Genomic DNA, 109,431 nt, shown 5'->3' on the forward strand with positions numbered 1-109,431 from the left:
AAATTGTTCGACACATTGGCTGCAGCGTTGAAAAACAACCTATACCAGTGTTAAGCTGCATTGGAAAAACATTAATGTTTCAAAATAAACTTTATTTATCTCACATCTAGCAACCAGACCACCCTCATCCCATGTTCTTCCAAAGCGGATTTATTGGAAGAGAAAATGAAAGAATTATTTGTGAAAACATATACAATAGACCACTTCATACCGAGATAAGTTTCATTCAACTATTGTTTTGAATGCTATTTAAAACCATATGCCACATAGTCACTGATTTATTCTTTTGGACTGTGCTCTCGTTCTGTTATCTCTACCGCATTGTTTTTCCAAACTCACAGCGGTTATGAGGCTCAAGTTAGGATTCCAACATGCATACCTCAAATGGCACATAAACAAATCTTTATGCTGAAATGGCGCAATGCCATGGCTCTTTCAATGAGCCATGGCAAAAATATATTTGTGGGGTAGAGGAATAAAAAGTATACGCAGGAAACTTTCTGCTTGCTTTGCATCTGTAAAACAGTGTACGTGTGTGCGAGTAAAATGAACACACTGAGGTTTCATTTAATGTTGTGGTCAGGCTTTGGCTTTGATGATGCCCTCCTGCACCTTGCTCTGAGTGTTCCCCAGAGGGTTAATGTTGGGAGGTTACAAGTTCCCTCCTCCTCTCTCTCTCTCCCTCTCTCTCTCTCTCTCTCTCTCTCTCGCTCTGCTGTTTTACTCCTCCCTCGCTCCAACATACTCTCATTCCTCTTAGTTCAGTTTCACAAACAGACAGACTGCATACAAGTCCTGCACAGATTTAACATTGCCAGAGATAGCACACAATCCACGAGTGACAGACGTTTACTGTGTCTACTGTGGATTCTGCCAACTGAAGTCAGGGTGTCCTACCATGAATTGGAAACTTCACGCTAAAAGACTACACTTGAGATGAAACTCTTTGAAAGTGGATTACGTTTTTCTGCATAACTGGTCATTTCAACGTGACCGGCCGGCACGGGACGTTTTTCTGTTTTAAATTCTGTTTATATTGAAGTGTTTTGGAGAGTGTGAGTGTCTGATCATGGCTGGAGAGAGACTTATTCACCTGCTGAGGCGATTTTGGATGGTGTGTCTGGTCCAAGGTTAGTTCAGTTATTCTCTCTAACCTTTATTTCTTTCTTGGTGTCTGTTTTGATCTGTTCTTTAAAAGTTTTACACATTTCAGTCCCAGTAATTATTTTAAAAAAGATGACATTTGTCAATTGAACCTCTTCTATCCTAGTCTTTTTGAATTGTACTTTTAAAAATGATTTTACAGCTCGATGCCATAAAAACATCTTGCTATTTTTTCTGAATGAACACGACTGCCTTGAAAAAAAACTATGCTTATCCGAATAACTTTTTTGTTTAGAGGTCATTCAAACAGGAGCAACACTTATTGTTGATTCCCAAAATGTTTTTATTTACAAATATGCCTTGTGAGAGTCTCTTAAACAGAAATGACTGTTATGAAAGGCTGTGATTTTCAAAAGCAGACAAGCAAAACATATTTATTACAGCAACAAACAAGTCTGAGCATTTTATTACTCCATTTGATCCAAAGATGTTTTACTGCATCTTTATTCTTGGCACTGATGCACTTTAAATGATAAGGATGATGAACGGCTGCCAAAATAATGAGGCTTTATTTAATAGTTATAACAAACATAAATATAACCTTCTGAGCCTAAAAGACCATTTTAAAACACTCTGAAATTGTCAATAAATTGAAACATAAAAAGCAATTTAATTGACCGGGAATGAATAAATGAAAATGCATTAAAGATCATGTTAAAACGTCAAGATCAGTTGTTTAGCTTCATTTGGGTAAACTTTTCTAGCCTTTGAGTTCAGTACAACGTTTTAAACTCCAAACCATTTTAAATGTTCCCTTCAGGTGGGTCTTAAGAGCTCCCTGGGGTTTTCAAGAGATCCTCATATAAATGCTTTACCATAGAGACAGACAGTTCGTCTTGACTCTGTGATTTTCTTCTCCCCTTTCCGTGTGTACTGATCTTTTCACCTGTCAGTCTACTCCACGGGCCCGGGACCCTAGTTTTTGTTGCGGCCCCTTTTAAAGTTAGCAAGGGCGTAGAGACGCCCATTGTTTTACCCTGAAAGCAGATCACAGCCCTGGAACTAATGCCACCATTAAAATAATGATCAGCCCAATAGCATTAATGACCCCTTCTGTTCCTATGCCATTTACTGGCTGTTTTTCTTCTACCGCCTTGTTTTTTTATCCTTCCTTTCAGCCAGGGATGGTTAGGTTGATGAAGAAAGCAATAGGCTTCTGTTCTCACTATCAGGCCGCCCACAGAGAACGGGAAAAAGTCTGGCGCAATTACCCGTGACCCCGCGGGTTAGCGTGTGCGCATTTACGCAAACGTGCCTTCATATTGGAAAATGGCTGATTTTACAAGAAATTATGCTTCCAGATAGACTATTAGCATGAAGACTTAAGTCTTAACATGCAATCTCTACCATAACTTTTCCTCCGGTATTGTTGACAGCGCCGAGCAACCGCTTGACTACGGCTGGACCTTTTCTTTGTTTCATCATTTTCTTTTTATGTGTCTGCTTTGAGATCCGTCTGGTGTTCAATAAAAACATGAATAATAAGCAGGAGAGATGAGACAATGACTGCCTGGCGTTCATGGATAAGAGGCACAAACTTAAAAACAGATGCATAGCCATCAATCAACTTTAGATCAACTTTTATCAGACCGTCCACTAAACATCTAAGCATACAGAATTATGTGTAAAGTTGCGCTAGGCAGTAAAATCTTGAGCTTTGCTTTAAAACTCATGGAGTGCAGTCTTACAAACGCAGGCTGCTTTTAAGCAATGGTTGGATAAGATATAAAAAAATGCAATGGTTGGTTTGAATTAACCTAATAAAAACTATATTTTACCCAACCGTGGGTTAAAAAAATGACCCCTGAACTCCTCAATCACCAAATCTTATTATACTTGTCCATAAACACATAAATACACAAGCGCATATTTTTCCTAACTTTAAATAAACGTGTACACATAAATAATAGCGCGCACAGATTTGAGTGTCTGCAACGTATACCTTAACTGTACTTCATCAGACAAAGATAAAGTGACAGAGAGAGAGAATGAGAGAGTGCATGGAATATGAGCTCTCTGCAAAGTAAATGAGGTGTAAATGGGATTTTCTTCATCAGGGAACGCTATCAAAGCTGGGGTGGGTGGGAGTGATGAGTGGGCTGCACAAAGGCAGTTGTTCAGGAATCTTAGCGTTTTGATGCGAGAAGCAGGCACAATACTTGGTACAATAATAATCTCTAGTGAAACGTTACAATGAAGAATGAACACGAATTTTAGAATGTGTTAGTGCTTGGTATGTTTCTTTTTATGCTTTCATGACAGCTGAGCTTGTGCAAAACCTGATGATCTATGTGATCACAGCATGATTTAAAGAACGTTCCAAAGGGTTTCTTTTATTCTTCATAGAAAAAGCCTTAAATCCTTCTACTTCATTTCACATCGTGTAAAAAGATTTAAATGATTTAAAATCCCAAACTGTGTTTTTAAGTTCTAGTGAGAAAAAAGTTTTCAATTAGTTATTTTGTTTGTTTTTTGTGTATAGCCATTTCAGCGCACCATCGTATTTACAAGGAATTCCAACGTAAGGCAAAGAAGGAAACATTTTGTCATGAAGATTCATTTTAATTTCAAAGACACACTACCTGTGTTCACACCCAAAAATGAGTGCCAGGAACGTTTTGTCAATATAAAACCGTGCAGGTGTTCATGTGCTGGCTGCAACAAACTGCAGGAAAGGAAACTGAAAGAGGATTTTAATTTTTGGTGATTTGGGACTGACACATTAGTGGGAGAGAGAGAAGCAGCTAAATGTGAAATGACAAATAAAAACAAACAAATTAACTGTGTCAGAGGCCCATTTCCTAGTCTTGTTTCTTCAATAAATCAATGTCTCCAGTGTGTGTTATATGCAGGGGATATAAAGACAGGTAGCTTTACTTTGGCTCTCCTCTCGAGACCACACACACTTTCGACCGCAGCCCCCTCTGCTGGTTAACATCATGTACAGCAAACTTACCTGGGACAGACGTCGGAAATGCACGAGATACGTCAGTGCGTTTCTCTCTTGCGTACGAATGAATAACTTACGTCAAAAAGACGGGTTCCTTGGTCACATTTTTTCAAATGTAAACCATTTTGATTCAATCCTCATGCACGTTGTACAGTTGTATTTCTATCTACAACCATAGAAACCGAAACACTAAACTCCCGTATTACAGTAACAGAAACACAAAGCATGGCAAGCAAAAATGACATAATCTACCTAAAACAGTTTTTGCAACTAGTGTAATGTGTGATATATTTTCAAGCGAAATGGCAAATGGCGGTAATGAATTGTATGTGTGGATTTTGACTAGGCTGTAGAAAGCTTGTGGGAGGGTAGATGCTTTGGTGACGTAGATGCTTTGGTGACGTCAGCCAATTACGTTTTGATTGACTTAAAACGAACCCAGGTGATAGAGAGATGTTTGGCTTAATACGTTGTAATAGCCTTACACTACTAGCATTTGTCGTTAGAAACACATACAATATTTTAATTTATTTAAAAAAACTAAGTGTAATACTCGTTTTAACCTAAGGAGGCCGCCATGTTCTTTTCCGATGACGAATAATGGTTGCACGCACAGGCAGCCAAACTGAACACCGACACACTAATCAGTTCTTCAGTAAATATAAGGTGCTGAATGATAAAAAATATATAAATAATGCGTAAATAATAAAGACAGAAAATAAAGAAACGCTACTTATTTTAACATTTCTGGTCAGAATCAATACAAACATACATATTAATAACCAAAATCATTGCGAATTTAATATATGCACAATGTTTTAGCCATTATCAAATGCTTTTTATCCAGATTTAGATTTCTTGATGTTGATTTACATCAGTAGCCTCTCTTCGGCTAAATTAATGTACAGAATAAATAACAGATGCCCACTGAACGCATTCTGTTATGGCAGGCAGGCTGGCTTGTGTCGATAGGACATACCGCTCACCTACTCATCTTATGTTTGACATCGTATTTTACTGTTATATGTGGAAAATGTGTGTTACTGTTATATGTGGAAAAAATGGCGGCCTCTGAGATTTGTATTGGTCAAAGTTTATATATACTGTGACAATAACACTATTTATTTATTTCACATTTATAAATTCAATGCCATTGTTAATATATATTAAGCCATACATCTCTCTTTACCTAAGCTTCCTTTGAACATTTACAATTTTGCATTGTAGTTTTTTGCAGATTGTCCATAGGATGTATACATTATAGCACTATTAACTGTAAAACCAGTTGTCTATAGATTTGTCACATGGCAATTATGTGCATGAATCATCTGCAAAACAAGGAGCATATATCAAACCAGTAAATAGGGTCAATTATGTAACAGCAAGCAAAAGTTATCCAAACGCATGTAATATAAAACAGGCCTGGCTAAAATAAAAAAGACATAAAAGAACATCCGGCCCTGTGTAACTATCAAAAGAACACAATAATAAAACACACAAACTGCTTTGAACATGATCATGTTGTTGTAAGTGCAAGCAACAGATCGGTTGTTTTAAAATCTTAGCTTAATATCGGAAAATATCCCTTAGTGCAGAAGAGCGTGGATTCTTTCCAAACAGCATGAGGAAATAATTCCCTCATTTAGACAGCAAACAACCTCTGACATGCTCAATAAATGCAATCAGATGGGTTTAGTGAACACAGCTAACAAATAGAAATAAAACCCTTATTTTCTACAACTCATTTAGAATAATAAAACTATTATGAATTGAGATGTTTCTGCTGTTACAAGATGGAAACATGACTCAGTATCTACAGTCCTTCTCTGTTAAGTGTCTTAGTTCGCCATCAAAAGAAACATAAGTAAAATGTCAGTTCACAACACATTTATATTTTTATTTCTTACTTCTTTATTTGTATTTGGTGAAATGATCTAGACATGTTTTTGTAAGGTTACCTCCTCTACGTTGCAAACATCTTCCAGAAAAACATAATCGTCTTGGACAGATTTTCTCTATCCCACCCCCAATCTTTCAATGCAATTTGAAAGAAGAGCACATTTATTTGTATCATAGTAAAACACTCCTCTGCATGCACTCAACACATTTTCCCAACATAACCTCTTTCAAAATCCTCGCCTTTCTCTCTCTTTCTCTTCTCATAAGGTTCACTACGCCACAAAGATCTTACTCAAGGACAGGTCTGTGGTCAGGACTACGGGAAGGAAATTTAAAACTCAAAGCTGCCCAGTACCGTGTTTGCTAACCTCACTCTTCACACGCTGGGAGTGTGTTTGCATTTCAATCCGTTTAAAAAAAATTAAGAAATTGATGTTATCATTGGCCGGCTGCAAACATCCCTTCCCACCTCGTTGAAGACGTTGCTTGATTGAAGTGACGTGCCAAACCTGTAACCCCCTCACCCCTTTTACCACAAGACGTGGTCGGAGCAGGATTCTATATTCTATATATGGCTCTCATCGACCTCATCAGGTTTCATCACATGGAAAATTACAGAATTGCAAATCCGTCAACCACTTCCACTTGAACAGAATCCTGTTTATGGACAATAAAGAAAGTGAAATGTTCTTCTTTAGTTTTTTTGATTGCTGTTGCAAACTTTATCAAATTGTATACACACATATATTAGCTTATACCAAAGGATTCCTGTTTGTTGTTTAGTGTATGTGTGTTGTTAAAGGGATAGTTCACCCAAAAATGTAAATCCCTTCATTATTAATTCACCTTCATCTCATTCTAAACCTGTATGGCTTTCTTTGTTCTGCGGAACACAAAATAATATATTTAGTTGGTAACCGAACAAAACCACTGAGACATTTCTCAAAATATCTTCTTTTGTGTTCCACAGAAGAATAAGTCATATACTGTATAGGTTTACAACCAGATGAGGGTGAATTCATAATGATAGATTTTTTATTTTTAGCTGAACAATTCCTTTAATGCTATTGTTCTACATTAAACCTTCAACAACCACTGAACCTTTCTGTTCTTTATAGTTAAAAAAGGTACTATAAAAAGGGAAGAACCAGTCTTTGGTTAACCAAAAACCTTTGCATTGCTGCATAGATCTCGTGTTAGCACCTTTAGTTGAAAAAATGTACACTATTTTTGCAACCGACATGAAACTACAAATCATGAATCATTTTAACAATTTCAAAGCGTTTAGACATCAACAAATCAAACACTTTCCACCTGGTCGATTATTAAACAAATAAAAAATCCCTTCGACTCACATTAAAGACCCAAGCCACATCACATGCAAAGTAACTACCATGTGGTTCACAACTGCAATAATGTCAAATAAAAACAAATAGTTAAGCCCCTAAAAAGATGGGTTCCCTGTCAAAGCCTAAACCACAGTTTGATATAAAATAGTTTCCATATGCTTCAGGACAACTTGATGAAATGCTTTTAAAGCATTCACAAGCAGATATAATTCACACTTGAATCAGGTTAACAGACATCTGATAATTTCCCTGTTTCTTTTCAGTTTTGTGTGTGAAGGGCAGCAAGCTTTGGGAGGTGCCCACCGCCCCTCTCACACCCAACGGTAACCTTAGCACGAAGCTGTTTTGGGAACCCCAGTGCCAGGCTCATCTACGCCACCTGCAGAACGAGGCAAGAATCACAGCCACCGTACCGCCAAAGCTAGACGGACACTGGGTGTCAAGCAGGTAGAACACTTTCTATCAAATTGTACATTAAGATCACATATCATTGCTTTTATGCCCATTCATTTTGATAATTGTAAATACTATTATTGATAAATAAACTAGGCCTTAAAACTAAATGTACGTTTCACAGCGATGCCTTAGAAGAACCAATTTTGGTCCCACAAAAAAAACATCTCTTTATTACTTTTTAAAAAGAAAAACCAATAGCATCGAAGAAACTTTTTTGCATATAAGTCTATGTGTAAGAAATTCGATTTATTATAACTCTAACATAAAAATAAAAAATGTCAATAAAATTCCTCTCTCTCAGGTGTGAGGTGCGACCCGGTCCAGAATTCCTCACTCGATCCTACACCTTCAACCAAAGCCCAACGCGTTTCTTTCGAGCTCTCCAGCACTACTACTCTGATAGCGACTGCCACACGCCTTCCTACTCCCTCGTGATCCGTGGAAAACTGAGACTCCGCCAGGCTTCCTGGATCACCCACGGTGCGACTGAGGCAGAGCACCAGCTCCATAAAGTAGGAATGGTCATTCATAGTCAAAAGGCCATCCATCATCTCTCTACCCGTCTGCCGTCTTCATGTCTGGGTCTCAAAGCTGGTGACCACCTGGTGCGTCATCGGTTGTATGAACTCTTTAATGCCAAAGAAGAGAAGGACTGCTTGGGCGCCCTTGGGTTCTCCTTGATGGAGCTGGAGTTGCTAAGGGTTGAGACCCACCATCATTCTCACAGTAGGCCAGAGAAGGAGCTGTTCTTAGGGGATGTACACACAGACTGGAATGAAAGGGTTCATCATAGACCGACTGGATATCAGGAGCCTCTACAGAATGCTATGGTGAGAGTTAAGACCAGCTTGAAGTAAATTTTGCTTAAAACTCTTGTTTAAAACCATGGATGGGTCAAAAATGGACAAACTCAACCGTTGGGTTTACATCAACCTATGTTGGGTTGTTTCAACTCATTGTTGGGTCAAATGTTGACGTGTTCTTAACCAACGGCTGAGTTTATTCAGGTTGAAAAAGCCCATCCACTTCACAATGTACACAAGCATATTATTTTAAAACGTATAAAATGCTTTATTTTGTTTTCAGCATCACATCCACCCATGTCCAGTGTGTGCACTTGTATACCGAGGCTCTGAACAGCATCCACCTGTTCTCTCCTCACCTACATCCGTCCCTCTGGACCTGAATGGGCGCTGGGTGAGCCAACGCTGCGAGTCCCGTCCATCCATCCTCTTTCTCACCCGTCTCTTTGCTTTCAACGAGGAGCAACGCACTTGGGAGGGTACCTACCAACATTACTCCGACCCAATGTGCCGGCATCCTAGCTTTACACTGTTTGCATCAGGGCATTATGTCAAAACAGGGAACTCTGTGAAAGTACGTGGCGCCACCGAGCTTGTTTTCAAAGTGAGACGGGCAAAATTGGTCGTGTTTGAGAGGGCGTTGATGCAGGAATTAAATTCATCGCAAATTGGAAGTTGCGGGGAGGTGGGCAGGTGGGAAATAGGTGTTGAGCAGGACGTAACCTGGACGGATGGCTGCGAAGCGCTGGCGATTCACCTTCCCCACAAAGAGTACGAGTTGTTTAAAATGGAGGTGGATCATAAGGGGCAGCCCTTGTTGTTTGTTGGGGAACGGCCTACGGATGGATCCAGCCCGGACCGACCTGCGAAAAGGACAACATCCTTTCAGACGCCAATGGTGCGGTGTAGCACAGCGACCGGGGTGGAGCTACACTACAGTTCCCAAAGTAAACGTTTAACAGGACCAAAGACAAGTTCTGCAAATGCACCTTATTCTTCAATGATTCTTCTGGTTGTTGTAAACATACTGAGTTTGGGAATGTTCATCTAACAAGATGGATGAAGGTGCCACCAAACGCTGACACAATCCTGTCAATTGGAGGGGAAAATTGTTCAGTTCAGTGCTTGCTGAGAGTGCTCTGACAGTTTTATCTATAGAACGATTTTCATGAAACAAAAACTGTACATAGAAGCGTTTTTTCTAATCACATAGTATATATACATTCAAAATGTAATGTGTGCCGTTTGGAGTGTGTTTTTATATTTTGATAAGAATTACAGAGTGCTAGACTGATGTCTATCCAAAGCCTGGACATTTGGTCAAAAACATTTATCAACATTCCAACTTGAAACTACGAAAGACGAAAATTGGCCAATGGACATTTGGGTGACTGGAAACTAGAGATGCTTTCCAAGAACAGTCCAAGAAATGTGTTGGTGGTCGAATGCCTCTCTTTCAGACCTTGTCCTGGTTGCGAAGAAGTGCTTATATGGACTACACTTAGCATGATTGTGATGCTCATAAATTACTCTGTATTCTTTCAACATCGGACTGTTGTCTTTAAAGGAAGGCAATGTCGCTCATAATATTGTTATGTAGACGAAATCCTATAAAATGGTGAGGGTGCCTTGAACATATTTATTGCTACCATTAAAGTAATTTTGATAATAAATTCCATAGACATTTTTTAATTGAGCAGATATCAAGTTTTGCATCAAAAGACTGAAAAACATTGTTTGGACAAGTATATTCTTACATGCTATTATGCGCATTTACAGTATGGCTCCCTCTAAACATCATCTTCGGGTTCAATTCACATTCAATGTTGAATACATGTGCAAAGAACATACCACATGGCCTCCATATTAAAACGCATCTTTCCGCCAATATCTGAAGCATCGTTTCTCAGAACTCTGCATGTTCCCTCCTCATGTTTATTTGGAAGAACGGACGTTTTTACCATTTTCAGTTTTAACTCAGTAGAGCGTGTGATTTTCTGTTTTCACAGACTGAATTAATTCCTTGAGAAATTCTAGAGACGTATTTTGGAGGCAAGACACATTTCCAGGACGACTTTTCCTGTCAAACATAAAAGTACATGCTATTTATGATATTAATTGTTATAGTCCTGACACAACGCCTACAAAAAATGTCCATTATAACCCCAGTTTCTGCCAAAATGTCACAGTAACATCGTGATTGTGGTGGCTCGGTATTAGCCAAGACGGTCATGAAACTATCAAACAGAAAAATCTGCGAGCATTACACACTACATGGAGATTTGATTGGTTTATGCTGGTGACTGTAACATTTTGGCAAACACTATAGTTCCGGGGTTATCCATTGGTTTTGGTGCAACATATATCAAACAACAGGGACAAGGACAATTCTTTAAAAAATCCTGATATTATTCATAACATAGAAAAACACATTATACAGTATAAAATATATACAGAGTAAAGTATTCAATATACATTATTAAATATACAGTAAAATATGTTACAACTCCAGTTGTGCTAAAAGCTTTTGGCAATTTTTCACATCTGGTAAAGATGCACATATTTTAAGACATAAAACTTGCAGTTCAATTCTCTCAACTTAGCACAGATTGCAACTGTGTCTTTACAATCATCTGTGGGCTTAACTCCTGTTTAACAACTCCTTTGGAATATTAAAATGATGGAGTTTGTGGTTTGTCTGTTAAAAATGAAAAGATCGTTGGCTAACGACAGCAACAGAAAAGGGGAAAAAGTCAATGAGTTACATCCAAGAGGCAACACGCTGTTCTTATTAAATGATTTTGGTGACGGTGGCTGCAAGTGCCATGAGGTAATGTTTTCGGCTCATGAGACTTCCAAAAGTTAGAAATTTGGAATAAAGAAGGGGTGAACAGGGTTACATTTTTTGTCAAACCAACACTAAATAGCAGTCAATATTTGAGATTAGCATCTGCTTGAGTCTGCTACAAGCTCGCCAATAACAACAGATGAATCTAAGATAACTCTAGGAGGCTCAGCAAAGCGGATTAAAAATCAACATCAATTTTTTGGAAGTCTGTTTGTGGTTACAGATAAACTAATCAAAGCCAACTGTTCAGAGATTAGACTGCAAATCCCTTGGAATCACACTTCATGCTTGTCAAAAGAAGCTATAAAAAGATTTAACACCAGGCCTGTTTAACACTGTTCAGTGAAAAGTTGTGAAGCATGGCGTGTCCTGGTTACGATGTCTTTAAGCTACGCCTCTCTGCTCCAGTTATTATTGGTAATGGTTGAGCCGGCTTTGATCGTTGGCTCTACGCTGTGGTTCTCCGCTAAGTTGCCACCCAAACATGCGTCTCCCAGGTTTGAGAAGAGGAGATTGCAAATGTACTTTTATTAATAAAAAATAAGTTAGTTCCCGCTCCACCAAATATGAGTTATGTTTTAGTGGGAATAAATGTGACCACATATTGCTTATTTAGTCATAAGATTTGGTCTATTGGTGGCATTATATTTAGAAGAAAACTTCTGACCGTTTTCAGAACATGTTCATGGCAGGCACCAACAATAAAAACCTTAACAACACAATGCCAAAATAAAAGTTTTCCTTCAGCAAATCGAAGCGTCCAAACCTCAGATTTCTTTGTGGGTTTGTCATAATAATTCCCTATGAAGGAAACAATGTGAACCATTCTTTCTAAACAGGCTGATGATATCCAGCCCTCGAATATAAAAATTATAAAAGAACAAAGATAACATTCCATACTCATAACGGCAAAAATCCCCCACAGTGTCCCAGGCAACTGGCATTATCTCTGGAGACAATTTTATTATATCTCCTTTGAAAAGGTTTCATAACACATGGTAAGCATTTGTATTATAACCGTCATTTAAGTGATCATAAAAATCATGTTACAAAACGATACTACATCTTGACACCAAGTCAGTACAAGTACAATACAAGGTGTCTCTGTAAGTACAGTAACAGCTTCAATATGCAGAATTCATTAATATGTTCTGTCATCTGGCAAAGAAAGTATCATTGTTAAAGGAATTACCTCATATTTGCTCTCTTACACTGGACTTCAATAGACCTCCACTGGAAACATCTTTTACAAAGCGGTGCAGTTCACAATATGGGCTGCAGCTGTCTAATAAACTCAACATCGGCTATCCACTAGAGATTCTGGCTCAACCACTGAAAAGAGGAAATATGACCAAAAATTACATTTTACATCATGTCTATAGTCTCAACAGGTCTCATAGCGGATAACACAATGTGCCTTGTTTCCTGGAAAACTAGAGAAAGAATCCGTAAGTTTGCCGTTATTTTTCAGTTATCACATTTTAATGCTCTTCACAGAACATCAGTCTGAAAATATCTTTGTTTTGTGAGATGTACTGTAAAATCACCAAACTTTCACAGACACTTGGACACAATTGGAAGAAAAAGCTAAAGAGAATCCAGTGCCTTTGAATATATATCACAAATAAAACAATTGAAAATATTTTCAAATAATTTTTTGAGTGGGACATATTGAAAATGGATAAAAATCCAACTGCTCATTTCCCTAAAATTGAAATATATTTAAGTTTATTTAATGATAATAATTATTAAGTATTAACCTAACAAATTATATTTTGATAGATCCTCAATATTTTTGGTGAATTCTAATATAAATATTTTAGTAACTCAGATTTACTGATTTCTTTTACTTACATTTACTCAATTTAAACAGTATTTTTTAGGGATGCACGGCAATATTTGTATTGACCAATAAATGGTAATTTTTAATATTATCGTATCGGCCTATAATAAAATTTAGACCGATATATAATAGCTATTAAATCATAAATACTTCTTCAGCTGCACGCTGCTCACAGTTCAAATACAGTACAGTACTGTCTTTCTGTCGTGATCATTCAGTTACTGCTATTAGCAGAACATTGTTGATCTAGGTAGATACTGTAGATACAGTATTTATGAATGTGTAAATTGTAGGAACAAAAGCATATTGTTTGAGTCATATTAGAGATCTCTTGTAGAACATCTATAATTTGTTTATCAAATAAAAAATAAACCTGAAAAGTTTAAAGAATTGTTAACTAGTGTAAAGCTTGGTACACGATTTACAGGGGGAAAAAAGAAAACTTTGTTCAAATAAAACTAGTTGTCCACATTTTGTCTCATGGAATTTTATATTAATATTTAGATACTGTATATCAGGTTCCAAAGTTAAAGAATTGGTTACGTTATCGGCCAAAATGTACATATCGGTGCATCCTAGTATATTTCATTGATTTCACAGCTTTAAAATTTGAAATAATATTTTTTGCATTATTTTTATCCAAAATATTATCACCATTTACTTATGACAACTTGATCCTTCTTAAACAATTCCTCTTAAAACAGCAGCATTTTCATTTAGCCTAATTATTATGTATATATACCGTATATGTAGTTTATGGCTACCATAAATGTGCTTAATAAATTGCTTTGCAAATAATAAATACTATTAAATCAAGATGAATTGTAAACCGTGCGTTACCATGTTCTCGTCACCATGCAAAACACACTGACAGGAGAGAAGAACAGACGGCAAAACATTTGGTCTGGGGCTTTATTGATTTAATTTATTAAGATGCTACATAGTCCAACAAAGTTGGGGTTTCTTTATACCATTATAGACTACTTGACTAGGAATATCAACCTTAATGTTCATCTTAGACTCATTTATTTATATACATACAAAACGGTCACCTTCATGTTTACAGCACATGTCAAGGTCTGGGGTGCTATAATAAGTATGTTTACGAGCCAGCTGATTGGCTGAAAGGCCCCCAAAGCCCCCCTCTCAAAAACAATCATATTCCTCTGTGAAATATACACGAACAGCAGTCCGAAACCACTAAACCCTGAACATCTCCTAAAGTTACTTAAAAAAGCAAAGTTTTTGTCATCATCGTAAGCTCCTCCCGTTCATAGAAATCTGCAATAAGATGATCAACAGAAAAAAGCTTTTCAAGAGAGGGAAGAGAAACATTAACGAAAAAGACACGCCCCCACAACACCAAACTATGACACAAATACATATCAGGTCACAAAATGGCCCCTTGTAGGAAGAGTCTCTTTTCTGATGTCATCGCAGCTTTTTCACACACACATAAAAAGAAAAAGATCAGACCGTTGCGTGGGAAGATGACAATCTTTATAATGTAGTGCATTTTTAAAATATACAGTTTTGTGCAATAAAAGCTTTATTCATAACTTAAATCTAAAGGACTAAGTGAAACATCCGAGAACACAGAGGGCCGAGGAAAACAGTGCAGAATATTCAAGGAGTGTTCTTAATGCCGTATGCTGCGCGATAAACCAGTGTGTGCGTTTCAGACCACTGACAAGGCATATCGAAGCCATGCATTTTTCTGGAAATGAGGGTAGCACGGCATGGCTAGAATACAGGAGACGCAATACTCAAAGAAGACCTCAAGGCCGCCAGCGTTTGTGTTCGCTAACTATGCTCGCTTTTGTTCGATTTATGAAGGAAGGGTTCGTGTTTACGGGCCGGATGAAACTCAACTCTCTTCAGGGGATCGTCAGCTAGAAAGTTCACAGAGAGAGAGACCTTCAACCAGTTGGCATGTATAGGTGACCATTAGCAGCTGCACGATTATAAAATGATTTCACAAGAAGTTCATTCGGTCTACAGGCGAGATGGAAACACAGGTGGACTTAGGAGACCTTTGGAGGAACTTAAATTTTCACTTCGCTCTCGATAGAGCCATGCATTCAAGCAGATATACCCCCACCAAAAGAAAAAAGACAAAAGGTGAATGATCTATTTGATTCCGAAGACGAGTCGTCAACATTGTGCAAAATCAACTTAAACAGCAGTTACTACAAAGTAATATTGGCTGAAAAGTTTTCACACGGATGAGGTGAATGTCAACCAAGCACTTCTCTAGTTATCTGAAATAAAGGTTTCTAACAGTCCATTTCCACAAAGTCAGTTCAAGATGTTTAAAACGAATCACAAAAGCCACTTGAAAGCCAGTTTGTGGCAATGCCGTAAAGCAAACCTGACTGGAAATATATGTTGGATCATAATACCTTTTGGTATTCAGACAAATATATTGGACTGCGTGAAACATCTATAAAACGCAAGCAACAGTGCGGAAGATACTAGAGGGCTATTCCATCATTTAGTAGCGAAGATGACGAAAAATCCTCAAACATATAAGCTATATACTCGGTAAACTGCTGTTTTAATGCAGGATGTTTGGGGGATGCATAAATTAAACACACATGTGACACGTTTAAAGACTTAGCATTTGAATACAGGTTAAATTAGCAGTTTCTGACCTCCATAGGAAAAGTGATAAAACAACATTCACTCAATCGCACATCTGGTGTTAGAAAACCCCATACACATATAGTGGTTAAAATCGGTGACGTTTGTTATCCGTTTGAAATTGCATCAAAAATGGCTAAGGAAGAAGGGCAGAATGATTTCACAATTTCGAGCCAGGGGCTTTTTTAAACTTTTTTTTCATTGCACATTACAGGATGAAATTCCTCGATCGCTTTAATTTTACACACCTCTCTAATCCAAAACTACCCAAATGATATGTCATTCGGATTAAACAAATTCTGCGTTGGTTGCCCGTCTGTGTTGATTTTCTTTTTCGTCCACGGTGCATGCTTGTAGCGCTCGCCTCTCGGGTTTTACAAGGCCAACTTGCCTACGATGACGCCCACGACAAAAAACAGCACGATGAGAGCGATCATTCTGCTGCTGAGCCCCTCCTCTTTAACTCGCAGCGCCGGAGAGGAGTGCGGAGCGGTCATTACCGTGCTCTTCCTCATCCGCAGGCCGTCGTCTTCCTGCTGGGGTTGGGAGGTGCCGAGAGGGAGAAAAGGATCGAAAGAAAGTGAGATCACAGAAATGAACTGGAGAGTTGCACTTTTAACCCTGTGCCCCTTTTAATAAACGCACATCCATCTATGATAACAAACAGAGTTTGATTTTCCACTGGAGCCGTAATGCAGCCCAGCTGCGGTCTCCCAATGGTGTGTTGCCTGCGGGCATTATTAATTAAAACAAGCTTCTGGTTTGTTTAATATAGTTAGGTGCACAAACGTAACATGTGGAGATCGACCCAGACGGGTTGACCACGTTTATGCAAGTACTAAATAAAAACCTAGAAGTGACCAAAACCTTGTGTGAAAATGCAAATACCCACTAGTAAAATACATAAAACATACACACCCTCACCCTGATCTGTTTGTTCTCCTCCCGTAGCCGCTGAACCTCCGTCTGCAGCCTTTTGCACTCCTCCATGATCTTTTTCACCTCTCCATCGTCCATACCGGAAGCCATGGACTTCATTGACAATGTGGATGATTCCGACTTTGAAAGAATGGAGATCTTATTGCTGTCCATGTCATGCTACCGCCACAAACAAATGTGAATTGGAATTAATGAAGAACATGACAAAATGTTAAACACAAGACCCCTTGAATTAGGGGTGTAACGGATCTCGGTAATGTAACCGCACGAACAGTTTGGCGAAGATCCGAAGCAAATTAGTTGCCTTTGAAGTCTTGCGCTTAAACGCCCAAATTAACACACGAAGTAGGTCAATATGCCCCACTTGTCGAGTATCTTAACAAAACTAGTAGGTTATGTCTTAAGTGAACAGACAAAACAGACGAAAAACAACGCACACGTACAGTATCAGTGTAGTGGATCTGTTGCATTCCTCTTAAAGCAAGAAAGTCAAGGAAATCACTTACTGCTTGTGACTCAAAAGCTTCTGTTACTTCAATTATCATTCATCTTTATTTAATTTGTACATATGCAATGTTATGTTTTATTTGATTACTTTAATCCATTTCTATACCTTAAAAGGTATACATATACATTACATCATTTTATTTTCTTCTTTGCTCTGTTGTTTTATTGGTGCTGTTACTTGTAGCTTGATTATATTTTCTTATTTGAATTTGTCAGTAGTCCCTTTTCGCTGAACATAGCACCCTATGACCCTAAAATAGAGTAAATGTAACCGTTACACCCCGACCTCGAATCTATAAAAACCCTTGCAGAAAGACAAAAGCATTTACAAGTCTTCACTAAGTTTCTGTCTGTTTTTAGCAACGGTAGATCTGGCATTTTAAAGAGTTTTTTTAACATCACATCATCTTGAACGTTAAACAGTTTTGCTTGGAGCTGGCATTATGATGATAATAGGTGGACTGACAGCTACAAAGCTCTTGATGTAAAGAACAACAGAAGAAATGCATCCACTCACTGTTTTTTCGTTTTCGGTGGGCATCTCAAAGACACATCTCAGCTTGGAGTCCATCAGATCCTCAGGCTTGGCTTCCTTCCACTGCACGACACAAAAATGTTACCGTTTACATGTTCACACAAACAGAGGATATAAGCACTATCCAAAAAACCATGACAAAGCTTTTCAAAATATCACTGTGCAAATGCTGAGACTGCATACAGACAATACAATCCCAGAATGCACAGCGACAAACTTGCATCCACAATGGACGCTGCTAATGACACAAATGGAGATCATATCATAAGTAAATGTAGTACAGACCTCAGTATAGGCCAACAAACGTGTGGCTAATCTTGTGAAAACTTGTATCATGTTAATAACTTACAACGTTCAGATAAGAAGTTAGTTTAGAAGATGGAAGTGAAAATGGCTCGGGATACTCAATGAGTGGCCAAATATTTCTTTCTACATCATGACTTTTTCATAACCCATTTATTGTTCAAACATGCAGAGGAGATCTGAAGCACGGAGTCATGAGCCTGAGATTTGAATCGTGCTCTTGGCCCTGTCGAACGCCGTTGGGGTTATCTGACATTTGTTTATATTCCTTCAAACCCACACCATTTGTTTTAAACCCTCTTGCTCGACACTGGGGGTTGTCATAATATTATCACTTACTCTATCTCTCACAATGTCGAATAGCCTTTGCAACATTTTCAAACAAATAAAAGTGAACAGTTCACACATTTTCCCATCCTAAACTCTGTACAGACCACACAGAAAATGAAGTTTCACGTCGTTTTCAGGAAATTGTGCGGAGAGAGATATTAACAGGAGTCGGGTCGACCCCTGTATGATATTATATATGTTAAACATCTGACAAGATTGTACGGTGCTAAACAAAATGTATGGTACTCACCACTCCCTCAGTGTCGGTCATATCGGACGGAACCATCACAGATTGTACCATGAACTTGTGTTTGCTTTTCTCATTCGGATCGTAATCGAATGGCTGCAACATCACTGTAAACGCAAACAAACAAGAGCAATCTAGTTGACATTTCACAATTTTGATAAGCAGGATAATGATAACAGAACATAAAACGACTGGGGACATTTAAATTGTTCATATTTGAACAAACCGCAAGGATACAGCTACAACATATGATTTATTCTAAAGTTCAAAAGTGATGAAATACTTTCATCACAGACGACATTACACTACATTAAACAAAGAGATTTATCCATTTATTTCGTGTTATCCCACCACAAACGGTGTAGCTGATCAAATGTCAACAATCCCAGAAGGGTAATTTTTCTCACAGTTTCCAAACAGCATTTTAACTTAAACCAGGTGTCGGTTGTGTGCGGAAGTACGGGTCTACAAGCCCATCATCTCTATCCAAAAAAGGCCATGTTATTTGATGTCATTCAAATAAGGAAAACCTAATTTAAAGCTGTTACCATGATTTATAATGATGACTTTCTTATGCCGGGCGCATGAGAGCCAGCATGTTGAAAATCAGTACTGATGGGCAAACCCTGCACTGCCTTTTTGAAACTCAGATTCAATAGGCCCTTTTCACATCGGGATAAACGTGTGCGTGATCCTGGAATGGAGTTTCATTAAAAACAAATGATCTCTTAATTTCAAAGGCCGAGGAGGTTTTCTCAGATGTGGCCGCTAGAGCCGAGCTCAAAGATGGTGAACAGCGATTCTGCAAAACTTTGCTTGGTTTTGATCGCCATTACGACAATCAAGTCCAATCCAGTAGTTCAAACTAAAAACAGATGGGAGGGAGAATATCCTGTTTTTTACGAATACATTTCAGTTTAAATGAAGGTTTTTCACTCTCGGCAACATTTGGATTCATTTGATTGTGTAGAGTTTTCAGACAAGACTTAATCTGCAAAGCTCCTATCAGCAATATTTCTAAGTCATGTGCAAATTCATCCTTGACCTGAGCTTACCTGTGTGAACATAAAAAGTAAAAGTATGTTTCAGTTCATGTGATGACATCTTTATAATTTGTCAATTGATTAAAATGTTTAATCGCATTAATTGTGCGATACATTGATAACTTGAATTAGTCGCAAATGGAGATAATTCAAGCCATATATTATGTCAGTGATAGGCTTTACATCGGCGTTATGTTTGCCACAGAGAAATGTATATATTGATCGCCCGCTAATGCATACTACAGAAAAACACTAATACAGATATACAGTACAAGGGATAGTTCACCACCAAAATTTAATTCTTTCATTATTAAGTCACCCTTAGATTGTTCCAAACCTGTATAGATTTCTTTCTTCTGCATATATTTGGAAGAATGTCAGTAATCAAAAAGATCTCATCCCCCATTTACTCCCACAGTAAGGTTGATAAATACTAAGAGATCTGTTTGGTTACTGACATTCTTCCAATTATCTTCTTTTACAGATTTGGAACAATCTGATGCTGTGAATTTTCTTTGGTAAACTATCCCTCTAAACAATGCTTAGTTTAAAATATTTGCAATGTCAAAAGCCAGAAGGTTCTCCATATATTAGGATTACCATGGTTTTATTGGATCTCCTCCCACAGAGACTGCAACCGTGTTTGGCACAACCGCTTTCTTGAACACAGATTTTATGAGCCGTTCGTACATGCTGTTCTTGTATTCTTTATGTATTGTACACATATTCAAACAGCACAGTTTTAATCACAACAAGCTTGTGTGGTCACGACATCCGTTGAACCAAGCACCTGACTACAGAAAAAAAACTGAAATCATTCCTCTGCGCAATTAACCAGGTCTCTAGAGATAACTGCTAACAACTCCATTAATTATGAAATGTGACCTCAGAATCCTCTTGGCAAAAAAAAGAGCCTGAAAAGAGAAAGAAAATTTTGAAGAAATCCAGATAGCACTCACGGTTTGGTTGACCTACTAAGTTCTAAAGCAAATGTTCAACTTGAACAAGCGAAATCAACTTGTAACACAATATTATCATGGCACGATAATGACAATTAATCAAAATAAAACATATTAAAGGAGTCGGTTACTTCTAAATTTGCCCCATTGACTTTCCATTGTAGGAATCAAAATTACTATGAAAGGTGAATTGGGTCATTGGCAGTTAAGAAAATACTCTGTTGATACCGGCAGACAATAATTTTGATTCGTCCTCAGTTGTAGAAACAAACAGAATCATGTTTATAGTAAGGCTATAACAATGGATGCAGTGTGAGTTGCATCATATTATCTGTTAAGCACTGTTTACATGGAGCAAACTTAACACACCCACGATGACCCTAAAGTTCATCCTTCAAGAAAAGTAGTCCCACCTAAAAAAAAAACTGAGTGTCTGCCAGATCATTCCTATGTGGTTGCTGAGATATTGGGTGTTGTAGTAAGTGTATGGCTGTGTTTTAGCTAGATAGTTCTAAAAGAAGAGTTCACCCAACAATTTTGTCACCGTATACTCACCCTTCAGTTGTTCCAAATCTGTATAAATATTTGGAAGAATGTTTGTAACCAAACCATACCATTGTAGGAAAATTGTTTTGTAAGTTTCTTTGTCCTGTTGAAGATATTTGGAAGAATGTAGGAAAGCAAACAGTTCTGGGCCACTTTTGACTACCATTGTAATTTCTCCTACTATGGTAGTCAATGGGGGTCAAGAACTGTTTGGTTCCAAGCATTCTTCTAAACATCTTTCTCTGTGTTTGTTCATCATATTTATACAGATTTGGAATGCAGTGGAAATGGTGAAAATGATGTGCGTTTGGCGCTAAATAAAGATATTAGAGGATTAATAGGCTAAAGCTAAATTACATAAATGGTCCTGAGAGCGCGTGTGATGTAAATCTCTGTTGTGAAGACGCGCGGCTCAATTTAAACAAACAAAAGAGTCAAAAGTTTTAATTGGTTTATTAGGCTATGTCTTGCGGATCCGGCCCGTGGTCCCCCTATTGAGGATGACAATTAACATACAAAATGATCATACTTAAAATTTTATGGTAAATGACTTGTAGGTAAGAATCATAGCACACGTCTCCTTAAGCTGTACAATTTCAGGTATTTCTTTTCGAAGCACAAACGACGCAGTGAGTTATGCATCAAATTGTAATCCTCAGGGTCAGCGACTTCACTTCGTAAACCAAAGTATGAGCATTAGCAAGTGCTACTAATAATAAACATTTCCTACTGAATAATTCATGTTAGTGCTGTAACACAGATACAAGCTTCACATTTCAGCTTTTATACTCTCTGGCATAACTGTGCCATTGACTTCCATCACAAGCGCATTACTGAAATGACTGCTTTTGAGATGATGTCCACAGAGGTATTTAACCTAGAAAAGAGTTGGACGCGTGACCTGCAGTGACGTGTGAGAATGAATGGAGACACAGGAATTGCCTCATAGGTCTGGATGAACGTCAAAACCCCATGAACTAAAACCTGTATCCTGTATCCACTGCATTTAAATCGCTAGGGATCAGTATTATAAAAACCAGCCTGTCATTCATTTTAAATACTGATGGAGTATGTAAGTGAAGTTAGTGAAAGCTGTTGTACATATTGACGATCACCACGCTATTCACCATGGAGAAAGATCCCAAAATACCGGAATAACCACCAAATAATGACTGCAATTTACAAACGTCAGTGGGAATTGAAGCAGCGTTGAGATTTCAAAATAGCAGAGTTATTAGGGAACCTCTCAGAGGTCTGAGAATCCAACAACTGTTGTTACAAAAATATACTGAGGTTGCGTCAAAGATTCCATCATACACAAAGAGCAGTTGGGTATTTAAAGGTGCCCTGCGTAAAAACAAAACGTTCTGCTATTCCACACTGATACTCGAGTGTAGCGCATGGTAAAAGATCAGACAGAAAGAGCCCAAATTTGAGATTTAAAGGGATTGTTTACCCAAAAATAGAAATCCTGGCATTCGTACTATTAATTACCTGTATATGACTCTTCAGCGAAAAAACTAAATAAGCTATGTTGAAAAATGGTTTTGTGTATACATAATGTCATAAGGGCCATTGAAATATCTGTGTGTCATACATGAGTGTGAATAAATGATAAAGAAATTTTAATTCTGGGGAAAAAAGGTCCTCATTTGTAAGTTTTGATTGTTCATTCGAAATTAAAGGGTCTTAAAATACATTTAGAGACTCACTAAGAAATCTCTTCTCAAATGTTCAGAGTCTATAAATGAACAATTGCAGTGAATACTTTACTGATAATATATTAATTCTTCAATCCAGCGCTTTTATTGATAAATCTGGACCAAAAACTTAAAAGCCGTTTCCTGTACACAACATCATAAAGGCAGATAAAGTATGTTACCGGAGACATTGATCGAGGTTCCAGCATCAATCACACCGCTGTTTGGCCGCACACAGTACCGGCGCGGTGCAGTGGTCTTTACTTTAAAACAAACATTTCTCTCTGTGGGATTAGCAAGCTTGAGGGTGGTGGTCACCACATCTGTAAACGGACCTATGAGAGACAGAAAGAAAGAGACATTGACTTTAGATTAAGGTAAACCATTATCACGGCTAAATTTATAAACAGATCTCAAGAACATAGGAAGGAATTTACAACAACTTTATTTTGCTATTTTATCTATAAAATATTAACAAAAATGATCCTAATGTGAAAAAACATGTCATGCTGATCAAGATCAATAACAGAAACCAGACCAGTTTACAATCCTCAAACCAATGTCACACCACCAAGACTAAACCATTTAACATAAATCGAATGAACGGCACATTAAAAAATGTGTGATACATCAAGGCTAAAACACAGTGTTGTTCTCAAGCATGCCATTCATTTAACGGTTCGGCAGAAATAATAGTGGTTTTCAGGAAGACGGAACAATCAGAGTTTGTTCTGCCAGGCTGATGCTAAACGGTTTGTGTCACAGCGTCAGACAATTCAAATGTTTGTGGTGATGAACAGAGGGTGTGGAAACAATACTGAGACATCAGGACGACCGAGCCAAACTGGAATCCAGACAATATGGATGAAGATTTGTTTTACTGGCATGAGACAACAAACAAGTTGTTTTGTTAATACATGGAAATTAATGCTTTACGTTTGTTAAAATAAACCTAAATTTAAACAATTAAACATTTTATCAGTAGCTTTTTCTGCAAATGTTCACAAACAAAAAATCAAAACGTTAATGTTGTAACATTAAGAAAAATAATACACATATGTTCTAGCAACACTTTAAATCCTGAAGTCAAAGCATAACACTAGAGTAAGCTGTGGGTAAACTGATTGTATCAAAGAAAATGGGTAACATGTGGTGTGAAACTACGTTTTGAATAGAACATTATTTGGATTCGTGATCAAGCGATCTGCACTCCAACAGAAAGAACCGATTCATCTCTGAGGAACATCAGAAGTACATTGTGCCTTTTTGTGCTGTACCAAATACTCAACAATGCTTTCTTTAAATAAACATTAACACTAACCGACATGAAATGACTTTCTCTACAAAGGCAAACTATTATTTCTATGAAATAATTTCCAATGATGAATCACGCACATGTATTACAGAACATGTATTAAGAAATTAAAGGGTCGATTTCTATTCCTTGTCAATGTGAAACATCAACCATACAGATTTGTATTCTGTCCCGACATCTTTCACCCTTTGTTATAAGCAGCAACACACATAAAGTATGCAACACCTCATCAGGGTTAATTCTTTTAAAAACCAGTTAAATTATTGAGAAGCTGTGACATATGAAACTCATTGTGAGCCTTATGTTGTTTATCATGTTGCAGAAGTCAAGATCCCGATGAACGAAGACCGTTTATACCCTTGATAGAGAGATAAAGGAGTCCAATAAATGACCATACCGGTTAAAAAGCTTAATTTCTGTAAGTGTGCGTGTGGAGCAGCTGATCGGATTAGAGTTAGAATTTATTGAAAAGCACAAGGACATCCTTCTTGTACCTATATAACTCATGCTTTATTAGGTAAACGATAACATCGGCAATCAATACAAACTGCTTTACAGAACCAAAAGGCCCTACACGGTCATGCTTAATGTATACATATGCTTAAGATCTAAAAATGTGATGCCCAGAGACAGAATGATGAGCAAGTTTCTAGAATATTCTGCAAACGTAGACGTGTTCCCTCGGGTACCTTTAAAAAAATTGACGGTACATATTATTAAATAGATAGCTCTGTCAAATAAAGCCCTATGCTGGAAAAGTGCCGATGCTTGCCTTTCGTACGGCTCGGAAATACACATCTGTCTGCACAAATGCGGCGCTCATCTGTACGGAGATGCTTGGCATCCACACGCGTGCAGATGTGACTTCTCTTTCCAGCTCTGCATTTCTACATCTGTCTCTCATTTACACCCGGTTTTATAGCCCTAAAACATATTTATTACAGGACCGTTTCATGATCATTATTATAATTCGGTTGTCCAAGGTCTGAACCGATGAGCACTTATGTAATTTTGCCACGTAGATCAAGGTATTGGAACGGGCAAAAGAAAAGGCAGCCGTGCTAAATCAACAAGATGTCGGCATATTTTAACAGCTTTACCTCATTACAAGTGTTCAGATCACCTCAGACTCGCATAGGGACAGAAATGGCTTTTATACTTTCCAAGATCACATGTAATTGTTGAAAAATAGCCACCTATTATTGGCTAGCCTTACTTCCTGAACGTCTCGGACGAGTCTCAGCTTTAGAAGTTTTAAATGTGAAATTGCACGCAGTGGCAGATGGGTTAATGTTAACTGAAGTTAACGTTACTCTAAAACATTTTTGAGACGGGAGGCATGGCATGACTGGCAGATTCAGCAATACAGGGCAACTGCTTTACGTTTACGTAACTTCACTAAGCTGCAGAACATCTTGACATTTAATCTCTCTTTATGAACTGAAAGTAAACATTTTAAATCCTAACCAGAGCCATGTCCAGTGTTGAGAATGAATTCAAGATACTTCATTCATAAGACATAAGCTCACGCCAGGCTTTGGACAACATTCAACAATAATGTAGTGGACTTCAGATTTCTTCCCCTTTGATAGAACATTTTAATGTAAAGCAGGCAACATATTACCCACCTGGATGTTGTCCCATAATTCACAAAACAGTTCTGGTTGGTCAAAACACACCGATGAGGCCTTAACCAATTCACAATTCAATCTAGCTGGTGAATGTTGGCCAACTGAACTCTTTGTAGCAGAAAATAGCTACCGACTAGGATTCAAAATGCTTTTGAATATTAGATTACATTTTTACACGGTTTTCTTTAACATATTATGCATCGTCTGAATAAAATATAGAAATACAATATTTAAGGTTTTGCTATGTAAGTGTAGCTATGTATAATGGGAATAGTACAAGTGAAGCTCGCTTTAGTTTATACCATAGTGTATCTCAAAGTCTGTCAAAGCAAAAAAGATGAACGCCATGCAACAATTGTACTTTATATATCTAAACTACCCTCTGAATTAAGCCAATTTTACAGAAGTGTACAACAAGGTATGATTGTTGATCGTAATCCTATGTGCATCCTGAAGCGAAACGCCTATGTGCATCTCTGACAAGGGTTCCGCTCGTACCAACAAACAAAACTAATCCTATCCAGCGATGAAGTGCTTTCCATGTAAACTTCTATCTTTTGCAGTGTCCTAAAGGCAGGGGTTAACACAGTGACTCATTTGAACAGATTCATTTAATGAAAGGTTGAAACAACTGATATGTCAAACACAAAACTCACGAGACTCTGTCTGAATCCATCAAATCAGTCTCTCAAAACACCTCAGAATGAAAGTGTGCTTGCATAGGCCATTTCACAAGAGTGGTTAGTAAGATTTAGTCTAAATAATTCACAATATTTACAGTTAATATATGACAATGTGCGGAAAATTACCTATAAAATAATTTAGTTTCGACAGTAGAGAGGTGAAACCAGAAGAAAACAAGTTGTTATTAGCAAGATGTTATTTTCATTTAACTGTATGTGGTGAAAATAAGAACAGTCATTTTAAATATGGATGGATGGATAACAATAGCTACTTTTTAATGTCCCATGATTTACATTTACATTAAGCAGACGCTTTTTTTCCAAAGCGATTTACAAAGAGTTCAGGGAGCAATAAGCGATACGATACTGATATTTTGTATTATGTGTAATGTAGTCCACTCCTTTATGTAAACAGCTGACAGTTCAAACTTGTTCTTTTAAAAGGATTAAAATGATACTGATCTGTGTCTTCTACAGAAGCGTAAAATACATCAACACTTAAAAACCTCAGAGCTCACGTAACCTTTAGGCCTACATATTACTACTCAAAATCAATTTACAGGGAAAATGTAAAGGTTTTATATTCAAAATCTAGTTGCAGGTCTCTGTAACAAATGGTTGACCACAGAATGTGTCTTATGTAGCCTACTCGGCACGAAAGCCTTCAAGCGCCAAGGACGATGGAAATGCAATACTACTACAAGTGCTAAATAAAGCTCTCATTAGCATCCGCAACTTTGTAATTCAGAGCACTTATTTCACGCGAGTACCCCCGTCAATGGTGACTAGTCCAACAATAGGTGTTTTGACTACACAGTAGCAAAACCAGAAGAACGAACTCCCACATTTAATAGCTGTTGATGCAAACCTTTGTTTTCATTTATTCCGGGTCAATACAGGCCTTCAAAATAAGCCTTTTGGATTGTGGTCACATTTGCAAACACACACATCTGAATGGAAAACACATTCTAATCATTGAAAAAACGATCGATATAATCCTCGCCCACTATTTTGTGTTGTAAAACCTTAACATAATTTGGCATTTAAATGTCAACCCTGTTACTATGATTCGGTATGAATTGACAAGTGAATGTTTGAAGAACAAGATATTTCAAGACTGTGGGCACAGGGCCAGTCACGTCTAAATAAACTGTAAAACTGTCATTATGACTTTTAACAGTAAACAACTGATAAATGGACGTTTCGTGGATGTGGGTATGGAGCTAGTCGTTTCAAATTCAACTGTAAAAATGTCAACCGTGTTACTGTCTTATCTTCAACTGATAACTGTCAGGTGGATGTCTCTGGCAATATCAGTGCTGACTTCTCTTTCTAGAAACGACATGTTTCATGACCGTGGCCATAGAGCTACGAGAAAAATTATAAACTGCAAACCTGTCAAACATGTTACTACCCAACCCTGACATCCCCGGCCGGCACCCATTTACTTTCACTGTACAGAAACGACGTGACAGTGGCCGAACGATTGTTTATGCGTAAACCAACCCTTCAACTAACCCTGCCAGGGGCCGCCGTGCCGGAATAGTATTACAATTGTTACATAAAGCTTCCTCGATAGTATCCACGACTGCCTGACTAAGAAGGCCGGTGGAAATGTAACACACTAACCGAATTAGCACAGTCTACGGTGACCAGCCCACCACGTCAAGGCCTAAACCAGGCTAGCTCGAGCTAACGTGCTAGTCAGTCATCTCCGGGCTAACTCTTAAACTTCGCGCAGGTCTCTATGGCGACCGGCTGATCTATATGCAACGTTCTTCCGCGCGAAGGGCATTTGATGTCATTCAAACGAGATGTCAGCAGCTATCGCGCCCCTCGGCGTTATTACGAGGACCACCGAGGCCTCCTCACAAACGCCATGTCACCGCCTCCCGCTTCCCCCGCGGCGACAAAAACCGGCCCCGATCGTCTCTTCGACGTTACAGCTGCTAGTCTAGGGCCGTGTCAGTCACTCACCTCGGAATCTCAGCTCGTGCTGCGGCTCTAAAAGCAGGACCTGATCCGACCTCGCCATTTCCCACCGCGCTTCACACGTTAAATGACGTCCGCTCGGGCTGACGGCGACGCGCTCGACGGCTGAAGCTGTCGCGGGGGAATTCTGTTACATTTATTGAAATAAAAACTCCGCGAGGCGGTGGAAATAGCCGCGGCGTTACCCGATCCTCTAGCGACTGTTGTGATGCAGCAGGAAGAGACCGTGTCAGAGAAGGAGCGAGAGAGGTGTGTTTGACTTACTGCGGCGATGCGCAAAACGATCTGCATGTGACGTCAGCATGTCGCGAGAGGAAACCTTTGTGATTGCTCTCGCGGCACTTTGATGTCATACAGCGCTCTATCTGCGCAGCGTCGCATGAAACGGAACACACCTAGAAAGGGAGGGAGGGGGTGACGTCACTGTCCCTGCAGTAGGCACTTAGTAGTGTCAACTAAAACCAACATTTTGTTGCCAATGAAATGATATCTTGTGCAATTTATATATTTTTCTTTTCATTAATAAACAAATGCAAATTCATCTTCCATATTTATGTAGGCTTCAAGGATAGACATATGTATTATTTACAAAAGTGTATTTAAAGCTGGGATTTAAAATCAATGCTTTTTGTTATAAATAAATCCGTTTACTTCACTTTAATTATATCATCGTATAATATTTGAGATATGAATGTTGTCCCCCACTCAATTAAATTGCACTGGAGCATTTGGCAGACACTTTTATCCTGAGTGACTTAAGCATACATTTGCATATGTGCGTGGGATTCAAACCAAAGACCTTAGCACTGCTAACCCAATTCTTTACTATTTCAGCTACAGGAATTAATATATATTTAGCAACTGTAAAAAACTAGCCACAAGTGAAATTTATTGGTGATCGGTGGTGCAATGCCAGCGTTGCAAGGTTGCAGCTCATGTGTAAGTAACATTAGCATGAGACTTGACAGGTGCTGGTATTCTTCTGCTCCTTATATTTTATCAATAAGCAGCTAATGAAAGATAAAACAGCGCAGAAATTACTCAGCCATTACTACAAATTGTGATTATGGTGAAATGATCAGTGAAGCTGATCCATTGTAAACAATCTTTATAAGCTCGGTCACAAAACATGACCTAGTAATATAATCATCCCAAAAAAATTAAATTATCTTTTGACAAAAGTAGTTATTACAGTAAAATTAAGCACATTTTTAAGACCGTGCATACTACGTGCACTTTTAAAGTATTCTCATCACGGTAATGTGAAAAAGATTCCATATTATAGAATATAATATAGTAAATAAATAATAATATAGTCTATTAAAATGAGTAAAAACACCATTCAACATAATGTGTCTAGACTGTAAAATGCCTGCTTAGAATATGACGGGAAATGTGCTTAATTTTCATGAAATAATATCTGTAATTAAAACAATCTAAGTGATCCAATAAATCAAGTCTTGTAAATTTCAATTATGTTTTTCTTTTTGGGTGAAATGTCACAACAGATACTACACAAAATAACTGAGCCCAGTGACACACAACAATTAGCACACTTCAGTTAAGAAGAGATTAGTTACAGTCGGCATGACAGTTGAACAAGCTGACAGTTTTACTTTCCTCAGCACAGTTAAAAGAGCAACAGGGACAACCTGCCAAAGATACTCACATACCACAAGTGTCATATTCATATATATAGCCCAACGACCAGTACAGCAGAAACCATTACTGCTGCAAACAGATTCTCAGGACCTCGGCATTACACCCTTAATACATTTATACTTGTATAAAATTTAAACTAGATCAATCCTACACGGTTCAAATCACATTAAAGATCGATCAACCCCAACTTGCCTGTCCAAATTTAATAACGACAAATGCATATGGATTTTGTATTATTTTAATATTAATAAAGAGCTCAACATCTCACTTTTGCACATTCACAAATAAAATGTCATTTTCAAGCCTGACAAAATAGTGAAAGGCTAAACGGTATAAAAAAAACATGAAATGGGGTAAAATTACTTCTACTGAAATACAATAGTAAGTTATGGTTAAGTATAACAGAAAGACTACATATTATTTACTAAATGAATCTAATTTGTGGTATCTACAAGTAAAACATTTCACAACTTTCTTAGGGCCAGCCCAAGATCGTTGTCATTGTACTTTGATCCAAGAACCACACAACCAGAAGTCATGTTTTGTCCTCTTTAAGTGTAGTTCCATTCAAAGGCATTAGTACAAAATTTGTCTCCCGTGCGAGAGAAGACTGTGATTCCTTTTCAGATTGCTAAAAATTCAAGAACTTTAAGCCATTTAGTAGATCGCAAACTTTGTATTCGACAACATCTATGGCTAGTCTAATTCATTTCCACACATTGTGAAGGCCCCTCAAAATGTATTATAAAAACGTGGCATTAGTTGAGCCAAGTTTCCTAGTCCAAAACGTTTTACATGACTAAGAAAACAAAAAGGTGAAGTTTAAGGGCAACAGAACATTTACTTATCAAGTGGTACATTATAGTCAGTGGACGATTCGTTTTATATGGTAATTATGCAGTTTTCTGTATAAACATCAATAGAGACTGCTTAGCAATATCATTTTTCAAAACATTGCAAGTTATTTTGACAAGGGCAAAAGGACACAGATTGACACGCAGCAATTTTCAAAAGTGCAAACTTTCCGTAGTACTGCCAGTTCCCCTCTTTCATTAAAAAAACTGAAGGAATATTGAAAAGATCAAATTCATGGATTATCTAAATGACTATAATAAGGCTATACATTTCTGTGGGGCTAACATCTAAATTCATGCAACTTAATCGACAGCATATGTTTTGTGGGAAAATAAGTATTATTATTGCACAACATCATGAACATTGGCAACACTGCATATATAGTGTCATAGGATACATGAAACTCAATGCCCATAATATCCATTCTGATACACTATCAACATTCTGTCACTGTCACATTTAATTTCTTTAAGTACCATTATAAAACACAACAGAAGCCAAATAACTTTAAAACAACTAAGAGGTGGTGTGATTTGTGCTTGTGTGAGAACAGTGTATAAACCTGTGTACATTTAATCACTGCACATATTAACATAAGCATTGCGGGTATGCATGTGTGATAAAACGTAACAGATTATAATAGTTAATGTTTTCACAAGACAATGTATGTCAAGGATTTAAACTAAAAAGGCGCTTGATTAATATGCAATTCTGATAAATTCTTCAAATAACTTTTCCTCTCAAATTAAGAATATTTTTTTAACAAAATGTAGTACTTAAGGAAAATCTTGGGAAGCATGAGAAAATCATAATATTTGATATGGCATAACTATTCAGTTTTGGATTTGTAAGGCAAGATTTAGGGGTTTCGAAAAGTTATGTTCTTTCTGAAACATATGGTTTCCAAAAAGACATTTGTTATCACTGTACAGATAGTAAAAGGATGTTAGATGTGAAGGCCAAAACATATTAAGCAAGAAAATGAAGCATAGAAGAAAATGTTTATGAAAAAATTAGGGCATTTGGCAAGACCTCATAAAACCACTTAAACCAGTAAAAACGCAATAAAAGGGGATCTGAAGACCTGTTGAACAAATGGTTAAATAGCAATTCCAGAAAGATTCAGACATAAAGCATGCATTAACAAAGTCCAGGACCAAAGCCCACAACAATGCAACCGAACACAGGCATTTGGCTCCTGCCCACTACTATTAAAATTCTGATATGGAAAACATGTGAACAGTTGGAAATGTTATCATATCTAACACTTCAAACATGGGGACCTTTATCTCAAAGTGTGAGGCCTGTACTTCCCTAATGACATCAATATGCAATACAAGCAGTAACAACGGACAGCCATAATTGTGAAAATAAAAGTCTATTTTAACCTTTTTACAACATTGACAGAAAATCTTTTATTATTGTTATCGTGACTTGCAAACTTATAAATATGCAAACTTGTTTTGGTGACCTCACACTCCTGTCATCAACATTACTTTCTTGTCAATCTGTTACTATGTGACTGACGTTAAATTGTTACATTTCAGTTACAAAATTCTTCAAGGACTACATTTCAAAAAGATTTGGCACAAATTCTTACATTTAACTTGAAATATTCATAAACTCAAGTAGAAGTGCTAAAAAAGTTTAAAACATTGCCGCTAATGCATATTAAGGTTTTGCCCAAAAGATTTTTCAGATTTATCAACCTGTATTATAGTACTATATAAACTATTGGTTTATTCTTGACTTTTAGTCTCTTTTAAAGATAATAAAGTTATGCTGTAACCAAAGCACACACTGTGTGTATTTCTACAAAACAAAAATACACACATTTTGAGATTTGTGTTGTAGAAAACTTTCCTTTGCATGCCTTGGTCACATTTTATCCATTATTTAGCTAAATAACTGTTACTTTAAAATATTAAACATTTTGCAGGATGACTTGCTTTCTTTGGGCAATTTTTTTTTCTTTCCTTTGATTTTGGGGAAAATATGACCCAGACAAGTTCTTGCCAGATTTAACAAGATCCACCCATTTATACATGTATATATAATTGCAAAAATAAGGAGACGAGAAAGCTTGCATAGACAGAATGCTAAAAATGTAAATATGCAGATACAGTGCAGAAGACACAGGAGTTTAACAGAGTATTCGCAGGAGAACGAGAGAGAGAGAGAGAGAGAGAGAGAGAGACCAAGACAGCACACTGATATGTTCGGCAGGTGTTTTTGTTGCCGTCTGATTCTGGGGAGTGATCTAGAACCGAAACTGATCCCTAAGGACCTCTGAACAGGGCAGAGGAATAAGATGAGGTTCAAAGACCGCAGGGGGCATTTTCTCTTCTCAAGGTAGTGGAACAATGCGTCGGGATTTGAAGTCGAAATCCATATCCAACTTTTTTTCAGCTTCAAAGGGACTCTGGTAACTTCCGCTGACATCACATTCTTCATCTGTTATTCTTCATGGTTACTAGTGGAAAGAAAGTGAGAGGTCGTGAAGGTTCCAGAGATTTGGCTGGAGTGTTTACAACCACGTCAGCAGCAAGAACGCTCTCTGGTAGACTCCGCTGGTTGGCGACGTAGTTTGAAGCCCTTGACCGCAGAGGAACCGTCGGCATCTAAAACCGGGATCCTTTGACCTGGAAAGAAATCGAAATTGCACGTATTTACTTTAGTTTATTGAAACACAAGTTTCCATTTAGTCTTCATCAAGGCACTGAGCAAATATTAATGTACGTGAGATTATTTGCAATAACATTTTACAGCCACGCGAAAAACATATGGCGGTAATTAGAACCACGTATACAAAGACGAAAATCTGATTGCTTGCACAAGTCACAAGTATGGTTTTGTGCACCCGCAGGAATGCATGTTTCTGGATGGGGTAACTGCCAAACCCCATGGTAAAAGATACACATCCTGTAACCCATCCCTGGTCCAAGAGGTGAGAACAAATATCCACCAAGCACTATTCTCACCACCATCAGAATCAATTATAGATTGTGCATTTCATTACAGCTTTAATCATAGATGGTGTTGCAAAAAACAACATTTATTACATCGGCAACTATGTAATTCGAAAGCTCAATCATGTATGGACGAAACAAAATCAAGCACAAAATGCAGAACACACACAAAGCGCTGATAACTAGAAAATACTCACTTATCTGAATAAAGACCTCATTGATGTTAATGGCATTTTTGGCACTGGTTTCAACAAATATGGCATGAATAGAGTCGGCATAGTCCTTGGCGTCTTTCTCCGACACCTCCCTAGAAGAAAAAATACAAAAACAGGAATAAGGCGGGGGAAATGAGTAAAGTACATAGGAGATGTATATTACAATTGCTTACTACAACAAAATAATCATCGGTTTTGACATGCTTATAATTATTGACAAATAATTGTCACGTTTGCGTTATTCTGAATATGTGGGATATAAAACTTGCTTAACTTTATAATGGTGGTGTATAACTAGCACACAGCAGCATGCTGGTGGTAAACTATTGTGTGCAAGCTGTTGCACCTGTCACCTGATCAGAGGCGCTGATCGGATTGCACCTGCCCTACACGTAACGGGGCGGTCACATAGGTAACATATCAATTTTCTATTGACACATCGCTCGTGCGTTTGAAGAAATAGTGAGTGGTCATTGCCACAACGCAAGTGTTTTGAGAAGTTATACGGCATTGCGATACAGTTGCTAAGGTGCGGAGTACATTTTTGTGAATTCGTATGTGGTTGCTAGGGGTTTCTGGTAATTGTCTTTATATGATTGAACAGCAGGCAGTTAAGGGAACAGCTCATCCAAAAACAAAGATTCGCCTTCATGTATTCACCCTCAGGTTGTTCCAAATCTGTACAAATTTATTTATTCTAAAGAAACAGAGAAAGATATTTGGAAGAATGCTTGTAACCAAATAGTTCTGGGGCACCATTGATTACCATAGTTGAAAAACATGCCATATATTCTTCTCTGTTCCATTGAACACAAAAGAAGATACACTTTTGGGGCACTTTTGACTATCATTGTAAAATTGTCCAACTATTTTATTCAATGGGGTCCAAAAATGTTTGGTTCCAAGCATTTTTCAAATGTCTTTTTTTGTGTTCATCAGAACAAAGACATTTGTAGAGATTTGGAACAACTCGAGGGTGAGTAAATGATGACAGAATTTTTTTTTTGGGTGAACTGTCCCTTTAATAAGGAGAGGCAATTACGTCTTACTATGGCCCTGATTGAACATAACATTTTGCCTGGTGGGTGACAAACGGGCCAAAATATGCCAAACACATTTTGATCAACTTAAGACTACAAGTACATCTAGAGAACAAAAACAAAACCAACTTCTAAAATAAATGATAGCGCTGGATCACAGAACGGCATCAGATTTGCCAAAAAGTGCCATTTTGAGCCAGACTGAACAATCGCAAGAATTTTCCCTGATATGTAGTGCCCGAATGCTTGCGGTGCGATTGCTATCCCTCAGATTCAACGTCTCGGTCTTTATGGTTTCGAGATGTAAATTACAACCGCACTGACAGCTCATCAGCGTGCCAAAAAAAGCAATGGTGAACCAAGACATATCACTGGGCCTGTGGGAAGAAAGAAGCAATTTAACTGGAAAGATAAATTGCAGACCGAGTGGATTTTTTTTCATGAGTCGCGCGCACGATAACAGTGTACGCGGCTTGTTTTCAGGACAAGCTGACAGCAAATATGCAGGTCTTTTCCCAAAGTCGAATTGAGTTGACAGTCACCGTGGGTGCATCCCTTCAATCTGAACGGAGATGACGGGATGTGGAGTGTTTCGTGGCGGGGACGGTGGAATTCACCTGGCATCGGAGAGATCGCATTTGTTTCCAGCAATGGCCACCACTATGTTGGGTGGTCCGTGCTGGCGAAGTTCTTTCACCCAGTTCTTTAGAGTCTGGAGTGATTCCTGAGGAAAGAGAAAAGGAGATTTCTCAATTTTACTCAAAAAGGTTTTGATCTTTGACACGCACAGCCAGCCTTCGTATAAAACTGTCAACGTGCTTTGTGTGAAAGACAAAACATGTAAATCTTGTAAATCTCATTTATAGTTCCACATACTTAAATTTGGCACGACATCATTTGTTTCATAACCCTGTGGGATTTGGTGTCCATGTATCTCACTCTGCGGTTTTGAACATGAACTTAGATTTCAGTCTGCTCATTTTCTGTACTTTTTGATGTTCAGTAAATGGTGACCAAAACATAATATACTGTAAAAGCAGTGACCATAAGTCTTCTAAAGCCATATACTGTAATAGCATTGTATGAACCAAAATGAAAGTCAAGACTCATTGCTCAAATCTTGCCTTCAGCCCATAATTCCTTTTGTAAAAAACATCAAATGTGTTTCATGACATGAGAGCGAGTAGATGATGACAGAATTCATTTCGGGGTGAACTATCCCTTTAATAACTTGAACAGCAGAAAGATTTGTGTAGTAATAATGAAGAAGCGTTTCAATACCTCTTTAGTGATGTCATACACTATGATAGCCGCAGCAGAGCCTCTGTAGTACATGGGAGCCAGGGCACGAAACTAAAAGCAGGAGAGAAAAATCATATGAAAGGAAAGAAAAACGACACACCGTATTTTCAAAAAGAGCAAGACCCCATAATCACTGATAACATCCTGATCTCAACCTACATATGCTTATTATCACAACTTTGAAAGAATTTGTAAGTTTTGGCAGAGGTCCCCTTTGACTTTCACACCGAATTAAATGGACAACTCAAATACAAATAAACGGGTGTTATTCCAACATGCTCCTTACAGATTTCAAACAGAACTGAAGAAAACCACACTGAACCCCCCCCGGACGTGAGCCACCGTTAAAGCCTCAAGGAGAACTTGTGTTTCAGACAGTCGTGCCAAAGGGGCTTGAGTTAGGAGCTGCAGGAGAGGCACATCAACACATGTGGGAGCCATCAGGGGAAAGATGAGCACGACGTGTCAGACCGAGTTTGTGTTTTATTCATTATGGAATAGCATATTTGGGTTTTCAACTGCCGATCATCAAAAATAAAAGAAAGTAAGACACGATTAATAAAAACAAGCTGGATCGGGTATGCCATTCCGCTGGGAAAAAATGAGAGTAAAAGTGCAGTAAAGAGTGATTGAGAGAGGAGGAGAGAAAAAAAAGAAACCTTGGCATGTTTTCTACATACTTTCTAAAACATTTAGGCTTGAAATATAATTGTGCAAATAGCCAACATGTGTCACTCTGACCTGAAAATGTAAATAGACGTTATTTTAAAGTGTGATTTGCCTGAGACGGTTTTGTCAAATGTTTGGAATCTTACAAGTTCATTGCAATCTTAAAAAGGAATGGATACAGACTAGAAAGTTAACAGTTAATGTTCATTTAGGGTCTATTGATAAAGTGAGTTTAGTATGAACACTTAAGCCCAAAAGCCACTAATTTTTATAAATCCCATTTTTAATCCATTCTAGGCCCACATATGAAACTGTGATCAATGCACCAGTAATACGTGGGCTCAACTAAGATAACATCTGCAAATAACAATTCATCTCTACAAATAATTCAACAGCCATGCAAAGCACATTATTTTATTTAAAAAAATCTGAATTTGTATTGGATCGGTATTGGATGCAGACCAGAGCCAAAAAACAGAGCCAGAAAAGCTCTCCTTTTTGCCAATAAAATAAATAAATCACTTTGACCGACACTCTTTCTTACATTTATAGCCGTTTTTGGCCCTTCGGGTCACACTACAAAATTGAGGAAATGTTTTAGCTTGGTTATCTTTTGTCTTAAGGTGTGGGATGATGTCTGGCATTCCAAAATGTGATTTTATTGGTATGTCTAAGACAATACATCGTGAAAATTGACTATATATTATATCTAAAAATGCTGAAATCCCCACAAAGAAATTAAGATATATTGATTATTAAAAATGGCTGACAGGGATCTTTGATGATAAAATGAATGCTACAGAAAAAAATCTAGATATACTGTTGATTTGTTTCCTTCCTCCCTGGTTTTTTAAACACACACAACTCAAAAGGGCACGGAAAAAAGACATTCACAATCTTTCCAGTGTTGTTCTAAAAGCAATGTACTGAATAATTATTCAATCAGGACCCTGACAGCAAAAGAAAGGCCAGCTTACATTTCCTGCCAGGGTACAAGAATCTGTGGACCAAACTGTCTGTCTTTACAATAGAAGACATAAAGAGAGAGCAAGAGAGATTCTGGCTTCAATTTCTCTTCTCTAACTTTTATCTCTGACAAGGCCTAACGTTTCATCCCATCAGCCTCTAGGGCAAAGAAGACGTGACCCCTTCTACCAATGCCATGATGATGAACTCGAACCCTCCTTACCGCTCGGAAAACATCAAAGCACTAAACACTAACAGATGAGGAGAGGCAGGCCAGATAAGTCAGATGCTGCAGTCCCTGTACGCTTGAATCAGGCTTTATATGGTTACATCTTTAGCCTTTCCTGAAAATGCTGCCGAATATTCCAGCAACTTTGAGTGACAAGTTGAATTTAAAGTGTTAAGTGTTTAATATGTGTAACACTATCCCATATACCATTTCTTTGTTTCACTTTTTTATCTTAACATGTTTTAAATGATTTTCAATGTGGCATCAGACTTTTGGATCATGCTATAAATACGAAAAAGAAAAGAAATTCTTTAACACTATGATTTTCCTAGCAGCTTGTGTGGCCCGCTTGGCATTCTACATTAAGCATCACATAACATCATAGACAAACATTAGAAGGGATCAGATTCCAAACAGCCCCAAGACCGCTGTCAAATTGTAAGAGGCGATAAACATCTCCCACTGACACGTTCACATGCTAAGTGAAACAGTAGTGAGAAGATTTAAGTATAACCACAATATTCATTCACTATACACACATACATTTTAAATAAAAAATACAAATAATTAAATTACAATATAAACTATTTCATTTCTTGCATACACACACATGTACGCAAGCAACACTGCCCTCTGTTGGCACATCAAAACATTACAAAAACAGAAAGTGAAAAGATTTGAATGGCTATCAACATGAATCAACCAAGTGTTTGTAATTTTTCCTGTGTTTACCCTTTCTTGTCCGGCTGTGTCCCAGATGAGGAATTTGTGAAGCTCATTTTGGTACTGCACGGTCTTTGTCATAAATGATGCTCTGAAAACAAGCCAACATGACTAGTTAATATCATTTTAAGCACATGCAATGCTAAAGCAATGTCACTAGAGCAATAGTGGGTAAGTGTTGCCAAACCTAAAGCTTTACACTTTAATAATGGAAAAACCTGCATTAGAGTCAACACAACCTAACTGCAAGTGTGTGTTTTGCAATACAGTCTTACCCAATCGTGGGATTAATGTTGGGGTCAAAACTATCCTCCACAAACCTCCACACGATACTAGACTTTCCAACCCCTGTATCCTGTAACACAAATACGAAAACGTGTAGAGAAAACACATGGCTCTTAAATCACTTCAAGTCTCACATGGACAATTAATTAAACTTACATTTTTAAGTACAAGATCACACTTTTTAAAACACAGTTCATATAAATACCAACAAAGTGAACTCAATAAATGATGCAATGCAAGTGCATAATAATAATTCACTGTAATACATTACTCTACAACGAAGCATAATTCCTTATTGTAAAAAAGTTTAATTAGAGTAATTTGTTACTCAGGAACAATGTCTGACATTACTCTAGAAGCAAGTATCATATTGTCAACGATCAAGAAAATGTGGTTAACAGGTTTTAAATATATTGACATTTAAACCCAAAGCAGATGGTGTGAAATACAAGCTAGTGTGTAACACTAACACAACATCCTGAATGGATATTTAACATCCCCTCTTGAATGGGGTCAATGACGTCATCAGCCCTGATAAAATCACTGTCATACTTCTGAGATGACCAAAGCTTGCACAACAGGTAACGTTAAAACCACCCACGTGCTTTACTCGCAAGTCATGACTTGCAAACACACTCCAATGATCAAGTATCAACACAGCAATCAAAACACGAACAAAATATGCACAAACACGCAATGCACCACAGCAAAGTCAAGTCATAAAAAGTGCGCACTTATCTTACCCCAAGAAGGCATACTTTTAACTCTCTTAACGACATGTTATAACCTCCAAACTAGTAACAACTTCCCAAACATTCCAGGCTGTTTCATAAACACGATCAACAACTATTTCTTCTAACTGACGTAAGCTAAAAAAAAAACAGAACACAAACAGCCTATGTGTCCACACGATAGTGTCTGAAATCCGCTGTTTATCGTGGTGCGCGATGTAATACGCTAGTGTGATATATTCACATTACCCTAAAGCGTTTTATTGTTATTTAAAGGATTTAGATGTAAAATTAGGGATCGATTAGTTGCGACGCGAGCTGCTCGCCGGCCGCCATCTTGAACTCCGGCTGACGAATCACGTGATCGACATTGTCTTATTTTTCGGTCACCGACCGTTCGCCTGAGAGATTCGCTTTTTCGCGATAATTTTAGGCGGCAAAGCGCTTGTTTCAGTCGAGTTTATTCGCGTTGTTTATATTTAGTCTTCGTATGGATGCCGAGATTTAAACGAGAGCAGGAAATCTTTTGAGGAAGTGGAGTGACAGCCTCGGTGTAAATCAAGATGGCAGGTAACGTGCTGATAATATTGTTATTTAAAGCTTTATGAGGCATTTTAAAGTCGTTCGGGTCTGTTATTGCACGGACTTTAACGACCAGGGGTGATGTTTATACATTATAGGGCTATTGTGGAAGAAAGGTCACACGTGTGGTGATTTTTTTAAGAAGATTAAGACTAGTTTCGAGGTAGGGAAGCTAACAGAAAGGACATCCACACAGTGTGGTGAGGATAAAAGTGCTTTTCTGTAGAGCTGTTTCTTGACTAAATGTGTCAGAATCCATACTCTATAATATACGTTAACATTCAAATCTAGTCAGAATAGTAAAGATGGCATGGTTGAGGTGACAGGACGTTGACAGTCAGTTTGTTAGCCTGCCAGACTGGGTCGATTCCGGATAACGTCTTGGTTGGCCGAACACCGTTCAAAATACGTTATAATGTCAGTTAAAGTGTTTAACACATCAAGGTTTTAGTATTTAGACAGTTCTGCAGTCATGTCTTGCGTTTTATTTGACGTATTTTCCTTCGGTGACAACATGCTAGTGCGATACAAGCTGAAACGTTACATCACACACGTGAAACGATGTGTCAAAACCCAGTCACCTGCTTCCATAGAAAGAAGTCGAATATTAGTAAATAGTTTTCATATATTTTACTATTTTATGCTCGTGTTTTTCAGATTGTACATTTGCGTCTACTGTGATTTCACAACAAATACTACAGTTGAATCATATCTTACAAAAGATGTACAAACATTTTGCTGACATGAATCATTAGGTTATGAAAACATTGTTTCTGGATGCTTTCAAAAGTTCCACTAACAATGTAAGATTTACGTTTTTCTGACGTTATTAGAACGTGTAGCACATAATGTTGATTAAATGCTCTTTTAGCATTACTGCATGAAGAGTTTTGGATAACTTTGAGGGAACTTTAACTAACGTCATGACAACGTTAGCTGAGACTGCTAAACTATGTAGTGTGTGAGACTGTGGTACTACTAGGGCTGTCACAATTATTAAATAACCGTCTTATCGTAATTATTTGACGTTATTTCAGAAGATAACGCAATTATTGGGTATCCTTAGAAAACGAGTTTGATCTGCACAGCATCTGATGAATTTTACACCCAACGTCCTTGATCAGCACCTACTTTACATTCAAATGACATTTTTCCATCATTTGAGTTGTATTAGCTTTGTATGTTTCATGTCGATTGATTAGGTTTTCAGACTTTCTGCCTTAACATTTACATTTAGTCATTTGGCAGGCGCTTTTATCCAAAGCGACTTACAGATGACGAAACATTGGAAGCAATTATAACAACATAGGCAACAAAATACATAAGTGTATCAAAACTAGTCCATTAAAGCCTAGCACAGTATACAAAGCTATTTATCTAGTTTTAGTGCTCTTCTCTATTAAGGTCACTTAACTATAATTAATAATATTAGTTGTTTACAAAAGTTTCACATTTCTAAAGTATAGTTTTCTCTTCATTTAATAAATTAATTGTTATTAATAGTTATATTGTCAAGGACAATTGATAGCTATAATCACAATAATTTCATAGACAATTATTGTTCAGCCAAACTTGATAATCGTGACAGCTCTATATATTACTGTATGATCTTACTACAAACGCAATATGATTACTCTAGTAAAAAACACCGTAATTTTCATAATGTGCCAGTCTTCTCATTTTTGGTTTCTTTCCCCAGGTCTGTCTTTATATTTTGAAGATGGCCATGATGATTTGGACGACTGTAAGTATCCAGAACAGATCACACAGTACTCAGCTTATGTTTCAATAAGATGGCTGTGGTACGTGATATTCTATACTTGAAGTATAGACTTTGATGACAGAACCAAACCACACGTAATAAAATCCCTGTTCTTTTGGTAACATATACGCGGTGCAACAACATTACACCTGGATCTGTACTCTACTTTAAAAGTGTTTGGATTGGATAATGTTAAAGCAGAAATGCTTTCCTTTAAACGGATTAGTCTGTAAACTGTAGATCAAATAGCGCTACTCTATATCACTCTTTTAGAGGGATTCCCGGGTTTAATTAGAAAGTACACGCTTTTAATGCCGCCATGGGGCTGTGCTAAAAGACTGGACATTAAATTATACTTCGTCATTAAATGTCTATAATTTTATCTCGAAGTTGGATTCGATGACTACGGTTCAGAGTGCGAAGGGATTCGGATAACAACGTTCCTGGATGCAGGCCAGGATAACCTCACCCCTTTGGGTCGACTGGAAAAATATGCTTTTAGTGAAAACGTCTTCAATAGGTGAGATATGATAGTGATGAAATGTACACAAGTCAATAAACATGTAAACTTTTTTCCCTCATCATGCAGTTCTGAATGTTTTCTTTGGAGTACTGTAAGATATTATACAGAAGTGAGATTTGATACAGACAATTTGTAAATACATTTTTATGGCACGATGGTGGAACATAATTTAAAAATGTAAGGGCTTAATGCAAACCTGATATGACTTGGTTTCTCACTGCTGGACCAGAAAGACTTGAATGGGGCCAAACTTGTCATTTTAGAAGTACACTTGGTTGGTTTTTGGCCTCCGATTCAGGTTGTTTCTACAAACTTGTCATTGTAGAATTACACTTGGTTTTTTGGACTCCGAAAGCGACCTGTCATTTTTTGCAAAGAGTTTTGTGGTGTATTTCGAAATAGCAAGAGATCTGGTCTAATATGTCTTGATTTTTTTTCCAGGCAAATAGTGGCACGGGGATTGCTAGATGTGCTCCGGGAGTTCAGTGAGAATGAAAATGACTTCATCAGCGTCATGGAAACGGTTGCCAGAATGTCTGAGGATGGAGGTGACTGAGACTTCTACCTGTGTTCAGCATGTGGCTGTATGGTGGTTATGTATACATTACAACGTCTGTGTCTGTGTGGATATGTTACAGAACCAACAGTGAGAGCTGAATTGATGGAACAGGTACCGAACATTGCCATGTTCCTCCACGAAAACCGCCCCAATTTCCCAGAAGCCTTCTCTCGGTATCTAGTACCTATTGTGGTCCGTTATCTCACAGATCCTAATAACCAGGTAAGTGATACCTGTGAATTGCTGCTGTAGCTTAACAGGTGCATTTACAATACACGAGAGCTTTTTCGTTTGCATTAGAAGAAGATTCTCGTTTGTCAAGAATGTGTCAGTTTTGAATGTGCAGAAGCGTGAAGGAGATTTTAGAGATTATGCAAATCAGATGATTGAGAATTGCATTAGCTGTGCTAAGGTCATGAATTACAATTCCCAGGGAACACACATTCATTGAAATGTATAGCTTGAACATGGCTTTGGATAAAAGACTCATCCATAAATTCACACGTAACATATAGTTTAGTATAGTATATTGACTAGCTTTTAACGTATCTAATCTGTTTTTCTATGAGGTGCGAAAGACGAGCCAGGCTGCCCTTCTGGTTCTTCTGGAACAGGGTCTGATGAGTAAGGCCGATATGGAGGGAAGGGTCTGCCCTGTGCTGCTGGAGCTCACAGAACCTAGCAGCGATGACGACTACAAGATCGAGGCTGTAGCGGTAAGCATCGTTTGTGTGAAAATGAAAACGCTTCTAAAAGTAACCCTGCTCTTACTAACAAATCCTGTGTTGCTGTAATATAAAGAAACACGTATCTTCAAACCACCTGCACTTGTTGCTAATTGTTTTGCAGGTTTGAAAAAGCAATATTTTGGTATTGATCTCTGGGTTGATAATATTTTGTTGCAGATCATGTGCAAGTTGGTGACTATGTTGACTAAAGACACAGTGGAACACCTTCTGTTGGTGCGATTCTGTGAGCTGTGCAGCGACGCCAGACTGTTTCAAGTTCGCAAGGTAACTTGTTTCGTATCGCTGGTCAGGGTGTGTGATTTATTATGTTTGTTGGAAGCATTTTAAAAATATCATGCCGATCATGTTCTCTATAAATGCTTAATATATCCAAGACGTTGAGTTTATAGCCAGAAAAAGCTGTATTATTAGGACAGTAACAACTACGTAATCCACATTGGTCCCAAAAGGTATTTTTTGAGTCTTAAGTATCTAATGCAAAAAGTGTGGTTTATCAACCCAAGTGGCTTGGAGTGACTGGTCTGTGTTGTCTGGTCTGTGCATAAATTAACAGCAGTAGTAGAAGTCTTGTAACTGCGTTGTTATCAGGAGACTGAATTAAACCTCATTGAAAATGTATTTTCTTTTTCTGTGCACCAGGTCTGTGCAGCAAACTTTGGCGAGTTCTGTTCTATTGTTGGTCAGGAAGCCACTGAGAAACTACTGGTGAGAAACGTTTCTGTTTTTTAAAATAAGAGCTATTTATATTTGTACATGCTAACAGTGACCGATTTAAGAGGTGGTTTCCCGGACAGGGATTAGTTTAAACCAGGACCAGGCCTTGGTTAAATTAGGATATTTCAGTTATTTTTAAAACATTCTTTACAATAAGCATTACTAGTGGGCATCTTGAGACAAACGATGGCACTGATATATTTTAAGATATGTCAGTTCAAGTTGTTTTCGATTTAGACACCTCGAACATTTAAATTAGTCTGGGACTATGCTTAAAGCCTGTCTGGGAAACCGCCCCATAGAGTTAAGTCCCAGACTAGTTGTATTTTTCCATTTATTTTGTCTCAGAAATGACAAAACCAAGTTCCTTGTGAAACCATATCCATGTATAAGAGATTTGTTTAAATGGATAGTTTTTTTTCTCAATTCAGATGCCAAAATTTTTCGACCTGTGTTCGGACAGTCTGTGGGGTATTAGGAAAGCCTGTGCTGAGTGCTTCATGGTTGTTTCAAACTGCACTTCTTCAGAGGTGCGGCGTTCAAAATTGTCCCCGTTGTTCATCAATATCATCAGCGATCAATCACGATGGGTAAGAGAGCAATGCACACCAAAAACACAGCTGCCGCTCAAAGAGGTTATGCGGAAGCATTTTGAAGATTGTTGGCAACCAAACAACACTAGCACTATTGCATGAATATAAAAATACGTCCTTTTACAGAAGAAAGTCATATACAAGTTTTAAATTAAATGATGGTAAATAAATAAATCTCTTCAAACATGATCAGGGATCAGGATGTTCTTTATTTTGTGATTGACTGTGTGTTACTTATAATGTGAATAAATGAAACATTAAATCTGTTTGTTTGGTTCTGGGAGAAGAGGTGGAGATATGCAACTAGCTATGGTAAATGGGGGAAGAGGATGGCAGATTGATATACAGCTCAGTGGTTATCAACTGATCAATCAGAATGATCATACCTGCTTTGTTTCTTTATCCCTTCATAAAAAAATAAACGATTTTAATGTGGTTTGATTTGCTACTCTGATTGTACCCCACAGGTGCGGCAGGCTGCATTCCAATCTCTAGGTCGTTTTATCTCCACGTTTGCCAATCCTTCAATCACAGGACTGCACTTCTGTGAGGATGGGACCCTTCGTGAGATATTCAAGATCTCTGAGAGGTAAATACTTGTGGTTGCACATCTTAACTAAACTATTTTGGTTCACTTCTTCATATCGTAGATGTTTGTTAAGTCTAAATAAATTCTGATTGCTACGTCTCTCACCATTTGACCCCAGCAGCTCAAATAACTCCTGCAACGCCTCCAATTTAAGTCCCTCAGAACATCTCATTCAGCCCGATTTACACCAGCAGCAACCCACCTCTGAAAAATCACCTCCAACGTCACAACCTCCACAGGGCCACCAGAATCCCACGAGGCACTCGTCCAATCCTCATGAAGACCGTTCTGCCCAGGGCCTGTCTAGACACACCAACCAACAGATAGATGACTGTACAATGTACAACTCCTTTAACTACTGGAGATCCCCGCTGCCCGACATCACACAAGACCTCCAGCTACTGCAGGGAAATGAGAGAAACGAGGAGGACGGAGATGTGTGGATGGAGGAAGTCGGCGACAAAGAAGAAGCACAAGGTGATAAGATAGAAAAGCATCCAAGTTTAGATACTCAAGGCCCTTCCACCAGCTCACAGATCCAGAAGGTTTTGGACTGCCTTCAACCTCACCTAGATGATCCTGACGTACAAGGTAACAGCATTAGGCAAAAAGTTAAGTTTATTGTGTGCTTCAGCTTTTAAATGTATTAAATGTTTATTTTTTTAATATAGCACAAGTGAAAGTGTTATCCGCTGCGCTGAAAGCAGCTCAGCTAGAGAGCCAGATAGAAGATGCAGAAGATTCTTTGTCAGACAGTAACGGTTCTGTAGGTTCTCCGACGTCAGAGGAGCTCAGCGCCATGAGCGAGCTCTCATTGACAGACGCACAGATCTCAGACTCGCCGTCTACTTCACCTGTAGATGATTCTGAACCCAGCAGTGAGGTTAGAGAATTTCTTTTTGAAAATATCACTTGTTGAATGATTTCTTTACCTGGGTTGCTGTTTTACGCAGCATTATAATTATATTAACACGGGACAGTACAGTACAGATATAATTGTAAATGTGTGTCTGCACACAGGAGTCAGACCTTATTGAAAATGTAGAGGAAGAGAAAGACTCTGACATCACCAAAGCTTCTGAAGAAGAGAAGACTAAAGTTCAGGTAATGTACCAACTGATACAGTATATTGTAACTAGTTTAAAAATATAGATTTCTTGTGTTTGTTTTGTAGTTGATAGAATTATCACTATTTTATTTAAACAGCCAGATGATTGCCTTCTAACCTTTGTTCTTTCTGTCCTTCATCTCAGAACGTCATTCCACAGCAGTTGTTGGATCAGTACCTGTCCATGACAGACCCGGCTCGAGCTCAGACAGTGGACACTGAGATTGCCAAACACTGTGCTTTCAGTCTGCCAGGTGTTGCCCTGACGCTGGGCAGACAGAACTGGCACTGCCTAAAAGACACATACGAGACCCTCGCAACAGATGTGCAGGTAAACTTTCCTTTAGATGACCTTTTTAAAGTTCTTGGGATTGTGATGTTAATCATACTAAAGTTACTTAACGTTCATTATGGTGCCTTCAGCATTTCTCAAATCTGTTTCTACTCAAAATTATTAATCTCATTCATTCATATTTTGAGTTTTTTTAGCTAAATTAAAATCAAAAACAAGCACTTAATTTGTCTATAACTTAAAATCTCATTTGTTATGACTAGTTTATTTTGGCCGTAAGGACCAATGAGACTTGAATTAATCGACTTGAAGGATTTTAGCATTTGTTTCACTAAATGTTTGCACTTTCTCACGCCGTTGTTTCAGACCTGACACAGATGATGAGATTGTTTTCATTTGAACTATTACTTTAATAACAACATTGTTATCATGTTAAAGGTCCAGTGTGTAATTTTTGGGATGATCCATTGATAGAAATGAAGTATAATATACATGGCTGTGCCTTCAGAGGTGAAATTTGTGCTAGATGAGTAAAGATTGAATGTGTTGACAGTGGAAGGTGCGTCGGACACTGGCGTTCTCCATCCACGAATTGGCTGTGATTCTGGGAGATCAGCTGACCGGAGCCGACCTGGTGCCCATATTTAACGGCTTTCTTAAAGATCTAGATGAGGTGCGGATAGGAGTCCTCAAACACCTTTATGACTTCCTTAAGGTAAGTACACCGTTCATGTAGGTCTAACACAGTGTCTACATCGGACGCTACAAGACAAATACATTAGAAACGCGTTAGAACCCATTATTATATTTTTTCTCCACAATGGATGTGGTGCAAAGCGACAAACCTACTAAGCCGGTTGTCATGTCCCGTCGCGCCTGACGCATCCGGTGTAGACACAGTGTTAGACAAATTTTCACATAGTTGTTCAATGTTTGTAGTTCGCAACAAAATAAGTTACTTATACTAATACTTCAATCATTCTGTGTCTGTTCACAGCTGCTTCATGCCGAGAAGCGTCGAGAATATCTGTATCAGCTGCAGGAGTTCATGGTGACGGACAATAGCCGAAACTGGAGATTCCGCTTTGAGCTAGCAGAGTACGTACTAAACATTCAGCTCCTTTATTAAAGCATTCTTCTGCATTCAACCCTCAATTGTGATCTAACTTCTCTGGTATTCACATGTGTCTTTGTCTTTGCATCCAGACAGCTCATCCTGATCATCGAGTTGTACAGCCACAACGATGTCTATGACTACCTCAGACAGATAGCGCTTAACCTCTGCTCTGACAAAGTATCTGAAGTGCGGTGGATCTCGTATAAGCTGGTGAGTCTTTTCACCTCAAGCGTACATTGAGTGTATTGTTTTTAGCTTGTTTTCTAAAATAGTCGATACTGCATCGTCATTGTCTATTTTCAGTCTTTCTGGAGCTGTTATTGTACTAACAAGGATGTTTTGAGCTTCGAAACTCAAAGAACGTTTTTCAGTACAATGACCTCTTGTATTTATATATATATATATATATATATACGTGTGTTTAGGTGGTGGAAATCTTGCAGAAGCTGTATTCGTGTGGAGCTCATGACCTTGGTGTTAATTTCATCAATGAGCTTGTTATGAGATTCTGTCATTGTCCCAAATGGGTTGGACGGCAGGCGTTCGCGTTCATTTGTCAGGTAAGGTTTCAGCAACAAAACTTGCAGTACACAGTTGTCCAAATAGTTAGTCTGTTTCCACTTTCCGGAAGCTGTGAAAGTAACGGCAAACATTTGAGAAACCGTCCTATGTTTCTGTGCAGGCGGTAGTGGAGGAGGACTGTATGCCCATGGACCAGTTTGCACAGCATCTTCTTCCCAGTCTGCTCAGCCTCTCGTCAGATCCTGTGCCCAATGTGCGCGTGCTGGTCGCCAAAGCTTTAAGACAAAGCGTGTTGGAAAAATGTAAGACACGGATTATGGCAAACTGAATTTACACATGCATCTTTAGGGAGATTGAAACTTTTTTCCAAATAGCTATTTATTTTAAAAGCACATTATTACTAGAAAGCATTTTGTTTCAGCATTACTTCTGATAACTGTCTACTCTGATCTCAGCATACTTCAAAGATCCAGGCAGTGCATATTCTGACGAGCTCGAGGAGGCTCTGTCTGAACTGAGGATGGACAAGGACCGGGACGTGCGGTTCTTCGCCACACTGGATCCCAGCAGGAACGTGCTAGACACGGCAGCGCTCATTTAGCACCTTTTGCTGTCTGCACACCTGAACAAGCACCAGCAAGAACAACACTAAACACAATTTACATTGACAAGTGTTTGAAAATAGGAACTGTCCACACACTCGCAGTCACGTCCCAAACACACTTTCCATACAAGAGTACATGAGCATATTATGCATTCTTATTTATACACAAAATGGGCCTCTTTTATGAAACAAACTGGCTAAATTCACACAATGAACCCTTACAACGCAAGTTGATATGCAAATAGAAGATGTTTCCTAATCGATATGTTAATATGTAGAAGATCTTTATTATGAAATATTGTACAGCAAATACATTCTACGGAACAAAATTTGTCTTAAGGTTGACATCATTGTCTGTGCCTCTGATTGTCAGATTTAAATATCAACAATGCTGCTCATCAGATGTAAACAGTAATGCAGCGACAATTGTATTTATGCAGTGGTAACATGCATGCGCTTGTGTTTTATAAACGAGGCCCATGCATCTCATAAAGAGGTCTAGCACCTAAACAGACACACATCTGCAAACACAATAACCTCATCTCTGGCTTGTACCGTGCGAGATTTCAGTTTGCACCATCACGGCAGCAAAAAGTATTTGGATAGACGAGACGAACTTCAGCAAGCATCTTAAACGTGGATCCTTTGTTTTCTATCAGACTGTTCAGATGCTACCAACTGCCCCTCCAAAGCTAGTTGTACATTCGTGAGATTTTCTTCATGACCTTTTTTGTGGATTTATTATAAAAAAGACAAAAAAATGTAAGCAGACTTACACGATGAAGTGCTACTAACTCAGGGAGACCTGACAGATTTTTTTAAGCCGCAATGCTGGTATCGAGCTGAGCCCAAGTGATGCTGCAGGAACATTTGCTGCACTTAACAGCCTCCTGTATACCTGAACCTCAGGATTCACTCGAATTGTTGTGGGAATGGCCGTTTAAGAAAAACAACAACAGCATACAGACATGTCTTCTCAAATTTTTTTGGCTCAGAAAAGAAACCCCCCTTTTTTTTTGCAAAGACTTCGTAGCTTTCATGACATCAGAAGAATTGAATATCCTTACATCTTTACCTACATGTTTTATCTGCGTGTCTCGTGTGTGTGTGTGTGTGAACCAGTCGTACCTAACCACCTCGTCTTCCCTGATTGGTGGAGAGCAATTTTATACCTCGACATTGATATTTAACAGAGGCCAGTATTTTAGAGGGGTATTGAGGATAAATGCTATACTAGATTAAATTGATTCTGGACAACCAAAATTGTCAAACTTGTCTAGAACTGTGGTAAGGCATTAAAGGCGGTTTTGGTGAAATATATTAAATGTTCAATTGGTTGTGAGCTAAGAGGGCCTGCAGACTGAAAACCACTGAAGCAAGCACACTGTTTTGTCAGATTTGCACTAGTTAGTTAAAGCGCACCATGAATATACTCACTCTGACAATTCCCATGGATTTTTGTTCCGTATTTGTTTTAAACCGAATAAGCTAGATGTGAAGTACGATGGACCATTTTTATAAGCGTGCTTGTGCTGCTCTTGATATTGGTAGACAGAATGCCTGTTTTTATGATTTAGATATGAATAGACGGAACTGAAACCACATCAGTACACAACGGCAAACTTTGCTAAGCATACTTTGAAGAAGAGATGCAGCTGAGATCATTTTGCATGTCTGTCAAGTAACCATCTTGACCAAACTCAAGCGGTGCTTTGATTTTTTTGCATATGGATTGTTAAAAAAAATATTTCTTCTGGGATTAAAGCTTGTGATCGCTGGCACTAAATTTATAAGACTCATGGCCAGTCTTCATTCTGTCCAGTCGATATTTTAATTTGGAAGTTTTCTATTGTTTTCCTTGTGTTCTCCTGCGTGCGTGTCTGCCTGCCTGTGTGTGTGTGTTTTCCTTTTATGGACCATGCTGGTAGATTATATTTTGTTTTTGATTTTAGATTCAAACTGATGGATTTTCCCCCAGATTTTCCCTTTCCTATGTGAGCCACTGACATTGCTGTTATGTCAACAAAACCACTTCATCTGTCTGCGTATGTGTTGATCCACAGTTTTTCCTGTAATTTTACGAGACTAAGATGAGTTTGTATTTCTTCTTGACTATTTCTCAGTGTATCATGCTCAAAGATTTTATATCCTAACCTTTCAGGTTACAAACTTTGTAATTTTCTGTGTATCTCTTTTAAATACATTTTATGTATTTGGTATTTTTAGAATGTTAATTAAAATAATATAAATTGAAAATCTTTTTTCAAATGTGATTTTATTCGGAAGACTTCAAGGTTTGGACCTCAATAGAACCTTTTCTTGAGCATTGATTACACAAATATGATTAAAGAACATGTTTCTCATTTTAAGCAACAAGAAAGTATATGAGAGAGCATATTGTATTTGGACCTAATGGATTTCCTGACTTTTAATAACCTGTTTGGTATGATGCAAAAGGATACATATGAGTTTGAGATGTAAACGAAAAGCAATTAAGAAATGTGTTGTATGGTAGTATTCACATGATCAATATTTCAATGATTACGTTATTTTAGGTTGATAAACAAAAAGAGTTAAACAATTTACATCTCATTTGTTATATGAATTAAGATGTTAAAGAAATTACAAATTTGTAAAGTTTTCATTGCTTTTTGTTTAAAAGAAAATCGAATTGAATCAAAGTAAAGTTCCATTTCTTTTTTAAAGTAAATAAAACGGGTGTTTCTTCCTGAAAATGTACATCTATGTATATGAAAACAAAAGTATCAAATTATTAATTGAATACAGTTGTTGGCATGGTAAACTCTTTGATTCTCCAAAACACCCAAAAGTTTGCTAAATTAAAATAAATATCTATCAATATTCTTAATAATAAAATCGCAAACATTTTTCGAAAAAGTTTAAAAAAAATGGGCAGTAACGTTACCAGTATAAATGAACCACAGTAAGCAATTACTCCAAAAGGGGAAATTCGTATCTATATCGTTTTTCAATTTCAGAAGTAAATGTTTTGTAGGGTAGATTCTCAGAATAGGTTTAAATGATACTTCCTTAATTTTGTTTCCGATTAAATATTGATGTGGAAGTTCAACACAATCACTTGGAATACATTTTGGAATGTTGTGACGTGCGGCAGATAAAGACCTCTCATTGGCTACATGTAATCTTCATAGCGTTCTACTTGTGGTTCTACTAGTACAAGTATCCATGTGAATTGTTTCACTGATGTTTTATCGCGATTGTTACCACATACTAATTTGTTATATATTTAAACAGATGACAGTTAAACTGCTTTTACGTGCACAACCACGTGTCCTTCCGCAATAAACGATTTATTTTATTAGGGATACACGTACCACTGTGTGATATAGTAATGTATGTTACATAAAAACAGCAAAAAAACATATTTATGAAACACAAACTGACAATTTAATTCATTCTTCAATTCCTTAATGAACTTTTATTATGTATCTAGCCTCGGACGTTTTTTTAACTTCCGTCTCGCCTATTCCGGTCCTCTTTCCTGCCTCCTGTTCAAGATGGTGAGTCTCGAGCTTTTGCGGACGATCGGGAACGCGTTTATTTTGTGAAATTTTCTATATCTAGTCACCTAAAACGCATGGCCACAACATATATTTAGTAAAGTGTCTGCCTTAATACAATATGACCAGTAATTTCGGGGTATGGCACATTTAAATTGCGAAGTTTCTGTACGCGGCTAACAACCGAGCATGTGGCTGTTGATGTAGCAGCACGCGGCAGGCCCAGGCCAACTCTTTTTATATGAAGCGAAATGCACTTAAAACGTGTGTTTATTATTGTCAGTTCGACTGGTGTATGTCATAACACATATGTGATTATGTGCGTATAAAGGCGTATTTTGTTTAGTCCTTTAGTATATGCAGTCTAATGCTGTAGCTATGTGCGCAATACTGCACTGTTATGTTACGTGTAACATGAATTTGTTTAATGGGACAGTTTAACATTCATAAAATGAAATTGTCAAAACCAAGTTGAAATGTCACACTTAATTGTACTGCTCTACAATTCCAAGAGCAAGGCGTAAATAAAGCTTATACAATTTGTATTATGCAAAACGTTAATTCCGCTTTATACATTCGTATTATTGTTAAGTAGTCTGCCACTGCTTTAATATGATGTTTTACTATGAATGCATGTGAATTATTGTTTAATGGCATTAAAAGGATTTTTATATTACTTTAAACTGTGTTAAATTGGCATGTGTGTTCTAACGCTTTTATGTTCTGAATTTTTAAATGGCAGACTAAGAAGAGAAGGAATAACGGCCGTGCAAAGAAGGGACGTGGACATGTCCAGCCCATCCGCTGCACTAACTGTGCCCGCTGCGTTCCTAAGGACAAGGCCATCAAAAAGTTTGTCATCAGGAACATTGTGGAGGCCGCTGCTGTGAGAGACATCTCAGAGGCCAGCGTGTTTGATTGTAAGTGCATGTCATGACATTTACTACACGGGTACCTGTTTGGAAAGAGGGCGGACAGCATTTCTTAAAAGAGGAGTCTCTACATTGTAATTGTACAGCCTTATAATGACAATCAAAAGCTATTTATAGAAATCTGTAAAACTGCAACATTGTTCTCTTATCATACTTAATTCTGTTGGTTCCCTTGGATTTAAAGTTTTGTTTCTCTTGTGTGTAGCATACGTATTGCCCAAGCTCTACGTGAAGCTGCATTACTGTGTAAGCTGCGCCATTCACAGTAAAGTGGTGAGAAACAGATCCCGGGATGCTCGTAAAGACCGAACACCACCACCTCGCTTCAGGCCTAGTGTAAGTCTAAATAACCACCTCATGTTAAAATTAAGTGGATATACAGTGGTTTTAAAATAGTAATGCAATTTTTTTTCTTGATTTGTATAATATGGATAACTGTCACATTCATCACCATTTGTAATATTTTAAACTGTCCTTTTTGTTGTTGCTTTGAGTGTTTATCATCTAAACCTTTCTTCATGTTTTTTGCAGGGTGCTGCCCCCAGGGCACCTCCAAAGCCCATGTGAGGCAAATCACCAATTACATCCTTGCATTTTATGCATAAATAAAAAAATCTGATTAAGATCACTGTGTTGCTTATTTTTACTGCTTGTTGTTTTGGAAACACATAGCAAGACTTAACATTTATTTAACAGCTTTATAGGCTCATTGCATCTTAACTTTGATCTTATTTTCTGCGTTACAAAAATGTAATGATCCTCAAGATTTATATAACGTTACCTGATAGGAAAGAAGAAAGTGACCTGTCCTTTATGAAGTGGTTTTGGTGTGGGACAGTACTGGTAGTTTTTGAGTGATTCATGATTATGACTCCTACTGAATGTACATCCAACTACATTTCGTCATTTAGCCGACGCTTCTATCCACAGAGATTTACAAAGAATTCAGAGAGCAATATGTCATAAAAGAGCAATAGTATGATAGGTTTTAATATAAATTTACTAGTTTCAATAAAAGCTAGACCACTTCCTGTTGAGAGAAGAGAGAGGGTTAGGGATAAGGTGACCTAGTTCGTTCCAATTTGATCTGTGAACCTTTTTAGTAAAATACTCTACAGGGCAACAAGTGGTCTCTAAAATCATAGCATCCTACAATACAGATGGGGACATATTTCTAGTGTCATGAACGTATATGGAAATTATCTTGTGAAAAGTCTTGACACATTCGTGGATCTATGAATATGCATAAACTACAAATCTTTTTTTACCTTGTAAAACCTTGACTGATTTTATAATTTACGCATGAGAGGGTTAATCAACCATAAGGCAGTAGTAGATGTTTGTCGTCTTCCATCGTGTAACTCTTTGTACTTGCCATCTGTTACTTAAATACAGGATTTTGAAAACTGCTGAGTGTCCCTAAGTCTCAGTGATCTACTTAGTGAGGTGTGAGTTCTAATTAACCTAGGATATTCTCAGACACAGTCCGGCAATGCCACATACTATCTAAATTCACTTTATTCAAATACCAATACATTGTGTGTACTACACTTCGAAGAAATAGATTAAGAAAAAAAAAACAATTAAGCTGTCATCAACTGCATTTCTTCAAGCCCTGGGACAAATCACTGAAGAGCATTTTTCGAGAAGAGGCCTGTTTCATCAGTCACAATGGTAGAAGGTAACGGACCTCTGGAGGAGACTGAGATGGAGACAGAGGAGATAAACAGCGACGAGGAAGCCCTCTACCATTTCGGTCGTTACACTGAGTCTCGGGCTGCCCTGCCATGGGACCAACGCACATTAAAAGAGAAGGTGCTCCACCACATTGATCGAATCTTCATGTGTTTGCTTGCACTCTTCCTATTGATTCTTTTCGGGGAATTCCTATATAAGATGTGGTATGTGACCAGCTGGAGGAAAATCTGGGATTTGATCCTGCAATCTGTTTCATACCTCTTTACACAAGAGAAAGATGAACATTTAATAGAACTGTAGGAATGTATTGAAATTGAAACCACAACACCATATGATTCCCTGTTCAGCTTTCTACAGACTTTACTGATTCTGGATCGGGATTAGTGTAACATGACGTCTTATCAATACTAGTCAAATGTTGTGTTAGCTATGTTTACAGCTGTGAAATGTTTTATCTGAGCACGAGACTGTGATTCAGGCGTATGACATTGCGTGTTTTTATTTCTGTTAATAAAAACTTTTGTGTGATTTTATTGTGTGGTTGTCTCTTGGGCTGTATTTGTTCGTTTTCAAAAGGATGTTAATGTAAACAACAAACATTCACTTTTCAAATATCACCCTTATGTTAAATGTTATTTATAGCAACTGTAACAAAAACATGAAGGCCCAGTTTAACAAACAAGGCTTAGCGTAAACCAGGGCTATGCCTCAGTTAAATTAGGACATTTAAGTCTCTTTTATTAAAATACCTTAAATAAAAACATGACTGCTGTGCATCTTGCAACAAAAAAATGGCAATTACATATTTATTTATATGTCAGGGCAATTTATTTTCAGTTGAGACAGCTCAAACTTTTATTTGAGTCCGGAACTAGTTTAAGCCTTGTCCGGGCAGAAGTGTAATAATTTTTTTAATTGTGCATACCAAGTAGATTAATTAGATTAAGATTATTTCTGCTCCCACCAAATTCAAGAACACTTTCATGGCTGCCCGGACTCGGAGGCGCTAGTCGACACTGCATCCAATCACGATCTGTCATGTTTGCACGACTCTCCGTGCAGCCAATCAGATTGCCGTGTACTGTTACGTCCTTTAGCCTTTCCTATTGCTTGAGTCTGTTCGTTCTCTCGTTTCCGGAAATCGCAGCGTGACCGACGTTTCGTGTCTTTCACAGACTTAAAGTACGTTTTTCTATTAAAATTTAATTCCAATAATATTTATAAACGTGTATTATTGTTTTATATAGCACAGTTGTCTTTAATATAGTAGATTTTTTCCTCGCTCAGTATCAACCAGCACGCTATCGTTAGCTAGTTTATGCTAAAGCTACACTCCATTTTGTATTCTTGAAGTCCTTGTTATGTAGATTCTCTTTGGAGACTTTGCACACTTTTGAATATTGTAATGAGGGATCGAGTTAACTTTATATGACGCACGCAGAACATGTTTGGTTTACATGGGGAGCTATATTAAGATACCGTTACTATGTTTTATAACAAATTCATTCGCAAATAAATGAATTTTGACTATGTGTTAATACATTTAACATTTTAACCGTTTTAAACTGGTCAATATGTTACAAATGCTGTCAATGTGACCAAACTGTATTGTAACACCACGTTCTAAAAATATAACCTGCATAAGTGAACATGGTGCACCCTTGATCTTAGTCATTTAGCAAATGCTTTCATCCTAAACAACTTACAAATTAAACAATGAAATACTTTTACACCTGACCTACCAGGGAGTTTTTAAAATGTTCTTTTCAACATAAATAAAGACATATAACGTTGACCAACCTCTTCTGCTGTTCACCTATAATATAACAGAAATAGAATTAAAGACATGAGATGAGTTAATAAAATGTATTACAAAACATAAATATGACATTTGGTGTAATTTGCGTAATCTCTCATGTAGAATGCGTTACGTGGCCGCTTACCTGTTGGCTGTGCTGGGTGGCAACAACAACCCATCTGCTAAAGACATCAAAAACATCCTTGGGAGTGTCGGAATCGAGGCCGATGATGAGCGTCTTAACAAGGTTGGTTCATTTTTTTCTTGTAATCCTGATATGTCTATTTCACCATCCTCATCCAATTTCGCTGAATTATTTGAATCAGTACTAATAAAGATGTTTTTTATGTGCTGGGGAACAAGGAGCAGCTTAAAGCTTTATAACTGCAAAACATTGTGACACTTAAAGATCTTTGAATTCTTAAATCTGGGGAATATTACTAAAGGTACTTGATGGAGCAATACATTTTTTTACCCAAGTTGCTCTCTTGGGCCCTTGTTTCTATGTTGCCAGTCAGTAGGACAGATTATTACGTGCATCATATCATTCTCAAGTCAATATCTCATGCTTTTTTGTTGTTACTCACTCAATAGGTCATCAGTGAGCTCAATGGCAAGGACATTAATGAAGTGATGAATGCCGGTAAGATTGAAGAGTTGTTGTTGTGGGTTTTGTTGTACATTATGTTGTAGCTGTATATATATTATTTTACTTCTTAACTGTCAGTAATTTTATTTTCCTCATACAGGCCTCTCTAAGTTAGCCTCCGTACCAGCAGGTGGTGCAGTGGCGGTCTCTGCCGTAGCTGCTGCTGGTGGGGCCGCTCCTGCTGTCGAAGCACCTGCAGGTGGGTTGTTTGTTCATGCAAAAAGTTTGAAAGGAAAAGTTCTCCTAAAAAATCATCACTTACTGACCAACATACTTTCTTACATGGCACACAAAGTAGTCATACAAGCACAATTACAGTATGATGTCGTTGTTGACTCAAGAGGCCTCAGGGAATTTACTGCGAAAGTGTGTGTTGTCACATTTATTCAATTTCATCTGTTTATAGTCTCTACATTACACTGCTTTTTATGTTTTTTTTTTAAATCTCAACCTTGGTATAACCTTCTCAGTGTCACATATTTCACAAGTAATTGTTTTGTAATGAGTTTTATTAGATAGGCGCAGATCCTAATCCTTCCATTTTATTGGATTCATTTCTACATAAAGTGTAGGGCTTAAACTCACCTTTGTGATTGAATGTGTGATTTTGACATTTGTATGTGTGCTTTTAGCGGAAGAGAAAAAGGAAGAGAAGAAAGACGAATCCGAGGAGTCTGATGAAGACATGGGCTTTGGCCTCTTTGATTAATCTTTCTTTTTTATTTCTGAAAAACACAATAAAAAAGGAAACATTTGTGTTAAATGTTTGTGCCTCCTTTTTGGTATGTAAAACTTTAAATTAATTTTGCATGGCAAATTTAACGGGTTCAAAAAGGCTTTACTTGTGCACAAAATTGATAAAAATGGCTGTATCAGCTCTTGTTGATTATTTGCCATCTCAGTAAAAAAAAATCAGTTTGAGGAAAGAGACCTTTTCATAATAAGACATATTGCTTCGAGGTTTGAAAATCGCAAAGTGTGCCTGGCAAACCTCTTGGAGCCTGCACTGGTGAAATGTCAATAGTGTTATTGCGGCCATCAATCACACGTCTGAAGTTGTGATGTATAAAATTAGATCCAGGGGAAAAATAGCACACGGTGGCAATGTCTGGTTTTTCTTGCCGGAGGCTTTTTCTCTAAATAAACAGAGGCTTGACTATTATTGCATAGTATCTTATAGCTCTCTTCTGGAACTGAATGATGACATTTAAAAATATCTGTAATGCAAGTATCGTAAAGTTTGATGTTTACATGCTCAGCTCTTTAAAGCAAACTTAACTGCCAGTTTATTAACAAAACAACAGTCTTATTACTGAGGATTTAAAGTCCTTTTGATTTTGGTTCCATTAACATTGAAGTATAACCAGTGTTTAAATTAGAGGTGTTGCAATAGGCTTTGCATTGTAATTACATTACAATAAAACATTTCAAACATTCAAACTCTTTATAGGATTCCTTAGGATTTGTGATCTTTATAAATCTAATCCAAAAGCTGTAATGACACCTTTGAGATGAGAGCACAGGAAATGAGTGAAAATAAAAGAACAAAATGAGAAGCGAAGGTGGTATGATGACAATTCCAGAGTAAAAAAAAATATTCAGAGTTGCCGGAGGAGTACTGCCTCAGGCTCGAGGACTTTCTGTGGAATCTTAGGTCATTTGAGCGGTCATTGTATATCAGCTTACCAACATGGATACACTATAAGATTTCATTTTCAAATTTAATTTGTGGTGTTAAGTCCCCATGAGCTGAACGAGGGCCAGTGGGCAACGATACATTATTCTTACCCTTATTACGACCCCAAATACACTCCTGCTCGTCAAGATGATCACACCGAGCAAATATTTCTCTGGTACAAGTTGCCAAAAACAGGAGATTCATTTTGAGAATAGTTCTTAAAGCATTTGGAGATGCCCCTTTTCACCTTTCCATATAATGTTGCTTTTTATGTTTGGCATCCCAAAAATAAAATCCTTTATTCATTTGCTCACCCTCATGTCATTCCAAACCTTCCAAAGTGGTATTGTGTTCATACAATGTAAGACCCAATATCTTATTTTGCATTCTGCATAATACAGAAAGTCATACAGGTTTGGAGTGACACGAGGGTGAGAAGATTATGAAATCATTTAAATTTTGGGTAAACAATCCTTTAAGACTATTTTAATCCTTTCATCTCGTTCTTGGATTTTTCAGATTCTTCCTTCTACAATTTCCATCTTTGGTCTCCACTCGTGCTGTTCCCACACCCCGGATCTGTCTAAAATGCTATTCCATTATAATAATACCATATACGTTTACAGTTTTATTTGTTAATGTTTTTGTTCATTTGTGCATTATTAGGGAACCTTTACACTGTATAAGCTCTATTCAAATGCTTCATGAAAGTCAATGGTAGACCACAATTTATAAAAAAATATGTTTTTATTCAGAATGTTAACATATTCTGTATACGCCCGCATACACAGTTACAACGTATTTCTGAGTTCTATACACAACATTGAATTACACACTAAGTTTAGCAGTTATAAATTATAAATAGCTTTCATTTCTAAAATGCAGTAAGATGCAAGATTGCTAGTTGCTACTAGCGGCTTCTTCAGAGATATTCTAAATATTTTAATGATGAGGTACTTCTCATTTAAACTCTCTCTCAAAAAAAGCCGTCAGACTACACCATTAATTACATATTTGGCTGACAATTAAAGCATTGTCCTCAAGGTACGTTTGATCATTATTTGTTTCCTGAGAATTGCTGCTAACACAATGCTCCATCAATTGAGCTACAGGAGTACTCATTTACAATTTGTTATTAATAAAATGTAAAGTACATTTTTTTCAAACTTTTCAATCTGTCTGTTACAAAACAATCATTATGTCTCCAGTTTGGTAGAATAAGGTTTAAAAAAAAAACCTTTTTATATGCTTGAGAACTCTTGGTCAAAGTGCTCTGTTTTACTGTCATTAAGATGTGGATGACTCTCACTCATATGAGTAAAGCGATCTTGAAGATACTGGTTCCCGAAGCCCATGACTTGGCCTGTAGCTTGGCGATGGAGATTTGCCACCCTGGCTGTAAAATCAAGAGTAAAGGCGAACTTCACCAGTTCTGGCGCAGCGACGGGCCGCTGGGCTTTCTTATCTGGAACTTCTGACTGTAAATACTGGTCGGCCATTTGCTGGAACGATCTATAGGAGATGCCCCCCAGAAATGAGTTCACGACCACATTGTCTTTCAGCTGAAAAAAAAGGTGACAAGAGAACATTAGTTGTTTATTCCTAGGTTTAAAATGTACATGTATAATAGATTGTTCTGTTTTAGATGCTGACTGGTCAATACGTGCCAGAAATACAACTATAGGAGCCATGAGATGAAACATCCTGTCTAATATGTACAGTATATATCAGCGGTCCTACTATACCCACCCATACAGTTCTGTTATTGTATAATTGAAGACAATTAGTACAATGAACAATTTGAAAGGGCAACTTGCATGCTTTGAATTCACTTGCATGAATTTGCACATCGAAACGTATTTCTTTGATATGTGATCAAATGAAAGTTACCCACCTTGTCGTCTATAGAGTCGCCTTCTTGTTTAATCAGCTCTGTGATCCTCTTGATAACGTCTTCATAGTCTTCTGAAACAACAGTTAGCAGAAATATAACAGAAGCATGAGGAAATATTCTGGCAAATATGCTTTATGCTCTTTGTTTTTCTATGATACGGATGACATTGCATTCGCTGCACAATTACTTTGTTTGTCTTGAGAAAACCTAATCTGAAAAAGTTATAGTAAGCCAGTACAACACTTAAGATTTTCAACATTATTAAGGTTTCGGATGATACTCATAGAATGTGGCTCTTGTTATTTAGGCTTTTGCATTTACAAAGTGTAGTGTGTTATTAACAAAAAAACTCACTTTTTACACCGTTCTGGCCTGTTGGGTGAAAAGCAGCATTCCCATCGGCTGGACCGTCCTTTACTTCATGCACAATTTTCTCCAGCTCCTCTGACACTTTCTCATAGTAACAGTCGTTTGGCTCCACCTCAATCGCTGTGTAAGGTAAAAGTTCATTAGATATTTTTTCAGATATAAAACTAACACAAATGGGAAAGTTACGCACACATGTAGAAAATATAAGTAGGATACGTACGCTTTCCAGCGGACATATCTCCACTTCTCCTCCATTTTGCTGATCTCCTGTTGGTTTGTTTCTTTTTCATATTTTTGGAGCGGCGGAGGCCGCTGTCACTTTTCGAAAGGGTCTCAGGTAGAGGTAAACAGGAGATAGGCGGTGTCATGGGTTGTGAAACAGGAAGTGATTCTTCGGCTGTCGGAGGATCTTGTTCCTTTTCCTGGTTTCCTTTGGAAAACCAGTTCAAGAAACTCTTCCATACCGTGGGCTTCTTCGACTTCTTGCCATCTTTGGTTTTTCTTTCCTCTAAGGAACGCTCTAATTTATCCGACCTGTTCGTTTGAGCATCTCCAGCATTAATTGTCGATAGAGGTAAAACATAATTTTCATCTTCCTTGGCCTTATCTAACTGAAACCATTTCTTCGGTTTGCTGTTAGACTTCTGTGATGCATTAGAGCCATCGTTGCGACGCAGACTGCCTTTAATTTTCCACTTTTTGAGTTTCTTCTCAGACGACGTTTCAACCTTCTTGTCTGGTTGAGATGCAGCGAGAGGTACAACATCATCATCTGCGATAGAGTTTTGTAAACTGAAGTTAAGGGATGTGTCACTGGAATGTTTGCGATCTCTTTTCTTCTTCTCTGCCATGGTGACCCATTTATGTGATCTCTGCTCCTGTCTCCAGGGACACTGGGATCCATCATTCAGGCTTAGACTTCGCTTGACATACACTTCTAAAAGTCGTTTACGGTCCTTTTCTCCTACGGACAGCAGCTGGGGGCTGGGCTGTGTATTTGGTTCGCTTGAAATGGACGTCATTCTGTCTTACTGTGAAGCATAACAAAAACTTATTTAGATTGACATTCACAGTTGACCCATATGCGTTTGTGTTCACAACAACCTTCAGAAGTTTTATAAATATGGTTTAATTAAAGTGTATTAACCGAATAAGCAAACAAATTCACTAATTTATCCAAATTTTACTACACATATCAGCGTTAAACTATATGTAATGCAGAAACCACAGTTTAACTATGATTACTGTAGCTACTAAACACTAGGTTGTTTTTTATAAGGGTCGCTCTCTACATAGGGGACTATTATACAATTTCATATACCAAATTTGTACATTTAAACCATTTAAACCACGTTACGCGTATATTTATCGACAACACAAGCAACAAAGTCCAACTTACGATGATTTAAGTGAATAACAATGGATGTTGTTAATTATGTTGTTCTTGCTCTTTCCCGCACCTTCGTCTCCGACGGCGAGCGACAGCCAATGTTTGCACGTTCAAAGTTTCTTAGTTATGTTGGCATTGTTTGTCACGCCTATATCAACGAAAGGTGTTACGTCATCCAGGTGATCTCGTGTCGTGAGCCGCGTTCTCGACTTCATGCGGTCCTGTGCAAACGGATCGGGACTGTAACACCTGAGTATCGCGAGATCGGTTTGCTTTAAATCGAGCACACCTTCATGGAAGCACGTCAGGTGATGTTTACAGTTTCGAGGTCTTGGTTTATGGCACGAATAAGGAAATAAAACGTAATATAAAACGATCGCCTGACCTATATATATATCCTTGAATTAACAGATTTACAGGTCATTTTGCAACATTAAATATCTTTATTAAATTCTAAATGTATCGTGGATGTTCAAAATAAAGATATGTTATCGAGAAAGTCTCGATCGCTCTTTAAGTCGCGCTTTAGTATTTTCAGTTCATTCTTTCACTGAACTTAACATTTAGGTTTGAAGTCACGGGCTTGCAATTTAGAATGACACAGAGATTGCGTCATCCATTTACTGTAGATGACTCGAACAGCAAATAATATCAATTGTTTATGAAGGTAAAGAAAAATTCCTGAACTTCTGTAAGCGCCTTGCTAGTGCCCAAGCCCATGATAAGCCCATGATAAGACATGGAAAATCTGGCACATACTGAAAACGAAACTAAGAAAAGATATGTATGAAATCAAATGGGTTATAAAAAAGTGCAGGTGCAAATAGTACATAGAATTAAATTGATGAAATTTTTAAGTTAAATTGTGCCTATGTAGCTTTTAAAGCTGTCCGGGACCGTCAGTAACAAAGTTTACCCATCTCTCTTTGCCAAGACTTTATTTGGACATTCATTTCTGGATTTGCTACAATGCACCACGTCATGTCATCCTAAAGAGAGAGAATTTCCATTTAAGGTTAAACCAGTTTGCTTGCATTGTCTTTTTCTTGTTGACTGAACATAAAAACATGAAACATGAAACATGAACTGCTGTTCCCCAAAAAAGCTTAAAAGAGGATCTAGAATAAACAGATATTATAGAGACTTTAAAAGAGTTAGGTCACTAGTTTTATTACAGCAGACCTTTTTTCTTCCAAAGTCCTTATTCTCAACCTTGTGAGAAATTGAATGAACCAATATTGTGTTTGTGACACTATGGCCACTAGAGGTCACCTGAGGATATAATGTTGGTGATATGCATGCATGTTTTACTTTAAGGTGTCGACACTTTCCTGTAAAGCAGGTGTTTTACTTGATGATGATTTCACTGAGCATGTTCTGCATTACTTCATTGTAACCTGCTCAGCTTTTGCAACATAGTAAAACAGTGGGTGTGAATCATAAGTTGTGTTTCCCGCGGTGCGGTGCTATCCCTAAACATTTGATTTATGGGAAATCTTGCACAACACAAAACTGTGTATAGGGAAGTTTGTCTATTTTTTAAGATTTGGAGAAAAGCTTTACGTTATCTCCTTCACAGTTAACAATGCACATCGGGTTAGATTTAACCTAACCTTTAGAAACATACACATATGTTCTCAGCAGATGATTCATGTTTTCGCATATTGCATCTGTGAGAATACAAATGCTTCCTAAAATGTGTATTTTTCTTTAAACCGCTTTTTGTAACCAAATGATCTGTGTAGTGTTTTTGAGTAACTGCATCAGTCAAAGGCTGTAGCATCAAGTACAAAATTGAAAGTTTGACAGATAAATGTCATAAAACAAATGTTAAGGTCTTTCAAAAACATGATATCACCCTAACCCACTAATACTATTAAATAATATTAATGAAGAATGTTTAAGGAAGAATTGTTTTGAGTCTTCACATGTCGTAAATGCTTTTCAATGTAATTTCAACTACCCAGGCACAGGTGTTTTCGCAATATTGAAGTTATTTCACAATGGTCTTCTCCAGTTATTAGACCATCCTGTGACCATTTTAAATTATTGAGTGAGACCAAAACATCAGCTAAATAATTCATGAACAGGGCGTAGCAAAGAGAATCAGACAGACAGGCCTGAAGCAACAGGGGAAATCCCTCATGGGATGAGGAAACGTTTATTATCTGTTTTTACAGTTCAAATGTGATGAGGGTAAGGGACAGTTAACCTGTGTGTCTCTAGTTGGTGTTACATAACTTTGATAGACAGCATTTGTATGTAGAAGAGTCACAGGTTTAAAATAATTAGCTGCCACTTGGATTGGAAGATTTTATTGAGGAGAATATCCTTTCCAAATTTCCTTACAAAATAAGAATAATTATAATAAAAAAAATATCAATGAATAATAATACATTGAATAATAGTTGCCAAATTATTATAGGCTACCAGAATAAAACCAGATTATTATACCAATTTTAAACAAGCCCGCAAGCTCCCCATACACAAACAATTACCAAGTTGTTACTAATAAAAACATTGGAAATTGGTACATATTTAAAACACAGAAAATAAAATGAAAAATGTCACCTGACTTTTCTTCTGAAATCACGTTTCACAAGCGCAAATTGCATTGCGCATGCGTACATCGCGTGGCTCGGAATTCGCTGCATCACAGGTTTGTCAGATTTTAAAAATCGCTTGTTTGTTAAAAGGACTTTCAGTTTTATTCAGCGTATCTTTTATATTACACTATCGTTCCTATAAAGTCGTTATATTTTTACACAAATTTGCTATGTTTACAAATCAATACTTTGTTGGCATTTGTAGTAAAACTGTGCTCAGACAATTGGTTATCAATCTCCCAAAAAATGATGTTAACTAGACTTTCACTACATTATAATAAAACCAAACATGTTTCGAGACCTCTGGGCGTCTTCGGAGCACAAATAAAGATGATATTTTAGATTTCCAGGGCTCCTCTTATAATGGTTACAGTTGTTGTCAAGGTCCAGAAAAGTACAAAAGACATCATTAATCATTAATTTGGTCCAGCCGCGCATAGTAGCACAATTTTAAAAACAATTTAAGCTTTATGTGCGAAAAACAAACCAAAACAATGACTTTAATCAAAATATTCTCCGCTGTCATGACTATGGTGAATGTTCACGAGAGCACTTGACCCATGTGTTTTTGATTTGTGTGGTTGGGCAAAAAAGGAAGTCTGCCTCAATATCGAAATCATCAGACATTTTGCGAAGATCAGCTTATATATATATATATATATATATATATATATATATATATATATATATATATATAATATATATATTGTGCGTCGTCTTGTAAACACAGATGCGCTTGCGGGTTGTCAGTCAGAACGCCGGCGTCTACCCTCACCGAATGCGCATGCGTCGAAGTGCTCTCGTGAACGTGCGCAGTGTAGACTGACCAGACAGAGGAGAATATATCGATTAAGGTTATTATTTTAGTTTGCTTTATGTGGGAAAAAACATTCTCGTCGCTTTATAAAAAACGATTTGAGCCACTATGAGCGGATGGACCAATTTAACAATGTCTTTTGTACTTTTCTGGACATTGACAACAACTATAACCATTATGTCTATTATTAGGAGGCCTGGAAGTCGCTTGCATGTTACCTAAATATCTTTATTTGTGCTCCGAAGAGGTCTCAAAACACGTTTAACACCATGCGGGTGAGTTAAAAATCACACAAATTAGATTTTGGGATGCACTTAACCTTTAGCACTCATTTTCGAAAAAGATATTCTATAGTCCAGAATGAAATGAACGTCAACTTAAGTGACAGTTTTGGAATAAACATGACTGAGCTGGACATGTAAGGTTACCCAAACATGCACATGAATCACAGCGGACATTCTGAACGATAAATACAAATCTCACAGCTGCAAAGAACATCGCAAGGAACAACGGGCAATGTGACTTTGTTTGATTCAAAAATATGATAAAATATTATCTTCTATATTTGATTTTAACTACATACAACATATTTGAAACAGCACACGTGCATAAGATTGACTGGATTTATATTCAAGCATTTGCTAACCGGGTTTATCCAATGTGCCTTTGTGTGTACCCTAGAGACTGAACCGATAATCTTGGTGTTGGCAGCGCCGTACGCCGGTTGAACTATAGGAATACATTTGTCATCTGTTTACATTAAGAAACGAAGCCTCAAAAATAATAAACAAGCATGTCATAGAAGTAAAGTCCCTGAAACTGAATGTGAGGCTATTTTGAGTTGCTTCAAAGAAATTTGAATTTGAAGACTCGTTCCAGAAACACACATACTGTTAAAAAAAGTGTCAATCACTTTGGACAAAAGCGTCTGTCAAATGCATAGTAAATGTCATTCCGTAATTCACTTTTCCCAGATTACCAGGTATCATCTTTCTTTGGTAAGAAGTCCAATCACTCGTCTGATGTGCACACTGAAGTTACCTCACTAATCAGGATTGCGTGTAAGTACAAAGCGAACCACGCTCGGGTTATAGGGGTCAGTTTCTTTCACTTTCTGCCCGTTGTAGATGTAATCAGTCTTAGCGAGCCTTAACTTGCTAGTAATGTGTTCCAGCCGCAGAGCTATAGAGATCTGCGCAGTCTAAACTGTGCAAGACTAGAACAAAATGGCTGGTCATTAATTGTTGATAACCACGTCTCCCTCTATACCCTGTTTGACCTCAGCGTGCACCTGGCCAGTTAAGTATATATGAGAAAGAGGGTATCTCCGGGGTATTAAGGTGAGTGCCGGCTCTTCTGGGTGATTTTTCTTTCCCCAATCTCCTAATTGGTCCTAACAAGGGTTATCAGCATGGTGTCGTGTTCGAGAGATAAAAGCAGATCAAAATTAAGGACACCTCTTTCGCCACCTGGATGAGGCTGTGGAGTGACCGGTGTAACTGTGGAGCGGTGTGTGTTTTTTTAGTCAAATCAAATTGTATTTGTATAGTGTATTTGTATGCTTTTCGTATGTTCCAGAGCAGCTTGACAAGGAATAAAGAGAGTTTGCATTCAACATTTAATTTTCTATAGTTTGAGGAGTCGCACAAACTATTACTGTCGAGTCGACGTTAATAGCAGTTTAACGTGAACTTGCAGTACATCGTTTTCAGACATCACTTGCCTTGTCAAATACATCTAAAAAAATATATGTATCTCAAGACATACAAATATTGGGATATTATACTATAGAAATGACACCACTCAAATGGTCATGCAAGTCTAACTATTCGTCGTGAATAAACGCAAAACTTACAACGTTCTCTTACATACACATAGTTCAGTTTTGGGTTACTTTGCTGTCTCACTTCTCAATATTTTATTGTCTCAGCTGGACTCTCACCTCTAGACAAGGCTGCTACTTAGGACCGCCATTCAAATGACGGAAATCATTAATGTCTTGATATATAAATAATCCATTGAAATAACTGTTACAATGCAAATGGAACAGAATAACGGCTGGTTAAATGAAATTAAATGGAAATAGTTTGTTCGGGTTTGATGCAAATAAAAGTACAGTTTTATGAAATGCACTGCTGATGCATCATTCAAGTATTAAAGCAGACAGACAGTTGAACGGTAGGAGTTAACAGATACAATAATAAAGGCAATATATCAAGAAAAAATTGGAATTGTTATTTTTTATTTCACTCAGACTTTAAGATCAAAGTCATAACTGTGCCCACTAAAGCGTTTAGTTTTATTGAGTCCAGTGTTTTTCAAGCAGTGTTGTTCAGATACATGCGTGGCAAATGTTTGCCATACTCAGCCATCAAATCTGTCCAACAGCGGGTATTTAAGGATCCTAAAAACGCTCTAGTGAGCACAGTAGTCATACATTTAATTTTATAGTCTATAAGATCTTTAAAATGCATTGCATTAATCGTACATTAATTTTCCTTAGTAGTAAAGGTGGTGTAAATTTGAGTGTGAGTTATTATATTATACAAAGAAATAAATAATACAATTACTGGAGCTCCTCCTTTCCCAGTTGCCCATCCATAAAATAGACTTTGAGGCGTGAAACATTCACTCATACACACATAAACAAAATAAACTGAAAGATTAATGTGCTCTACTTGTAGGGTCTATGAACAACTCCGCAGGTTGTGCCAACAATTCATGGTTGCCCTGTCTCTGACCTCTATGGTGAATTATTGGCCTAATAAATTCTTGCGTTTTATTTAGTTTTGTATGGATTGCCACACAGTTACCCAATTCATTATCTGCGAGCCTTGTCAAAACACATTAACATGGAGGCATTCAATGGTATATATATATTTAATAAAAGGCACTCAGAATATCATGAATAAAATATAGTGCTTAAACAATCAAAATCTATCATACAGACATAGCATACATTCATGAGATGCTAAATGCCATCATGACCTCATAACACTGGCATTGTCACCTTTGTCGGTGGGACAGTTGTATAAAATCAAAACAGAACTCGTAAGAATCTTTGCAAATGACATTCTCCTATTTTTATCAATATTTTGCTATAATATGATATAAAATACACATGCTTAAGGGAACATACTTAAGATTTTCCATTGACGCAATGGAGGAGAGCTTTAAATATTTCTACTTCCAAGTCAAAGCATGATCATTTTGTCAAACTCCGTTTTCATGCATTTTTCATCTTTTAAAAGTTACAGTAGCACGATAAAAGCATTTCAAGATCTATTCTGCAATTATAACTAAGGTTTCTAAAGAATTCTGCTGGCGTAATTGATTTTCAAGCTTAATGGAAAACTCATTCCAGCTTTCCTGAAAAGTGCTGTATTGCTTTGATCTAGTGCTGAAATTTGCTTTGGAAACAAATATTTGTTCGTTATATTTTTTCAACTATGCTTTTTACAAAAAAAGCAGACATGCAATATGTGTTTGCAAAAAAGAAGGAAGAATTTCTCTGAAACAAATTCCTGCAATGGAATCAATAAGAAAATAAAAAAGTGTTAAACAGAGTTAACTCCTTCCATAGAGAGAAGCTGTTGTCAAAGCTGTAGATCATGTCTCGGATTAAAAAAAATAAATATCTTGATCTTTGCATGCCTGCAAAAATAAAACCTTATCTTAAATTGCTTTCTTATCATTTAAGAATATTTCAGATATGCCTTTATTTTGCTTGACGTATCCTTCTACATTCATGATGTTGAAAATAATTTTTAGGCTGGATTTGATGATACGCTCCATTTTTTGCAATGGCTGACCGTTAAATGGTTTCATTACATGCACTGTGCAACCATGCTCTCCGCTTTAATGGCTTGTCATGTCAGCTTAATGAAAGTGATAATATACGTGAAAAATGTCTTCTTAATAAAACTTGTTGCCTCCACCAACAGAAACAACAACAACCTAAATGTAAGTTGTGTTTTTGTGCTCAAAAACTGTTGTGGTCTTAAACGTTTTGTGCGTTTTCCAGCCATGCCTATCCGTGTGCATAATGAATAAGTCTGCATCCAGGCCAATAAAACCTTTTAGTTAATGACATAAGTGCTGTATCCTGCTGGATGCGATCTATATCTTCAATCTCTCATAATCTCCATCGTCAGTGCAAGTTTGAGTCCGTACGATTGGTTCAACAAGAGACATTATACAACGTTGCATGAGAAAACTGTGAAGTTGCAAAAAGGTTTGGAAATATAACTCGTAAGACCTAAAGTGCATACTTTCTTTTTCTATATGTTGTGTTGATAAGAATAGCAACAGCAGTGAAGAGATGTGGGACATTGAGCATACGCTGCATATCACTGTGGGTCATCCAAATATAACTCATGCGTAATATACTGTAGTTAAATTCCAAACAGGTCTAATAATGTGTGACAATGACCAGAGCTGTTAGACGCGTCACTCGGTGACATTGAAAGATAGATAACAGTTTGGCATAAGCTTTTTCTCTCGCAAGCAGCAGAGACAAAAGGTGATGTGAGAGCAAAAACTCTACAGGAACGAGAACGTCAGCAAAAGGTGGTGCCGGGCGGAGTGCAGAATCATGATTCCCCGGCATTAGTGTGAGGGACTTGGCAACACAAGGCACTTAATCGCAATTAATTAAATGCTTGTTTTGACCTTAGTCAAATGCAGTCTTTTGCCTCACGAAAGATGACAATTCCTTTTTTTCAGTATATTTCAGTTTGTATCACTGTTAAGCCTTAAAGGGATGCTTGCATATAGTTTTTTGCTTCCTTTTAGTAACTTAAAGTGGTGCTTTTGAGGTGTATATTCAGATGTTTTTAGCAGCCTTTGAATAAATTAGCTTTCAATTTCAGGTTTTCCTGTGAAAAGCAGTTTCTGCATAGGTTGTTGGTTTATGCATAGCATTGGGTGTATATTTAAAATGAGCTTAATTGTCTATTAGTACTATAATCAAGGAAACAGAGTCTGTAAGTGCATCGTTGTACAGTCTTCTTATTGCTAGTCATGCTTAATATATCAATCCTTAAGAAATGCCATTTTTCCCTGTTTGCCAGTTCCCGTTGCTCTTGTCCAGTGAGTAACTGCTTTCAAATTTCTCCTCGGATCCGCTTTTCTGGTTTGCCGCAGCATCAGCGGCGGCATCCATCATCTGTTTATCTGCCTGCGCCGTTTCCCGATGGTAGAAGTAATTGAAGTTGGAGACGATGACGGGAACTGGAAGTGCGATGGTCAGCACGCCAGCGATGGCACAGAGGATCCCAACCATTTTCCCTCCTAACGTGATAGGGCACATGTCGCCGTAGCCGACCGTCGTCATGGTAACCACAGCCCACCAGAATCCCTCTGGGATGCTCACGAACTGCGTATCAGGTTCGTCAACCTCAGCAAAGTAAATGGCACTGGAGAAGAGGATGACGCCAATGAAGAGGAAAAAAATAAGCAAGCCCAGCTCCCTCATGCTGGCCTTCAGGGTTTGGCCGAGGATCTGGAGGCCCTTGGAATGTCGGGAGAGCTTAAAGATCCTGAAAACCCTCACTAATCGAATAACACGCAGGGTGGCCAGAGACATGTTCTGGTTGGCGGCGGGATCTTCCTGATGGGTGGCCATCAGTTCTGTTATGACGGTAATGAAGTAGGGCATAATGGAAACAATGTCAATTACGTTCATGATGTTGCCGAAAAACTCGCTCTTGCTGGGACACACCACGAAACGCACTCCAAGCTCAAAGCAGAACCAGATTATACAGATAGTCTCAATCACAAAGAAGGGGTCGGTAAAGGCGGAGATGTGGGTGTAAGGAGCACCTGTAGGGGACAGGAGCGTACCGTTGGCGTCACGGGTTAAGTTGACAATCGTCTGCATGAATTCCCGCTCGTCGCGGAACTCCGGGAGTGTCTCCAGGCAGAAGATGCAAATCGATATTATGATTACAAAAACAGACACTAGGGCCACTGACCTGGCCGCACTGGAGCTCTCCGGGTACTCAAAGAGAAGCCAGAATTGACGGTGAATCTCACTGGTCGGCAGTTGAGGTTCAGGTTCCTTGATGAAACCTTCATCCTCCCTGAACTGTTCCATGACCTCATGCCCCAGTCTATAGAACACTATCTCATCTGCAAAAACATCCAATGGCACGTTCGCCGGCCTTCGGATCTTACCCCCGGACTGATAGAAATACAAGATTCCGTCAAAGCTGGGGCGGTTACGATCAAAAAAATATTCATTTCTCATGGGGTCAAAATAATTAATCCGCAACATTGGGTCCCCGAGCAATGTGCCCGGGAACTGATTCAGAGTTTTGAGCGTGGTCTCGTACATCATCCCCGAGACGTTGATGACGACTTTTTGTTCACCCTCCTCAAATTTCTCCTTTTCCCCTATATAGTCATCCTTGGCTACTTTTCCTAAGAGAGCCTCATTTCCCTCGCTACTCATCAGGACCTTCCAGTTGGAAATCAGACTGTTGCAACTAGATGTTCCTTTCTTGCTGAGTGTTGTCGGAGACGCTGGCGTGCGCCTCGAATGTCGTCCTCTGTGGGGCGAGTGTGTTGGGGAATGTATGCCCTGGTTGGGTTCTGGGGTATCTGAGGTGGGTGATGTTGGATATCCCGAGTCGCTCGGGTCCCCCAAGTTGATTCCAATGTCATCCAAGTTCTCGAAGTTGACTAGTGGAACCTCCATGGCCTCCCTCCCCTCCCTGGGGCCTCCCTCGAGCTCCTAACCCAGGATGATGATTGGCGGGCAGCCAAGAGCACAAGCCAGCCAGCCAGCCTACCAAAGTGCGAAGAGTTGAGGGAAGATGCTGGCTTCCCCTGGCTTGTTCTGTAGCAGAGCCCCTGAATCCCAAGACTCTTGTCACCTGATCTGCAGTTAAAGACAAAGAGAACAAAACAGTTGCGTTACTGCGTGGAAGGTAAGGTTGCACATTAGGGAGGCAGGAAAACAATAATAGCAATTTAAAGTAATACAAACTGTACATTTACACATTTGGCAGACACTTTTATCAAAAGCGACTTACATTGCATTATACTATACATTTGTTTCTAAGTATGTGCAATCCCCTGGAATCAAACCCACGACCATCGCATGGCTATTGCCATGCTATTACTAAAATTACAATAATTTTATAATTTACTCACCCTCTTGTCATTTCAAACCTTCATGACTTTCCTTCTTCCGCAGAACACAAACGAAGATATTTTGAAGAAAGAACAGCACCCATTCACTTGCATTGGTTTTGTGTCCAATGAGGTCCAGTGGTGAACATTCTTCAAAATATTGTTTGTGTTCTGCTGAAGAAACAAAGTCATACAGAATTTTTATTTTTGGGTGAACTTACAATATACAGTGTTCAGTACTATATACAATACAATATATCCAGATATATTTCATTTTTAAGCACACGACGAAGTCATTATTAACATGTCGGCCATAACTCCAAGTGTCAATTACAGATCCCGATTACAGCCTTAGTGTGTATTTTAGAACAGATTGCCTTTTAGTTTCTCCTTGGATACTTGAATGTGCCAAAACAAACATCAATAATGCATTCAAACTAAATATTCCTGTCCTTTATTCTCACTGCCAAGTTTGCGCGAGAGCTGTACTTTATCATCATCTCTCGCTTCTGTGACAACTCGCTCCTACACTTTTTTATCTTTTGTAGTGTAGAACAAGAGTTTTAAAAGGCAGTAGATATGTTCACGCGCTGCTGCGTTGCATATTAAATTAATAGTGTCATTTCTCAACAAAGACAGCCCTTGACAGAAGGAAGTTGCAAGCAGACACAAATCTGGCTACAGACACACACGGTGTGGTTATACAGCACAAGAAATTATTAAGAGAATAAAAAAGAACACAGAATATGTCACAAGCTTTCAGTTGTCGCAGACAGATCTAGTTTTGACCTTCAGTTTGTGAAAACAAACTAAAATTGTGAACACGGTTACAAAGCATTCTTATCCTTTTGTGGTGAGGCTATTCTGTTGTAGATGAATGATCTTCTGGTTTCTAAGTCGAGTTTGCTCCATTCCATATGAAAGGAACAGCACATGTATAATTTCTATAATATATACTAGACATCAAAGAGATTAAATGGAGAGCAAACTTTTGCTTAAGTCTCCCGCGTCTCATATATTTACATGCAGGAAAAGAATCCGAACTCTCCCAAATGTCTACACCAGAGTTTCAGAAGAGATCTCAACAATGTCACAAACTGAGCTCAGATTTGTCAAGTCTGCAATCAAAAGTTAATGTTATTGAAGATCTCGATGTCAACTTTTCTCATCGAATTCACCTGAATTCAGATTATTTTACCTACAGTATATAACCGTTTTACAGCTCATTTAAAAAATCGTGTCATTTTCTTTCTGTTTTGGGCGAAAGATCTGAGACTTAAGAATTCAGACTGATATGAAACACAACTCATATAATACAGTTGTTGATACAACTCAATAAAAAAAAAATCTGTGATGTGAACATGATATTTTTCAGACAGTTGCTTATATATATACATTATATATGGATAAATCTGTTTTGCACATATTTTGCGAGAGTTGTTGTGCCAAGCTTAATAATCAAGATTTGAAAATTGTAATATAACACATTGCATAGATAAAATCTGTGAGCAATTTCATCTCACATACTTTTTTAATGTTACTTGTAGTATGTTTTTAAAACAGTATGAATTTTAACATTTATTCAAGTGCAATGCAATGCGCAATTGACGACTGTTTTGAAAGTGCATTACATTTTTCTTTCTTTTAACAAGATAAGAGATTATCATTTTTGATTATAGTTGATATCACATAACAGATCAAACCCAGAACATCCTATAATTCACATTTAACAGTTCAAAACTCTGAGCACGACTAAACCAGACTTCGAATCTTCTGGTGTCTGTCTCAGGGCTCATCCAGAGTCAAAGGTGCAGGTCAAAGGTCGAGCTCAGACCTCTTATCTACGGCCTTCTATTTTCCAGAGAGTTTAATGGAGACAGGTAACCATAACCTGAACAGGGGATTTAAACAGCTGCCCCTGGTACCATTTGACACCACAGAACCTGCAGACGCCAAAGAGAAAAGCCTTTGGCTCAATGACAACATGTATGGTTACACTGGAAGGTAACGCACACCTCTCACCTTCACTCTGCGTTATATTCCATTGACCCTATTAATATACAGCAGGGCCTATCTTTTCCACTGTCAGATAGGTGTCTTACGTGAACGTGCCGTTTAATTTGGCAACATTTTGCAAAACGCACCATTGTTTTCACTGTTAGAAGGTTATGCGCTTGAGTCCTGGTAGTCAGTTTCACGGCTTGATTTAAAACATTGTATGATTCCCAAAATGCCCTAGTAATGGCCACACAGCTTAAAGTACTTGTTATTTACTTAACTTTAGAGTACGTGTGTGATACATACAAGGGATTGTTCACCCCAAAACAAAAATAATTTGATCATTTATGCTCTCTTGTGGCATTCCGAACCTGTATGTCTTTCTTCTGCAGAACACAAATAAGTCATTTTGAAGAATGTTAGTAACCAAAAAACATCGTCCCCCATTGACTTCCATTGTATAGACACAAAATCACAAAGACATTTCTCAAAATATCTTCCACTGAACAAAACGTCATATTCAAGTTTGGAACGACATGCAGGTGAATAAAGATGACATAATTTATATTTCATTATTTAACTATTGCTTTAACTATTTGCCAATTGTACAGTATACGCAGTATTTTAGCATTTGAACTAAATGCTTTCTGTCAATGTTATCAAATACATCACGTCTTTAAATGATTTATTGATTGTACTTCATGTTTATTTATTTCCTACATTATTCATTTGCAACTGCAATAACCTTTGGGAGCACAGAAAGCTAATCTCCTTACAATAAAGAAATGAACGCACATGATCTTATTTGATCATTTTCTGGTATATTAGTATAGATGACGGTGCAGATATATATGTAACGCATATTTATAAAGAGCCTTCTTAGTCTGCACAGCTATAAGAATACAGTATAAAACAATGAGATTCACATTTATCCGGATGTGTAGCGAGGGCAGGTTGAACAAAGGTTACAAGTGACGGTAGCTTCCGTTCTTATCCTGCAGTGCTTAGTCTGGGAATTTTGCTGAAGAAGTGAAAATGCACCACGGACAGAGATGACATCTATATCCTTCAGCTGTGTGTGTGCGTATGCGTCCAGAAGATCGATCACCAGTGTGGGAAAGTTTCCCTGCATGCATCACGGTTAGAAAGTCCATTGTTTTATTTTAAAAACCTCCAGGGCTGGTCACTGACCTTACCGAACATGTGAAGGGATGTTAGATAAGATACTGTACATGCTGGATTGTACATCACAGCAACGGCGTGAAAAGATGCTATATAGCCGCACTCTCAATCACAAACCCCTACATGGCTGAAACCATAAAAGTATTTATTCCGTTTCATTTCTATATATGTAGATTATATTTATATATATATATTATTCTATAGTTTGTCATTAGTGTAAATCCTTTAAGACAGACTAATATCAGCTAGTTTGTAGCAGCACAAAGATTTAACGTATACGAACATTTCCACAAAAGTGTAAAATAGGTACACAGAAGTTAAGGATCATTTAAAGATTTTCAAACACAGACATTTCAATGTATATAAACATTTCAGATTAAAAACTTAAGAACTTCTTCAGCTTTACATCATCTCGCTCCAATCCAGCATCAATGTAACTCAATTTAACAAACCTTACAATTATTCTCTTTCCAAATTCTTACCGTACGCGTTGACAAGAATAACACATCTATTTCTATAAGTGCTCACTTCACACCAATTCATGTAATCCAAATGAATTCAGAATTGTTTAAAACACAGACATCACACTCTTATCTACCGTAGCAGCACACCCAGACAAGAACAAACTCAAATTCCCACCGTGGAGAATCGCCGGGACAGGATGATCTTTCTACGACCGTTCGCTTCCTGGTTGAGCTCCTCTATCTCACTTCTCGTCTGTTTCTGTGTCGCTCTCTGACTTGTTCTCCCCTTCTCAGTCTGCGTTACAATCAGATTTCTGCACACCCTTGTGCTGTGTTAAAGCTCTCTCTCTTTCAGTAATCTTATGCCTCCGGAGTAACTTGAGACCCATGTCTGCCATCAGGGAGACGCACATGCAACGTAGCACACACACACCTTACCTTTTGCATCTGGCTCGGTTTTAAACTTTAGACCGGGTTCTCATTTCTGCGCGTGGCTTTCTCACATTCTGTCTGTCTTTTCAGGGTTGGTTGGGGTTTCGGAGACGGACCCCTCTGTAGTGGAGCCGGCAAGAGCTCTAAGGCTCTATGAGGCGAGGAAAGGACGCTGGGACCAGAGCTCGTGCAGAGTAAGCAAACATCTCCAGAGCACGAACACACACACACAGTAGCGCACGCACATTCGCAGACACAAACATGTGCACGGTACGTAGAGAGACAAACAGTCTCTGTTTAGAATAGCATCCTATCATACTACTTTATTGTACGTATTAGTATGCATTATTTCTATTTCATAGAAACCTGACTTGCTACATTTGCTAAAAATATATTAAGCATGAAACTGTATTTACTAGACTAGAAAGTATTCATTAAGTACTAACTTAGTATTCCATCCCAAACATAGCCACACCATCGCACACATGCACAGGTAAATGTAATGGGTAGGGAAACATACACACGGGCATTAATAAAATGCACATCCCATATATGATGTATATCTCCTACACAATCCCATGTGACCTGAGTTGGCACACAATATCAATGTCAAAACACAAATGCGCACAAATACACAATCCACATCACACTTCTCTGGCCCCTTCCTCTCCATCAGCTCAGGGGACCTGACTCTGCACGCAATAAACACACACAACCGTTTTCTCACACACATACACACACAAACATCTGCAGCAGTGCCAGCAGTGATTCAGCTACAGCTTTAAACTGCTTATACAGTAGATCCAATGCAATTCTGTTCAGGGTCCAGAGGCAGGCGGTGAAAGGGGCCATTCATCAACTCTTCTTTTAGCCTCCTGCTGATGTCTGGCAACTGGGAGTGAGACATACCAAAAAGGTAAGAGATGTATATAGTGCTGGAGGACAATGATGTGATCTGCATGTCTCTATAAATGTGCAGCAGAGTCTGAGTAAGGGTTTTGAATAGGTTGCAAAAGTGCTGAATGATCCACTATGAAAAGCCAAGAAGTTCAATGTCGCCCAGATATTGATTAATGGCGGTCCATCTGACATCGGTGGCCTGAGAGTTTGCCGTATCAGTTGAATGGATACGTTCTCTCTTAAACATAATACGTGGAAGCGTCAGAGCAAGAAGAAACATGAGTTGTTGTCCACATGAGTGCCTTCATAGATCCACACTTGACTGTCTGATATATATTGTGGACAAAAATGTCAGGAGCTGTAATCTGATTGGCTGCGCAGGTGAAAATGACTAAAATCACTTTTTTATAATGTTGACCTACCTTCACCCGTTTTGCAATGGTAACCGTATAAAGATTTAGAAGATGAAAAAATTTTGGTTTGACCAAATTTGACTTGATCTAACGTAAAGGTATGTTTGTAAAGAAGCCAGGCCATCCTACTTTTGTCCACACCGGGTCGAAAACGCCACGTGTTTATCCTCTACGTTTAATGCCTTGTGACTCAACAAAGGTGCCAATGTGAGTGTGCACACCGACGCACAAAACGGCAAATGTAATTTATTTTTTAAACTGCCCGACAATGAGATTGCCGCTTTTGTTCAAGTGCCTGGAGCTGCTGAAGTTATAGTAAACACGACTTTGTGGCGCTCAAGGACAAAACGGTCTTGCCGAGCACACATTGACGAAGAGGAAGCCAGATGAATTCCTCTGTATGACAAGCAAGTGTCAGAAGCATAAAGTTGCACAGCGCCACCTTGTGTAGAGGGGTATTTCAGTTTTTCATGAAGCGCCATTTATGTCAGGGAGTGAATATGCACGTTTACTCGGCTCATCGCCATGTGAAAATCGCTTGGGTATGAACGCCGGAAAACGCTGGCGATAAGTGCGTGATTATCGTCCCCGGTGTGTACAAGCGTTTGTGTTTCAAACAGAGATGGTGATAGTGAGGCAAAAGCAACATCTTAAAAGTTTTATGTGATTATGTCCTTATACAGATTTTCGGAAAACGTCAAATTATCAGAAATGACATTCTATATTATAAATAATGTGTCCTGATTGTTGTCCGGCACACTTGTCCATGGACAGAGAGCTTAGGGACTTTTTTACCATGTGCTTAAAAGATCGCTCTGTATTTGTCCTAGTGATGAGTAAATCTAGTTGAGGTTTCTATTGCTTGTTGTTATTTTATTTTTTTTACAAATGTAACTGATTTTTGTTGGCTTCACAATGACTACACTTGTGAAAAACACTCTTGGGTCAAATTTCATCTAAGTTGAACAGAGCTGGCAGTTTTTCTGTCACTATTGCAAGAATTCATTTGAGCTTATTTATGCGTATGATAATGGAAGGTGGAGGGCTGCGTGGACAATTAGTGCCGTGTCATATTCCATATAAGAGCATTTCACACACAGAGTTTCCTGAACACCGGAAGGTTCGCTGTAATTCATTCTTGACATCCTTGCCAACTTAAGCAAAACCGGTGCCAGGCGGCGAGGATTCGTCAGATTAACAGAATGAACGAGCAGTCATGAATTTGAGACTGGAGACGGTGAGAGATAAAAAGAGACAGAGAACAGAAAGAAGGTTACTGTAATCTTTCCAAATCTTTCCAGAAATTCCTCCGGTCAAGGGTGAATTTTTGTCATGTTGGAAAGGTTGTCATAACGGTTGGTTGGGCAAATATTTAAGAACCTAGATTCTGTATTTATGCTTCATTTGATGCATGATTACCCACTGTAAAACATCTAATGTATTGCCTCGGCTGTTAAGGTCTGTTCACACTTAGAATAATAATTGTAGACGATAACCACATTATCGTCCAAACCAGACGACGATAACAAGTTCAATGAAGTTTGCACACAAGTTTCACATTTAAATGCGTGGACCTTTCAAATTTGAATGGTTTTTGATTAGCATTCATCATATTTTTGGATAGTTTGGAAGTGATCCCATCTATATTGTTTGATTATTGATATAGTTGTTGTAAATGTAGCCATTTTTTTAAACTTTGTTAGTTATCATTCTTGGTGTGAGTGGGTTTTAGGGTAATTCTTTAATATAAATGTATTATTCATAATTTACCTTTCTTGAAACTCGTGATACTTTGAGTTCGCCATTTTAAGAACACCTAGGCAAAGCTATAAAAAAATAAGAATACTTAACAGTTGACATGTTTCAAGGTATTTTTTTGTAAATTGATCTTTATAAACTAGATTTGTTGAACTTGATAGATTCTATTTTGATGTTGTGTAATGAGGCTCCGAAGAGCAGACGTGACTTGTTTTGTCTATTAATCGTCCACAGTAATGATCTGGATACAGATGCTTAGTTTGCTTTTCTGGATGTCATCCTACTTTAAAGCATCGCATTAAAGGATTAGGCTGCGGCTTCCCGAAGCGGGCCAAAACGATCCACTCAGCCGGAGGAGCCGTGCCTATAAAGGGATCTGGAAGCGGTCCAGCACATCACTGTGATGTTTTAAATTAGAAGAATCCCTATAAATAGAGATACAGACTACATTTTGATATAGCCATTGTGGAATTGTCCTTCTAATTTATTGAAAGACTGTTGTTGTACATCTTATAAGGGGATGACAATAAGATTAACACTTATTTTGGAAGTGTTACCGACACACCTGCTAGTTTTAGAAACAACAAAAAATATTTTCCACGCTGGTTCCCACAGGTGCAGGCCGGCTCTCCAGAGTCATTTACGTTTATATCAGACATTCGCTGAGAAGCCATCTGGATGGTTTATTGTACAGCCAGGCTGTATAGCTCATGCTGTTTATGTTGGTTAAACAGAATCGACTTGTCGTGCAAAAAAAGTGTGTTGAGTTACATCTCAAAACTAATGGGGCCTGAAAGTAGCCACATACTTTGTTCATATTTAGCTTGAAAACTATTGGCTTATTTTGTAGGGCAGCTTTCCCAGAAACAGCTGTTTCACACCGACTTGCAAGTCTTGCAGTATTCTTTTTGACTTCTTTCACATCAAAATGTATTAATTTCATTGTATTTGTTAACATTGGTAAATTCATTAGCTAACATTGATTAACTTTAAGCAATATAGTTTTACAGCATTTATTAATCTCAGTTAAAGGAGCAGTGTGGAAATTTCAGGTGGTAAGATTGTGAATTGCAACCAACAACGCACTCCACACCTCCCTTCCGAAGGACTACACAGCCTGACCAGGATGCTGACACATTTCTTTGTCAAAAGGAGATAACTTATTTACGAAACGCGCTCTGTAGAGTTGTCCGTTTAGGGCTACCGTAGAAACAACACGGGCAATTCCATGTAAGGGGACCCGCGATGTATGTAAGGTAATACAAACATAGTGTGTCATAATGTAAGGTCTTTATACACCTCTGAAGACATAGTTATGTATATTATATTGCATTTCTGTCAATAGATCCTCCTAAATATTACACACGGCGCCTTTAATGTTAAATTGTCAATGGAATTGTTCTAATAGTCTTAGTTCATTTTGCATTAGTAGACCTTTTCAAACTTGGCAGGGTTTGTTTTGCCGATGCTTGATGTCAGTATTTCTAACGTTTCCATGGGCGTAGTTCATCACAATAATTATGGACATGCTCCATGTGTTTGTGTTTGACAACCAAGTGTCCAATTACATTTTAGAGCAATAACATCTTTATTATTAAAAGCCTTAAAATTGGATTTGATTTATTGTTTTTATTATGAAATGCAATGCCATTTAATGTCCGAACATCTTTTGGGTGTACTGTGCTGCGGCATATCAAGGGTTAAATGCCTCTCTGCTTGTGTAGTCTTACATGTGAAATGTGACTTGGGCTTTTGAGGTCTACTGTCCGTCTATAGTATTTCACCGACCTGCCCATTTGAAGGCAGCCTGTCTATCACCTTAGCAACACTCTCATGGACTTAAGAACTCTCCCTTTGACACAGACCTCACCGCTGCTCTCTGCTGTAGATCAATAGACTGAGAGTAATGGAATAGATGCATTGATTTTATGCACTTCAATTCACTTACAGCGAAATGATGCGTTCTATAAACAAATGGGTTTTAACATTTACACCTCTTGGGTCTTTAAGTTTACTTGCATTGATTTGTTTAAATGCTATTTTGTTTACATATGTAGCGGTCATGAAAATTGGTCACTGTAAAATAGACGATATGTTACTGTCACTCATTTGGGGAAATATATTATAGTTTTGAGTTTTTTAGGCATGCTTTATTAAATAGTCACATTTTACAGCTTGAAATCACCAAACTGTAAATGAACAAGAAGATATTTTCAAATAATGTCAGAATTTTGATGTGTTAAAAAATCCTAAAGCATTTTGCTCAAGGGGCCGTCTTTGCCGGTAGCTCTTGAAGTGATTCCTTGGGGGTTTGGATCTACAGCCTTTGATCAGTGTTATCAGAATTATGCAAACTCGAGTTATGTTCTAGGTGACTACCGAGGGAAAACAGCCATCTTCTCGTAAAGAAAATGTGATTAATCATCTAATGCTCAGGGACATGGATGTACAAATGTAGATGACCACTGACTACTGTTGTGAGCAAATAACCGTTTCTCTTATTCAGGAGAATTATTCTCATTTCACAAATTCTCTTATTCAAAGCAACGTACACGTACTGTAATTCATGGGACAGTCCACGTTGATGCAGCCTTGGATTATAGATTTTTAACAATATAGTTTGGTTTTAGCCTATGATAGTTGACACAGTTTTTCTCTAGTGAGTGCCTTATTCCCAGGAGTTTATTTAAAAACATAACCATAATAAATAAAAGATCGTAGGAAAATGTAGCTTTTTATTTCCCAAATGTTTAAAACGGCAAGTTGTTCAACATTTGTCAAAACATTTGTCAAAATGTTGAATGTAAATTAGAAAAACAACATTGTTTTATTGATGTGGAAATTTTCATATAAAATGATCAAAATATTCAGCTCTCCACATGTCCTCCTGTATAGCATGTATTTAGGGCATTTATTTTGATTTAAAAAGTTTCCCAAATTACCCATTTTATACCTATATAATACAAATAGTGAGATTATGATGAGTTTATATGAAAAATAAACAAATAAATATTTTTTTTACATTTTTAAAATCATGGTTTTATTGTGTTAGTTTGCTGTATTTCTTTGAGTTATTATTACTTAATCATAACAACCCGACTGCAGTTCAATTGATATGAATTCGCTAGTTGCACAATATGGCGCCGTTGAGCTTTTCTGGTTGTATAACACTGTATGGGAAAAGGAGGTTTTTAGCCAGAAAATTTGTTTTTTTAGATAAAAAAAAGAAATATATAAGCGATACAATAGGTCCTCTTTGCATTGCTTGACACTTCGTAAAAATTTGTCTGCGGACTCTGGCATCGCAAAAGCTCTCCGGCGCCATCTTGTGCAACTAGCTCATTGGAATGTGCAATAAAAAACATGATTTTTGAAAATAAAAATAAACATTTTAATTTTTAGTATCTGTTTTTTGAAAATTAACTCTTCATATATATATATATATTTACATGTATGTCAAAATATAAATTCTACAAATAATACATTATATTTAATAATATAGTAATTATGTATGATGAGTACATATGTTGTTTTCGTTTGGATATTTTTGTCCCTTACTTGCCCTTGATGTCTTTTAAAGTGTTTTGAATATCTTCTCTTACAGAAGCAGACATGATGCATGGGCAGAAGCAGTGTAGTGCTTGATTCAACTTGATTCAATGAACCCTTGTGTTGTTTAACACTGCCCCTAGTGGACAAGAGTGAAATTGTGTTTTGAAAGGGCATTTATGAGATGGATAAGAGCATGTTTATTTTGAAAGATATGATTTGAAGTTAGAAACACAACAGAAAATAATTGATGCTTATACACAGTTACAGTAGTTCATATGGCTGTTTTATTGCCAATATCGTAGTGCTGAAACTTTTTGTCATTTGTGGATACACATTACAATTCTACTTTACCATCTGTCATGGCTGTTTGTTATAGTAAAAGAAAATGAAGAAAGTATTTGCGTTCAAGCCATGATGAGGAGCTGTGGTGACAGTTTTGGGGTTTTTAAACCCCATTTTAACAAAACATTTTGAATATTAAAATAAACTCTTGCAGCCGTGTGCCAGAGCAATATATACTGTGCATATGGTAAATATACATTAACTTAAATCAGTTATTAACAACACAATTTATACTAGAAAGATGCCGTGCTAAGCTTTGCAAGTAATTAAATATTATCTCGTGAAGGCTATTTTAGGACTTCAAATGTCTGTGCTGGTTTACAACAATGGTGCCACACCTTAATCCTCACTGTCATTTACTCTTAATCTAGAACGGGAGACACATTCATTACCTTCTTATTATGATCACTGCTCAACATTTATGACTAAAATGTGAAAGAAAAACTGATAATCATACTCTTGGAGTTTACAGACATTTTACCATCAGGAATTTTACCATTCACAACAGTCATAGTCCAAATTTACAGGTTGATCATTTACTTAGCATTTGCATTTGTTACTGTAAATTTACATAAAGTAACGGTTTGATAACCAAAGTGTTATGACAGTAACAAAACTGTAATAACTATGGTTGCCAAGGTACATTTCCGTAAATATATTTTGTTACATAACATAAATTGTATAGAGACACATATTACACTAAAGACTGACTCATTCTGTCCCTGGGAAACCTTTCCTGGTTATTGGTTTCATAGTTGCTGTTTAGTTAATCTTTCTTTAATACGTTTGTTTGTACTATGTACTCTATTGGCCAGTAACAATACAGTTATTTTGGTCATAAAGTCCTGTTCCACAGAGGAGTTGGACAGTATGAGAGAGGTGCGCCCTGCCCTCCCTCTGGTCCCTGTTTACCAGTTTTGCTCTCTCTCAGGGGAGAGGGTGTGGTTCATGTTCTTGGATCTGAATCCAGACCATATGGCAGCTGAACACTTGTGAGACGAAAAGAGATTTGAGGGTTGAATACAGCGGCAATGTTATTGTTGCCATTTACAATAAAATAAAATAAGTGTTTTTGTTTATAGTGTTTAAGATCGGTTTCATGGACAGGGATTAGTTTAAAAAAGGACTAGGCCTTGGTTAAATTAGGATATATAAGTTGTTTTTAAAAGCATATAAAAAACTGTGCATCACGAGACTGCATTAAGATATGTCAGTGCAAGTTGTTTTCCTTGTACTTTAAAATTTAAGGCAGTGATATTTCGGTGATATGCTACTTTCAGGCTACACTATAAAAAACTTGTTGGATTTACTTATTTTTTTGTTAGTTTAGTTATTTTATGCGCACAGTTTTTAAGGTTAATTTACTAAAAAAACAGTTTGAATCAAATAAACACAAAAAATGAAGTAAAGTAGTTTTTTCAGTGTATAAAATGTTTTACCCTTATTCAGGTATTTTAGTTCGAAAGCTGCCGTGAGTTTAAAGTGAAATCAAATCGGCAAGTCATTTGAATTCAAATGATACTAAGCTGACTGTAAAATCTAGCTGCATTTCACGTAACTTAAAAAAAGGAATTTAGCCCAATTCAACTTAATTAAGTCCGTTTTATCAAATAGAAAGTCAAATGATTCAATAGATTTAACTTAAGTTAGATTTGAAGTAAAGCAGGGGATAAGGCCGGATATTGAAATAGACATTGTTATAAAAGCTAAAAATGTATTTACAGTTAATCTTTTCCTAATAATTAAACATTCAAGATATATTAGTTAATGTACGTTTAAAAGTACATTTGTAAGCATACATGACATCTTATTTTATATATTTTCAATCGAGTAATAAGAATTAGGATTGAGGTTGCTTTCTATTTAATTGTCATTTATTCAACTTTGGTGAATAAAATTTGTCTGTGATTCCTTTACAACCCAAAAATAGACTTCAGCTGAACAATGTAAACATGTGCACTGTATTTCACGACACTACCTTTAGAGGGCACCTATACTCTCCTTTTCAACGAGTGGCACTGAGGGATTTATCTGAGAGATGCGATCTGTATTTTTATCCACACTGTTTCACAGATATTGACGTTTGAGTAAAACGAGCCAAAGTATCTTTCTTTTTATAGCCCATGCAAACAGACTCCGTGTTTATATCTGACCCTCAATGCCAGGGACCAGATGCAAAGGATAGAATAATTAGAAAAGAATACCGGTTACCGGTTAAGATGGAAAGCTATTATAAGTCATTGAAATGCAAACCAAACATAATCAATATTCTATGAATAGCCAGGATTAGGAAGCATTTGCTGGCGAACAAAATCTGGGACTCGGTTAAATTCACCTAACCGTAAATATTTCACAAAGGTGTTGTATTGTGTTGCGCCTCCTTCCTGTCATCTCTTCTATTCTTGTCACTTATGATCATTCTGTTCCTCCCATCGTCTCTTAAACACAAACATTCTCTCAGTCTTGCTTGCATGCTGCTCACTCTCTAGAGATCATGCCTTATACATTGACTGTCTTAAACTCTCGCCCCGGCCAAAGGAATTGCTATATTTCGAGTAAGAAATAAATAAATGATTTCTTATAGAAAACCTTCGACGGAATGATTATTCTATGGCATCGCAACGAAGAGCCCTGTTTAGCACCTTTATTTTTAATAGTGTACCAGCCTCAATTTCATTAATTATTCAAACCTGTATGACTTTCTTCGTTTTGAAGAACGTTTGTAACCAAACAACATTGACCCCCATGACTTCAATTGCATGAACACCAAACCACCGAGACATTTCTCAAAATATCTTGACAATATGACACAAGGTTAAATAAATGATGTCAGAATTTTTATTTATGGATGGGCTTTCCCTTTGAACAACTACCTAAACACACAAGACGAAAGGAACAAGATTGTATTGATAATTTGACATTGATATTGGTTATATGCATTTAGCACTCCATAGATTTTCCATTGGAGGTGCTTGTAAAGTGCATCTTTATAATCCAGTAACACTGAAAACTTTTGTTTATTTTTTTTCAACAGTTGCTCTAAAAACATGGCTGCATGGTCGAGTGAATATTACGGACTAGATAACAGTATCATGAGTTTAAGGGGCTGATTCTGGCATCATCCTCTGCAGCCACAATTGGATCAAATTAACTCGATTCAACTTTTTACCAGATGGAGACTTCTTCAGTCACGCTGTTGAATTTAAGAGATATATATGTTCGGAAAAGCTACACAGATATACACACACATAGACACTGTATTGCATAACTGATCAATAGTATAGAGATATCTTATTTTTCTTTCATTGAAGACTCAACCTCTGTTTTACACACATACAACCTCAAGGCCAAAGCTATTAAAACCATGGTACCACATTTCTTCTAACTTCGATGAAAACGCTGTATCTGAATGCTTAAAGTTAACATGAAATATTATTTAATATGATTTAGCAGTGATATTGGGTAAGCAGTATAGAAATATGCGGATTTACCAATTTAAGAATCCAAATTAATCGCTGGGGAAAAATTGTGCTGCCCTCTTCTTATATCACAGTATTTCCAATTTTATGGTTAAATAAAATGATGCAACTGTTAAAAATTTTAATTCGCATCAAAGTAATAATGTTTACTTGCAAGTTTTACTTGTTGGTATATACATTAATATATTGAATCTAATGCTGTATATGAGAATGTGGCCTCATGGTTTTATGTTATATGACATTTTTTTACATTTGTGAACACTGCATATGTTAGCCATCTTTCTTATCAGCAATACACTGATTTAGAGATGCTTACAAATGAGCACTGTGACATTCAATGCTGTCATTTAGCTTTCGGAAAGACATTTTGGAATCAAAACAAAACTCAAATGTGATACAGGTGTGATACAAAGTGATGATTGTGATTTGCAGAAATGTCTGTGAACGCACACGTTTATGCATTTGGCTTAAGATGATACGTCTGTCTCACCAGCAGCATACCGCCCAGTATCATGCATAAAAAATAAATAAACCCAAACTGTCTGCCTGCATTACAGATACCAAGTTTAACTTAAATACATTTCATAGGCACTGGCTATGCACCATGGAGCTAATAAAACTATGAAAACTTTGCCCATTGCAGTAATGTCCGCTCCTGTCTGAATAGAAAGAAACACAGAATTAGCAGCAGCTGTGAAAGCAGTATACACTACCACATTAGCGGCATCAGCACATAAGGTTCACTAAAATAAACCATTAGAGGTCAGATGATAAAGGCACATGTGACCTAGGTTAGAAAGTGAAAAATGTATGTGTGAGAGGCCTTCTGAAGGTACACAGATTTCACCAACCCACCCTGATATTGTGTCTTAGGAATCAGAAGCATGTGAAAGGTGACGCGATGTTGCCATGGTAAAAGCTATATGTTGAAATTAAGAGGAAACAACAGTTGTGATTGGATGCAAAAATGTCCAAAAATCTATTTATCAATTTTATTTTTAATAACACAACTCGCTATTTTGGTATAATGAAAGCACATTTTGTTGGGTGGGATTTTTAGCGGCCACTAGCAGTGAATTTGAGAATTGCTACCAATCTCTCGGTCCTCCGCTCACCCCTCCCTTTCGAAACACGACGGTGGCTGCCACAGTACAAAAATATGTTGTCGGCTGAGACAATGTGACTGCTCATGTTGATGCAGGGCAGAGAGCAAGCGGACATCGATTACTTATTTATTACATAAAAATAAAGGGTCTGTGAATTTTAAGTATTAATAGAAGGATAAGGTCAGGCAGGAGCTAGGACCTGCGTTAATATTATAAATACTTTTCAGCAGCGACGCGTTAGGACCAGCAGTACTCTGGCGAAGGCTTTTATCAGAGATAATTTCCAGCAGAGAGACGGAGAGAAAGATCGTCAAAAACCACCCCCGAAGAGGTTGCTTTGATACGGATCAATTTGTGAGTAACATTGTTTTTTCTATTTGTTAGAACAAGATATGCTGTTGTTGTGTTAGCTGTTTAACGGAGTAGTTTTGAGCGTCATTGTTTATCTGGAACCAGTGTGCTGCTTGTATAAAGTTGTGTTTTCTTTGCTTATTTTAATTATTTGGATTATTATTTGCGTGGTCTATGCAATGATAAAGCTAGGCATTTCATTCTTGCATTGAGCAGCACGTTTGAGGGCAAAGCTTGCAAACGTAAAGTAACGCTGTTAAAGTCAAGGCGTTTGATCTGACAGCGAGATAGCAGTTAGGAGTAAGTTAGTAGACGTTTTTCTCCCCCTTTGTAAAGTCATGGACAACCGGACATCGTACCGCAGGGTAGAAATGCGCTTTGTAGAGCTGTTTGTCCATTTATGGTATTACTGTACAAAACATGGCAGCGCAACATGGCGAATTACATGTATGTAGGCTCGCTCTGTAGCCTATGTAGATTAAAAAATAGCTTATTCTAAGGTAACATAACGGTTCATTACGTAAGGTCTCTGAAGACATGGTTTTGTATATAAAATTACATTTCTGTCAATAGATCCTCCTATCAGTTGGCTGAAAAATCAAACATGACGTTTCGGTTTCATTTTATATGTAAGTAATCTTTAGCCGTTTTATGCCTTTGTATACTTTTCCCTGCTGTTCTCTCAGATCTTAAACCTAAAAGCAACACCTTCGGATTACGATAAAATTATATAAAAATATAGATATATACACAGATGAAACTACGTATTGATGTGATATCTCGATACTTATTTTCTGTATATCACTTTCTCTCGAGTTGAAAATTAATGCTATTGGAATCGGTTTTAAGGTCATGCAGCACCTTTAAATCGGTGCATTTTCTTGATCTAAGATCGTAAAAAAGAGATATCATATCTAAAACAAGTCTACCGAGGTTTTCCTAACATCTGAAAGAAATTTCAAGATGATAGACAAAGCCAAGAAGCAAAGCTAGAAAATAATCTGAAATCATTGCTACAACTGTACTGTATGGGTTTGCCAACCATTTGCTAGGGTCTGAACTACAATATGGCCCATTTAGCAAAAATTTAATTTGAATATCAACTACGTTTTGGGCTATCTCTGCAGCTCGCAGAAAAAAACAATAAAAATATACGCCGAACAGTATGCTCTTACGTGAAATACATGAAGCATTTTTTGTTTCTGTTGCACTTAGCTTGTTTTCATTTAACATCTTTACAGTATGTTGTTTTTGTAAAAAGACGATAGAGAAAAAATGAATGGATGCTACAGACTTTGCAGACGGTGTACACAGAAAATGATTCAAACACCACAGACTGTAAATTAGGTAAAATATGACATTCAGCTTGTCTTCAGAAGCTTTGCAGCGTTAGCCATAGGCCTACGGATTATGAATTATTAAAACTTTTCAACAGCGGTTGATTTCGTTAACATTTGGGGATTTTTTGGACTTCAACAGGTAGCAGCTGAATAGACTTGAGTGATTTATCTTGATTGTATATTCTTTGCATGTGCAGGGTTTGCAGATGAAGCACACAAATGGGTTATCTTTGGCGAATGTTGGCTTTTCGAGTAAGACATAGATATACATACAGCTGTGTGTTGATTATGTTGTTCCATATGAATACTTGGCTTTGGATAAGGTGTCCATGCAGACATTGATGAATACCTGGATTGTGGACAGAAGTAAGATGAAAGACGTCAATAACTTGACACCTTAATCCTCTTGCAACATGACTTATTTTCAAGTCCGATTTATCCGGCCGTCTTCAATACACTCACCATTACCTACACATCAGTCAGCATTTTTTTAATATTAACATAATTTGTGTTGGCCAGAGTGCAGTTTGCTGTGTTGTGGCTCTCCTCTTGAAAGTCTTCTTTGCTGTTGTTAACGCCTTCTTCTATCTCCGCGTAGTCAGATTTGCTGATCGTAGATCCACTTCGACTGCCCTTCAGCTCCTCTTGGGAGTCGGCTTTGGGGACGTTGACCTGGAGATACTGTGCTTGCTCCTCGCCCTCTGTTTCTCTATGGTAGAAGTAGTTGAAGTTGGATACGATGACAGGCACAGGCAGGGCGATGGTCAACACGCCAGCTATGGCACAGAGGGATCCTACAATCTTCCCTCCGATGGTGGTGGGCACCATATCTCCATAACCAACAGTGGTCATTGTAACCACAGCCCACCAGAAAGCTTCCGGGATACTGTAGAACTGTGACTCGGGTTCGTCCGCCTCAGCAAAATAGACGGCGCTAGAAAACAAAATGACTCCAATGAAAAGAAAGAAGATGAGCAAGCCTAACTCCCTCATGCTAGCTTTAAGGGTCTGGCCGAGAATCTGAAGTCCTTTAGAGTGCCGGGAAAGTTTGAAGATTCTAAAGACACGTACGAGTCTGATGACTCTCAGAATGGCAAGGGACATGGCTTGTTGTCCTTGTTGACTGTCTTCTGCAGTCTCCGCCAGCTCTGTGCCTAAAGTGATGAAGTATGGGATGATGGCCACCACATCAATCATGTTCATAATGTTAACAAAGAAGCTGGCTTTACTCGGACAGGCGAAAAAGCGAACCAAGAATTCGAAGGAGAACCAGATGATGCATAGCGTCTCTAGAATGAAGAATGGGTCTGTGAAGTAGTCGGACGTGTAACTGGTTGTGGAGTTAGAGACGGCAACGGGGACTTTGTGCATCTCTTCTTCATCGGTCCGGAAAATGGGTAACGTCTCCAGGCAGAAACTGACGATGGAGATGAGGATCACCATAACGGATATAATTGCTATAATCCTGGCAGGTCCAGAACTTTCCGGATACTCGAAGAGCAACCAGACCTGCTTCTGAAACTCATTGACAGGCAACGGCCTCTCCTCTTCTTTAACAAACCCCTCATCCTCCCTGAATATCTCAATGGCTTCATCTCCCAGCTCGTAAAAGCGGATCTCCTCCGAGAAGACATCCAAAGTCACGTTGGCGGGGCGTCGCAACCTTCCACCGGATTGGTAGAAGTAGAGGATGGCGTCAAAGCTGGGCCGGTTTCTGTCGAAAAAATACTCGTTCCTCAGCGGGTCAAAGTATCTCATTCGCTTTTTGGGGTCACCGAGTAAAGTTTCGGGGAATTGCGAGAGGGTCTTGAGCTGCGTCTCGAAACGCAGACCTGAGATGTTGATGACCACTCTTTCACAGCACTCCTGTTCCGCCTCGGGGTCATAGTCCTGAGGGATGCCGGGGTGTGCAGATGCCTCATCCGAGGGGTCGGCCGTGGCCACAGTCATTGTGCTGAAAGATGAGGCCTGCACTTTTACCAGAGCAGGGCACCGCACGTTAGTAAGACAGAGGAGGGTATCCACTCAGAAGAGGAGAGAGGGCACAAAGGGCCACAACGTGTTACCAGGGGGGTTGACTGAAAGAGAGTAAACAGAAAGATATTTTAGGACAGTATACAAACATGTTTTTGTTAATCTTGTTCTAATGTTTTAGGTTTTTAAAGAATCGAAAGTTTTAAAGTAATTATAAAGAATACGTCTTTAACATATTTGCAACAAATTTTATATAAATATAGAGCGCTTTTCCACCATCACAACGAACGGTTTTAAGCACGGTCATGTTTCCACTTGAGCCGGGTTTCAGAGGACATGATTACAAACTGTTTGTCGCCGATTTGCTGCGATGGTGTTAAGTGTACTATTTGTTTATGAATAATAAGTATATTATGTTGCAAATATATTAAATATTTTTTCTTTCAAATATTGTATTTGTATATAAATGACTAACCAATAACTGTCTGTATTGTGCCTAAAAGAAATATATAAAAAATCTCTCCTTTGCTTACTCCAGCTTTAATCGTCATAGTAGTGTTGACAAAATGTTTATATGCTCTCCTACTTATATATGATAAAAGGGTCTGCCAAATGAATAAATGTAATTGTAAATTTGTATTACATAAATAAATAATATAAATGATATATTCTTAAATATATAATATACATTCGTACATTACTATTCCTTTATACTAAGACAAGTTTGGGTAAAAAGTACCCAAGTTCTTCTTTAAAGAAAAAACAACAACAGTAAAAAAGCTTTCTTCAAGCTTTGTCATTTGTATCTGATTTACTGTAATAGACAGCATCCATACACATACTGTACAACTGCATCTCTCAAAGTGCATTCATGTGAAAGAGGCCCATTTATATGACACGGTCCTATCTAACATCCAGACAGTGCTGCAGGGGCATACATTACCTATGCATTTCTTCTCTTTTGCCTGAAGAACCCTAACATTCTAAAAACTGCCTATGGCACACTTACATATGCTACATGAGTTTTAATAAAATGATACTTATCCCAAACACAGCCAGCGTGCTTTAAAATATTCAGCAGAAGAAGCTTATGAAATATTAAACTGCAGGGAAATACATTTCAAGACCTGGTGGTCTCTCTTTTCCCTTTTGATACCTCTCCACATGCATTTAATAATCATGAAATAAAAGAGAAATGCAACATGACATCAATTCTGAAAACATAGGCATATTAACAGACTATTCAATACATCATCTGATACGAGACTATATAATCAGAAGGCAATATACCTGCTGGAGAAACTTAGAAATCACCCCGGGATACCAAGGCTTCCTCCATAGGTGCCAGAAGTCACGACAACCTTCTCGAAGTCAGGATGGCATCCAAGTGTCCGTGTGGCCGTGGTGACAACGACAATAACACATCTGATTCCTTAAATCCCGGCTGCCACCGTCTGCTGTAGCTACCGGCGCACCGGCGCATTGTGCGTAACGGGGCAGGCGAAGAGGAGGGGCGGAGAGGTACAGTATTCGGGTGTGTTCTCGTCTACCCCGAAGGTTCTTCAAGGTAGGTTGCGTGAGAAGGACTAGGGATGAAAACACGTTTGTTGTTTGCTATCGCGGACGTATGCGTATTCCACGTTTAAGGAGGCTGCAGTGAGCCACACTCCGCGTCAGACAGGTTGCAACAAATGACGCTACAGATGCACGTGAAACATCTGCAGAAGCTTCTGTCCATTGAGCATTGGTTTATATGAATCACATCTCTGAATAATTACACAGTCAACGTGTTACATAAAACGCGAGTTGGTGAAATTGCGCAACTTTGGAATATGAGTATTTGTTCTATTAAAAACGTCCTTAATAGAACAGGTGCGTAATGGCAAGTGACCGTATAGAAATTATTATCCTGTTCTTGCCATGGAAACATACAGAATGCAAAACGCAGCATCGGCACATTGGACAGCACCCGTCTCGACGCCTACCTGTCCGTCTACTGTACCTCCCCTGCGATTTCTCTGTAGTTCTTGCATTACGTTAACACAGGTCAGTTAATTAAAGCGTTACATCTGCAGTCAATCATTGCTTTGCATACCAAAAGAGTCTTGGATGATAAAACGCGCGTTCCGCGCGCGCCACCACCCCTCACTTTTTGCGCAGAGTGGGCAATTTAAAGGGGACGCGTAAGGGATGTTTCCACGACCTACTTTGGAAAATGTGCCTTTCAAGGGTGCATTGACAGCTGAATAAAAGTTTCCGTTGTCCTGGATCATTTTTAGTTTTTTTGCAGAATGTGTGATATTGGTGCACTGAAAAAAAACCATGATGTTCTTTAGCTTTATCACATGTACATACTTTGCGTTCATCATGGAGTACTAGCCTGCTCATTATTTACTTAAATGATATAGGAAACGTTATATGAAATTCTGTGGGTTTCTAATCCAGTTGTGTATGACAATTTGAGCACTTTCGGCAACCTTATCATATAACGCCTAAATAAATGTTTAAAACTTAAACAAAAGGTTAAGCACAATTGCATTTTTTTCTGATTTCTGTGCATTTGTTAGCTAATCATATTGGTGTTTTTGAATACAAATTGGGCTTTGTAAAAACCTGTTTGTTTTATAGCTGAAGGGTGCGTGTCAATCCTTCCTCTGAAATCTCGTTGACAGCTTGGCCGTTTTTCAAGAGAGAAGCCAATAATGAGGAGTGTTCATGCACTTCACCTTGCATAAGCTCACACTCTTTAATTAAATCTGAAAGCTCAGTGTAATTCTATGGCTGCGTGTGATGAGTAAACAGCATCCATGAGCCAAGGCCTATTGATTGTGCATAGTCAAGGTCACAGAGGTATACAAGTTCAGTCACAGTCACAGTCATAAATAAAAATTGTTTAAGTTCATTTAAGAGAATTGGTAAGGAAAACCTTTTAAGCTCATTAAAGACAGTCCTGTCTGTAGCGGTGCATTGATCAGGGCGGGGACAGATACGTGTGGTTAACCTCACTGGCAAATTAATCTTGTGTGTTTGGTTTTAAGAAGGAATGGTAATTTCATACGCTAGATCTATTATAGTAAGAACAAATGAGGTCCAGCCTTTTTTAACATTTGTCATCACATGACATTATAAAATGTATCAAAACATATGACTTGTTTGGTTGTTTGACAATTAATTTTCTTGTTTTTGTACTTTGAATCTTGCTTCCTAACCAAAAATCCTAATAAGAAGAGGGTCCGGCATCACTCGACAGTCATGACTTGATCCCCATTTGTTCAGATCTGCTTGAGGTTAAGGTGGTGTCAGTCGGTGGCGTTGAGCCAAGACCCGAAGCTTCCCAAGGTCACATACTGCAGTAGATCCATCCCTAGACTGCAACAACACACACACTCAGATGTGATACACTACAAATAGTTTGTTCGCTGAAACTATAACATTTACAGACATATGTAAATAATGTAATATTCGCCCGACCCTATATGTCTCAAATTAATGTCATCTTACCGTCGGTACACTAATTGTAAATAAGTCTGCCGACTTATTTAGGAAACGTTTAGGAAACAGCCTCCTCTGTTGCATTCTGCGGCCATTGGATGGTTCTCCTCCTGTTACTATGGCGACAGGCACATCAGCCTCTCCACGGGCAGCGTGGAGAGGATGAATACCGTGATGACATCACACAGTCTGAGGAATCACTGGCGATGAGCCACAGATGTGATGTCACACCTGCAGGCTTTTCTAAGTGATCCACATATCAGATGGAATGAAAAGGCCATGACTCAGCATTGCACTGACGTCCTTATAAAGGAAGATGATTGGACATAATTGTCAGGAAGGAGTGATGCTTGCTAGGCTGATATCACTATAACGAAATACCTGTCTAACCCGAAGTATTAAAACAAAGAAATAAACACCAGGATTGCATAACTTTTCTACTCGTTGTACAGCGAACACGTTTGGTGGCTCAAAATGTGTAGATTGTGTGCTATTAATTTGATCTTCACATCTTCTTTTGATTTTCCTTTTCTCTGTGGTATTACAAAGAACAAAACCCTTTTCTCAACTTCTGGTCTCATGAATCAAGAGTCTCACAGAGGCTCTGTGCTGGTCTCCGTGGCATGAAGGACAGTTTCATGTAATGTGCTCCAGAAGTCTCCCTTCAATTTCACACCCTATTTCCTCTCGAGCCAGGACCGTAAATATAAACTGTGTGCGACACCATCGAAAATGATATTCTCTCATAACAAAAGAAACGTCCAGACTGAGATTAGTACAGTAAGGATCAATATCACGAAAGCTCTCGAGAACGTGAATGTTTCATATTTTATTATGAAATATAAAAGAAACTGTATATAGTGGGAACAAATTGAAACTAGAATCATTTTTACAAGCATTAAGTTTTTTTTCATTGGGAAATTATTATTTTCGTTCAAAAACAAAAACAGGCTGTTAAAAGAAAAAGACAACACTTAAATTTACATTTGGCTTTTATCCAAAGCGACTAACATTTGCATTATATATATATTTTTTTCTGATTATGTGAAATACCTGGGATCGAACCCATGACCCTGGTGTTGCTTACATCATGCGCTAACCAATGAGCCACAGGAAAGCTTATATGAATTAAAAATGAACTGTATAAGGTATTGCCATCAAGAATGATAAAAAGAATAAAGATTTGCTTGCCATGAAACAAAATGAAACCAAAAGGGCATTACATTTCTTTTTAGACAGCCAGAATTCAGTTCTGACAGACTTAGGAATACCCAACTCTTCTTTTATATGGCAAGAGGGCGATTTAAAATCTCATAGCGTTTATACATCTGCGCTTAAAACGGTTATCCAATTGACCAATCTGCAGCGGTTTAATAGCCTGTCAGGATAAATTACTGCTGTACTGGAATGACACTGTTCTGGGGGGTGCGTGGAAGACCCCTGGCTTTCATGAGTGAGCTTTAGTAGGACAAGCACGCATGTGTGCGCTAACACACGTAACATGCCTAGACTGGCTCTCCCGATGAGATGTGCATGGGCTCATCTGTTTTATTCAAACAGAGAGGAGTCCCTTATTATCACATACACACAAATACACACACAACTCTTGGGAATGCACCTGCTGAAACCAGATTTCATTCATCAAGATCCCCATGTCATATGACGGAGAAGCGTATTTGTACATTCAATAAAATTATCTGGATATCTACAAAACTACCTGCAGTCCTCAAACCTTTTTTATCATTTGGTTCTCTAAAACAGGCGTAAAAAGGTGTTAATAATAGCTAGATTTTACATTTGGTAATGGAAAATGTATGTGGTGCTTTCTGGTTCAAGTCTAGTCCATGATGCTGTGGTGGTGTGAGCGGTTGCTAGGGTGTTGCTATGCAGTTGCATTGTTTTTTGTGATGCATTTTTTGCACAACAAATATTGCTAACACTTATGTTACAATCATTTTGTATTTGTTAACTTAAGTAAATGCATTGGGTGACGTAAACTAACAATGAACAATGTATACCGTAGTTTCAGCATTTATTATTCATTTTTGCATTTATGCACTTTTTTATTTCATATTTACATTAAGTGAAGTAGAATCTAGTATTTTCTTAAATTTACTTAAAATTTGGATTTGAAAATAAAAAGTAGATTTTAACTTTAAAGTAACGTAAATTAAAAATATTAGAGATAAAAGATAAAAAATGCATTTTTAGTTCATGAATTATGTGTCTTGTGCTTCGGTGTATGATGATATCATACTTTAGAATGTAGTAAAGTAAATTTGTCCACTCTGATAAAGTACAGATACTGTAAATGTACTTGAGTAGAGAATGTACTTGAGGGGGGATTAAAAATACTTCACTACTGTCCACGTCTGCTTAAAAAAAACCCACGTTTTATAATAGATTTGTCCGATTGTTAAGTGATGTGAAATGTAAAGAAAAATATTGAGAAATTGTGCATCTCTGAGGCTGAGTGGATTTCCCTGGCAAGATCCCAACCATATGGGCCCCGGTAGACCTAAAGCTGGCAGACTCAATCGGTGACTCTTCAGGGGGTCAAATGTATCCCATTACATTCCGATTTGTCAGCATGTTTCAAAGAAAAGTATTTATAAATGATAAAATAATGCTTTCGAGCTTGGATACAGATGTTAAGTGTTACTGCTGAGAGACGTGGAAAGACAGGTTTGGCTTGCAGTCTGTAATAGAGCGCATGCGACTTGATGGAAGTCCAGCTTTGGACAAACTGTGTAGAAACATTAATGAAAAACATGTTAAATGAATATTTGTTTTGCTCTTACCATATACCTCAAGTAATGATAAAACAATGGTCTGTCCTGTATGGGCATAGGGCGCTCTAACAGAAACAGAAACAGATTTTAGTTTAGTCGGGTTGGGTCTGAGTTATAGTTCACACCTATAGAGAAAGGGCAGTAAGATAAGATAGAAACACTGTAAGAACTGTGTTATATTAAGCGAGGTAGGAATACGTTAATCGAAGCATTTCTTTATATGCACCTTGATAAAGAAATCCAATGAGACGAATGAACACTGTCATACAGTAGAATTTATATGCAAGAAAGATTTCACAAAGTTCTCACATGTATCACAACAACAGCTAAACTGTAAAACATGATGGATACCCGAAAATAGTTTGACTAATATCTGCCAGATAGCAGAGGGCAGTGAATTCACAGACAATCTCATGTCCAACAGTTCAACAGTCTGCTTCTTATATTCGTATTGCTTTTCCTTTTATTACATTTAGTCTTGCAGAGTTTCGAAAAAAGGCCACTTCTAGTGTGTTGTGGTTCATCGTGTGGTAAAGAGGAGGTGACACTGAGATATTTCGACGTCTTCTGTCTGTCTGAATGTGCGGTCAGCTCTATTTTGCTCGCTGAAAAAATTATGGCCTCATCCCTCGCAGGCGTTGCTTGGATCTCCCTCTAAACCTGCGGAAACGACACGCTTTCAGACACAATATGCAAACCGACGTAAAACAGATGAGATGCTACAGATGCAATGAAACAGTTTACACACACACTTGAGTGAGATCGTATCTTTCCAGGTATTTTTGGATTTGTTTTGTAGCACCTAGTGCTTTATGTATTCTATCTCTCTCTCTCTCTCTCTCTCTCTCTCTCTCTCACTGTCTTCATCTCACCGTTGTGTTGTGCGCACCTCCGTCTGAAGTTAATTAATGAACCGGAGCAGATGAGACACTTCTAGCGACAGTGATAGAAGAGTTATATCACTTGCAGTAAGTGCGAGATGACTGGAGGAAATTATTAACACGATGTCGGCGCAAACACGCGGGTCTTAAATTAATACTGTGGTAAATTGTTTCGTAATGCAGAGTGCTTTTCTGATTTATAAACAAAGAAAAGCGCAGTATTAGTGTGTCCCACAGAAAACACAGTACACTTCGTACAGTTCCAGTCAGCTTTACAAGGAGGCAGTTTATAATCATGCTTGAAGGCCTTAAAGGAATACTTCACACATATGAACTTTTCTATCTTAATTTTATGCCCTCATGCCATTCTTTTCTTCAGCTGAACACAAACATAACTGAATATATTAAATATAAAGTGCTTTGATAGTATCTTTTTATACATAACGTGTGTGCTGTGTGTGAAGGTAAGCAGTCTGCCAAGTTGTAAAGCCGAAAGTGAACAAATAACAAAGTTATTGGCTTGCGAAAAAAGGAGTCGACTCTTAATCACATGAATTTCATTCTAATTTCAGTTCCGGGTCAGATTTGTGTCACTCGTGTAATGCCTGCATTCGTTGATACAATTAGATATGTTTCAAATAAATATTAAATATAAAAATGTAATATTAAAGAAATATGTCAAAGTTAACATTGCTGTAAAAACATTTATGCACTGTTGCTTGAGTTTCTCTTTAGAGCCTTTCCCACCACTGGGTTTTAAATTCAGAGGAGAGAATCATCAAATTATTTTATGTATTATTTAAGTTTTGGGGACACTCAATAAAATAGCATTATGGCGACACATCAGTTATACTAGATCTAACATACACTCTTAAAAATAAGGGTGCTTAAGGCCGTGTTCACACTTGACTTCTTTTTAGAAGTTGTTAGCGTCTGTTTTACATTATAATCTTATGGAGTAAACCGTGTTTGCCAAAAAGTCCTGAGCACTTTTTTAAATGCCAGCGTCTTTTTCTGCAGCTCAGAGCGTCTTTTGAAGTTGAAAAAAGGTCAACCTTTCTTAAACAAAAATGCCCTATATCAAGCACCTTTTTCAAAGCTAACCAATGACCTGTTGGCCCATAACAACATGCGAGGAATTGGTCGAAAAAAGGAAATGACCGTTGGAGCATAGTTTTGTATAAATGTACATTTAATTTTCACTTTAATAGCTTTTGACAGATTTTCTTGGCGAGAAATTTGTATTGTAGTTGTAGTTATCGCAAAGATGCTCTCTGTTTATCATTCTAATGCCTATGAAGCCTGTCTCTCCGAGCTGCACAAATGCTGTCTCTGAACATAGCCGGATGCTATTTGTAACCACAGCGCTGTAAGTTTTTTAATTTTCAAGTGTGTAGTTTGTTTATATAAAACCAGTTCAGTTCATTCTTTTTGGTCTTTCAATTCATTGCATAAGAAGAGGAAATCTGGAAATGTGTGAACTGCTCTGTTTAATTGATTTGCCTTAACAGAAAGAAAGGCTGCTTTTTATTTAAGAATGGCTCTATTATAGCTTCACTCAAAATACCATGCATCTCATGCCAACTAAATCATTTGTTTGTTTCCCTGAATCATGTAATTGTTTGGCAGACCAAGTCATCTTAACACTAATACACAGGCGTTCATCAAAAGAGAAATAAAACAAACAATACCATGCCATAGACACCAGGATGCAGGTTCAAATCTTATATATGTGCATCCTTGATCCCATTCCACTTTCTCTAATATCTAACCTTCCTCTCCGCATCTATGCTTCTGTTAAACACAGTTAAGTGGTTGGTTATTCATACATCTGGTCCTTAAAGACACACACACTCACAATGAATGACTGAATATATTGTAAGTGATACAGACTTTCAAAGCTACAGTGTCAAAAATGTTTTAAAGCATGTGTGGTTACGTAACAAAACTATGAATGGGGTTGCCTATGTGGGTTGCAATATAACAGCACAGCAATAATATTTTAGTTGCAAAACAATGTGTGGAAAACTACAAAAGAGGTTTACCTTCAATATCCTGCGTGGATGGGAAAATAACAGGCTTGAACTTGGGTTATCACATAATATCCACCATCAGCAAACACCAGAATTCCAGTCAACACAGCATCTTGTTTCTTAAAGAGGGAATCAAAGAGAAAGTAAAGAAAAGAATATACCTTTAATATGCAGAAAGAGTTAATAGACACGTGAGCCTCAGAGCAAAGCAGATGCAGATGTCACCCTGAATTTCACAAGGTGTCAGGCGAGAGGTTTCACTCTCTGTGTTCACGCTTCAGAAATAACAGCTACTGAATGTGAGAGTCGGTGTATAAAATACACTCTCACATGCTCTGAAAATATAAATAAACCTTACAGCTGATCACAGACTACTGCTTTCTAGTCAGATGACGGCGTAAACGTTTTGGACAGACTTTGAAAACCCTTTACAGATCAAAAGGAAAGCGCGATTGTACTGCAAGTATTGTAATGGAGAGGATGGAAAATGTGGGAATGTGCAATTACACATAGAATCTAACACAAAGAAGCTATTAGTGACAAATTGGATTACTAAAAAACGGTGTTCGCACTGAAGTAGTTTCTAAACAAATGAATATGTCCTTCGCAGGAGCCAGTTATCAAATCTAAACCTTGTCCTTGAAGTTTTGGAGGAAATATTTTATAATTTGTTTAATTTCTGTTGCATGGGCACATGATGGCAGCACTGAGCTGGCATCATGTGCCAGCGCAGTTACCTATTTAAAAGTACACATTACATTAGCAATAAATATTTGTACATTGAATCAATGAAATAATGTATATATACGTCCTTAAAATAGAAATGTGGATTGAAAAATTAAATCAATTTGAGTTTTTGATGAAATACGTTAAAATAATTGTACGTTCTATAATAAAACCAAGAGTATCTTTCCCCAAATTGAAAAGTGATCTCGGCTAGAATTTATTTGAAGAATGTAAAAAAACGCTTTAAATGACGACTGTGGACGTAAACACTGACTAAATCGCACAGGTCTACAGGTTGAGAGTGATTCCGTCTGACGGAGCGCTTGGAGGGCGTCGCGCATCCACTCGCAACCTCCAACGGGCGCGTCAGCGTGAAACCTCCGGTAATCGGCTCGCCCTGCGCCTCGTGTCCTGTCTTGTCCACAGGAGCACGCACGCGTGAGCCAGTAACCTACACGGACACTTTCACAGTTACCAAGTCGAAGTACCACATGCACGGGCCAAAATAACAATCCGAGCAACCCGTTACGCGCGCTGGAGTCACGCATGGACCCTGCACGCGCGTGATCATTTCAATCGCATCGTCTGTGATTTCAATGTGCAAATCGTAAAAGACGAAAATATAAGGCAGGGTGTGACTGCATCAGCTCCCGATGGTTTGCAAACCTTGCCATGCAAATTCGTTGCGAAATCCGTTTTGCATAATTTTTAATGCTTGGTAAAGGGCTGCAAAATGTTGAAGCGATAAATCCCACGAAGGGATTCTTTTCTGATCCCAATTCACGCGCTCTTTTGCCAGTCAGGCTTTGTGAACCATCTGGAGCGTTGCTCTGACAACGGGGAGGATGTCATGGTAACGTTAACGGGGGTTACCCAGGAAACTGTAGTCGCCATGGAGACTGCATCACAAGGCGGACTCAGGGGGGACCGTCATGAAGGCGTGATCTCTCTGTCTTTGATCTCGTCTCAGTTTCCCATGCCAGATGAGTCCAGGGTGCTTTTCTCCATGCATGCTTCCTTTTTTGTGGACCAAACTACAGTGATGTGTCACTTTGGGGGAAATCATGAACGCGCTATTTTTAGTCTAAACGTGATTTGAGTTTACGTCATCTGGAGAAGACTACATTAATTTGCACTTGATCACAAAATAAATAGTATTTAGACTGAATATAAAATCCTTTGATTTACCAATTTCATTTGGTACAGGCAAGCAATTGAGATTCAATATAGTTTGATTACATTACTGACAAAGTATTGTTATTTTTTCAACATTCATTGCGTTTAAATGGATGCTGCACTGAGATATATATGTAGCCTATATATTTATATCCACAAAATACATATGATTAACACATGATCTCCGAGCATATTCAGTTTGTTCACATTAACAGCGACACTTTGCCACAAAACGTTACATATTGCGAATACTAACGTATTATGGTGATTATATGTTAACACTGAGAACAAACGGACTTACGAGTACAATATTAGCAGTTTGGATGCTTTTAGTTTTTAGTCCCTGACCTAAGCCTTATTCTTTTTGCTGTAAATAAATGCAACACGTAAATCGGTGCATTTTGGCACCGTTTTGTACCCAAATGGCGCCCTCGTTTACTTCTGGGTTATATGCTGGTTTGTCAATATCATTTAATAACGCACGACCTTGCATTTTAAGGGGTGCATCGTGGTGATTATTGTAAGACATAATGTGGTAGCCTGTGGCTGTCTGGCACTGTACATGATTTAAACGTCTGTGAAAATCTTTTTTATATTTACGCAGTTTTGATTGTTCTGGTTCGTGTAGTTTGGCTGTTTGAAGGCGCTATTTATTCCCTCCTCGATAACCATATATTCCGATTTGCTAAGGGACGACGTGCTTTGTGTCCGTTTGAGTTCTTCCGTGGAGTTCAGGTGCTGGCAGCTGCCAACGTGGAGATATTGCGCGTGCTCTTCTCCGTCGGTTTCCCGGTGATAAAAGTAATTGAAATTGGAAACGATGACAGGCACCGGGAGCGCAATTGTCAATACGCCTGCGATGGCGCACAGAGAGCCAACGATTTTGCCTCCGATGGTTACTGGGTGCATGTCTCCGTAACCGACCGTAGTCATGGTGACCACAGCCCACCAAAACGCATCTGGGATGCTGCTGAAACTCGAGGTAGGGTCGTCGGCCTCTGCGAAGTACACGGCGCTGGAAAACAAAATAACGCCTATGAAAAGGAAAAAGATGAGCAGTCCAAGTTCCCTCATGCTGGCTTTTAGGGTCTGTCCCAGAATCTGGAGACCTTTGGAATGGCGCGAGAGCTTGAAGATGCGAAAGACTCTGACCAGACGGATTACGCGGAGGATGGCGAGCGACATGGCTTGCTGTCCATTGGCTTGGCTCTCAGCCAGCTCCGTGCCCAGAGTGATAAAGTAGGGGATAATGGCCACGATATCAATAATGTTCATGATGTTTTTGGAAAACGTGGCCTTGCTGGGACACGCAAAAAAGCGAACGAGCAATTCGAACGAGAACCATATGATGCAAAGTGTCTCGATTATAAAGAAAGGGTCCGTGAAAGTGCTGGACACCGACGGGCGGGTGCCGTTTACAATGGGTGACACAGTGGTTGGGTCCCTGTCGTCCCTAAACTCAGGCAAGGTCTCCAGACAGAAAATAACGATAGAAATCAAAATGACCAAGACGGACACAATAGCGATTCCTCTTGCAGGACCCGAGCTCTCCGGGTACTCAAACAAGAGCCAAACCTGTCTCTGAAATTCGTGATCTGGCAAAGGTCGCTCCTCTTCTTTGATGAAACCCTCATCCTCACGAAATTTCTCCATCGCCTCCTCGCCAAGCTGATAAAAGCGAATCTCCTCAGAGAAGATGTCAATGGGAACGTTCACGGGTCTCCGAATACGACCCCCAGATTGATAGTAGTACAGGATGGCATCGAAGCTCGGTCGGTTTCTGTCAAAGAAATATTCGTTTCGGAGAGGGTCGAAGTAACGCATTCTCTTTTTGGGGTCCCCGAGTAACGTGTCCGGAAATTGGTTAAAAGTTTTGAGTTGGGTCTCGAAGCGCAGCCCCGAGATGTTGATGACCACTCGTTCGCAACACTCGTGATCCGGCTCGTATCGATCCAGCGACAGGTGACTGGGGAGCGCCGCGGTCTCCTCCAACATGTTGTCACAGGCGACGACTGTCATGATGTCCTTTTCCGTCTCCGCGTATCCGTGGTTGTCGGCGTTGTTCCCTCTATGACTGGCTGAGGGCGAGTCAATGAGATTGTAGTGGTCATCCATACAGGTGAGGGTGCGGAGCGGCAGAGGGCGACCCGCCTCCTCTGCCAAACATTGGGTGAAGTGAAAGCGATAACACGACCACCTCTCTTTCGACAGCCCTTTAACACACTGTCACCGCCCCACGGAGCTTTATAAACACATGTCTACTCCCGCCCACGGCGAGCATATGCTTGACACATTTCCACCGCTCGCCCAATCGGAACGCAACACGGGCGTGGATGCCCGTTGCGCGCCACCTTGCTCTGTTTTGTTTTGCCGTTCTTTGCGCGCAATTTTCGACGCTAATCGTGTGAAGTAACCAGAATGCTACTGGGAAGCATTTACTGTGAAACCCCACATGTTTCCACCAATGACGTTAGAAATCGACCCCCAATCTTCACGATACTTGGATTTTTAATAACAGACTCGTTGTCACGAAACGCGTTCGACATGATTAATGTCATGAGCACATTTTCTAACGGACGTAAGAGTGTTAATCAGACCAAATGCTGCTTGGAGACGCGATATATCTTGCTAACATGTAAATATATACGTTGCATTTGTAATATAACACTTCGATTATTATTAAATTCAAGGGTTTTTCTTGTGGCTTTGGTTGAGGTTTATTCACCGCGCGTTCCTTTGACCACAGTGGAGCTCTCCATGGTACTGAAATGGTGCGCGCAAGAGCGCGCGCGCAAAAGAGAAGAAAAACATCCCGAGTCTGACCTATCTTCTGAACAGAATCACATCTCCTTAAAAAATCGGTTATCCCCACAACACGTTTATTTAATTTCAACTAAAGGCAGATGTATAAGAAATGTTATTGAAATAACCCTTGGGTGTGCATGCAAATAAAGCCAGTAGATATTTAACTGCAAAAAAGATCTGATTCACCTGAACCTTCACAAATGACTCTTTCTTCTGCCTTTCGGTTTTTCGTCCTTGTAGCGTTCAACAGAAAAGCCTTCACCACTGTGAACATAATAAAAGGCGCATTTATGCAGCTATGGAAATCTGTCCCTTTTCAGTTTTGAGATAATTTCTGCTGTGTACTTTGATGGTGTCCCTGCACTCAATCTTTATTTTCAATAGACGAAAGATCTGACGCATCATGAAAATACCACAAAATATTTCTCTCCCATTGTCTTACGCAGCTTAACCTCATCTAAAGAGGGAACTGTGGTCATGTTTGTGTACTTGTGTCCTCCATGGTAAGCAATCTCCCCCTTCTGATAATGGAATGTCGTCTTTATGGTGATCTGTCGTTGATGTCTTCCAGGATTGGACAAGTGGGGATTGGCAAACCCGAGATTGAACTGGTTATTTGCACAGCAGCAGCCATCAAGGGACCACAGGGGTGATTCCTCTCTATAAAAAATACTTTTAAAATATTCATGAGCAGTTTTGGTCATGCCCTCTGTATCAGCCTGCAATTAGCCATGAATTATTAATAGGGACTTCATTTAAGTCAAACTATATTTTAAACTGGCCGTATAGCTTTAAGACCGAATTCTTGAACACCAAGCTGTGATGTAGACACAAACTCCAACCACACAATACAGCACTTTAACAAGACAATCCAGCAAATATTAGTTGGCCGTGTGTCGCTTATATGCTCGCTGGTGAACTAGCAACAGCAGATATCAATGGGGTTTGGGGCCAGTGATCAGGGAACTACTGGCACTGAACATATAAGCTAGAGATCATTACATGTTCACATTGGTCAAGGTCTTTCAGGCCAGTAGAAATAAATTGTGGTCTGCCAGCGGTCAGAGTGGACAGGCCTATTACCAACAAAAGACTCTAAATGTATCTTCGTGGATTTCTGTTGAATGTCTGGCTTTTGGCAAGCAGTGCTGTTGTGATAAATAATTGGGGTTGTTTCATGTCAAAGCCTGTTAACTTAAAAAAAAACAATCGCAGATTAAAAACTATTTTATTAAGACAGAAGATATGATGTAAGGACTGTATTTTGGATAGCCACTTTAGACATTTACTTTGTTATGAATTGTGACCCAGTCTGCGAAAAAAAAGAACAGTTGAGATAATGAGCATCAAATATAGATTTTAACCATTAATTTGGCAAACCATGGCATTTCTCAGTGAATATTAAAGATATAAGGGTATACAAGGTTATACTTTCATGTTCTTTACATTATGACTTCATATAGAAAACAGTAAATCACCAAAAATCAACGTATTGTCTGTCGACCACTGAAGGTCCATGGCACCATCATTTTAATGCAATCAAAGGGACTTTTTTAACCCCAAAATTAAAATGCTAGATATGTTAAGAAATGTCTCAGTGGTTTTGTGGGGGTCGATGTTGTTTGGTTACCAGCGTTCTTCAAAGTATCTTCTTTAGTGTTCTGCAGAAATAAGTCATAC

The 109,431-nt window shown here is 38.1% G+C and overlaps 10 protein-coding genes across 14 annotated transcripts; 4 read left to right on the forward strand and 6 right to left on the reverse strand.

Moving 5' to 3' along the window:
* Nucleotides 1-749: 749 nt before the first annotated feature.
* On the forward strand, nt 750-10,512 carry apcdd1l (adenomatosis polyposis coli down-regulated 1-like). Its single transcript, XM_079461124.1, has 4 exons — nt 750-1,130; nt 7,626-7,809; nt 8,120-8,648; nt 8,905-10,512. The coding sequence occupies exons 1-4, from the start codon at nt 1,070-1,072 to the stop codon at nt 9,670-9,672; spliced, it is 1,542 nt and encodes a 513-aa protein (XP_079317250.1). The 5' UTR covers nt 750-1,069; the 3' UTR covers nt 9,673-10,512.
* Nucleotides 10,513-14,198: 3,686 nt separating this feature from the next.
* On the reverse strand, nt 14,199-28,955 carry vapb (VAMP (vesicle-associated membrane protein)-associated protein B and C). Of its 4 annotated transcripts, none has more exons than XM_079459609.1 (6): nt 28,671-28,955; nt 23,247-23,399; nt 18,820-18,923; nt 17,919-17,999; nt 16,880-17,053; nt 14,199-16,491 (listed from the first exon to the last, which is right to left on the reverse strand). In XM_079459609.1, the coding sequence occupies exons 1-6, from the start codon at nt 28,726-28,728 to the stop codon at nt 16,330-16,332; spliced, it is 732 nt and encodes a 243-aa protein (XP_079315735.1). In that variant the 5' UTR covers nt 28,729-28,955; the 3' UTR covers nt 14,199-16,329. The 4 variants fall into 4 exon arrangements, with proteins under 4 accessions (XP_079315735.1, XP_079315733.1, XP_079315736.1 ...); XM_079459607.1 differs by having other exon boundaries at nt 14,213-16,491; nt 16,874-17,053; XM_079459610.1 differs by having other exon boundaries at nt 14,214-16,488.
* A 1,619-nt stretch (nt 28,956-30,574) lies between these two features.
* On the reverse strand, nt 30,575-40,766 carry rab22a (RAB22A, member RAS oncogene family). Its single transcript, XM_079459652.1, has 7 exons — nt 40,344-40,766; nt 39,591-39,670; nt 39,325-39,406; nt 36,708-36,779; nt 36,044-36,150; nt 34,369-34,478; nt 30,575-33,844 (listed from the first exon to the last, which is right to left on the reverse strand). Exons 1-7 carry the CDS (start codon nt 40,377-40,379, stop codon nt 33,741-33,743), a joined length of 591 nt encoding a protein of 196 aa, XP_079315778.1. The 5' UTR covers nt 40,380-40,766; the 3' UTR covers nt 30,575-33,740.
* ppp4r1l (protein phosphatase 4, regulatory subunit 1-like) lies at nt 40,671-52,776 on the forward strand. The gene is made up of 20 exons (XM_079459651.1): nt 40,671-40,901; nt 42,613-42,657; nt 43,066-43,195; nt 43,640-43,746; nt 43,837-43,979; nt 44,327-44,473; nt 44,663-44,770; nt 45,146-45,211; nt 45,652-45,810; nt 46,281-46,402; nt 46,521-46,993; nt 47,074-47,285; nt 47,423-47,506; nt 47,656-47,841; nt 48,356-48,517; nt 48,800-48,900; nt 49,009-49,129; nt 49,345-49,479; nt 49,602-49,743; nt 49,897-52,776. The coding sequence occupies exons 1-20, from the start codon at nt 40,895-40,897 to the stop codon at nt 50,040-50,042; spliced, it is 2,796 nt and encodes a 931-aa protein (XP_079315777.1). The 5' UTR covers nt 40,671-40,894; the 3' UTR covers nt 50,043-52,776.
* Nucleotides 52,777-53,553: 777 nt separating this feature from the next.
* On the forward strand, nt 53,554-55,144 carry rps26l (ribosomal protein S26, like). Its single transcript, XM_079459742.1, has 4 exons — nt 53,554-53,587; nt 54,330-54,507; nt 54,725-54,855; nt 55,051-55,144. The coding sequence occupies exons 1-4, from the start codon at nt 53,585-53,587 to the stop codon at nt 55,084-55,086; spliced, it is 348 nt and encodes a 115-aa protein (XP_079315868.1). The 5' UTR covers nt 53,554-53,584; the 3' UTR covers nt 55,087-55,144.
* Nucleotides 55,145-57,200: 2,056 nt separating this feature from the next.
* rplp2 (ribosomal protein, large P2) lies at nt 57,201-59,427 on the forward strand. The gene is made up of 5 exons (XM_079459796.1): nt 57,201-57,399; nt 58,139-58,262; nt 58,610-58,658; nt 58,765-58,863; nt 59,297-59,427. The coding sequence occupies exons 2-5, from the start codon at nt 58,140-58,142 to the stop codon at nt 59,371-59,373; spliced, it is 348 nt and encodes a 115-aa protein (XP_079315922.1). The 5' UTR covers nt 57,201-57,399; nt 58,139; the 3' UTR covers nt 59,374-59,427.
* A 1,635-nt stretch (nt 59,428-61,062) lies between these two features.
* Nucleotides 61,063-64,246, reverse strand: LOC306896132 (uncharacterized protein). Of its 2 annotated transcripts, none has more exons than XM_079459828.1 (5): nt 64,005-64,246; nt 62,826-63,636; nt 62,591-62,725; nt 62,237-62,307; nt 61,063-61,904 (listed from the first exon to the last, which is right to left on the reverse strand). In XM_079459828.1, exons 2-5 carry the CDS (start codon nt 63,625-63,627, stop codon nt 61,584-61,586), a joined length of 1,329 nt encoding a protein of 442 aa, XP_079315954.1. In that variant the 5' UTR covers nt 63,628-63,636; nt 64,005-64,246; the 3' UTR covers nt 61,063-61,583. The 2 variants fall into 2 exon arrangements, with proteins under 2 accessions (XP_079315954.1, XP_079315955.1); XM_079459829.1 differs by having other exon boundaries at nt 61,074-61,904; nt 62,237-62,304; nt 64,005-64,123.
* An 8,213-nt stretch (nt 64,247-72,459) lies between these two features.
* Nucleotides 72,460-74,118, reverse strand: LOC306896779 (potassium voltage-gated channel subfamily A member 10; the record flags this gene model as incomplete). The annotated part of the gene is made up of 1 exon (XM_079461049.1): nt 72,460-74,118. One exon carries the CDS (start codon nt 74,116-74,118, stop codon nt 72,460-72,462), a length of 1,659 nt encoding a protein of 552 aa, XP_079317175.1.
* Nucleotides 74,119-92,340: 18,222 nt separating this feature from the next.
* Nucleotides 92,341-93,822, reverse strand: LOC306896212 (potassium voltage-gated channel subfamily A member 2; the record flags this gene model as incomplete). Its single annotated transcript, XM_079460001.1, has 1 exon — nt 92,341-93,822. The coding sequence occupies one exon, from the start codon at nt 93,820-93,822 to the stop codon at nt 92,341-92,343; it is 1,482 nt and encodes a 493-aa protein (XP_079316127.1).
* An 11,691-nt stretch (nt 93,823-105,513) lies between these two features.
* kcna3a (potassium voltage-gated channel, shaker-related subfamily, member 3a) lies at nt 105,514-107,061 on the reverse strand (the record flags this gene model as incomplete). Its single annotated transcript, XM_079460715.1, has 1 exon — nt 105,514-107,061. One exon carries the CDS (start codon nt 107,059-107,061, stop codon nt 105,514-105,516), a length of 1,548 nt encoding a protein of 515 aa, XP_079316841.1.
* Nucleotides 107,062-109,431: the final 2,370 nt, after the last annotated feature.

This window comes from Barbatula barbatula (assembly GCF_947034865.1).
Source record: "Barbatula barbatula genome assembly, chromosome: 7".
NCBI classification, from domain to species: domain Eukaryota; kingdom Metazoa; phylum Chordata; class Actinopteri; order Cypriniformes; family Nemacheilidae; genus Barbatula; species Barbatula barbatula.

Coding starts and splice junctions, on each gene's coding strand:
- rplp2 (XM_079459796.1), top strand. CDS start 58,140: ATGCGTTACGTGGCCGCTTACCTGTTGGCTGTGCTGGGTGGCAACAAC. Junction 58,263..58,609: donor ATGATGAGCGTCTTAACAAG/GTTGGTTCATTT, acceptor CTCACTCAATAG/GTCATCAGTGAGCTCAATGG. Junction 58,864..59,296: donor TGCTGTCGAAGCACCTGCAG/GTGGGTTGTTTG, acceptor GTGTGCTTTTAG/CGGAAGAGAAAAAGGAAGAG.
- LOC306896132 (XM_079459828.1), bottom strand. CDS start 63,627: ATGACGTCCATTTCAAGCGAACCAAATACACAGCCCAGCCCCCAGCTG. Junction 62,726..62,825: donor AGATATGTCCGCTGGAAAGC/GTACGTATCCTA, acceptor TACCTTACACAG/CGATTGAGGTGGAGCCAAAC. Junction 61,905..62,236: donor GCGACTCTATAGACGACAAG/GTGGGTAACTTT, acceptor CTTTTTTTTCAG/CTGAAAGACAATGTGGTCGT.
- rab22a (XM_079459652.1), bottom strand. CDS start 40,379: ATGTCGTTAAGAGAGTTAAAAGTATGCCTTCTTGGG. Junction 39,671..40,343: donor TAAAAGTATGCCTTCTTGGG/GTAAGATAAGTG, acceptor TTTGTGTTACAG/GATACAGGGGTTGGAAAGTC. Junction 39,407..39,590: donor AACATTAATCCCACGATTGG/GTAAGACTGTAT, acceptor GCTTGTTTTCAG/AGCATCATTTATGACAAAGA.
- rps26l (XM_079459742.1), top strand. Junction 54,508..54,724: donor AGAGGCCAGCGTGTTTGATT/GTAAGTGCATGT, acceptor TCTTGTGTGTAG/CATACGTATTGCCCAAGCTC. Junction 54,856..55,050: donor CACCTCGCTTCAGGCCTAGT/GTAAGTCTAAAT, acceptor TGTTTTTTGCAG/GGTGCTGCCCCCAGGGCACC.
- ppp4r1l (XM_079459651.1), top strand. Junction 43,747..43,836: donor CAGAATGTCTGAGGATGGAG/GTGACTGAGACT, acceptor GATATGTTACAG/AACCAACAGTGAGAGCTGAA. Junction 49,480..49,601: donor CGTTCGCGTTCATTTGTCAG/GTAAGGTTTCAG, acceptor GTTTCTGTGCAG/GCGGTAGTGGAGGAGGACTG.
- apcdd1l (XM_079461124.1), top strand. CDS start 1,070: ATGGCTGGAGAGAGACTTATTCACCTGCTGAGGCGATTTTGGATGGTG. Junction 1,131..7,625: donor GATGGTGTGTCTGGTCCAAG/GTTAGTTCAGTT, acceptor GTTTCTTTTCAG/TTTTGTGTGTGAAGGGCAGC. Junction 7,810..8,119: donor GGACACTGGGTGTCAAGCAG/GTAGAACACTTT, acceptor CCTCTCTCTCAG/GTGTGAGGTGCGACCCGGTC.
- vapb (XM_079459607.1), bottom strand. CDS start 28,728: ATGGCGAGGTCGGATCAGGTCCTGCTTTTAGAGCCGCAGCACGAGCTG. Junction 18,924..23,246: donor AACCTCGATCAATGTCTCCG/GTAACATACTTT, acceptor TTGCGTTTACAG/TGATGTTGCAGCCATTCGAT. Junction 18,000..18,819: donor TGACCGACACTGAGGGAGTG/GTGAGTACCATA, acceptor TGTGTCGTGCAG/TGGAAGGAAGCCAAGCCTGA.